The following is a 144,179-nucleotide window of genomic DNA, read 5'->3' on the forward strand; positions in this document are numbered from 1 at the left end:
GTGTGTGTGTGTGTGTGTGTGTGTGTGTGTGTTTGTGTGAGTGTGGACAGTGAGAGAGAGAGAGAGAGAGAGAGAGAGAGAAGAGCACTATTATGTTGATAATGCCATCATTTCATGTTATGTGGCAATCAATAGGCAGAGCTCATTGAAGAGGACTTGATTCTATAGAAGAAACTGTAGAATGCAGAAGACCAGCAGAAGGGAAGATTCTGGAGACAAAATCTAATTGTGATCTATGCATGCACAGGAGGACAGGGACCTGTGGTTTTGTTACAGGCAGTATTGATTCTAGGGTAACTCAATAGAAAAAAGTAGGAGTACAAGCTCTATGACAAGAACAAAGTCTGAAGGAGTGAAATGGAAATGGAGTGGTAGGTTCATTTGCATACTACAGGTAGATCTAGGATATAATGTTAAAGAGTGTATGCAGCAACAAGTAGAGACAGGAAAGGAGGACTCAGTATTTGGGGATCTTTAAATGAGAGCTCTTGTTGTAATTATAAAAAGGTTAGACTAGAGAACCTAGAAATTCTGAATGATGCCAACTAGCAAAGTTCTGGTGAATAAAGATTTTGATTTCTTTCCACAAACTGGCATCAATTCTTTTATGCTGAATTCAACAGATAAACATTTCTTTGAAGATTGAAAACTAAAGCTAATGCTTTACTAGACTTGTCACTGTTTCTGAGTATATTCCATGGTACTCGATGGTACCTTGGACAGTAACAGAGTAACCATGAACACAGGTATAATGATTTTGATCAATAAGGGATAACTGCATATTCAATTTATTTCTTCAATAGTGGCAAAAACATTGTGACCACTATAGGATTGGATTTAAGGCTCACACTTCCATAAGAAGATCAGACCTCACACTGTTAATAGGGCCAAGCCCTCAGATTATCTACACTTACATCATAGGGAAAAACCAATATTAATGTTCTGCTTCAGAAATATAGCAATAAATTTACTTCTAATGATACTATGCTCTACTCCTAAGCTGGTTTATCCCTCAGCCTAGGTCATCTTAGGATAATCTTCTACTTGAAATAGATAGAATGTAATATAGAGCCCTAAAGCTAGATAATGTTCAGAAAGTTAGAGACTTTGGAACCCTCAGTCTTCACTCTGATTTTTTTCTTTTAATTCTTCCCATGACTTAGGTAGCTATGGAAAAGAAGAGACAGAAATATAGTAAAAGCCAGTGGGTATAGAATACATAATGGAAACAAGGTATTCAAACTGCAACAAGACTGCAGCACAAAGGAACTCACAGAGGCTGTGCAAGCATGAAAATATTCAATGTAAACAGGAAGATGAAGCTGAGAGTGGGAATTAAACAGTATTTACAATACCTAATCAAGAAATTGTCTCCTATTGAGAGCCCAGAAATAGGAAAAAATAGTTTTGCTCAGTGGAGTTTACAAACAAGGCTAAATATTAAGACCCTTTTGCACAACAGTTAGTATCCAACAGAAAACAAACTCAGTGATGTTTTTGGTGATTTCTTCTTCACTTTGCTGTTTGTGCATTTAATTTTGTTTGTATATTACAAATTTTGAGTTTGTTTTTATCGATTTAGATCTCTCTCTCTCTCTCTCTCTCTCTCTCTCTCTCTCTGTGTGTGTGTGTGTGTGTGTTTCATGTGTATTTTGTGATTTTCATTTTTTTCATGCCTTTTTGTTGTTTTCCTTTATGTTTGTATTGTGGTTTTTAAATTCTTGTTTGTTTTTGAGAGAGACAAATAATTAAGGCATGGATTTAGATGGATGTTTGGAAAGGTATGAAGGACCGAGAAGAAGATGTGGGTGGAAAAATTGTACTCAGAATATAGACCATGAATTTTTCATGTGGAAAGAAAACAAGGGGGGTGGAGAGAAGGCTCAATGGATAAGAGCACTTACTGTTCTTCCATAGGTCCTGAGTTCAATTCCCAGCAAACACATGGTACCTCACAACTATATGTCATGGGGATACAATGCCCTCTTCTGGTGTCTTAGAACAGTGACAATGTACCCAATACATGAAATAAATAAATAAATAAATAAATAAATAAATAAATAAATAAATAAATCTTTAAACAAAACAAAATAAAAGACAAACCTTAAAGTTTCATTATCAGTGTTTGGCATTGGAACACGGACCTGCTGCTGGCAATTAAGTTTGTGTAGATATCAATAAGGATAGCATGTTCAGACTCTGCTAATAAAGACCATAGATTTGTGGCAACAGAATGTGTAAGATTGACTCAGTAATACTGTGGGAGCCCTGTGTTAGATCACTGAAACAAGACCAAGGGAACACAAAATAAGGTATATCCTCAGACGTTGTTATGGGAGGAACTATCAAGGCAGTGAGTATTCTTAAATAATCTATGGAGGGTTTAAATGATGTAAACATGCATTGATCCTGTAAAACTTCTCAGGTAAAGCAGCTGCAGGTGCTGCGTGAAATTACTTACTCCCAGAAATGTGGTGATAGTAAATGGGCTTGAGAGTTGGAGAATTCACCAACGAAAGGCCCAGCAGATGCAGAAAGACAAGAAGTAATCCCAGGAGTGTAAGTGTTATGCTATCAGGCTAGGTTTTTGTACACTCCACTTGAAAAATAAGTACAATATTCTGATAAGCCTTGGAATGAGAATGTGACAGAAGTGAGTTCGATTCTGGGGGTACTGATCATGAAAAGCCAGTGCAACAGGTACAGGCTCAGAGTTAAGCATAGGAGGAGGAAGGTAGTACTTGATGACCAGGTTCTGGCCAGGTTCTAGGGACCTCATGAGCAAACACCAGTGCTTGCTTTATACAACTGGTGCTTGGGTTGGGAATGAAGAGGTGGGTTAGATGGATGGAAACAATAGGAAAGATAAGTTTAAGAGATGATATTGTTGGCATTGGATATGGTGATAGGGGGTGAGGTTCTTTATGGCATTATTAGTCAAAGAACAGGTGTAATCTGTTTGTCCAGTAATAGACTTTGAGATATGTAAGTGGCACAGAAAATCTTCTTTATAGGGGGATTATTCAGGAAAACCAGGTGAGTGGGAATATATTAGAGTAGGTAGAGCACGGAAAGTTGCAGTTCTTTGTAGCACAGAATGCCGACTAGAAGAAATGTGCACACCCATATCTAAGTGTGGGATACAGATATGAACCAGAAGGGTTTAGTTCTGAATATTCCAGCAGTAAAATCTAGCCCAGGAAACTGTGTGACCCATTAAAGAACAAAGAGTACAAGTTTGACACTGTATCTGAGATTCTCACAAAATTCTTAACAAATTTGAAGTATCTGTGCATCCTGAACAGGACCTTGAAGTGTAGTAATGGGGCGGCTAATCATTGGTATGGATAACTTATGAGGAGTCATCTCAGGAGCCGCATTCCTAGATATAGACATGGAATATATTTATATAGATATATAAATAGCTCAGGCCAGTGATGTTCTTGAAATTAATCAAGCAAATTCCATGCATGATATGAACATCTTGAGCTAGGCATGGGAGCATGAGGAAAGCATGTGCAGGGCTGACACTTGAGGAACTCATTTTTAAAAGTTAGTACTGGAACTGTGCTAACAGATTTAAGATAGCTCTGGAATGGTGGGAAGTATGGTGCTAATAATCATTTCTAAGAAAATAAGGACAATATTTGGACTTGTGGTTCTAGACCTGGAAGTGTGGTGATGGCTATGGTAGGCAACAGACTTTGGAGCTTACTTGACAAACAAGTACTAATTACTCATTGAGTGCATAAACAGCTAGGTCTAAAAAGTGTGCTCACAAAAACAAGTTGTGGTAATTTGAGTGAGGATGGCCCATTGGTTTTCATAATTGAATGTTTTGTCCTCAGATTTTAGAAATCTCTGGAAAAGTATAGCTTTCGTGTAACAGGTGTATTAGGATTTGAAGTTTCTGAAGACCCTTCTAAAAATCAAGGAAAATTCTTAAGGGAGAGCTGGTCCAAGAGAAATGTGACAACTGCAAGGCCTGAAACGTAGAAAATATTCTTGCGTGTGTTATTTTTTGGATCTCACTGTAGAGAGCATCTGAGGTTTCACTCTGTGAGAGGTTATTACAAGGCCCTTTTTGAAGGTTTAGTCCCACTTGCAGTAGAAGAGAAAGGATTAAAGAAGCTATGGATAGAAGCTGAATCTTGACAGTATGAGGTAGGATCAGGAGCCCTGAAAAAAATGTGAAGAGATAGTACTAAAAAGGGTACAGTCTCACTTGCTATTCAGAACCCAGAAGGTGCCAAGACAGGGTATGAAATTCAAGCAGACCAGCAGGTTTAGAGTGAATATGGATTTAGCAATGAAAGACCTTCTTGTGCTCCTGATTACAGAGGCAGTTCTGCCTAAAATATTTGAAGACCAGAAGATTTTTACTAAATCTCAGACAATGGACACTGAGTAGATTATCCTGGTTAGGCTTGTTTAAATCAGAATGCTGCCCCTATTCTTCACTCTAATACTATGAGCTCATTTAACTTGAGTTAGGCTTTTGGATTTGTTTATTCTTTACAGAGTTCAACAGATGAGAGACTGTGGACTTTTGAACAGAGAGACTACTTTAATGAAACAGAAAATCCCAAGTGTTTAAATTTAAAAAAAAACTTAAAGTCATTTAAAAATGTCTACATTAAAGTATCACACATTTAATTGAGGCCTTGATGAAAACAAAGAAAGGTAAGGTTATGGCTTCATAGTGATACATTTATTTGATTTTGAGTAATGATTTGTGTTGATTATTAATTTGTCAATTTGACATTAGCTAGATGTCAAATTGTAACCACAATTGAGAAAATACTGCCTTCTGATTGACATGTTGTGAAGATTTTAGAACCTCTTCTTGATTACTGTTATCACACTGGTTCAGATTATACTGAGTTATATAAAACAACAAGCTTAGCAACCCATGGTTAGAAGCCTACTGACCAAGATATATGTATGGCTTCACTGTCACTTCTTAATATTTCTGCCTGCAGTTTCAAGGTATAACAGAAATTTTATAGCATTTATTAATTTCAATCCAGGTTTTTAGCTTGTCTTACACAACTTCTCAGATAAAACACAGACACAATGTTTATCTTTACATTAAGTCTTAAAAAAATCACTGGAGCTTGACAGTGATCTGTGCTCTATACTATTATAATCCACTTTTATATTGATAAGTCTGAAAAACTACTTATTATATCCCAACTGAGATGCTCTTTACTGTAATGGGGCAGTCCTCTGGGCTACATTTTTATGATTCACTTAACCCACGGAAGCTTCTCTCTTCTCCTACACCTTCTTCTCTCCTTCACGATTCCCCACTAAGTAACAATCCTGGAAATACTAAGCAGCAACTATGTCTCTTCTGTCCAGTTATTGGCTGTTGGTATTTTTATTTTACAATCACACAGCATCAGGCCAGAGTAACATAGCATCACTTGAATCTATATTTCCGGCTCTAAGTCGAGGGGTCCCTCAGCATTAAAATAGACAGCAATACCAAGACTCAACACAGAAATTAGGCCTTTTCTTCAAAGTTGCTTATCACAATATTACTTCATTATATCATGTGACTGGAGAAAAAATTTGATAGCCATTATGAAGTGTGCAAATGAGAAAGTTAGAACTTGGGATAGGCATATCTTTCAAATGGTATTTTCCCTGGGACAACTTGACAAGGAAAGCTCATGCATAAATGTCAAGACTAGTCAATACCTTGAAGTATAGGGATGACACTAGAAGTCAAACTTCAGAGGAGATTAACAGGCAAAGCTGGTGAGCAATGAAATCAAATGCAAGTTGGTCTGGGTGCCCAGAAAAAAAAATGAAGAGGGCTGTATTGAGGTAGAATGCACTATGGATTGGGGTGCAGCACAGGACCTACAGAATCATGTATCACAACAGATAACAAGAAAAGGAAAAGAGAATTTTTAAACAAAGATGTCATAGAAGAAACTAAGATATCAACCAAAGAAAACGTGGAATATAAAAGCTTCTGAACCAAAACATCCAGGAAATGTGGTACATAATAAAAGACTAAAACTATGAATAACAGCAATAGAAGAGGAAAAGATTCCCAATTCAAAGGGCTAAAAAGTATCTTCAACAAGATCATAGAAGAAAATGTCACTAAACTAAAAAAACGAAATGGTTATAAGCAATGAGAAGCTTACAGAACACTAAGCAGATTGAACAAGAAATTAAAATCCTCCCACCAGAAAATGAGCAACACTTTAAATATACAAAACAAAGAAAGAATATTAAGAGCTTAAACGGGGAAAGAGCAAGGAACATATGAAAGCAGACCTATTGGAATAATACCTGACTTCTAAACAAAGACCTTACAAAATGAGAATATCCTAGAAAAATGTCATTCAGTTCCTAGGGGATCACAGATGACAGAACAGTCCACTATACCCAGAAAAATTCTCAATCACCACAGATGGAGAAACCAATATATTCCATGACAAAACTAATTCAAGCAGTATTTATATACTAATCTCTCCCTACAGAGAATATCAGAAGGGAAATTCCAACACACGGAGAGTAACTAAACCAAAGAAAACACAAAATTAATTTTGACACAATAATCCAAAAGAAGAAAATTATATGCATATAACAACAATCAAAACAAACAAATAACAAGTAATAAAAGTCATTAGTCAATAATAGCTCTCATCATCAGTGTATTCAATTCCCCAATAAAAAGACAAGGCTAATAGACTAGATATGTGTAAGACTCTGGAGTCAGGGTACTCTTCACTGCGATCTCTGGCCCACCTAGGTGCATGGGTTTGGGTGAGGGGAAGAGAGAACTCAGTCACGGAAGGGGAACAGATTTGCCACCCCCACTGCTGGTCCTTTTCCTTTGTGCCACTGCTACCTGGGTTGATTGAGCTGGGCTGAGGCAGCAGGAGACTAACTAGCCTACAAGGGGTGCAGGGGAGATTTTGGCAGCAATTTAAGGAAGAGCAGACCTCTTCTCCAAGTGGCAGTGTTACAGATCTTATGACAGAAGCTCTCAGATGATGGAATAGTTCCTGCACACCTTTAATTCTGACCATGACACTTAAATACAGTTTTTTGGATGGGTCAGTGTCTGACAGCAGGTATTTCCTATTGGTTTGGCCTGAGAGCTTTGAAAGACCTCATCTACATATTTGGGGGCATGCTCCTACTTCTCTTTCTGATCTGTCCTGAGCCTACATGACCTGTGGTCATGTCTTCCCTTGTGGAGGAGGGGATTAGGACATTGTCTATGTTACTTTGGGCCATGTCCTCATCTATAGAGAATGGATTTGGCCATTGTCCTCTGTGACTAATATATCTTGGTCCTGTGTAACCTGTGGTCACTTCCTCACCTTTTGAGAAGGGACTTGAGACATTGTCCTACATGACTGGTCTATCTCTAACCTCACTACAGCTGTCTCTGTGTGTGTGTGAGGGGGAAGCAGCTGCATGAGACCATGATATCCTGGGAGAATGGGAATGTGCCGGCTGTCACATTTAGGGTTTCCTGGGGATCCAACCTATCTTGATCAGGAATCAGGGCACGTTTAATTGCCTGCAACCATACAGACATGTAAAAAGGAACCATCATTCTATTGGATACAAAGAACACACCCCAGAAACAAAGACAAACATTATCTTAGAATAAAGGGGTATAAACCAACTAAAGAGTACCCATGGCTGGGACCCATTTCTCCAGCAGCATATGTAAGAGAGGGTGGCATTTTATGTCACCAGTAAGAGGAGAATCCCTTGGTCCTGTGAAGGCTCTTTTCCTCAGTGTAGAGGAATTCCAGGGTGTCAAAGTGGGATTGGTTGGGTGGTTGGGCATCCTTTCAGAATCAGGGAGAGGGATGATGGGAGGTGGGGAACCAAGAAAGGGGATAACATGTGAGATGTAAATACATAACTCTCCAAAGCAAAAAATTAAAAAATAAGAAATAAAAAAGAATTTCAATGGAATATGAAATGTATGCCTTCTTGTTAAGAAATATTATGATATTATTATGACTTAAAAAATAAAGGGGTGTAAAAAGTTTTCAAGTGAATAGTTCCAAGGGACAAACTAGAGTAGCTATTCTAATATCCAATAAAATAGTCTATCAACCAAAAATAATGAAAAGAGTTGGGTAAGGATAGTCCATACTCATCAAAGAAATAATCAACTAAGTTAATATCTCAATTCTGAACATCTATATACCAAATGTAAGGGAATCTACATTGGGGCAAGAAGAGAAAAACCTTCACTAAAACTCATACAACACATTGAAACTCACACAATAGTAATTGAAGCCTTTGGTATCCCATTCAAACCAATAGACATGGCATAAAAAGAGAAACTAAACAGAAACACAGTAAAACTTAACAGAAACTGTGAACCAAATGATTTAAACAAATAATTACAGAAACTTTCACTCCAAAACAAAAGAATGACTCTTCTTTGCAGAATCTCATGAAACCTTAAAAATTTTACGACCATATAATTGGTCATAAAACAAATCTCAACAGATACAAAAATATTGAAGTAATCATGTGTATTATATCATATAACGATGGACTAAGACTGGACTTCAATAACTAAAACAACAACAAAAAACAAATAGAAACCCAAAAGCCCCCATACTCTAGGAAACTAAAAAAACTGCTTATTCAATGATAATTTTTTCAGGGAAGAAAAAGTAATGTAAACACTTTCTAGAATTCAATTCAAATGAAGGCACAGACTAATCAGACTTATGAGATGCAATGAAAGATGTGTTAAGAGGAAAATTAATAGCAAAAAGTTTCTTCATAAAGATATTGTAGAGATCCACTACTAGCAGCTTCACAGAACATCTGAAAGCTCTAGAAAGAAGCAAACACACCCAAGAGTTGTAGACAGCAAGAAATAGTAGAACTCATGACTAAAATCAACCAAGTAGGAAAAAGAGAGAAAGACACACACACACACACACACACACACACACACACAGAGAGAGAGAGAGAGAGAGAGAGAGAGAGAGAGAGAGAGAGAGAGAACAATAGAATCAGCAAAAGGAAGAGCTGGTTCTTGGAAAAAATCAACAAGATAGATTAAACCCTTGTCAAATTAACTAAAGGTACAATAGCAGTATGTATAATAACAAAATAATAACTGAAAAGGAATATATAATAATGGAACCTGAATAAATTCTAATAAAAATCCAACAGGTCTTACAAATAAAATCTGTACTCAGAAAATCTAGACGATACCACAGGCCAAAGTGAAATCATGCTTTGATATATTATTTAACCACTCCCATAAAACCTAAGGACACAGAATCTGTTATTAAAACCCCCCAAACTGAGGAAAGACCTGAAACAGATGGTTTTTGTCAAGAATCTTACAAGATCTTCAATGAAGAGATAATACAAAATCTTTCCAAACTGTTCCAAAAATAGAAATAGGAGGAACACAACATAATCATTCTATGAAGCCACAGTTATTCTAATACATAAAACATACAAAGACCCAATGAAGAAAGTGAACTTCAGACTAATTTTAGTTATGTATGTTAATACAAAAATACTCAATAAAATAATCTCAACCAAATCCAAGAATACATCAAAAACATAATTCATCACGAACAAGTAGGCTTCATTCAAAGGTTGCAGGGATAGTTCAATATAACAAAATCTATCAAAGTAATCCACTATATAAGGAAATTCAAAAAAGTCACAAGATTGTCTCATTAGTTGCTTAAAATGCCATAAAAATTTCCATACAGCTTCATTTTAAAAGTTCTGGAGCGGTCAAGAATTCATGTCATATATCTAAACACAATAAAGCACTATACACCAAGCCTGCAGACAACATCAAATAAAATGGAGAGAAACTTGAATCAAGCCACTGAAATGATGAACAAGACAAGGACGCCCACTCTCTCCCTATCTATTCAAAATAATACTAAATAGATCAATAAGAGAACAACAGGAGATCAAGGGGATACAAATTGGAAAGAAGGTGTCAAAGTATCAATATTTGTAGATGATATGATAATATACATAAATGAGCCCAAAAATTCTACCACAATATTCCTATAGCTGATAAAGATCTTCAGCATATTATCAGTATATAAAATTAATTCATCCAAATTATTACCCTTCATTTATAAAAATTATAAGGAAACTGAGAGCAAAATTAGGAAAACAACATCCTTCAAAGTAGCCACAAATAGTATAATTATCTCAGTATAATTCTAATGAAAGTCTTGTATGACATGAACTTAATTTCCCTGAGGAAATGATACAAAGATGATCTAAGATGTAAAAATCTTCTATGTTCATAGTTCAGTAGATTTACCATAGTGAAGACCACCTGGTATTGGTACAACGACAGTTTGATCAATGGAGTTGAATTCAACACCCAGAAATAACAGTAATCACCAACATACACTAGATATTTGACAAAGAAACCATAACCATATAGTTGAAAAAATGAATGCATCTTCAAGAAATGGTGCTGGTCTAGCTGGTAGTCTGCATGTAGAAAAATTAATATTTATCACCCTGTATAAAACTCAAGTTCTAGTGGATCCAGGACCTTAACATAAAAGCAGATACACTGAATCTAATAGAAAAGAAAATGGAAAATAGCTTAGAAATCATTGACACAGGGGAAAATTTCCTGAACAGAACACCGATGGTTCAGGCCCTAAGATGAACATTTGATAAATGGGTCTTTTTAAATCTGAAGTGCATCTATAAGGCAAAGAACATTGTTAATAAGGCAAAACAGAAATCTACAGTTTGGGAAATATTTTCCCTAATCTTACATGCTATAGAAGTCTAACATCCAAATTGTATAAGGAACTCAAGAAGGTAGACTCCCAAACAACAACAACAACAACAACAACAAACCAATGACAACAACAAAATCAGGTGCATATCTAAACAGAATTCTCAATAGAGGAAACTCACACAGCTATGAAGTTTCAAAATCCTCAGTCACCAGGGAAATGCAAATCAAAATGACCTTAAGATTTTATATTATTCCAATAAGAATGGCTAAGATCAATCAGTCATGTAACAGCACATGATGGCAAAGATTGGGAGAAAGGTGAACACTATTCCATACATGTTGGGTATGTAAACTAGTACAACCACTCTTGAAATCAATCAGTAGGTCCCTAATTGTAAATAGTTCTATGTGAAGACCCAGCTATACTGCTCCTAGGCATCTACTGAAAAGATGTTCCACCATAACACAAGGAAACATTACTTGCTATGTCCATAGCAGCATTGTTCATAACAGTCAGAAACTCAGAGCAACCCATATGTACCTCAACTGAAGAATGGAAACAACATTGTTCATTCACATAATGGAGTATAATGGAATATTATTCCAGCTATTCAATAGGAGGACAAAATGAATTTTGCAGGCAAATGAAATTAATTAGACAATATTATTCTGAGTGTGATAACCTGGACCCAAAAGAACATGGATAGTATGTTCTCCCCAATAAGTCAATATTGTCCAAAAAGTACAGAATATCCATGATACAGCCTACAGACTCTCAGAAGGTAAACAAGAAGGAAGACCTAAGTGAATATGATTTAAAATCACTTAGAAGGGGCATGGAACAGGTAGGGAGGGAACTGGGTAAGCTGAAAAAAGGGGGTAACGTTCAGTTATAGGGGAACACAGGAGAGATTCCCAGAAGGCCAAGAGAATGAATGCAAATATGAGGCTGCCAGGATTTAGGGGTAGGTGAAACCCCAAGAATATCCTAGATGCCTGTGATATGAGAAGCTTCCAGGGTGTAATCTAGGTATCTTTACCAAAAAATGCAAATCAGTGGGTAGATGGAACCTCAAGAGACCACTTTCTATAGTTAGAGTGGGCCCCCAGTGGAGGGATGGGTACACCAAATTACATTCACAATTTTTTGACTCAGGGTTGTTACTGTCAAAAAGAAATTCAGTGACAAATATAGAGCAGAGACTCAAAGAATGCCATATCAGTGAATGGCCACAGTTTGGAATCTATCCTCTGGGCTGGCACCAAACCTACAAACTATTACTGCTGCTATGATTTGTCTACAGACTGAAACCTGGTTTAACTGTTCTCTGAGAGGCTCAACCTAGGAGTCAATGGTTAGAGATGCAGAGATACACCAACAAATATTACATGGAGATCAGGGAATCTTGTGAGAGGGTGGAAAAGTTTCGAGGGACCCAAAAAGGACAGGGACTCCAGAGGAAGTTCCAAAGAGTGAACCTTGGGGTCTCTCAGACATGAAACTATCCACCAAACACATAGTGGCATTGGGTGGACTTAGGCTCCCTGCCTATATGTAACAGATCTGCAGATTGATCTTCATGAGGGTCCCCCTACATTTGGAACTGTTACTGTCCCTGAATCCATTGCCTGACCGCCTGTCTAACTGTGAATCCCATTTCCCTAACTGGGTTGCCTTGTCTGGCCTCAATGGGAGAGGATGTGCTTAGTATTGCAGTGACTTAATTTGTCAAAGGTATAGAGGATGAGCGGTCGTGATAAGGGAATGGTTTTGGTAGGGTAGAGAGTATGAGGAGGGTAGAATGGGGATAGAAACTGTGTAAGGACATACTAGGAGAGGGGCACTGATATTTGTATTTAAATTAAATAAATTTAATTTAAAAATAAATAATCCCCCCTTTTTTACCAGATTACCATGGATTAAGAAGGGACTTCAGAAAAAAGAGAAAGCCTACATATTGATGGGAAATGAACAACCCTCCATTCAATGATCATATTGTAAGGGAAGAAATACAGATGGAAAATAAAGACATTTTAGAAATCAATTAAAATAAGGGCACAGCATACCGGAAATTATGGGACAATATAAAAGAAGTGCTAAGAAGAACATTCGTAGCACAAAGTATCCTCATAAAGAAATGGGTGATTTCTCATCCTAACAAATGAGTACATCTGAAGGCTCTAGATAAAGGAAGCAAACAAACCCAGGAGTCTAGGGCAGGAAATAAACAAAGTCATGGACAAAATCAATCAACTAGAAACAAACAAACAAAAAAAACAGTAAAATCAATCAACAGAACCAAGGATTGGTTCTTTGACAAAATCAATAAAGTACACAAATCTTTAGCCAAACTATCTAAAACGCAGAAAGAGGGTACCAAAATTAACAAAATCATCAATGAAAGGGAAACATAATGACAGACACAGAAAATTCAGAGTCTTTGTGTCTTACTTCAAAAGCCTATACTCCACAAAATTGGAAAATGTAAATGAAATGGGTGATTTTTGTAGACAAACCACAATTACCAAATCTACTCCAAGAAAATGTAAGCTATATGAATAATCCTATAACCCCTAAAGAAATAGAAGTACTCATTAACATTCTCCCAACCATAAAATGCTCTGGGCCATATAGTTTGAGCAAAAATTTTTACCTGATTTTCAAAGACAATCTAATACCAATACTCCTCAAACTTTTCCACAAAATAGAAAGAACAGTGCCAAATTTATTCTGAGGCCAGTTACCCTTATACCTAAAGATTCAATAAAGAAATGGAATGTCAGACCAATTTCCATTATGAACAACGATGTAAAATTAGAAATGGGCACTGTTTAAGAGGACCCACTCTTGGTACTGAGTACAAGAAAGACGTGGGAAATCTTTCAAGGTAAAGCTGGCATGTAGTCCCCAGACTTATGCATTACAGTGTGAGGATAATATAGGTTTCTTATTTTGGGGAATACTCCAGAGATACTGAGTGCAGAATTTGTTACATGGTCAAAATTTGACAAACTATGGGTGGGATAGGTAGGAGAGTTTCTGGGAATCCCATAAAGCAAACACACCAGAAACTCATAGTTACTAAATACTTAAGTTGTAATGACAGTGCAGCTAGGCTTCTCTCTGAGAGAGTTAGTAAGAGAATTCAGGGCCCTATCTTTACAATCTGTCATTTGGGGAACTTATATCAGGAATCAAGACGGAGTTGTGAAATAAAAAAAGTAAGGTGGAGATTATAAAGAAAACTGATTTGTGTCCTGTATTATAAGGAAAATTCAGTTGGCCTTCTTGTACAATCCAGGACCACCTGTGTTGGTACCACAAGGTTAGCATCAAGCACAGCCAGCTGGACATAACCAGATTAATCATTAAACATATTAATGCTGAACAGGATTTTCTACAGGACATTTTCAGGTAGACATTTTCTCAATGGAGCTTCACTCTTTTCAAAGTAGTCTACAATTTGTGATGTTCCCAAACCACTTATAGTGACAACTAGAATACATCAAAACTTGGCCACAGAAATGGGCAACATGCTCCACCAATATTGAAATTGTGAAATAACTGATACAATCATGAAAAATGATTTGAGAATTTTAAGGTCAGGCAATGAGATTGTGCCTGGATATCCTGCAAGGACTTCTAGAGAGGCCCCTGCATGAAATGATAAAATAAGTTCATGCTGTACTGGCAAACCGAGTAGGTTGGAAATTCCATGAAATTGTTGTGACTAGTATGGAAAGCTAAATCCATGTGGTATGGGAAGTCCAAAGGGAGACTTTATGCTCCAGCCAACACAGGTTGAATGTCAGGATTTATAAGTCCCTGGAAGTGAAAATGAATGCATCATATCCCTAAATGATAAAGAGCTGTTGAATTCAGAGTTAGCCCTCATATATTTAGGCATTTCTTCTGGATGTTTTGTGCTAGGAGTTTTCCCATTCTTCCCTTTCGTAAAAATATTTATTCTTAGCAATCTTATATCTGAAGGAGGTAAACTTCTCTAAGTTTTCTCAAGGTCTTACATTTGAAACAGGTCTCTGAGTTCCAAAAGAATGTGGATTTTTGAAACAACTTTAGAGTGTTAAAATTATGCAAAACCATAGAATCAAAATTTTTATTTTACATTATGAAGTAAATATAGCCTATGGAGAGAGGGGCTGAAATATTTTATCCTGAAAAGTACATGTTTAAATTTTGTGAAATGGCTTCTTGGGTAAGGATAATTGCCTCCAATCATTGTGGTGTGAGTTAGAACACAGTTATGGAGATGATGAAACAAGAAAATCAATTCTGATCAGCTGTCTGCCCTGATACATACCATTTGGGTCATAGATTACACTGAAAATTGAGAAGTAATGGTATTTACAGCCCGGGAAACAGAAGACTTCTGCTGCTGTCTAGTAGAGATAGGCCATAGATGGAACAAAAATCCACAGTGTACAGTATAGCCCCCAGTCCAAAATGTCCGAAATGGTGGAAATGCATTGTAGTATATATTCTGTAGAAATTATCTTACAAATGTATAACTAACAATAAGAAGAACTTAGACCTCCAAGTGTGGATATTGCCCAGACATATTCTGCTCTCAGAAATAAGGAAAGGTTGTGGCTGAAATTGCATGACCAGTCCTAGGCTTGAGAGTGCTAATTTGTATTCATGGGATTCTGAAAGGGAATGAGGTCAGTTAAAGCTGATGCAAGTTCTACACTGTAACTTGACATTTAGGTATGCTAGTAATGATTTTTCTGGAGGTACTCCCTAGAGAAAACAAGTACAGAATATTCGAAAAGAAATATGTGGTGCTATGGCACTGGCCAGATGAATCTACTAAGTGACCCCAGGTAGAACTAGGTTTCTGAGATTTCTCTGAGACAAAAATACCTTCCCAACTCATCATTCCAATCTGCTAAAGAATGAGAGACTCTGGAAGTGAGTCGCAGATTGTAGACACCCTGGGGCAGGGTAAATCTGGGCATCCTTAATAGAGAATTTCAGTGAAGAGGCTGCACATGGTGCATGGAGGGTTTTAACTGCATGATGCATAAGTAAAAGCCAGCTATAGTGATATATAGAAGAATGGCCCCCAGAGGTTCATATGCTAGAATTTTAGGTAACCAGGGGCTGGAACTGCTAGAATTTATGGACTTTTGGATTAGATGTGGTCTTGTTCATGGAAATATGTCATTGTGGGGTGGGCTTTGAGATCTCACCTGCTAAAGCTAAGCCCACTGTAACTCACAATGTCCTTCTGCTGGCTGGGGATACAGATATAGAACTCTCATCTACCTCTGGAAAACCACATTTGTCTGCATGGCATCCTGCTTCCTCTCATGATAAAATGGACTAAATGTCTGAACCATAAACCAGTACCAATTTAAATGGTTTACTTGAAGTAGTTAAAGGGCTTGGTAGGTCACTAAACATTGGTGAGAGGTTTTGTCCATTTTAAATCCTTGTCTCTTGATAAAGAAGTAAATTACATTCCTAAATATAGTGCTAAAGTTCTATTCCTATATTTGGCCATTTACTAACCCCTGAGACTGACCACTAATATCCAACTATTAGAACACCTCTGTCCAGAAATCAAAATTCACTTTGGCTAGGCTAGCAAACCTGTCCAATCAGAACTAGAAAACACACCATGAGAACAGATGTCCCCCTTTTGCCTTAAAATACTATTCCTGGGGAAAATAAGCTTCTGCTGTTTGCTATATTAGTTCTCAGATCTAGAGGCACCCACCAGTTACTCCCCTCTGGGATAGCAAATCTTTTCATTGACAATTTGATGCCTTTGAGTATTATGAGACTACTGAGAACACACATGCATACCCAGTCCTCCTATGACAGTATTTCTTCACAGCAATAGAATTTCTGTAAGACACCAGCTGAGGTGTTGTAAGAAACGACCTATTTCCATGATTGGGGGATAGAGCTGTCATAAGTTATTCCCTGGATATTATCAGTTATGTTTGTTGTCCACAAATAAATCTGAATTTGATCTGCAAGTGTGGTTATCTGAGGCAGGATAGTTATGGATACAATCAGTAAAATCTGGTATAGGATCTATGGCCAGTCCTTGGTTTGATAGTGCTAGTAAAGAACACGTGGCAGACATACAGCTTATCTCATAGGAAAAGTCAGAGGTGAGATTATGAGACCAGAAATTTTTGAGAATGAGGGTACTAGTATGGAACAAAAGTTAGGTCCAGATATGTTCAAACCTAAAGATCTTACCCTTAAACCAGCAGGAGTAGGGGGCATCATCCTTGTTTTGGCTTGCACATGGTGGCACAGGTAACCTGTATGACCTCTAGCCCACAGCCTGAGTTAATAATGTAGCCTTATTTCCAAATTACAGAATCAACTAATTCTGTCCTAATAAAGACATGCCCACCAATCAGCTAGAACTTCTCTTCTTGAAAATAAAACATTCCAAGAAACTAAACAAAGAACAACAATGTATGTTCACAATAGTCACAAAAAAGTATAAAATATCTTGGGGTAACTCTAACAAGCAAATGAAAGACTGGTATGACAAGAACTTCAAGCCTTTGAAAAATGAAATAGGTTACAATTTCACAAGATCCAATAGTCTCCAATATTCATGGAATCAATTGGTTTAACTTAGTAAAATGGACATCTTACCAAAAGGAATCTAAAGATTCAACACAATTCTCATTAAAATTCCAATACAATTTTTACAGACCATGAAAGGACATTACTCCATTTCACATGAAAACAACAACAACAAAAACAACAACAACAACAACAACAACAACAACAACAACAACAACAACAACAAACCACGGTCATCTAAAATGATACTGCACAATAAAATATCATCTGTAGGCAACACCATAACATCTGATTTCAAACTGTCTTACAGAGCAATACTTATAAAACAGAATAATATTGGACAAACTGTCCAGTAACTTTGGAAATCAGTTTCTAGGAGAATTGGGAATCCGTTCACTTAAAGACCCAGCTATACCATTCCTGAGCACAGGTATACCTCCCACAGGTATACTGGCCCAACTCTTTTAATAGGAGCTTTATTCATAAAAGCCAGAAACATGAAAAAATATGTCACTAAAATGAAGATTACATGAAGGATATATACATCAACAATGATTAGTCAACTTTAATATAAAAATGACATCATGAAATTTGCAGGCAATTGGATTGAATCAGAAAATAAACATATTGAGTGATATGAGGTAACTGAGATGTAAGTAGTAAAATATGGTATGTACTCAATTATAAATGGAAATTAGCTGTAAAGGATAATAATATTATAATCCAGAAACCCAACAAAGAGGCAATAGAATAAATATCATGGGAGACAGACAAGAACAGTAAAGATTAGGTATAAATAGAATGGAGGGATAGGATACTGGGAAATACAACTAGTTTGGAAGGCATCTTGGAAAATAACTACAAAAGAAGTACAAGGGAAATCCTCAGAAATCTATAAGGCTGACCATTTGATACCATGTATACTACTAGGGAAGATGGAGACTAAATTAGTCATCTCCTTTAACCAGGCAAGACTTCCAGTGGAGCTATTTGAAGCTCTCCCCACAACAAGAATTTGACCCACAATATTTACTGCCTACAATATTTGTTGTGGTGGAGATGGCACAAAATTTATGGGAGCAACATTAGAAGAAGCTCAAGAAATCTTTTGTAAGAGCAGAGGAAGTATGGTATGAAGCAGAGGGATCAAAGACAGCAAATAAAATCCTCAGTACCAACTAACCTAGACTCACTGGCGATCACCTAGACTGAAATGAACAGATAACCTGCATGGATCTAACATAGGAATTTGGAATCTATGTTTTGGCTGTGGATCTTGATTTTTTTAAATCTTCTCATGACAGATATGCCATTTATCCATCTATCTATCTATCTATCTATCTATCTATCTATCTATCCATCCATCTATCTAGCATGCTGCCGCTGTCTCCAGCTTCCCCTCAGATATTACCTCTTTTATAACTCTGACTCTTCATCATTAGAAAGAAAAACAATTGTATTATCATATAAGCTGTGCTTTGAATGAAGTTATATAATAAAATGAGAGCAACAAGCTGAGGTATATTCAAATATGATTTAAAAATATTAGTGGACTATCATCTTACTATTGCAAACTGAAGTCTGCTGAAAGAACAAGCAAAATGGAAAATTAATGAGGGATATATATTCTTACATATGTGTACATTCTTAGGCACACAAATACATACTTTCAAAGAGATAGTATATACATATATGTATATATATATACTCAAATATGTATATATGTATAATATATTCAAAAAGAAAACCTACGTATATGAAACTATAGTGAGAAATTTCTTACTTGTACATTTTTCTGAAATGTGCAGTTTTTAACGTTATACATATTTTATCATTACAGCCACAGTGAGAATAACATTTAAAATATATAGATATATGTACAAAGGTTATTCCTCAGTTGAAAAGTAATTGCTGAACTCATGAAAGACCCTAAATTCATTCTTTGATGTAAAACACAAAATCTACTTTTACACCATGAGTACTTGTGAACATATTTGTAATTTGCCTATATCTAACACTAATGTCCACTTTTAAATAATGAACTTTATTGATTGTTACAAGTAAAGTATCCTGACTATTATGCATGTAAATTTTCACAAAAATTAAACACTCCACGTTTACTGTATGTGCCAATATTTTATAGCTGTTTTCAGTCAAAAATTTTGGATAAAGTTAGAGTTCATACTCATGGAAAAGAAAACAGTGCCCCAAGGGATGGCATAGTGTACTTGAAAAGAAAGCAAAGGGGTAAATGTATGCAGTTACCAGTTATGTGGATGCTTTCATTACCACTGTCCATGCAGTTTTTAGGGTCTTTAAATAGGATGCTCTTGCCAGGAAATCTTGTTTCCTAGGTACTTATTGCTGAACATTTTCTGTGGAATGAGATTCTCAATTTGGAAAAGATAGAATGTACCATTTGGTAAGTTACAGCAGAAAGATAGTACATTAATTGATGGTGTCTTCAGTAATACACTAGTGACAACCTGTTCCTTGCCAAGGAAGATCTGAGGCAGTGAACTACAGAATCAATAGGTTTGGATTACAGCCAGAAAGATGGTAGAAAATGCTGTTGCACTTCACAAATTGCTAACTTGGAAGAATCTGTTTCTGCCCATGTCTGAATCCCATGGAACAGTTGATTATGTTTCAGAAAGACCCCAAGCACATGTAACTTATTTTATGTTTCACATTCATGTATCAAGGGTGAGGCAACCCATGTGAAATATACTGAGATCATAAATATCTTCCCAATAACAGAAAATGTCAATTAGAATGAAATCACATAAGGGGTGAATTACCTTCAGGAAGAGAAGTTGTGTTAAGCACATACTTCAGTTCTGAACAGTGTCTCATCACCCAAACCCTGGCTCATGCAAACCTTTATAATTATCTCATGTGTTTTTTTATGTTGGATCCACATTTATAAACTTCAGGGGGGTTAGCCCATCAGAAAATCCTATCCCACCATTGAAATCCACAAAATCACTATCCTCCTTTTATAGATACAAAAAGAAAGGGTGTCTAATTTGCATGATCAATTTCAGGAAGCTACAGAGGTCTACTCATCAGCATGAGCTGAAGTGCCCTCAAATACATGCAGAGTTTACGTGAATTTAAGATATTCAGTCAAGTTTACATACCTGGAAATACTATAAACAAATTGCTAAACCTTGTGGAAATGTCCTCTTTGGCCTTCTGGTTCTTGTGAAATTGAAAATTATTATTAAATAACTACAGAAAATATCAAATATTTGTCTTTATCTCTTCTTTGAAGTGGAAATGATAGTGACTGCAATGTGTAAGAAAATGACTTTAGAAATTCTTGTTTACATGACTACCAGAAAGGAATGACACATTATAAACAATGATCAAGAATGAAGACATATAGTCTTAAGGACCAGAAATGCTAATGTCCTTCTCATATGTGAGAAGGTTTAAGAAAATAATTTATGTCATCTTTTTAATTAGAAAGAATCTTCATATAGTATACATTGCAGACAGGTTACTGTGCTTCTACAGATTTCACGTGATATCATTTTACTGATTATATTTCTCCTCTAATGACTATTCTATTTCTTAAAAATACCATGAACACTAGTCAGTAGTGGTACAAATGAATCAAACCAAAAATTAGGCTGCTTCAAAGACCTCTCCAGAAACCCACAACCAATCAAAATGCAAAGTTGTGGTGCCCAGCCTCGGTGAACATATCTACAAAATGCTTTTGCACCTAAGGCTGAGGGAACATTGTTGAAGGTAGGGTAGAAAAATCGTGATAGCCAGAGTATGAGGGAGTTAGTTAATTGAATGTGTTTCCCAGTTATATCAGAAAATATATTGATAAAATATCGCCAATATTACTGTCCAAACATGAGACAAAGGAGGATGATACCAAACCAAATATCAAATTCGGTGAAGAAAAACTCATGGCACCTCAACACTACAAAATTTCATAGGGACTTCAAGAAATCTAAGTCAGAGATGTAGGATTATTCATGAACGGACACACCAGTTACAAGTGATGGCCAACGTTGAAAGCTTGCACACTGGTAGAATTCATTACAAGGACTCATGTAGTGTGTGTGTGTGTGTGTGTGTGTGTGTGTGTGTGTGTGTGTGTGTGTGTGTGTGTGTGTGTGTGTGTGTGTGTATGCATGTGTGCACTGGTGCATGCATGAGCTTCATCACAGAGATATTGAGATGGTTCCACATATGGTAAAAGTCTTGAGGCCAGTAATGATGGAAGAGACATTTCTCGATATAATAAAAGCAACTTACAAGAAGTTCCATACCCAACATCAACCTAAATGGAGAAAATCTCAAGGCATTTCAAGTAAAATAAATATGAACACAAAAATGCCTTCTCTCTACATGCCTATTCATTTTAGTAGTTTAAGTCTTAGGTGAAACAACAAGGCAGCTGAATGAAATCAAGTTGCTTCAAATAAGAAATAAATATATCAATGTGCATTTAATTTCAGATGATATAATTTTAAATAAAAGTTCATTAAATCTCCACATAGAAAAATTTATAGATGGTGAATCATTTTAATAAAGGAACAGGGTATAAAATTCACACACTAGAAGTAATAGTATTCATATTTGAAATGTCAAACGGTTAGAGAATGAAATCAAGGATATATTACATATTATCATTAAAAATAGACAAACACAAACAAACAGAAACACACACACACAAACACACATCACTCAAGTAAAAACTTGTATATAAATATTTTAGAACATTGAAGAAGATATAAAGATCTCCTGTGCTCATAATTTGTAGGATTAGTATAGTGGAAATTGCCAATCAACCTAAAAGAATCTAAATGTTGAATGGACTCACCATAAAATTTCCCCTAAAATTAATTTTCAGCTTCATGTTGAAATATAAAAAATACAGGGTATTTAACATGTACTCAAAAAATTAAGCTGCTGGAGGCACTATTATCCCAGATTTTAAGATGTGCTTTGGAGCAATATTAGTAAAATGACAACATGTTCTTGGCGTAAAACAGAATTATAGATTCATGATTGCTCAAAATAGGCTAAGTCTACTTGATGTGTGATGTAATTTCCTCCTGACATGTGCGTATTTTGTTTCTAGGTACCTCTCCATTAGAGAAAATTAGGTATTGATATTACATACAAAGGTTGAGTTCATCTGCATCTTTACATTTTATGGTAATCCTTTACATACTTAGGTGTACCTCAGTTTGCTGCACATATATTGAAAATCGCAACATATTTTGCTTTATTATCTCTATTACAGTGAATTGTCTATTTCATGTAGTTTGTCTCTGAAACAGATGTTGTTAGACATTTGAATAGCATCATCAATTTGTTTTCTGATAACCATTTGTTTGCAATACAAATTTCACACTTTTATTTAAGGAGTCTTCCACATTAGTAGACAGCACGATATGTTTCTTATACATAAGAGAAATATGAATATTGTTCTTACCACACAATATTTTTGTGGTTTTTGGTTCAGAATGCATTTTTCAAATTTATTATTGAGAGGACTCTACAGCCAATAGTGAGAAACAGATGGATCTTTCTGGGTTTGAGGCCAACCTTATCTGCAGGGCATGTTCCATAGCATCTAGGGCAATGTAGCACAGAGAAACACTGTTTTTAACAAGAAAAGGAAAGCAAACAAACCACAGTAGATATAAAGAACTGTATTTCATTGCTGTCATTTTATATTTTATTTCCCCTTGACTTTGATCCTAGTCATATATTGTGTTTCAGAACTTTTAGTACTTGTTTTCTTCCTTTATTATCTTGGCTCTGTTTACTCAAGTCTTCAGTCTGAGATATTGTTTCCAGAGTTCCACATGGGGCTGTTTTATGAACATGAAATATAGTAGCATGTTTATATCATGAATTTTTTTCTTAAATAAAGTATTGTTTTGCTGGAAACTCTAGATTAGCATTTATTATATTTTAAAACTTGAGGTAAATGGTTCCAGATTCATTTTACTTTCACCTTCCTCAATGAGGAATCGGTTTATATTGTTCTTTACTCATATGTGACTTTTGAATTTTCCCTTGATTATTCAATACCTTTCATGATTCTGCAAATTTAGTTTGTATTATTACATGTCACAAACAGTTTCTTTTCTAAGTATATTTAATGTTCTTTTAAATTACGAAGTCAACAGTGGTGCAAGAGTTGATCTTCAGGGGAGAAGATCTAAGAGAATGGTATACACAGTTCTAGGAAATCATCATGCAAATTATTTTGTAATGTGTTGCTCTGTGTTTGAATTGTTTTTTGTTGAGATAGCAAGCACAGAATTATTATAGATTAACAATAGCCAATGTAGGTGTGCTATAACAAGTTCTAGGCCTGATAATATGGATGTGACACTAGTGATGTTCTGAGGACTGAAACGGGAAAATAGAATAAGCTCTGAACACGAAGAACTAACCCTGAAAATTCACTGTACTCTTCTAGAAAAGTTACTGTACATACTATATGAAAGGAAATAGTCTGAAGTGTATGGAAAGAGTGATGGTAGCCAAAGTTTGGTGAGAAAGGTCATAATAACCTGTATATGATCTTTGTAAGCAAAGCTAGGATTTGGAATGTAGAAGTGAAACACTGCTGCTAGAATGTGGGAGATCTTACCTGGGAAACATGGATTATGTGTCATTCCTTGTTCCTTGGGATGTACTCTGGCTGGTGAGGATTTGTGGAGCTCTCTTACAAAATCTGGAGAAAGAAATATAGGTTCTGGTACAAGAAACTGTGGAAAGTCAGTACAGGGAGAATTGGTGAACAAACAACTGGGGAGCATCAACATGCAAATCCAATGCATGCAAATGTGATGCAAAAATCTAAATTTAGGCCCCAGAGAATCGGTATCCAAAACAATATCTGAATGTGAATATATCCTAGTGAGACTCACATAAGGCACATGGTACAAAAACCATCTGAAACTGGGTCAGGCAGTACACATGTAGGAGGGCTAGCCTCCATGGTAACTAACAAAGGAAAGTAGTACAGGAGTAACAGAAGGCAAACATGTGGGGAGCATCATTGTGGCAAACATAGTCTGTGATCTCTACATTTGCTGTGAGTGCATGAGTGGTGGAGATGGTGTATGACATCTACCTTCTAGGGGAGCACCACAGAAAACAAGCAGGTACTGATGCTTGGTGAGAGGAAGAAGGGTTGAAGTTATACAGTGTCACTGAAGCTTTAGTTGCATTGAAAGACAGCAGGTAAAACCAGACATCATGTGAGCATACACAGTAAAAATTGTGGACAGGAAAATGGTTCTAAGCATTTTATGGTTCAAAAAGGAGAGTTAATGTGGGAACTGGAAGAACGAGCAGGCCAGAGAGTATAGGAATGCTGAATTCTAATAACAAGCAAGGTTCCAGTGAACTTCATGAAGAGAACAATAATGAAATCTGTGCATCAGAGCCAGACCTTGGAATGTTATGAATGGTCAGACAGACTTATCGCTTGTGTACCACTTGCACACTGTCTGTCTATCTAAGAGTGGTACTTAGAATGTGAAGATGGTCAGGGTGAGATGGTATAGGCAAATTCAGGGTTGAAAGATGGGGAAGAAAATATGTGTCTACAGAAGGTGTGATAGTGTAGCATTGGCTCTGCTGAATAACTTTCTAGGGAGCTCCCAAAGCAAGGCTTGAACTATTTGTGCCTCTGGTGATAGACATGGAAGACTACAGATATCCTGTATAGAGATTACTATGGGATACTTGCTCAGAGGTCCATTGCAGTGTGTTATAGAAAATGTGGGTAAGACACATAAAAATTACGAAGTGAGTTGTGGGTCTAGAGAGCATTATCATATAGGAATGTGTGGCATACCTGTCTTGAAAGTTAGATATTGAGGTTTAGCTCTAAGGAAGTGATCAAGGAAATTTAGTGCACCATTTTTAAAATATAATATGAAAATCTAATAAAGAAGATACTTCTTAAAATATATTCATATTAAAAACTAACGATAAAATAATGGTATCACCAAACATCTGGGGAGAGAATTGCCCAACTAGAGACCATCGGACACCATGGGAAATTCACAATTCCAGAAAAGGGCTGTAACTAATGTATTTTTAAGCAATGGAGATTTTGGCTAATGCTAAGGCTATCTTTTCCTCTCCAGAGACTGATAGCAATGCTCTACTGTTGAATACAACACCTATATATCTCAGTGAACTGGAGAATTTGAGCTGGTGCCTAAATGGACACTTTACTTTTCCAGACTAAAGAAAAATGTATTAAATATACTAGGCACACTACCAGAGAAAGTTAACCACAAATTCAGTCACAGAGGACTTAAACACAGTAACCTGCGTACATGATATACTGCTACAAATATTATAGCAGTAGACAGTCAATATCTTGATGGATTTAAGGCCCACTGAATGAGATGTGACATAGTCTGAAGCTGATCAGGAGACACAGAATATGAAAACAAATAAAAGCTGAGAAAATAAAATAATACTATCCTGCTTAAGGATATCAATGGGATGACTCCTAATGATATTTTCCTATCTCTATTGATCAGAGTTTTAGTATCTGAGATGCTTTCTCTTGTAGTAGACAGAAATTAAAAAAGAAAACCATGTCTGAACCATGTGTAAATAATGAGAGACCCTGGAACACTAAGTCCTAAAAGTGAGGTATTTGTGAAAATTCTGTTTTCATCAGTTTACCTGACTTGGATTTGGTTATGAGTTTCTTAAGACTGTGGCCTTCCAGGTTGTTCAAAAGTCTGTATGTGTCCTAAGTTGTGTGTTGGGGGCAAATGGGGAGGGCAAGGCTGCACACTCTTACTGAAGACTCCAACTCCTGGCAGGTCAGCCATGTAAAGAATTCCTGAGTGATGCAGGATGTACTGGTCAAGCATCCCTCCATGCCACTGCTCCTAGAATCTCCACTCCATCCACAGGAAAAAGCATGAGCCCTACCCACATCCACCACCTGCAGGGTGGCCAGTTGCAACAAAAGCTGCAAGAAGTACCTTTGCCGAGAGTTCAGAAAGCTATACTTACTCAAGCTAATTGGATTTGTTGCTGCAGGAGAAAGCATCACAATTTCTATCCATGCCAGAGCAGGTGTTTAAGTAAACTCAGATGTATGACGTTTGAGATGTGATTGTTTTCATTTTGGGGCAGGATCCCTATCGTGAACCTAGACAAGCTCATGAGCTATGCTTTAGTGTCTAAAGAACAGTTCCAGTTCTCCCCAGAATAGAAAGCATTTTTAAAAGACCTGTCTATATACATTGATGATTTTGCTCATTCTGTCCCTTGGGATTTCTCAGGGTTGGCCATACATTCTGTCATCCTCCTCAATGCTTCCATCACTGAACACACAAATCCAGTTGTTTCCTGCCTAAATCAAAAACTCAATGGCTTTATGTTCCTACTCTGGTGCTTTTTTGTTCAGAAGAAGAGCAGTTCAATTGATATAAAGTCTTCATATCCTTTTGACAGCTCATCCTTCTCTGTTTTTGATATAAAAAGGGTTCTTTGGAGATAGACAGTGTGTTAAAGACATTGCACAGCTTCACAAATATGACAAGATGCTCCTGAATAGGAAAGATCTTTGATCCTGCAGTTCAGGCCATCTGTATCCTGCAGTAGTTTTCAGATGCTGCTACTTAAGCATTTGATAGTTAAAGTGACTGAAAATGTCCCTGTTTTTAAGTTCCCTGTGTGAATGGGAGTGCAGAGAACTCTCTGTAACCTAGCCATTATCCAGCCAACTTGTAGAATCTACATCTTTAGGAGCCTGACTTTTTTTTGACCTGTTTAGGACAGTCAGCATGGCTGGTCAAACAAGCCCACTTTTCACAGACCAGCGATCATGTACTTGGTCCTCTACGGGCTACATTGCAGGTTGGAGTAGATTTTGCTCCTTTCTGATGAGCTAATAAATTGGTGCTTGCTTCTTTTTACTTTCCTGATTTAATCACCATGTATCAATTTCTATACCTTGCAGTTTAATGATAGTGCTGTTATGTGTGATTAAGAAAGGTTTTTTTTTTTTTTTTTTTTTTTTCTGGCGAACACCCGAGGAGCCATGTCAGTAGATGATCAACATAATGGAAGAAAACAGACTCCTGCATGTTGTCCTCAGACTTCCACATGTGCACCATGGCAACCATGTAGCCTGCCCCACAAATTACATCATACACAGGAATTAATGAATTGAATCATGAATACCAAGTCTCTGTGATTGGAGCAGTGATTCTGCGGCTTGCAAGCTGGGGCAAGGCTTGAATGCAAACTGGCTTTGTGGGGAGATTAAAGGCTCCATATATAGCTATGATACTTCCAAACTTCCAGTTTTCACAAGTCTGATTTAATGTGCTTTCTTGTGGGTTTTCTAATCCACTCATAAATACAACATAAAAACACTGAGAATACAATGCAATATATAAAACATTCATAAAAAACTAGGAAAAGCTGGGGCCCGAACCTTGCTGATCCCAGCCCACAGCTCCCTGCTCCTAAACATCGTGGGAGAGAGAGCTCATCACCCTGACAGGTGGGCACACCTGAGATTGTAGGGCAGGAGAGACGGCCAGTACTGGCCAACCTTGCCCACATCCCTAGCCCAAGAGGAAACTGTTAGTGCCTCTGGGAACAGGAAGATAGGGGAACTTAACGCTGTGGTCCAGACAACACCTGGATCTGAAGGAACCTGAGCAAAGAGCTCCCTGCACCCAAATCCCGTGGGGGAGAGACTAGACCTTCAGGGGGGCAGACACACCTAGGAAGTCAAAAGAGACTGCTACAAGTGACCTGCCTGGTGGACTCAGGACATACACCCACAGGAACACCTAAAGACCAGCAGACAGGAATGACTACATGCCTGAAAGCAGAACACTCTCTTCCCATAACTGGTTGAAAGAAAACAGGAAAACAGGTCTATAGCACTCCTGACACACAGGCTTATATGATGGTCTAAACACTGTAACAAATAGCAGAACAAGGTAACACCAGAGACAATGTGATGGCAAGATGCAAGCACAAAAAATCACGCAATACAAACCAAGACTCCATGGCATCATCAGAGACCAATTCTCCCACCAAGGCAAGCACTGAATATCCAAACACACCAGAAAAGCAATATCTAGATTTAAAATCACATTTGATCATGATGATGGAGGACTTCAAGAAAGGCATAAAGAACTCCCTTAGAGAAATGCAGAAAACCACAAATAAACAAGCAGAAGCCTATAGAGAAGAAATTCAAAAATCCCTGAAAGAATTACAGGAAAACACAAACAACTGAAGGAATTAAAAATGGAAATAGAAACAATAAAGAAAGCACAAAGGGAGAAAATCCTGGATATAGAAAAGCAAATGAAGAGACAAACAGCCACAGATACAAGACAAATTAATGCAAGAGATAGAAGAGAGAATCTCAGGAGCAAGTGATTCCATAGAAATTATGGACACAACTGACAAAGATAATGGAAAATGGAAAAAGATACTGGCCCAAAACATACAGGAAATCCAGGAAACAATGAGATCAAACCTAAGGATAATAGGTATAGAAGAGAGTGAAGACTCCCAACTAAAAGGACCAGTAAATATCTTCGACAAAATCATAGAAGAAAACTTTCCTATCCTAAAGAAAGAGATGCCCATAAACACACAAGAAGCTTACAGAACTCCAAACAGATTGGACCAGAAAAGAAACTCCTCCTGTCACATAATAGTCAAAACACCAAAGCACAAAAATAAAGAAAGAATATTAAAAGCAGTAAGGGAAAAAGGTCAAGTAACATATAAAGGCAGACCTATGAGAATCACACCAGAATTTTCGCCAGAGACTATGAAAGCCAGAAGATCCTGGACAGATGTCATACAGACCCTAAGAGAACACAAATGCCAGTCCAGGTTACCGTTTCCAGCACAACTCTAAATTAACATAGATGGAGAAACAAGATATTCCATGACAAAAATAAATTTACACAATATATTTCTACAAATGCAGCGCTAAAAAAGATAGTAAAGGGTAAAGACCAACACAAGGAAAATTGGACATGGACTACCTGAGGACCCAGCTATACCTCTCTTGGGCATATACCCAAAAGATGCCCCAACATATATCAAATACATATGCTCCACTATGTTCATAGTAGCTTCATTTAAAACAGCCAGAAGCTGGAAAGGACTCAGATGCCCTTCAACAGAAGAATGGATACAGAAAATGTGGTACATCTACACAATGGAATATTACTCAGAAATCAAAAACAATGAATGAATGGAACTGGAAAATATCATCCTGAGTGAGGTAACACAATCACAGAAAAACACACATGGTATGCTTCATTGATAAGTGGATATTATCCCAAATACTTGAATTACCCTAGATGAGCAGAGCACATGAAACTCAAGAAGGATGACAAAATGTGGATGCTTCCCTGCTTCTTTAAAAGGGGAAACAGAATACCCTTGGCAGGGAATAGGAAAGCAAAATTTAGAAAAGAGGCTGAAGGAACACCCATTCAGAGCCTGCTACATGTGGCCCATACATATACAGCCACCAAACTAGATAAGATGGATGAAGCAAAGAAGTGCAATCTGACAGGAACCGGATGTACATCTCTCCTGAGAGACACATCCAGAATATAGCAAATACATAGGTGAATGCCAGCAGCAAACCACTGAACTGAGAACAGGAACCCCGTTGAAGGATTAAGAGAAAGGACTGAATGACCTTGAAGGGGCTTGAGACCCCATATGAACAAGAATGCCTACCAACCAGAGCTTCCAGGGACTAAGCCACAATCCAAAGAATATACATGGACTGACCCTGGGCTCCAACTGCATAGGTAGCAATGAATAGCCTTGTATCAGCACCAGTTGAAGGGGAGCCCCATATAGAAGGGGAGGGGAAGGGGTTAGGGGGGTATTGGCCTGGAAACCGGGAAAGGGAATAACAATTGAAATGTAAGTAAGAAATACCCAGTTTAATAAAGATGGAGGAAAAAATGAGTTGTTTTTTTTTTTCTGGAAAACACATGAGGATCCACATCATTAGATGATCCTTGGAAATACACATTGGGATTGCAGGATTGGTACAAGTAAAGAAAGCATATGCAGAATTTTTGATAGAATAATTTACATTAGAAACTGACTTCTGGCCCCCGCCCACAGCTCACTGCTCCCAAACACCATGGGAGAGAGAGCTCACTGCCCGGACAGGTGGGCACTCCTGAGACTGCACAGTGGAAGAGACCAACAATACTGCCCACACCTGCCCACATCCCTGGCCCAAGAGGAAACTGTATACGGCCTCTGGGAACCAGTAGATAGGGGAACTGGAGCTGCAGGTCCCCTGTGCCCTAGACACTGCCAGAACCTGAAGGGACCGGATCAACATTCTCTGCACCCAAATCCCGTGGGAGGGAGAGCTAAACCTTCAGAGAGGCAGACACACCTGGGAAGCCAGAAGAGATTACACTCTGCCCACATTTCTGACTCCAGAGGAAAACACCAAATGCCATCTGGGACCCTGGTGCACTGGGGTACCCGGAAAAGGCGGTGCAGGTCCTCCTGGTTGCTGCCCTCGGAGAGCTCATAAGCAACACCCAAGGAGCAAACGAGAGCCTTGGGACCACAGGTAAGACCATCTTTTCTGCTCCAAGAGACTTGCCTAAAGAACTAAGGACACAGGCCCACAGGAACAGCTGAAGACCTGTAGACAGGAAAAACTACACGCCCGAAAGCAGAATACTCTGTTCCCATAACTTGCTGAAAGAAAACAGGAAAACAGGTCTACAGCACTCCTGACACACAGGCTTATAGGAAAGTTTAGCCACTGTCAGAAGTAGCAGAACAAAGTAACACCAGAGGTAATCTGATGGTGAGAGGCAAGCGCAGGAACCCAAGCAAAAGAAACCAAGAATACATGGCATCATCGGAGCCCAATTCTCCCACTGAAGCAAACACTGAATATCCAAACACACCAGAAAAGCAAAGTCTAGATTTAAAATCATGATGCTGGAAGACTTCAAGAAAGACATGAAGAACTCCCTTAGAGAAATGCAGGAAAACATAAATAAACAAGTAGAAGCCTACAGAGAGGAATCACAAAAATCCCTGAGAGAATTCAGGAAAACACAATCAAACAGTTGAAGGAATTAAAAATGGAAATAGAAGCAATCAAGAAAGAACGCAGGAAACAACCCTGGATATAGAAAACCAAAAGAAGAGACAAGGAGCTGTAGATACAAGCATCAACAACAGAATACAAGAGATGGAAGAGAGAATCTCAGGAGCAGAAGATTCCATAGAAACCATTGACTCAACTGTCAAAGATAATGTAAAGCAGAAAAAGCTACTGGTCCAAAACATACAGGAAATCCAGGACTCAATGAGAAGATCAAACCTAAGGATAATAGGTATAGAAGAGAGTGAAGACTCCCAGCTCAAAGGACCAGTAAATATCTTCAATAAAATCATAGAAGAAAACTTCCCTAACCTAAAGAAAGAGATGCTCATAAGCATACAAGAAGCCTACAGAACCCCAAATAGATTGGACCAGAAAAGAAACTCCTCCTGTCACATAATAATCAAAACACCAAACGCACAAAATAAAAAAAAGAATATTAAAGCAGTAAGAGAAAAAGGTCAAGTAACATATAAATGCAGACCTATCAGAATCACACCAGACTTCTCGCCAGAGACTATGAAAGCCAGAAGATCCTGGACAGATGTCATACAGACCCTAAGAGAACACAAATGCCAGCCCAGGTTACTGTATCCTGCAAAACTCTCAATTAACATAGATGGAGAAACCAAGATATTCCATGACAAAACCAAATTTACACAATATCTTTCTACAAATCCAGCACTACAAAGGAAAATAAATGGTAAAGCCCAACATAAGGAGGCAAGCTACACCCTAGAAAAAGCAAGAAGCTAATTGTCTTGGCAACAAAATGAAGAGAAGGAAAGCACACAAACATAACTTCACATCCAAATATGAATATAACAGGAAGGAATAATCACTATTCCTTAATATCTCTCAACATCAATGGTCTCAATTCCCCAATAAAAAGATATAGATTAACAACCTGGATACGCAATGAGGACCCTACATTCTGCTGCCGACAGGAAACACACCTCAGAGACGAAGACAGACACTACCTGAGAATGAAAGGCTGTAAAATAACTTGTCCATATAATTGGTCAAAAAACAGGCCTCAATAGATACAGAAAGAAAGAAATAATCCCATGCGTCCTATCAGACCACTACGGCCTAAAGCTGGTCTTCAATACCAAAAAGTGAAGAATGCCCACATCCAAATGGAAGTTGAACAATGCTCTACTCAAAGATAACCTGGTCAAGGAAGAAATAAAGAAAGAATTTAAATACTTCTTAGAATTTAATGAAAATGAAGGTACAACATACCCAAACTTATGGGTCACAATGGAATCTGTGCTAAGAGGAAAACTCATAGCTCTGAGTGCCTGCAGAAAGAAACAGGAAAGAGCATATGTCACCATCTTGACAGCACACCTAAAAGCTCTTAGAACAAAAAGAAGCAAATACACCCAGGAGGAGTAGAAGGCAGGAAATAATCAAACTCAGAGCTGAAATCAACCAAGTAGAAACAAAAAGGACCACAGAAAGAATCAAGAGAACAAAAAGTTGGTTATTTGAGAAAATCACAAGATAGATAAATCCTTAGCCAGACTAAAGAGAAGACACAGAGAGTGTGTCCAAATTAACAAAATCAGAAATGAAAAAGGAAACATAACTACAGAATCAGAGGAAATTCAAAAAATCTTCAGATTTTACTACAAAAGCCTATATTCAACAAAACTTGAAAATCTGCAGGAAATGGAAAATTTCCTAGCCATATACCAGGTACCAAAGTTAAATCAGGAACAGATTTAAATTATCAACCCTGTAACTCCTAACGAAATAGAAGCAGTCATTAAAGGCCTCCCAACCAAAAAGAGCCCAGGTCCAGACGAGTTTAGTGCAGAATTCTATCAGACCTTCATAGAAGACCTCATACCAATATTATCCAAACTATTCCACAAAATTGAAACAGATGGAGCACTACCGAATTCCTTCTATGAAGCCACAATTACTCTTATACCTAAACCCCACAAGACCCAACAAAGAAAGAGAACGTCAGACCAATTTCCCTTATGAATATCGATGCAAAAATGCTAAATAAAAATTCTGGCAAGCCAAATCCATGAGCACATCAAAACAATCATCCACTGTGATCAAGTAGGATTCATCCCAGGCATGGAGGAATGGTTTAATATATGGAACACCATCAACGTGATCCATTATATAAACAAACTGAAAGAACAAAACCACATGATCATTTCATTAGATGCTGAGAAAGCATTTGACAAAATCCAACACCCCTTCATGATAAAAGTCCTGGAAAGAATAGGAATTCAAGGCCCATACATAAACATAATAAAAGCTGTATATAGCAAACCAGTTGCTAACATTAAACTAAATGGAGAGAAACTTGAAGCAATCCCACTAAAATCAGGGACTAGACAAGGCTGCCCACTCTCTCCCTACTTATTCAATATAGTTCTTGAGGTTCTAGCCAGAGCAATCAGACAACAAAAGGAGGTCAAGGGGATACAGATTGGAAAAGAAGAAGTCAAAATATCACTATTTGCAGATGATATGATAGTATATTTAAGTGATCCCAAAAGTTCCACCAGAGAACTACTAAAGGGGATAAACAACTTCAGCAAAGTGGCTGAGTATAAAATTAACTCAAATAAATCAGTAGCCTTCCTCTACACAAAAGAGAAACAAGCAGAGAAAGAAATTAGGGAAACGACACCCTTCATAATAGTCCCAAATAATATAAAGTACCTCGGTGTGACTTTAACCAAGCAAGTGAAAAGTCTGTACAATAAGAACGTCAAGGCTCTGAAGAAAGAAATTGAAGAAGACCTCAGAAGATGGAAAGATCTCCCATGCTCATGGAATGGCAGGATTAATATAGTAAAAATGGCCATTTTACCAAAAGCGATCTACAGATTCAATGCAATCCCCATCAAAATACCAATCCAATTCTTCACAGAGTTAGACAGAACAATTTGGAAATTCATCTGGAATAACAAAAAACCCAGGATAGCTAAAACTATCCTCAACAATAAAAAGACTTCAGGGGGAATCACTATCCCTGAACTCAAGCAGTATTACAGAGCAATAGTGATAAAAACTGCATGGTATTCGTACAGAGACAGACAGATAGACCAATGGAACAGAATTGAAGACCCAGAAATGAACCCAAACACCTATGGTCACTTGATTTTTGACAAAGGAGCCAAAACCATCCAATGGAAAAAAGATAGCATTTTCAGCAAATGGTGCTGGTTCAACTGGAGGTCACCATGTAGAAGAATGCAGCTCGATCCATGCTTATCACCCTGTACAAAGCTTATGTCCAAGTGGATAAAGGACCTCCATATCAAACCAGATACACTCGAACTAATAGAAGAAAAACTGGGGCAGCATCTGGAACACATGGGCACTGGAAAAAATTTCCTGAACAAAACACCAATGGCTTATGCTCTAAGATCAAGAATCGACAAATGGGATCTCATAAAACTGCAAAGCTTCTGTAAGGCAAAGGACACTGTGGTTAGGACAAAATGGCAACCAACAGATTGGGATAAGATCTATACCAATCCTACAACAGATAGAGGGCTTATATCCAAAATATACAAAGAACTCAAGATGTTAGACCACAGGAAGACAAATAACCCTATTAAAAATGGGGTTGAGAGCTAAACAAAAATTCATAGGAATGCCGAATGGCTGAGAAACACCTAACGAAATGTTCAACATCTTTAGTCATAAGGGAAATGCAAATCAAACAACACTGTGATTTCACCTCACACCAGTGAGAATGGCTAAGATCAAAAACTCAGGTGTCAGCAAATGCTGACAAGGATGTGGAGAAAGAAGAATACTCCTTCATTGTTGGTGGGATTCCAGACTGATACAACCATTCTGGAAATTAGTCTGGAGGTTCCTCAGAAAATTTTACATTGAACTACCTGCGGACCCAGCTATACCTCTCTTAGGCATATACCCAAAAGATGCCCCAACATATAACAAAGACACATGTTCCACTATGTTAATAGCAGCCTTATTTATAATAGCCAGAAGCTGGAAAGAATCCAGATGCCCTTCAACAGAGGAATGGATACAGAAAATGTGGTACATCTACACAATGGAATATTACTCAGCTATCAAAAGCAACGACTTTATGAAATTCATAAGCAAATGGAGGGAACTGGAAAACATCATACTCTGTGAGGTAACCCAATCACAGAAATACACACATGGTATGCACTCATTGATAAGTGACTATTAGCCCAAATGCTTGAATTACCCTAGATGCATAGAACATATGAAACTCAAGACAGATGATCAAAATGTGATTGCTTCACTCCTTCTTTAAAAGGGGAACAAAAATACCCTTGGCAGGAAATAGGGAGGCAAGGATTAAAACAGAGGCAGAAGGAACACCCATTCAGAGCCTGCCCCACATGTGGCCCATACATATACAGCCACCCAATTAGACAAGATGGATGAAGCAAAGAAGTGCAGTCTGATAGGAGCCAGATGTACATTTCTCCTGAGAGAAACAGCCAGAATACAGCAAATACATAGACGAATGCCAGCAGCAAACCACTGAACTGAGAATAGGACCCCCGTTGAAGGAATCAGAGAAAGGACTGTAAGAGCTTGAAGGGGCTCGAGACCCCATATGAACAACAATGCCAACCAACCAGAGCTTCCAGGGACTAAGCCACTACCCAAAGACTATACATGGACTGACCCTGGACTCTAACCTCATAGGTAGCAATGAATAGCCCAGTAAGAATAGCACCAGTATAAGGGGAAGCCCTTGGTCCTGCTAAGACTGAACCCCCAGTGAATGTGATTTTTGGGGGGAGGGCAGTAATGTGTGGAGGGTGGGGAGGGGAACATCCATGTAGTACAGGAGGGGGAGTTATTAGGGGGATGTTTGCCCAGAAACCGGGAAAGGGAATAACATTCGAAATGTAAATAAAAAAATACTCAAGTTAATAAAATAAAATAAAATAAAATAAAATTAAATTAAATTAAATTAAATTAAATAAAAAGAAACCGACTTCTGGAACCCTCCACACAAAGTTAGAATACAAGATATAGAGATGGTGCTGGAAGAATGAGAATTTAGTGATGTTCATTGCCCAGAAAATATAGCAATAAATAAGTGTCGAGTTATTCCTGAGAATGTTGAGGTGGTACTTCTTGATAGGTTTGGACGTACTCTTCATGGAAAATATATGTAAGATCTGTATAACAGGTTCTAGGCCTGGTCCTATGGAGGTGGCAGGCAATGACCTCATCAATTCTAGATAAAAATCACTGTGTCCTGTGAACATCCAGGTTTAGTATTATGGAAATTGCAATCAAACCTATACCTTATGAAACTGAATACAAAATGACAGAATAGTAGCTACATGAAAAGGGAGATGCCTGGGAGAGTGGCAATCACTCTAGTATGGGAGATAATTTGAACCTCACTAGATAAAGCAATCCTCATTACTTCTGAAGGGTATCCAGAGCTCGTCCTACGTGGGGGTGATACTGTGAAAGAGAATTACCTATTAGCTTAGTTGATTCAATGCTTTGACCTTAGTCTGTGGAACAGTTTGAGAAAATATACCTTATATTCCCTTATGCATCTTGGGAGTTTTAAAGTTTCTAAAGACCCTGACATGAATCAGTGAAAACACATGGGAGAAAGCTGGTCAATAAGCAATGTGACATATGCAAAAACTGGAAGCGTGGAAGTGGCTATGAGGGCAGAAAACCTTTAAGGTCAATATTAAGAACATATGAAGTATGTCTCTGTGATTGGCCAAGAGAGGACATTTTTGAAACTTCATGTTCTGTGCAAGGGAATGTATTAAAGGAGTTTTAAGAAGAAGCTGACACTTGGCAGCTCAAGACAGTTTCAAAATCCCTGAAGATATCTGAGGAGATGCTATTGAAAAGAGTTTCACCTCCTATGCTGACCCTAATATAATGGAGATGCTAGGGTGCAAGCCCCAAGGACTGCAGCAGGTCTAAATTTAATAAGCATTAAAATAACCATCTTGTACTACTGACTACAGAACCAGAGCTAGTCAACCTCTTAGAAGAAAAAAAGCATCATGAGGGAGTACAAAATTTAAGAAATTGAGTTATTTCCCATATTGTTGGCTGGTATTGCTTTGCTTTTAACATAGCAATTTCTTCTTTCTTCCTTCTTGAACTATGATGGGATCCAACTTTATTTTACAGGAGCTCATGATGAAAGGTTTTGGAATTTGAAGAAACTTTAAATATTTTAAAGAGACTGAATTTTTCAGTAATATATATTTTAAAGTCAGAGATTCTTTTAAATTTATATTGTCATGAGATTAGCCAGAGAGCTAGAGGATAAATGAGAAGGGAACACTTATGATTTCATATTGATGCACTTGAGTCAGGTTGATAAGTGATAAATTAGGTTGATTAGAAGTTTGTCAATATATATAAGTGAGGGTATTATATAAAGAGAGGACCTTAAGATAATGTTCCTATTGAATTTGCCTTTAAGCATGATTGTGGATCATATTATTTATTAGTGATTACTGTTAGGAAGATCAAACCACTAAAGTGGTATAACATTTGCTCAAGTTACATTAAGCTATATAAAAAGAGCAAGATTAATGACCCATGGGTAGAAAGCTAGGAAACAGTTTCCCTCATGCCTTCTACATTGGTTTCTTTCTTTATGTTTCTGACTTGAGTCTAAAGGTATAAGCTAAAATAAAGCCTGACTTGCCAAAGTTGAATATGGACATATTTATTCATCATATCTGTAAAGTAGGTAGGAGATGTACTGTTAAACAACTTTCTTAGTGACCATTATCAACCCAACTTATCCACCATTTTAATAGAGAATGCTTAGAACCTGGGATATTAAGATGGTTGAGGTAATATAAGCTCTGTGAAATCTGACCAAGGTCAGACCATGCAAGAGCTTTGAGACTGAGACAAGATCTTTTAGTGCACGTGGGCCACTGCGTGGCAAGGATCAAAGGAGAAATAACAGTAAAAATGGATAGTGATGAACCTATCCAGAAGTAATTCTGGCTGTAACAATAAAATACAGAGGTCTGGATTAGGATGATCTCACTAGGCAATATTGGTAGATGTACCACAGGACCAGAGATAATTCAGGGAATGTGAGCATGAAAAAAGGAAGTGAGGTAATATGGAGATTGTCAGTCAATCTTGTTACATGACAGTTTCATCTAAAGAGAGGTCTTAGAGTGTGCAGATGCTTGAGGGAGACAGTTCTGAGGGCTGCTGTAGGGGAAGAAAATTTTGGATATATTAGACAGGAAGGAGTTCTCTATAGGAGTGTGAAGATCATGATCAAAGGTCACATTCCTTGGAAAACACAGGGAAAATCTGGTTATCAATCTGCAACCTGGATATAGAATATCACAGCAGGAACAGTGAAGATGGCATTTCCAGAGAGCTGATGCAGATTATCACTTACTAATTCATTGTATGATCTCTTCTTCCCATGAAGGTTTTAGAAAGTATGGAGATGGCATGAGAAAGCCTGGTTTTCAAGGAAGAACAAAAGAAAGTTGATATAGGAACTAACATGAAAGCTGGTATCTAGAGTTTCTACTAGTATATGAGGTTTTAGTGATTTTCAACAGGCACACAAGAGAATATTTGGATGGTTGATGGCACAGGCCAGTTAATATTGGGAGGTTTGTCCACAGGGTAAACAAAACTAGAAAAATCTATGGGCCTGATGCTATAGGGTGGGGTTCTTTGAAGCTCACCAGGGAAAGCTATGTTGAAATATATTTGTACCCTGAGCTTGATCACTGGACATGCAAGATGAAGTTCAGGGAACAAACATCAGGGAAGCAGGATGTGTGTAACCTAAAACTAGATTGTGGAATGTTCTATTGGCTCAGATGTGTTGGATTTTAGGATATACCACATGGGAAAACATTGCAAAGGTATGTGATCTGAGATTGGGCTGGGAGTGAGTGAAAGCATTGGAAAGTAAGTTTCAGGGAAGTTCCACAAGTCAAGAGCAACCTTCAATATGTATATATATTCATTCAGATATAGTCCTTACAATATGGAGATTGTATAAGTGTTTTTGTATTTGACATAACCATTACTGATCCAGCATGTGCCAGAACCAATGCCACCCTCTAAAGGTTAGCTGTGTTCATGCCCATCTTGCACCAAATTTATCTAATGAATTATACCAGAGTCAAGCCACAAATTTTCATGTCCATACTCCCAGGCTAAGGCCTCTATAAACCTAGACTTTCCCCTTCTACTCAAAAAATACTCATCAACCAAAACATCCCAATCCCTCTCATGGCTTATATTCTGTCCTTCTTCAGGAAAAGCCAACATGCAGTATGAACCGAGAGTTATGCATTATGTAGTGTGGGAATAGTAAAAACTTCTTGTTTCTGGGGTAATTCACCAGAGATCTTCATAACAGGATCAATGTTTTTATCAGATCTAGGCTTGGAAAATGTGGATGGGACTGGCACAAAAGTTTCTATTAATCCCATCATGCTAGAAAAACAGCATCTGTGTTGATCAAAGACTTCGAATGTGGAGAAAGTACAGCTGGGCTTGATTCTGGAAGAACTCAGAAAAGAAAAAACGCCAGAAGCTTCAGAGCCTGTCTTTGAAATTACTTAAGTCAGAAAATGGTTGGAATATGGAACAAAAATAAAGCAGAGACAATGAAGGAACACAGCTTATTGCCCTGCTTTTCAGGGGCACCAGAGGTCAGACTGCCTTGTTATAAATTATGGAACAAGTTGTTGAGTGTTGGTACCATGCACAGTGGGCTAGAATATCCTAGATCAGTCATTAAATAGAAAAAAATTGTAAGGCTTTCCTACATGCCATTTTCAGGAAAGCATTTTCTCCTGTAAGATTCCCCTTTTCATATAAATCTATATTTTATCCAGATGACAAACCACTATTCAGAATAACAAGGCTACATAAAGCAATGTCATGAACAATGCACAGCATACCTTTCTACACCACACTTTTAGTAGTGCCAAGGGTAAGACATCCAGCTACAAACTTTAGAGATATGACTACTTATGTGTCTTCACACAGCACTGTAATGACTTTTCTCTGTTGAAGTTTTAGCTTACATACAGTCTTTAGTAGTAAAGGCTCTTGAAACTCAGCTGACAAGACAGGCAGGCTAGGTTCTTGACAATGATAAGGAGAAGCTGGTACATGAATGGCATATCTAGTTCTAGGCTTTGGACTGTAGGATTGGCATTCATGTGATTCTCAAAGAGAAAGTCATGGAGGTAAATCTTATAAAAGTTCTACATAGCAAAAGCTAAGCTTGATATTGAGGTAGACAAGACAAGATTAGTTCTGTACTCACTCGAAAATAAAAATCTGTGCATGTCTCCAGGGATGTGAAGTGTGTGTGGAATGTCTTAATGAAACTGTAAGACCACATTATGGAAAGAACAGCAGGCAAACATGATCTACAATCTGACTATTTAAAAGTATTCCTTGTTATTTGTGGAATGTACTCTTGAGCAATATCAGGGAGCTCAGAATAGAAAGCCAGTAGGATGGGTGCAATAAGACAGGGATGGGCAATGTACAGAGGGCATGTTTGGGAAGGGTGCTCATGAGTAAAGGCAGATCCAAGAGATGCAGGAATAGAATAAAGCCTCCTATTGTAGATAAAATAAAGAATGGTTTAGTTCTCAGGGAACTCAAAGAAGAATTTCTCTGGAAGAGATCATTGACAGAAGACTAAGTCTCGGAATGTGAGACAATATTAAGAGCCAGTGTTCCTGATGGTTTTCTAGGAAACAGAAAACTGATCTTTTCTTCAAGACCTAGGCCCTTAAATGTAGAAATGGAATAGGTAGGTATAGGTAGTGCTTGGGCACAAGCCAGGAAAAGCGATTGTGTAACCACAGGAAAGCCTAGTTGGGAATGTGTGGTTATCTCTTAGAGACAAGAATATTCCGAACACAGCATCCCAATCTGCAGGACATAGTGTGATTCAGGACAATGCTTTCAGATTGTAAACGCCACGGGGCAGGCTAGTTCTTTGTGTACTCAACAGAGGATTCCAGCAAAGAAGTTATGTCATCTGAGCAAAGCCAGGGAGTTATGAGCATGGCAATGACATGAGAGATTCTCAGGAGCATCATCATACAAATCAATCTATGTTGTATGCCCACATAGTTATTACTTAAAATAGTAACAATAGCAAAAGCAAGCATGGTTCCATAAATTACCAGGAAATGAACCTGCAGGAGTTGAGTTACTCTGAGATTTATTCCTTGATTAGTAGGGAAGGTGATGTCCAGTTAGGTTAAATTCATTTTGTGTGCCATACCTGAAGAATAGTCTGTGTATCCATAGCCGGTATTGGAGGATGCCCATAATGCAGGGAAGGTTGTGTCTGGGTAATACAACAGAGGAAGTCAACTGCATAGTTTTAAGAAATATGGCCAGTATTGTTCATAGACTAAAATTCTGGGTATCCAGAGCTTGCACTATTGGAGGTATGGTCTTCTTGGAGTAGGCATAGTCTTGTTGGTGAAAGTGTGTCATTTTGGGGTGGACTTTGTGATCACAACTGTTCAAGCTAAGCCCATTGTGCCTCACAATATCCTTCTACTTCCTGGGGATACAGATTGAGAACTCTTAATTAACTGTCCAGCACAATATTTGCCTATAAGGGAGCCTGACTAATGCAATGATAAAATGGACTAACCATTAGAATTGTAGAAAGCCCCAATTAAATGCTTTATTTTATAAGAGTCACTGTGTTTAAAAGCAAGCACAAGCTTTGCTGAAAGGATTTGCCCTAAACAATTAATTACATTCCAATATTTAGACCCCAAGGTCTATTCCGATATTTGGCTAGTTACTCATCCCTGAAAATGATCATGAAAGTACAATTATCAATACACCAGTGTCCAACAATCCAAATTCACTCTTTAGCTACTCTTAGTATCCTGTCCAATCAGAACTGACAGGATCCCCATGCTAAAAGTGGCTCCTTTTTGCATTAAAATACTTCTCCTTTACACACACACACACACACACACACACACACACACACACACACACACACAAAACATATACACCCAAACAAATCCTACTGTTCACTCTCTGAATTCTAAGATCCAGGCATTCTTTTCTGTAATATCAAATCTTTGTTGTGTTGAGAATTTAATGTCTTTGTGTATTATGAGCCTACTGAGAGCCCTAAAACACATCTAGACACTCTGTTGCTCACAATATTTCTTCACAGCAATAGAATTAGGCACCAGTAAATATCTGTAAGACAAGATCTATGGCTTGGGCTGAGGGAATGAAGCTGGCATAAGAGAGTCTATGAAAATTATCAGCTACATTTGGTGACAAAAATGAAACTGAATTAGGCCTGCAAGAATGGGGATGTCTGAGGCAAACCAGTTCTGAAAAACAATCAGGGAAAGCTGGTTAGTCCTTGTCTTGGGAGTGGCTTGGCATGCATGGGAGACTTATAAGAAAAAGCAGGAGTGAAATATGCATATGTAGATCCAAGTCTCAGTATTTTGAAATGGGTTTGGCCAGACTGTTTTGGGTGGGACTCTACAGGGAAGCCCAATACAAGAGTTGGGTGGCCTGAGATATGGCTTTCTGTGAAACAGGCTCTGTAAATCTCACCAGAAATAGCAGTAAATATTCACATTCAGAACTAGGACTGGATATATGCTGATGGTGAAAGCAGACTATCATTGGTGGGGGGAGCAAAGTCATAGAAATAGTTGCTGAATACATCACTCAAGATAATGCTTGGAGTGACAAATGACAGTGAGTATCTGGGAAGAAGGGGGGTGACATTTTTCTGAAAACCTGACCATCTTACATGGGAATCTGGAAAGTCTAGAATTACAGTAGAGAATGTTTATGCTGCAGTAACAGATTTCTGCTAGGTCTGACATGGTCACACCAGGGATGGTTTGATACAGTTTTCATCTCTGGAGAAGAACCAACAGGATAAAGGTCTCCTTGTATGTTGATGGTTGCTGTAGGCATAAAGGTTTTGACAGAATTTTCTCCCTTGTGGGGTTTTAAAACTATGCCAGGAAGCTTTGTAAGGCAGAGCTATGAGGTACCTATAGGCCAGTCACAGACATTCCTCCCAACAAGCAGTATTTAATAACAATTGTCACATTCCAGTCTCCTAAAGCCAGGGACATATGACTAAAGCTACCTAGTTCTGCTGCTTGCAGGATAAGAATTATGCTGCCCTTGTTCTGTTACATTATCTCTAGCTTCCTCTTTTACAACTCCTATACTGCCTAAGCTTGTCTATCATAGATCTTACTCTGTAGATGACCTTGTACTCAGAGATCTGCATGCCTGTCTCCTGGAATTAAATATATATGATACCATGCATGAATTAAGTATTTATTTACCTAGAATTTGCTCTGTATCAGGCTGTCTTGGAACTCAGATATCTGCTTGGCTTTATCTCCTGCCAACATGCCTGTATCTAAACTAAGCTAGGTAGGATCTTGACCCAAATTCCCACTCCTTTAATCTGCTATCTCCGAGAACATACGATTCGGCTCCATTTCACTTCAAAATGCCCCGTTAGTACTCAAATTATTTTATATTTTATATTTTCCCTTTCTAAGTTTGCTACACAAGTTTAAAATACTTTATATGAGACTTAACCAGAGAACAAAGTCTATGATGGCCTTGTCTGATACTTCTTTGTCAATGCAATTAATATGAGTCTCTTCACCTTAGCTTCAGATAGATACTTCAGACAAGGGCAAAAGTAGCCACATTCCTTACCAAAATACCACAAAATCAATCTCTAGTCCAAATGTTGAAATTCTCCACTGAAATCTCTTAGGCCAGGTCTACCCAATTCAAATCATTCTTGGTACCAAAACTTTCCATATTTCTACTAGGAAAGCCATTTAAACCCCAATTAAATATTCAACTTCTTTCCAAACCTCAATTTCCCAAATCTACATTCTTCCAAACAAAACCATGGTCAGAGCACTATCCCAGTCCCTAATACCAACTTCTGTCTTAGGGTTTTTCTGCAGGGAACAGATACCATTACCACCACCACTCTTATAAGGAAAACATTTCATTGGGTCTGGTTTACTGGTTCAGATGTTCAGTTCACATCAACAGGGTGGGAGCATGGCAACATTCAGGCAAGCATGGTGCAACAGGAGGAGTAGAGAGTTCTACATCTTCACCTGAAGGCTTCTAGTAGAATATTCATTTCCAAGCACCTAGAATGAGGTTCTTATATCCCACACCCACAGTGACACTCCTACCTCAATAAGGCCATACCTATTTAAACAGGGCCATACCTTATAATTGTGCAAGTTCCTGGGCCAAGCATATACAAACCATTACAACTACAAAATGTTTGCATTGCTCTGTGAAGATGACAGACTGTATAACCTGCGACTTTTTTCATATACACAAACACAGCAATAGGCACTTTTCTGCAGTAAGGCTACACCAGGCTGTTTCTAAAATATACTATTCTTAGTACTGAGTCACTCTCTTATTCTTGCTTTCAGAATTATACCACAGTATTGGCCTCAGTGTCATGTGGATTAGAAAGAGTGGGTAAGGCAAGCTTTTTTTTTCTTTCAGTTTTGAGTTAGGGACCATAATCAACTTGAAGATTCAAGATTTCACTTAAGAATTATAATACCACTCCAGATACATCTGGTTATGGCCTTTTACATCACTCTAAAATTCTTCCTGAGATGCATTTTTTCACCTTATGCTGGCTCTGCATATTACCTTTCCACTCTTCAGAAGAACCTCACTTTTAAACAGATGTTGAATAGTATTTGGAAAGTCATAAACCAGTGACATGTGCCTCAGATGCCTCCAGGCCTAGAAGTTATGCTTCAAGAGCTGTTGACCTCAATGTCCCTCAAGTCTTTAGTACTCTGTTGTGCTAGTCATCTCAATAAGAGTAATCTCTGATTTCTGGGAGCATTCATAGTATATGGGTTAAATAATTCTTTTATATTAGTAGGATTAGTGAGTTTTCTATGTTAGATGGTATACCATAAAAACAAATAATGTACAAAGGAAATTGTTATGTAACTATGGTGCCTTTATCTTCATGTAGGACTCTAAAAAGAAGAGCAGGGCCTGTCTCTGACTTTACTACCTTCCTTTGAATCTTTTACCCCAATCTGAGATGTCTTGTTTAATTTCAATTGAAGACAATACATCTTTTCTTACTACAACTTGATGTGCCAAGACTGTTTGATATTCATGAGAGACATCCTGTGGAGAAGTCCAGTAGTGGTGGGTGGCTGGAGTTGAAGTGAGAGAAAGGGACTGGGAGGGGAAGAGAGAGGGAAAGCTGCAATTGAGATGAAATGTAAATTAAAAACTTGATCAATAAAAATCCCATTCCATCACATTTTTCATCTCTCTGTTCACTTTATTCCTCCAGTGTTTTTTACCTATCTGCTTAGGCCATTGGGGACAGGTTCTCAATTTTTAACTACTGATTTTATTTTAACTCTTTCAAAAGTTCTTTAATGGTATAGATTTTCATAGATAGCTATTATTCTAGATTACAAGATTGTTTAATTCTCTTCTGAAGTCTAATTTCTAGTGATCCATAATTTATTTCTTAAAGGCATTTATTTTCATTACTAAGGTATAAAAGGTGACATAACATGGGTACACACAATAAAATAATTGCATAACAACTCATAAGATAATTGAAAATTAATTCATTTGCAAAATAGCAAAAATAAAATGTAAAAGCTTTACTTTCTCTTAAGACTTTTAAACATCGTTGTAAACTATTTTAGATTTAATTATATAGAACTAAATCATTAAAATGTACTTTTTGTTTATTATTTGATTTTTACAAATCAAGTAATGCAAACAAAATCAGGAAACTAATAGGATCAGAATGTTTCTTCTTTCCCATTAAATTGTTTATTCGTTCACTTTACATCCCAATCAGAGCCCACTTCCTCCAGAATACCTCCACACAGTTCCTTCCAAATCCTCCAAATCCCTTTCTCCATTTGGAGAATGGAGGACTCTTCTGGGGCTCCCCCTACCCTGGCCTATCAATTCTCTGCAGGGTATAGGCACATCCTTTCCAACTGAAACAAGACAAGGTAGCCCAGTTACAATGGGAACTACAGGCTGGCAGCACATTTAAAGGCAGACCACTCTCTAGTTGTTGGGGGAACTATATGAAAACAAAGATTCACATCTGCTACAAAAGTAGCAGGGGCTTCTTAGTGTGTGCTGTCTATGTATGCTTTTTAGTTGGTAGCTCAGTGTTTGAGAGTTTCCAAGGGACCATGTTAATTGACCCTGTTATTCCTCTTGTAGGATTCCTATCCCATCTGGATCACACAAATCCTTCCTCAACACATCCATAAGACACCCTGAATTCTGTGAAATTTTTGGCTGTGGATATCTGCCTCCACAGGTTCAGCTGGGTTGAACCTCTCAGAAGATAGTTATACAAGTCTCCTCCTATCTGTAAGTATAAGATAGCATTAATATTATCAGGGATTATTGCTTGCCCATGGGATGGATCTTATGTTGTACACCAAAAACTAAAAAATCTAATAGAAATAGAAAATTTTCTAGAAAGATACAACTTACCACAGTTAAATCAAGTCCAGACAAACTATTTAAATAATCCTATGACTCGTAAGTAAATAAAATCAGTCATTAAAAGACATATAACAAAACCGCCTCTGTCAGATGTCTTTAGCACAGAATTCTACCAATTCCAAAGAAGAGCTCATGCTAATACTCCTCAAGTCATTCTACAAAACAGAAACAAAAGTAACATTGACTCACTCATTTTACAATGCTTCAGTCACCCTGATACCTTAACCACCAAAACTCAACAAAGAAAGAGAATATCAGACCAATCTCCCTTATGAATATTAATGCAGAAATGCTTGATAAAATACTCTTAACTGAATCCATGAACATATAAAAATATATGAGAATACATCAGTGTAATCCAACATGTAAACAAATTGAAAGAAAAAAAATCACACACACATCTCTTTAAATGACAAAAATACCTTTGGCGAAAGCCCAAACCTGTTTTGGTTAAAGTCTTAGAGAAATCAAGAATACAAGTTGCATAGGTATACAAAATAAGGGACTTACCACCATTCACCATAGCCATAAATATTTAAAAAAATCTTGGTATAACTATAATCAAGCAAGTATAAAACCTATATGACAAGAACTTCCAATCTTGGAAGAAAGAAACTGCAAGAGATATCAGAAGAGAGAAAGATATTCCATGTTCATGGATCTGTAGATTAACATATTAAAAATGGCCATCTTAACAAAAACAATGAATAGACTCAGTGCAATTTCTATCAAATTTCCAACACAATTCTTTATTGATCTTGACAACAACTCTTAATGTCATGTAGGAAAACAAGAGCAGCAACAAAACAAAACAAAACAACAACAAAAAGAAATCCAACCAACAAACCAAAAATCAGAAATCAGGATAGCTGAAACAGTCCTGTAGACTTAAAGCACTTTTAGAAGTATCACAATCCATGACTTCACTTTTGACTATTGTTAAGCAGTAATATTGGATGTGTTTACAACTTTCTGTGTAAATATCATAGTCAAAACTATGACATACCAAGTAGAGGAGACTTTTTTCTCACCCAAACAATATATCCAAGAACCCCTGGAAATAGAGATTTTCAATATAGAATCTTCTTCTGTGTCTAAAACACCAATGGAATTCCATGTGGACCAAAATTCTAAAGGGAAAGGGTAGAATGGTGCTTCTATAATGAAACCTCTTCCTCTCTTCTACTGCAGAATTCCATTTAAAACAATGTTTTTTGTTACAGCTTTCATAATTTATAGTGGGTACTTGAAGAATGGCAATCAACAAGTGATGCCATCTGGGTTTTACCAATAGATGAATGTTTTATACTTAGTTTCATAAGTGAATGGTAGATTTTCAAACTTTATATTTGAATTTCCATTCAGTTTCCACAGAGTTAATGAAGATAGTAATAGAACAGAGAGAAGCATCATCCAAGAAAAAGGAAGTAGAGTATTATAATGAGATAAAAGGAACATAGAATGTGATAAGAATGAGAGGAAAGAGAAAATGTGAGAATATGGTAAGGAACAAACGTTAAGCTCTTTGTAAAAACCTTTTGGAAACTTCTATTATAGAAGTTAATTTTTATGGAATATTTTTATTTACATTTCAAACGTTATTCCTTTTCCCAGTTTCATTCATATATATATATATATATATATATATATATACACATATATACACACACACATATACACACACACACACACACACACATATATATATATATATATATATATATATATATATATATATATATATATATATATATGCTGGATCCCCAATTGGGACAGGCTCTGAACGGCCACATTCCTACAGTCTCTGCTCAAACTTTGTCTCCATGTCCCCTCCTATGAGAATTTTTGTTAGCCCTTTTAAGAAGGACTGAAGCATCTGTTCTTTGATTTTCCTTCTTGAGCTTCATGTGGTCTGTAGATTGTATCATGGTTAATTCAAGCTTTGGGGCTAATATACACTTATCAGTGAGTGCATTTTTTGTGTGTTTTTTGTGATTGGGTTACCTCAATAAGGATGGTATTTTCTATTTCCATGTATTTGCCTATGAATTTCATGATGTAATTATTTTTGATAGCTGAGTAGTACTCCATTGTGTAGATGTACCATGTTCTCTGTATCCATTCCTCTGTTGAACGGCATCTGGGTTTTTTCCAATTTGTGACTATTATAGATAAGGCTGCATTGAACACAGTGGAGCATATCTCTTTGTTGTATGTTGGAGCATCATTTGGGTATATGCCCAGGAGTGGTATAGCTGAGTCCTCAGGTAGTGCAATGTCCAATTTTCTGAGGAACGTCCAAAGTGATTTCCAGAGTAGTTTTATCAGCATGCAATCCCACCAACAATAGAGGAGTAATCCTCTTTCTCCACATCCTTGCCAGCATCTATTGTCCCCTGAGTTTTTAATATTAGACATTCTGACTGGTGTAAGGTGGAATCTTAGGGTTGTTTTAATTTGCATTTCCCTGATGTCTAAGGATGTTGAACATTACTTTAGGTACTTCTCAGTCATTCAATATTCCTCAACTGAGAGTTATATATTTAGCTCTGTACCCCATTTTTAAATAGGGTTATTTGTCTCTCTGGGATCTAACTTCTTGAGTTCTTTGTATATACTGGATACTAGCCCTCTATTGGATATAGGATTGGTAAAGATCTTTTCCCAATCTGTTGGTTGCCATTTTGTCCTAATGACAGTTTCCTTTGCCTTATAGAAGCTTTGCAGTTTTATGAGCCCCCACTTGTTGATTCTTAATCTGACAGTATAAGCCATTGGTGTTTTGATCAGGAAATTTTCCACAGTGTTAATGTGTTTGAGGCTCTTCCCCAATTTTTCTTCTATTAGTTTGAGTTTATCTGGTTTGATGTGGAGGCCCTTGTTCCACTTGGACTTAAACTTTTGTACAGGGTGACAAGAATGAGTTGATTTGCCTTCTTCTACATGCTGATCTCCAGTTGAACCAGCACCATTTGTAGAAATTGCTGTCTGCTTTCTATAGCAATTAGATGGTTTTAGCTCCTTTGTAAAAGTTCAAGTGACCATGAGTGTGTGAGTTTATTTCTGGATCTTCACTTCTATTACACTCTTCTACCTGCCTGTCTCTCTACCAACACCATATAGTTTTTGTCACTATTGCTCTGTAATACTGCTTGAGGTCAGGAATGATGATTCCCTCAAGTTCTTTTACTGTTAAGTACACTCTTGGCTATCCAGGGTTTTTGTTGTTGTTGTTGTTGTTGTTGTTGTTGTTATTACAAATGAATTTGCAAATTGCTCTTTATTACTCTATAAAGAATTGAGTAGGAATTTTGCTGGGGATTGCACTGCATCTGTAGATTGCTTTTGGCAAAATGTCCATTTTTACTATATTAGTCCTACCAATCCATGAGCATGGGAGTTCTTTCCATCTTCTGACATCTTCTTCAATTTCTTTCTTCAGAGACTTGAAGTTCATGTCATACATAGAAACTTCTCAAAATATGTAAATATTCAGTATGAATTTAAATGAAGCAGAATAATATGGTTTATGTAATTCCCTTACTAGATATCTTAACTCATCAAAAAACTTCAGTGTCAGGAATAGGTTTCATCATTTTGCTTCATTGACCTAACAGGTTCCTTAACCTGTCCTTCAACCAAAGCAACCCAACATAGGCTATTTCAATAACATTGCAAACTCTCTACAATATGATGTTATGGCCCTAATGCCAAAGACATGATTACTTATATAACTTAATATCAAAAAATTGTGCTGATGCCAAATACAAGCTTCACCCCTAGTGAGTTGTATTCATGGTATTGGATGTACTATGTTATAAGAGAAGAAACCTATCCATCAATATCAATTCACAGTAAATCTTGAGAACTAAAACAGTGACCTCAGAGGTGATATACTTGTATAATACAATATAATTTAATGTTTGTATAGTATAACAAATGTTATGTGATTAATCACCACATTATGTCTGGATTCAAGGCCCACTCCATGAGATGTAACTCATAGAAAAGACTGCTGAAGATTAAAGGACCCTAAGATTATATAGTTCATGGAAAACTACTTACTATAATTCTGCTAAAGGAGCGTTGTAAAAAAGAATAAGTGCTAAAGAAACAATGTTATACACATATATTAGTTCTTCACTCACAGTCATCAAGAAGTGTCTTCTTCAGTAGATTGTATTTAACACAGAACCACACACTTGGTCAATGCCCATAGTGTGGGAGACACTGAACTACTGAGTCCTAAATGAGATGCCTCCATCAAACCACTCCGCCAGTCATGGGAATCTATGTAGAAGAGGAGGAGGAAATATTGTTGGAGTAGAGATGGTAGATGACTCTTAGGGAACACTGTCCTTCAAACCAAATATGACTGTTACCACATAAAAGTTCAGAAAGTATTTGACAGAACACATAAGTCCTATACACTAACAAACCAGAAAATATGCTATTACTATAGGGTAGTAAACACAAAGAATCACCACTAATCAATAAGCTGTTTGCAATTGATACCTGCTAAGCAAAAGAAATTCAGAGCTATAAAATGGCATATAATTTGACATATTCATCACACTCAAGGGCAGGTCCCATGACTAGGAATAGGTGACCAACACACAAATGACACCATTTATTCATTTTGACTTTTCCTTTCTAAACTTTGTATGTTTTACGGGGTTTTGTACACATCCACATACATGGAGCAAATGGTGAATGCACATCAATATGGGTGAGTAGAGTTGTGAGTAGCATTGGGAATGGAAAACAATGATGGGAGCATTCTTCATCAAAGTATATAGTATGACAACAATTTTAAATTAATAAGTGAGTTAGATTAATTTCATATTAAAAGGTTCTCATATAAAAAGGGATATTAACCCCTGTTTGTCTTTAAATTTTTTTGTTCAACCCCAAATCATTGCTCACAATCTACCATTCATCTCTGGTGGCCATGGAAACGTCAGAATTTCTAGAAACACTTACATTTGGTGGTCACGAATATTTGGTCTTCATACATACAACACACAAAGAGGCAAGTATTTTATATTTTGCTTATTGTTTTTATTAACCATTTTCACTTTCAAAGGCCACTGACATGATTAGGCTATTTCTTGAAATAATTTCCATTTGAGAAAAGTCTTAATAATATCATACTGCAGAAAAGCCCTGTGCGATCATTTGAGGGCTCAATAGACTCTACTACCCATTATTCCTGTGTATTGTCCTAGAGTTTAGCATATGATTTAGGATCTCTGTGTTGTTCTCCTTTGTATAAAATGGGGCAACGATTGTTTGGATCTCATTGGAGGGTGAGGAATGTCAGATGTGCTAATCCCCCTGAAGGATATAAATGAGGCTCAAATTAAACAAAGCACAGGAGAGAAATGAAGATGTTTGTGTGAGGCAGGAGTTGATTAGTGAGGCACTGATCTGAGCTCAAATACCTGCGTAATGGAATAATTTTTTATACTGAAGGTGATTCACTTCTTGTGTGACCCAATCTCTGGTCAACATTTCCTGTTATTTGGAAGATATCTATGATATCAGCTTCTTTCAAATGGATCTCTTCACCCCTGATACACAAAGGTAACAACATAAAATTTACATGGAGGTTTGAAATTTTTCTCTTTCTGAAACTCATGTATCTACTTCACAGAATTTTGAGTTGGGTAGAACAAAATCCATCTAGGCTATAACTCATTAGTCGTGTACAACAGCATTCTCTACTGAATTCCAGTTCAACTTCAAAAGTCATTGCTCTTCACATGCACTGTCCCAGACCTGCCTTGGAATGCATATGGGCAGAGTATTATACAGGCCAACATCTCTTGCAAATTGACTATTTGAATCTCGCTGATATTATTTCCCAAGAAGTATAAGCTGTTGTTTCTCCCAGTTATGAAGCACATTCCACAAAGATTGTGGAGCAGTGGGGAATTGGTAGCAATGTTTACATTGCAAAGAGATCCAGATTGTAGGTCCTTCAAACCTTGCTCATATGGAGGAACAATGTCATTGCTTAGTCTTCTACTTTGTTCTCAAGTACCAACTGCACCCAGTAGGGCATATATTTAATGTGCCTTACCACAAGATATAAAGATGTTAACTGAAAAGTGATCAAAATAACTTTGAACATATTTTGGGTGGAGATTTTGGGTGGTGTTTAAGTCAGTTACTCACTTAATGTAGTCGGGATACTTTATACATTTCAATAAAATGAAACAAATATATAGAATGAGGAACACTGATTTAATTGTTAGAAAAGATATAATATGCATCATTCCTTATGTTTTACATATAAAATTTAACTTTGCATCATGGTGGAGCGAATTTAAGTAGTCACACATTGCTAGATAGCACATGTACACACAAGCACAATCAAGAACACATACAAAAATATATACAACTCAAGCATAGAATTTGGACATCAAATGATATACCATCTTTATCATTTGTCATTTTTTTATTCTTTCAGCAGACCATATAGACGGATTCAGTGTGTTTGTAATAGTCCAGTAACATAATTTAGAAATGCAATTATTCTGAGCTGTATTCTCATTTCAGTCACTTATAAAATTGATTTATTGTAAACACAGTTGAAATAAAAATTATCACATATATAATATTGTAAATTTATTTTCATTATTAATTTTATATATAAAAATAGGAAATATATATATATGTATATCATCTAAACAGGACAAAACTGATGTCCAAAATATCTTGTAAAAGATATTCCTGCCATTTTCCTGGATTTCTAGACTTTTTACATTCTTTTCTAATGTGTGTTAAATCCTCATCTGTATATAGGCTATTGAAATACAACTATGCAACAATGCAAACATGGTATGAGAGCTTAGTGCTATTTACAGTGACTTATTTTCTTCTCTTATATTCCTTTATTTCTGGCCTAACATTATACATGTTTAATCCAATCTTCAGATTTTCCAAAGAGAAGGAATGCATCTTCAAGTTGAGTGGCCTTTTTAGCAGCCTATCAGCTTTGGTGTTTGAAATAGTCATTATCAGCAACCAATACTGGCGTCTATGGGAATTTGAAAACAATGTTGTGCAGTTTGTGTCCTTTGGACTTTGGGAAGCTTATTACCCTCAAGAATTTAACATCTCAGGAACTCTAATTAATATCCTGGTTCATACACCTATTGATTCAACGTGGACCATTTCAAATGAATTTCAGTGTGCACAGAACCTTATAGAATGGGCTATTTTTATGAAGCCTGTAGTTCTGGTTTTCAGTGCAATAGCTTTCAAGATAAGCTGCATGAAAGACCCATTTCTAGAGATCCAGATATATTGCTACAAGATCTCTGCCTTAATTTTGGGAGTTAGCAGCCTCTTCACATTTGTTGCTGTGAGCTGGAACCATATGGTAGATCTTTATGGTCAAACCACTCTTGATTTTCCACCTAACTTCCCTGTCAAGAAAGAAGCCTTGAAAAGCAAACATATGACAGCTGTGTTCCCTATAGGGGTCCTGACTGCAACCATGGCACTTTTTGGTGTGATAATATTTCTCTCTGAGATAAGCTATTTGAAACTACAGAGTAAATTGAAGGCCAAATGTGTTTCCAAAGTGGCCCTTCAAGAGGCCTGAAGTGAGGGCGCCTGCATTTCCAACATCTGTCAGACAGCTCCTAGAAGAAATTTCCAATTGACACACAAAACTCATGTAGTCATTAACTTGTTCTAATAAACCATCAATTTTATTCTCTGTGTTTACGATTAATATTTTTATATTGTGTTCATATTTTGCCAACAAGGAGTAGCATGCATATGGACTGACAAAAAACATGTAAAATTAAACACAAATAATACCAACTGAAAGTGCATTATGAGGAAGCTGAAACCTAAACAAAGATCAGTGATTATGTCCCTGTGTTAGACCCTTAGGTACAAAAGTGAATTGAGGGAAGAGCTAGACATCATAGCATTGTTTTTGGAGAGTATTGCTATTTTTCTGGAATAGAAAGGTTATTCTGTATATGTGAATTGGTCAATTCTGTTTCTTTGTGGACAATCTCAGGTGACCAGGCTTTCCCTTTGTGCTTTGAATGGAACAAGAACTATGAACTTCAAGAAGAACATTTTTAAAACTGTTTTTCTTATATTACCTTCTGTATCACTGCATTGGAAATCATATTAGTTTGATAGCCAACATAATTATCTATAGGCCAATTGCAACATCACCATCTTAAAATGAGTTTAATAAGATATATATTATTGACCCATGGCCTTTGTTTTTTGTGATCCCAGATTACTTCCTAGTAGAACCACACACTTTTTGCTTAAGAGAAATCACGGCTTGTTTGCCCCAATAGAAGGAAAAGCACTTTATACAGAAAAAAGAAATTAATGCTATCTAATAGTTATCCTTTGTTTTTAACACACCTAAGTTTGTTCACTAATATAAAAACTCTTTTGTGACTCAGGGAAGTTTTTTGACTATGAGCCCTTGGCAGTCATAAATTGACTCACATACTTCTAGCATGAGGTAAAACACTATAAATATTCACAATATAAAAGAAGGAAAGTTGACACAGCAAAGGAAGAGCTGAGAGAAAGAGACCTAAACTTGTGAAGGTAAACTCCCAACAAGTCTTTGTATTTATTATCATCTAATGAAATCATGCAGGACTATTTTAACTTCAAAGGTCTTAAATGTTCCTAGATTTCCAGCTGTGCTGGATGATGTATGCATCCTGCTTCTTGAGCAGTGTGTATTACATAAATGCATCCCTCCATAGCACATCACTCATGGTCTTGGAATCTCCATAATCATGGGGTATCTACTGAAGAATTCACTCCACCTCGAACATTCTCTTTATGGACCCCCTTGCAGAGACTTTAGCTCTGACACACATTTTCTCTGTAGTTCAAATTTTTATTATTCTATATTAGTGTATCTTCTCTTCAGTACCATATGGAATAGGTTGACGTTCTTTGTACAGACTGATTTGCAGCCTGACTGCTATTAGTTTGTTCATATGGCTTTGATTCATGTCATTTTGATTTTGTTAGTGTCACACAATCTAGAATCATCTAAGAAGAAATTGGCCATTGTAAAGCCTATAGAATGTTCTTTTCATTAAGTGATTGATACTGGAGTGCCCAGGGCACTATGCATGATACCACATTTGAGTAAATCGTCCTGAGTTTTAAAAGACAGCAAGCCGAGGTAGCCATAAAGATCAAGTCATTAAATTAGTAGTGTATACTCATGGTCTATACATAAACACTTTCTGTAGATTATTTCCTTGATTTCTCAGTTAATCTATGGTGTTCAACTGTTCAGTTTCTGCTCTGTCTTTCTCTAATGAGCAAACTCCTTCCACAGAATCATGCCCAATTGTTGCATCTCCATCTTAAAATGAGTATAATGAGATGTATGTAATTCACCCATGGCCTTGTTGTATGAGACTCAAGATTACTTCCTAGGAGAACCACCCAATTTTTGCTTAAATATATATAGTCACACAGATCCTTCACTCTCTACATATGGTGAATTCCACCTTAACTACACCTACCTGACATTCAGACATACCCTGGTATGGGAATCCATACACAATTATGCAAAAACTCTTAACAGTCATGTCTTGTGTTCTCCAGAGAATGACATGCCATAACCATCTATATATTCCTATATTAAGCTCTACCTATCAGATCCAACATTTGCTTTCCCTGCAGCATTCCATCAGAATCAAGCCTCTCCATACTATTTTCACAGTATGAAACCTCTGTAATGCTATCTCTGATTCAATAATTCCTAGGCTTGATTTCCCTGCTTAAAACTCCAAAACTAGGCTCTGTTGTACCATCTCTAAAACCCACACCTATATCTGGCTGTGCCCTTTGCATATGGTCTTCATTGTGTGCTACAACGTATGTCACTGTGCAGTGCTGTCTCTACTCATATAGCTATCTATGGTCATCCAGTTCATGCACTGGTTTTCTTGGCTGATTCCACTAGAAGGAAAACTATGTGTGCCATCTCCATTACAGAACGCCTATTTCTGGACAACCATATTATATCATTTTGTTGTCTGATGATGCTTCATAAAACTTCATCCACAAGTACCATATGGAATACCAAACATAGTAGCTTCAGAAATTTTTTTTATGTTGTGCTTCCTAGACACCAAGTCCACATGAGCTATATTCTCATTCCTATGCAAAGCTCCAGACATGAAACTCAGGCACTGGTTTTTTTCATAAGCTCCCAAGACGCTGGAGAGAACTTGTCCTTCCTGTACTATCCTCTTTCTCCCATTCTTAGCTGTGAGCATCCCACACCTGTACTGTTCACCCAGAAGTTAGCTATCTCTGAGAAATACACTCTTAGTCCCACCATAGTCTGTGTACTGATTTTACAAGTGTAATTTCCAACAGGCCTGTGACTGTACATGTTTTGTTCAACAGATATATAACCACATATACTATCTGTATATGCCATGGTGTTTCTGTGTATCACTCACTGGTTTTCCTGATGACTCTTGCCACAAACCCACTATCAGGGTTATCCTTACATTCTATTCTCTATTTTTAAGAAAAACATCTTACACTCACATCTCATTGTATACCTGTAGCCAATCCAACATGTGTTTTCTCCACAAAGAAAAATCCTTCCTAAATCATTATTAACAGAGTGAATACATGTTCACATACTGGAGTTCTACTCAAACTCAACTAGGAGCAGTATCTCATACTCTGATGTCAAGCTTGTATTTATGCTGCTCCTGGAATGGGTTTCTTGTATTTTTATCTTACTGAAAAATCATGGTGTAAATTCTGAATATTCTTTATCCTTCCCTATCTTCTCACAGCTCCTCTTCACCTCCTTCAGCATACAACTCCATGTCTTCCTAATTTGTCTCTTTCTGAAGAACAAAAACTAACAAAAAAGAGAAATACCATTAGAAAGAAACAAGCAATGCCTTCATTATTTATCTTCTTTACAAGCAAATGAAAAAAGAAAAAGCAAACAAGGTTCTCCAACTGTGCCCAGAGCTGGGTTGTATCACAGCCCTTGGACACAAAATCTGCCCACAGTGAGCTAGTCTGCCAGTAGCACTTTCCTCCTAACCCCACAGCTCACATGTAGGACCCCACTTTCTCTCTACTAACTGTGCAAAGAGAGAACTGCTGGGAGTGCACAGGGCTCAGTGGCCAAAGGGGAGCCTGGGACAAGACCATTCTGGTCTCCATCTGCATCCAGAGCTAGAGCTAACTCACATTCCTCAGAAACAAAACATTTTAGCAGAGAGCTGGTCTGCCAGGAGACCACTCCAAAGATAACAGGCTCACAGGCTAATAGGTCCACAGGATGAACATGCTCCAGTCACAGACAGCAAGATCAACTAGCATCAAAGATAACCAGTTGGCAAAAGGCAAACAGAAGAACCTAAACAACAGAAATCAAGACTACTTAGTATCATCAGGACCAAGTTCTCCTACCACAGCAAATACTGGATATCCCAGCACACTGTAAAAGCAAGATGTGGATTTAAAAACACATCTCATGATAATAGAGATTTTAAGAAGGACATAAATATGTCCTTTAAAAAATACAGGTGAACCCAGGAAAAAAAAGTAGAAGCTCTCAATGAGGAACTGAGCATACACGCACACACACACACACACACACACACACACACACACACACACACACACACACACACACCTGAAAGAATTACAGTAAAACACAAACATATAGGTAAGGGAATTGAACAAAACCATCAAGAATCTAAAAATGGAAATGGAAACAATAAAAAATCACAAAGGGAGACAACTCTGGAGATAGAAAACCTAGGAAGGCGATCAGGAGCCATACATGCAAGTATCACTATCAGAATATAAGTGATAGAAAAAAGAATCTCAGGGGTAGATGATACCATAGAAAACATTGTCATAACCATCAAAGAAAATGCAAAAAGCAAAAAGCTCCTAACCCAAAACATCCAGTAAATCCAGGGCACAATGAGAAGACCAAATCTGTGAATAATAGGTAGAGCAGAGAATGAAGATTCCCAATGAAAGTGTGCCAGTAAATGCCTTCAACAAAATTTTAGAAGAAAATTTCTCTAACCTAAAGAAAGAGATGCTCATGAACATACAAGAAGCCTATAAAATTCCAAACAGATTGTACCAGAAATAAATTCCTCCTGTCCCATAATAGCAAAATCACCAAAAATACAAAACTAAGAATAAATATTAAAAGCAATAAAGTAAAAAGTTCAAGTAACATATAAAGTCAGACCTATCAGAATCACACCAGACTTCTTATCAAAGACTATGAAAACTAGCAGATCCTGAACTGATGTGATACAGAACATAAACGAAAACAAATAATAGTACAGGCTACTATATCCAGCAAAACACTCAATTACAATAGAGGGAGAAACCAAGTAATTCCATGAAAAAAAATTTACACAATATATTTCAAAAAATCCATTCCTACAAACAATAATAGATGGAGAACTCCAACAAATGGATAGAAACTACACCCAAGAAAAGCAAGAAAGTAATCTTGCAATAAACTATAAAGATAATAGTCACATAAACATAATCCTACCTCTTATGACAAAAATAACAGGAAACAATCACTATTCCTTAGTACCTTTAAATATTAGTGGACTCAAATCCCCAATAAAAAGACAAAGACCAACAGATTGGATATGTAAACTGGAACCAGCATTTTGCTGCATACAGGACAAAGACAGCATTACATAAGAGTAAAAGGCAGGGAAATTTTTTTCCAAAAGTATAGTCCCAAGAAACAAGCTAGAGTAACCATTATAATATCAAATGAAGTAGATTTTCAGCCAAATGTTATCCAAAAAGATAAGTAAGGACAAGTCATACTCATCAAAGAAAAAAATCTACCAAGAGTAACTCTCAATTCTGAACATCTGTGCTTCAAATGCAAGGATATTACCATTCATAAAAGAAATTTTACTAAAGCTCAAAGCATACATTAAACTACACACAATAATAGTAGATGACTTCAACACCCAATGCTCATCAATTGACAGATCATGGAAACTGACACAGAGAAAATAATAGAAGTTATGTACCAAAATGACTTAAGAGGCATCTAGAGAACATTTCATCATAAAACAAAAGAATGTACCTTCTTCTCAGCACCTTATGGTACCATCTCAAAAACTGACAAAGTATTTGGTGAAAAAAGAGGCCTCAATAAATACAAGGTGATTGAAAATATCCCATGCATTATATCAGATCACCATGGACTAAGTCTGCTCTTGAATAACAACAAAAACAACAGAAAGCCCACATATACATGGAAGCTGAACAATGATTCACTCAATGAAAACTTTGTCAAGGAACAAATAAAGAAATTAAAGCCTTTTTAGAATTTACTGAAAATGAAATCACAACATACCTAAATTTAGGGGACAAAATTAAAGCAGTGCTAAGATGAAAACTCATAAAACTGAGTGCCTCCAAAAAGAAATTGGGGAGAGAATACAGAGTTTGACAGCACATTTGAAAGCTCTAGAACAAAAAGAAGTAAATTCACACAAGAAGGGTAGATAACAAGAAATAAGCTAAGAGCTGAAATCAACTAAATAGAAATAAAAGGGGCTATACAAAGAATCAACAAAACCTGGTTCTTTGAGAAAATCAACATGATAGATAAACCCTTAGCCAGAGCAACCAGAAGGCATAGAGACAGTGTATAAATTAACAATGTCAGAAATAAAAAGGAAGACATAATAACAGAAACTGAGGAAATTCAAACTAATATTAGATCCTGCTACAAACACCTATACTAAACAAAACTGGAAAATCTGGAGGAAATAGTCAATTTTCTAGCCAGTTACCAGGTACAAAGTTGAAACAGGATCAGGTAAACCATTTAAACAGTCATATAATCCTTAAAGAAATAAGGAGTCATTGAAAATCTCCCAACCACAAAAAGCACAGGACAAGATGGGTTTAGTGGGCATTACATCAAACTTTCAAAAAATATCTAATACCAATACTCTTCAAATTATTCCACAAAATAGGAACAGAAGGAACATTATCCAGTTCATTTTTTGAAGCCACACTTACACTTATACCTAAACCACACAAAGAACCTACAAAGAAAGTGAACGTTAGACCAATTTCCCTCATGAATATAAATGCAGAAATACTCAATAAGATTCTCACAAACAAAATCAAAGAGCACATTAAAGTGATCATTGAACATAATCAAGTAGGCTTCATCCCATGGGTGCAAGGATGGTTCAGTGTATGGAAATCAATCAACGGAACACACTATATAAATAAAATAAAGAAAAATATAATTACATAATAACTTCATTAGATGCTGAGAAATCATTTCACAAAATTCAACACCCCTTCATGGTAAAAGTCTTGGAAAGATCAAAATTAAAGGCCCATACCTAAACATTGTAAAAACAATGGACAGCAAGCCAGTATCCAACCTCAAACTAATTGCAAAGAAATTTGGAGCAATCCCACCAAAATCAGGGACTAGACAAGACTGCCAACTCCCTTCCTACCTATTCAATATGGTATATGAAGTCCTAGCCAGAGCAATTAGACAACAAAAAGAGGTCAAATATTCAAAGTGGAAAGGAAGAAGTGAAAATATCACTATTTGCAGATGATATGATAGTAGAGTTATGTGACCCCAAAAATTCACCCAGAGAATTCCTACAGCTGACAACTTCAGCAAGGTGGCTGGATATAAAATTAACTCGAGCAAACCAGTAGCCTTGTCTACTCAAAAGATAAACAGTCTGTGAAAGAAATTAGGGAAAAACATTGCTCATTTCAGCCACTAATAATATAAAATACATTGGAGTGAGTCTAATCAATCAAGGAAAAGATCTGTATGAAAAGAACTTCAAGTCTCTGAAGAAAGTAAATGAAGACAATCTCAGAAGATAGAAATATCTCCCATACTCATTGATTGACAGGATTATTAAATTTAAAATGGCCATTTTGCCAAAAGCAATCTAGAGATTCAATGCAATTCCCAGAAAATTTCCAACACAATTCTCCATATAGTTAGAAAGAGCGATTTGCAAATTCATTTGGAAAGGCAAAAAAATAAATAAATAAATAAAAAACACAAGGATAGTGAAAACTATTCTCAACACTAAAAGAACTTCTGGGAGGAATCAACATCCCTGACCTCAAGCAGTATTCCAGAGCAATAGTGATAAAAACTGCATGGTATTTTTACAGAGACAGGGAAGTAGATCAATGGAATAGAATGGCAGCCCCAGAAATGAACACACACCTATGGTCACTTGATCTTTGACAAAGGAACTAAAACTATCCAAAACAAGAAAGACAAAAATTTCAATGAATGATGCTAGTTCTGCTGGAGGTCAGCACAAAGAAAAATGAAAAATGATTAATTTGTTTCTCCTTGTACAATGCTCAAGTCCAAGTGCGTCCAAGTCCTCCACATAAAACCAGACATACTGAAACTAATAGGCCTCAAACACATAGGCACAGGGAAATTTTCCTGACCAAAACACCAATGTGTTATCCTTTGAGATCAAGAATCAATGAATGGGACCTCATAAAATTGCAAAGCTTCTGTAAGGAAAGGGCACTACCAATAATACAAAACAGCAAATAACAGATTGGGAAAATGCCTTTACCAATCCTACATCTGATAGGAGGCTAATATGTAATATATACAAAGAACTCAAGAAGCTAGACTACAGAGAATCAAATAATCCCATTAAAATGTGTACAGAGATAAACAAAGAATTCTCAACTGAGGAACAATAAGTGGCAGAGAAGCACCTAAAGAAATGTTCAACATCTTTAGTCATCTCAGCAATGCAAATCAAAACAAACCTGAGATTCAACCTCACACCAATAAGAATGTCTAAGACAAAAAACTCAGGAGGCAATAGATCCTGGTTAGAATGTGGAGACATAGGAACACTCCTCCATTGTTAGTGGGATTGCAAGCTGGTACAACAACTCTGGAAATTAGCCTCATGGTTCCTCAGAAAATTGGACATATTACTACCTGAGGACCCAGCTATACTACTCCTGGGCATACACCCAATATATGCTCCAACATATAACAAGAACTTGTGCTGCATTATGTTCATAGTAACGTTATTGGTAATAGCCAGAAGCTGGAAAGAACCCAGATGTCCTTCAACAGAGCAATGGATGCAGAAAATGTGGTACATTTACACAAAGGAGTACTACTCAGCTGTGAAAAACAGTGACACATGAAATTCTTAGGCGAATGAATAGATTGCTTAAATATCTTCCTGAGTCAGGTAACCCAATTACAAAAGAACATACATGGTATGCACTCACTGAAAAGTGATGCAGCCATAAAACCCATTCACTATTGCTGATGCCAATAAGTGCTTGCTGACAGGAACCAGATATCAGTGTTTTCTGAGAGACTCTTCCATAGTCCTATAGATACAGATATTGATGGTTGCACCTAGTCATTGGACTGAACAAGTAGACTACTATGGAGGAGTTAGACTTAAGGAGCTGAAGGGGTTATCATCATCATAGGAAGAACAACATTATCAACCAACCAGACCAAGCCGGATTAGGACCAAGGGACTAAACCACCAACCAATGAGTACACATTAAGAGATCCATGGCTCCAGCCACATATGTAGCAGAGGATTGCATTGTCTACCATCAATAGGAGGAAAATCCCTTGGTCCTGTGAAGGCTCATTTCCACAATATAGGTTATGCCAAGGAATAGAGGTTGGAGTGGTTGTTTGGGATTGGGAGACTCCTCATAAAAGCAGTTAAGGGTGCAGGAGTTTGGGAGAAGGGGGAAAGGGGATAACAGTCAAAATGTAAATACATAAAATATCCAACAAAAATAAAATTAAAAAAAATGAAAAAAGCCAACGAATCAGAATGAAAAACTGAATCAATCCACATAAAGCATAGGAAGCACTATAACACACACACACACACACACACACACACACACACACACACACACAAAGCTTTTATCACTTAAACACACAAAATCAGAAACAATAATATAGAAACAAAAGCAAATGATCAAACACAAAAAGTAAAATCCTTCAGAAATAACTTCGGCTTTAGTTTCTGTTGACCACCCCCTTCTGTGAATGGATACTCTCCTTTCATGTTATTTGTACACTAGTGTGACCTCTTTGGACAAGAGTGATTTTTCCTTTCCAAGCAGCTGTTACTTGCAGACAGTTTCTTGTCTAGGGATGGTGGTTGGTTAACATTTCCCACTCTCAGCAGTAAAACACTTTGCACATTGAACCTATGCTGATAACTATTCATTCTTCTTCAATCCCTGTAAAATCATATGTGTTCCAGTCCTTCTGTATTTTGAATGCTTTTTTCCTTAATGTTCTCTATCCTCTCTGGCTCTTACTATCACATCCTCTTCTTTCCCATAGCCACTAAAGTCGTCTAGAAAGTAGTTTGATGAAGAAATGGATTAAAGATTGAGTGTTACTTAGTCTCAGATTTTGGCACATTTTCCAGTTGTCAGTCTCTATAATAGTTTCTACTGATTTCAAGAAGAATCTTCTCTCATGATCATGAATGAGCCACCAGACTGTGAGTATAGCAGAATGATATTAGAAATAATTTTATAGGTATATATCTTAAGGAGAAAAGTAGTATTTTGTTTTCCTCTAGGAAAACCTAGTCTCTAATCATAGGTCTTCATGAAAAGATCAGATACATGTTGTCCTGATGGTACTCACAAATCTTTGTCCACCATTACCATCTCCATACACTGAAGCCTATTTCCTTTCACACGATGTCTACTTGGTTTTTCCAGATGTATACAGTGAAGCAATGCTACAACCACTCTCTCCACAGTTGCAGGGATATCTCTTTTTGTGCATAGCTTACACTAGCTCTCATGGGGCAGTCCTCAGAACATCATTAATGCCACAACTACACTTGGTGACCTAGCCCTACTGACAGGGCACCTATACTGGTTTTTGATTTTTCTATTGAGTAATCCTGTGTCTGCTCTATTCACATCCACAATCCTTTTTTTTTTTTGCTTTAAAGTCCTAGAAGTTTATTTCACATTATACATTCAACAATTCTTTTCACTTTTACATGTGATTTAGCAAAAGAATCAATTATGTCATATTTTTTAAATTAAATAATTTTGGATATGCTAATAAACTATTAACCTACTATACAATGCTAAAATTAATGTTTGTGTGTTTTATATGATTCATTATTCTTTTAATTATTGCACATAGAGTAGATAAAGTTTAATAAAAACATCTTATGTAAGCTGGTGTATAATATTATCATGTTCATATGGTGAGATCTGCTATGAATAATTTACATTTGCGATGAAATTCAAAGTGTATTTTCTTTTTTTTCCATCTGTATTAAATTGGGTATTTCTTATTTACATTTCAAATGTTATTCCCTTTCCTGATTTCCAGGCCAACATCCCCCAACCCCTCCCCCTCTCCTTCTATATGGGTGTTCCCCTCCGCAGCCTCCCCCCATTACTGTCCTCCCCCAACAATCCCATTCACTGGGGGTTCAGTCTTGGCACTGAACTGAGAATGGGACCCCCGTCGAAGGAATCAGAGAAAGGACTGAAAGAGCTTGAAGGGGCTTGAGACCCCATATGAACAACAATGCCACACTCACAATTTTAAACTAGTGTACACAGATCACAAAAGAATTTGCATGATGACCTCCCAGAACATGGTTGACTATATTGTTGGTATTCTATCTAAGCTCCACACCCACAGCTACCTTGCAACAGCCAGGTATGCTGCACACCACAGTTGACTAGCAACAGCTAGCTGTGCCTGTCTATAAAGGGGGATGCTTGCCCCCTCCTCACCCTCTTACCCCCTATTAATCTTTGTTCTTCTCTAATCTTGCCCCCTGCCCCCTGTCCCCTGCCCCCTGCCCCCTGCCCCCTTCCCACCTCGTTCCAATGGCCGACTGCCTTTCCTCTCCTCTGCTCTTCTTCTCTCATTAAACCTTTGTAAGGGAAACATGTTGCCTTGGTCTGTACTGTCCAGGCATTGGCCGAAATTTAAATCCTAACATTGGTACCATGACTCTGATGCCTCCTGTAAGAAGATTGATCTTCTGGTGCCTGGCGCCCTGCAGCTGGCTGCAGCAGTGACACCACTGGGCAGAGGATAGGCACACAGTGTACCTAGGTCAGGTCAGCCCCTGCTGCCTCCAGCCCTCCCTGGGCCTGGGGCCTGGGGCATGGTCAAGGTCCCACACTTGCTTGGAGTCACAGAGGAAAGGGATGGAGCTGTGCTCCCACTGCAGCACACTTAGTCTACTCTGGGCTTATGGTGCAGTCGCAGTCTCTCACCATGGGCTGTGCACTCGCATTGGTTGTGGTGTGGAGGACTGGAGATGCATGCCACGTTTGCGCACAGGACCTGAGATCACTGCCAGCTGCCCACCATTGGGCCCCACCGCTTCCACATGCACAATTTGATTGCAGCTCAATTGTGCCTCCACTACATCATCTATGCCATGCCACCACCACCACCATCACCTGCTGGGTGTTATGGTACTCAGGATTTACACCACTCTAGCAGGCTTCCCCATCACCATGATGCCCTGCTGACAGCTGCCCACCAAGGAGAGTGCCCTCTTCAAGCACATTCTGGTGAGTTGTACCTACTCAACCTCTGTGCACTTTCTTTACCTCAGAATTTGAATTTCCATGGTGTACACATGGTCTCAGGGGAGTGTTCTCGAGATGGGAGCTGCCTGTACAGACTCTGGGGATGGATCCTTTCCCTGACCCTCATTCTAGGACCTTTTCCCTTGGGTGAGACCCCCCCTTTGTCACCTGGGCCTGTATATACTGCTCTCTGGCTCATTAGCAGAAGATCTAAATCTAGCCCCAGTACTGGTAAGGGCAATTAGTAATCTCTATTCTCACCCACAGGTCTATCAGTCTTCACTGCCTGTCCCCATTTCCTGGGATGTTATGGTCTAATTTACACTAAGCAGAAAACTATATATTTGTCTGGCCCCGTCCCCATGCCTCCCCATTCTCACTTCCTCATTGCTGTACCTCCTGGTTTATGACCATGAAAAGCATGTCTGACCCCATTATGGAGGAACTCTGTCTGTGAGGCCTGCTTTCCCATTCACGTGAGACCCATAAGACCCTCATACACTGGTGCACACCAGTGTCCCAGCTGCATGCACCTGCGCGTTCGTGCCTCTTCCTTACTCTATAGATCTTAAAGAATGTTTGTGTTGTTAACTCATGTTGATATCTCTTTTGTAAACTTATAAGCTATAGGAAACCCACACAGACCTACCTCTCATGGACCAAATAGACTCCACCCAGATAAGTACATCTGCCTAAAGTTCCCAATTAACTACCTATTCTAAAGGATGGGATTCCTCCGGGTTTCAAATGTACATCTGAGAAAAAAAATTTTTTTTCTCCCAAATGCACTTAACCTTATTCTATGACTATAATAAATATATATGTGTGTTCGTACATCTTGTCAAGTCCAGGTGCTTACTACACTCAGGACAGCTTCAGAGATGTTCCAATCTCCTCTCACAGACACAGTTGCTTCTATTTGACCTGTTCCTTCTGACCTATCCTCAGGTGGTTCCACAGACCCTGGATAACAAGGAAAATAGTGAACTCTACTGGACAAACATCCCGATATTCATTTTTCTAGGTTCCCTAAAAGCACGTCACCCAGAAGCAAGCAAGAAATATTAAGAGATCATGATGATAATATTCCTGCTCCACAATTGCCTCTAATTTTTCTTTTTAATTAAACCAAAATAGGAGAATGTTGGTATTCTGTCTAAGCTACAACAACCCAGCTACCTGCTCCACCCCACAGTTACCTGACAACAGTCAGCTGTGTCTGACACTATATAAGGGGCTGCTTGCCCCCTCCTCTCCCTCTTACTCCCCTCTTGTTTTCTCTTGCCCTGTCTGTCCATGTTCATTCTTTCCTCATCCCCCTTCCCTTCCTTCCACATGCCCATGACCAGCCACCTTTCCTCTCCTCTCCTCTTCTCTCATTAAACCTGTCCATGTGAGTGGAACCATGTTGTCTTGGTGTGTTCTTTCCGGGCACAGGCCTATATTTAAACCCTAACATATATAACCTCCATGTAACCTCCAATCTTATAGGCCTTCTCTCCTGAACAATAACACTTACAGCATTGTTGACTTCATCATTCTCAAGGCACATAAAATAAGAGTAGAAAGGAAATTACTCATGACATATACCAATATAAATAATAAATATACAGAACCATGAAAGAGATTGAATGCTCAATAGAAACCCATAATTCAAAAATGAATAAAATCTCATCATAATATAAGCTTATTTCTCAATGGAAATGGAAACCTTTACTTCAAATTCTAAAATATAGTGAATAGTAACCCAGAAAACTATAAAGATTAAAATTATGTCCTGCATCTGATGGAGAAACAAAAAAGAATGAAGGTAGAAAGCAAATGACATTATAAGAACAGAAATACAAAATGAGGCTAAGAATAAAAATCCATCTTTCTCTGTCTATGAGATACTTGACTTAGTGTCTAATATAGACAACACCTTAAATGTAAGTATGAAAAATATATTACAACCAAATGGGAACAGAAAAATAGAATGTCATTATATTATTAATGAATTATTTTATTTATTTATATCCCAAATGATGATCCCTTCCAAGTACTGTCTCACAGAGTACTTCCCCTATTCCTCTCCTTTCTGCCTCTGAGAGGGTACCTCCCTTGATATCTCCTGAACCTGTGACATCACATCTACCCAGGATTGGGTACATCATCCTTAGCCTAGACCAAACAAGACAGGCTTTTTTCTACATATATGTCAAGGGACCTCGTACCAGCCCCATATACTATTTGAATCATGGCTCAAATTTGAAGAGACCACCTCTAGTTGACAGACAAAAACCACCAGTGGAGAGATGGGGACATCAACCCATCTACAAAACTTTAAACCAGAATTGCTATTTTCTAAAAAAATAATGCAAGGATGAAAACAGAACAGAGACTGAAGGAATGACCAGTGACCAGCCAAACTTTGGATCCATCCCATGGCTTTACACCAATCTCACACAGTATTATTTATTCTATATATTGCTTACAGATAGAAGCCTAACATTGCTGTCCTCTGAGAGGCTCTAACAGCATTTGACTGAGAAAGATGCAGATACTCACAGCCAAGAATTGGACTGTGTCACTATTTTAATGTCTTATAAAGTAGGTTTCAAACAAAGACTAAACACAAGAGATAAAAAAGGATTATTCACTTTTAATAATAATAATAATAGTAATAGTAATAAATAAAAAAATCATTATATTTTTAAACCCATGTGAAGCCAATTCAGACACACTTAAGTATAAAGATGCATACTGTATAAGTTAAAGACACAAATGAACTTAAAGTCAGTGGTTGTATATATGTCGTTATTATTATTTATTTACTTTTTAATCCACTTTATATTATCATTACAATAACATTCCTTGTCTTCCCTCAGTCCCACCCCACAAACCTCCCCCCATTGTTCCTACACTTTCTCTGACGGGAAATGGAACCCCCCTCCTCTAAGGGGAAAAGGAACTCCCCTCAGGGAACACTTCCTATACCACTGAGGTCCAACCATGCAGTTCAATTAGTTGTTAAGAGCTCTAATGGCAGGGGAACAGAGAATGACATAGTTTCACTCCACTTATTAATGGACTCACATGAACACCACGCTGCACTTTTGCTACAAATATGTAGGACATCTTCTCCTATATATTCTCCTGCACTCTTCCTGGTTGGTGGCACAGGCTCTGTGAGCGCCCATGTGCCTAGGTTACATGACTCTGTGTGTCTCCTTGTGGCCTTTGACCTCTCTGACTTGGTCACTTCTATCACCATCCTCCTATAATACTCTCTGGTCTCCATCTAATATTTGTGTGTGGACTTCTGCATGCGACTCCATCTTCAGCTAATGAAGCCTCTCAGGAAACAGATATGCTAGGCTTCTGTCAGCAAGCACAGCAAAGTAACAATAATAGTGTCAGGGTATGCTCTCTCATATGGGCTATGTCTCATGTTGGGTCAGTCATTGGTTAGTTGTTCCCTCAGGCTCTGCTACACTTTAATTCCTCACCGTTTTATAGGCAAGAAAATTTTTGAGGTGAATTTTTTGTGGGTGGATTGATGTCCCCCTCCATCCTCTGGAAATCATGCCTGGTGAAGGAGGTGGTCATTTCAGTCTTTATATCCTCCTCTTATAGAAATCTAAGCTGAGTTATCCCCATAGATTTCCCTTATCTTCTTCCATTCCAGGTCTCCAGCTAGTCACCAGTGTTCCCCTTCCCATTTCCATTCTCCCAGGTTTCTCTCACACACTTATCCCTACACCTGATCACCTTTCCCATTCCGGTACCTCAACTCTTCTAAACAGTTCTCTCTCTCCATCCATCTCTGATGACTATTTAGATTCCCATTCTGAATGAGTGTCCCATGCGCTCTCTTTCGCCAGCAAGAAAACACTCGGGGACATAGGAATCCTTGCTGTGACTAAACTTTATTAAAATCTTAAGGAGAGGCCCCCGCGTGCCCGCATGGCGCGGCTATATACACCCTAGCGCGGCACATCCACACCCGATTGGTCGCTTACCCATGATCTCATAAGGCACGCCCCGGAATGGGCAAAGACCTGGCACGAAGGCACTCTTGCACATGCGCACACAGTTAACTTCCTGAAAGGAAGTCGGCTGGCGCGGCGGAGGCTAGCGCCATCTTGTCTAGCTCGGCCTTCCACGTGGGGCACAGTGGAAGCCAGCGCCATCTAGTGGTGGCGAATGTTATTGCGGCCCTCTACATCTCCCCCTATTTATTTATTTTATAACAGTCCTGATTCATTTTATATTATTTTATAACAGTCCTGATCACCCTATCGCGTGCAATGAGGAAACCTCAGCGATGTGGAAGGGCTGATCAAAGGATCATTGAGTCTCTCTCATCCCAGTGCAATGGATCCACAGATCCATGGGGTGCAAGAGCAGAGAACTCAGATACCTACTAATTCCTGAGCATAGATAACCAAATTCCAGGGGAGGCCCCTTGTTCAATGGCCACAAGTGCTTGAGTGAAAACGGCCTTGTCACGTTTCTGTTGAGATCTGAGTTTGTAGTCCAACCATAGCATGAACACTAATCCACAGCATAGGGCTGCACCAAACAGAGCCACTCCAGATAAGTAGTGGGCACCTCATTTGGTTCTCCTCAGCTGTTACCACCAAGGGCCATAGTCAAGCTGCTCCTATAATAAAATTTAGAATTCCCAATTGTTAGTAACTACTCCAGAAAGTTTACCCACTGTGCTTGTCTAACAATAGATTGGGGGAGGATAACTCCAGACACTGCAGACACGATGTCTGCAGCAGTAATGGCTGCTACAATAGCAGCGAAAGTGTCAAGGTCTTTTCCAGGACAGTTCAGGATCAGTCATTTTTCTCTGGAACAACCAGCAGGCAAGGGAAACATGTTTGAGATCTGTATAACCAGGACAAAGTTCCCCAGTCCAGAGCAGCTTTACACAGGTAGCATTCCTGTGAAGCTATAGTCTGTAAAATGACCAGTTAAGGCAGCAAGAGTCACCAGGGAAATGAGGGAGGCAGCAACGGCTGGAGTCCAGTCTTCTCCAGTAAGCAGCAGTGCACAGAGGGTCAGAGAGCGGGCCATAGTGGGACAGGACACACGCAGCGGTAACACTGACTGCAGCAACGCCAAAATCTCTGTGATGACAAAAGGTGAAGGGGAATCTTCTATCTTCCTCTCAGGGCAGAGGAATGACTCCAGGGACCCGAACCACGAGAGCTGAATCTTCATGTAACCAGGATCAGCAAGTCTCAGCAACCACTCAGGCAGCTGGCACACTCTTGTAGCATCCTGTAGAAAAAACACAAACATTCCCTCTTCCCCATATAAAATATCTGGACAGGATCATGTCAATATGTGGATCTCTCTATTTCACCTAGGCAGAAGTATGCCTAGTTGTAGGGTGCCATAAACTTTGGCATCCAAATTTTAAAATTGAAATAAAAGGAGCATTATTTAGCGTAAAGGGATAACTCCCCCTTTTTATTTATTAAGATATAGTAAAGATATTATTTATTAAGGTAAGTCCTCGAGGATTAGATTGAGGACACTGAGCACTTGTATTTATAAATTGACTTGTATATCAAATTATTGTCTCCAGCATTATTGTTTTGGATATATAAAGAATGAGATTTTTTGACTAATTGTTTCTATGTAAGGCCTATAATCTGTCTGGTATCATTGTCCTCCCTTGTTAAGGAGCCCAGGCAATCTAGTTTGAGTTCTTAAATGGTCTATTAAGGAACAGTACTTAGTGTTCTTAATCACTAAGCCATTTCTCTAGCACCTCACAAACTTTATTTACCTAAACATAAGCATTAATTAGAAATGTCAAATCTTGTAAATATTGTCCAATTTCAGTCTTACTAGAAATCCCTGAGCTGGCAGGGCGGGGCTGAGAATTTAAAGTAAGCAAATGGAGTCTTCCTCTTTTTATATTAACTCCATTACAATTTTCAAAGAGCTGGGTCTATGGTTTTGTTTAGTTGTCTGAGCCAGGGCACTGAAAGGACAGTAGTTGTCAGACAATTCACACTGAAATCACTCATTGATTTTAAGTAGAAAATCTTTCTCTAATAAAGCATTAAGTAACTGAAATCAATTGTAAACCACAAGCCACACATTGGCTATCAGTATATGAATTAAAAGCTTGATATTTTAACATTTTAAAAACAGTGGCTACAGCATGTAATTTAATAGTCTGTGTTGAAGCAGGGGAAACTCAAGAGAATAAACAAGTGATCCAATCATATATGTAGCCTTTTCATTAGATGAACCACCTATAAATACACTAAGCGCATTTCCTATGGGTTGTATGCACAAATATACAGTAAATACAAAAGCATGTAAAGAGTAAAATTATCAATTTTGTCTGAAAAATTTGTATATGTAATAGGCCGAATATCAGTATTTTGTAATAACCAATTAACTTTTGTTTGTAATAAGATATGTTTTACCAGGTTTCTTTTCAAAATACTTCCATGACTCTAGTCCACAACTCTGTATTAACACAGCTGAAGCTTTATCTCCAATGTGCATAACAAAGACCTAAGTCCTCTGGTAGGGTGAGGTACTTAGCCAATTAACATATCTTTAGTAGTTTAAAATTAGTTTGAAATATTCTTTTTTGGAGTAGTGTAACAGCTACTCCCCAAATATTAAAGCTCATTTTGAGAGCAAAGATTTGTAGTAAAAATTTCCATATACACTGAAAGATTTAAGTTCTAACCTTTTACACTGAAGAAGCAACAAAATTACCTAATACAAGGCTTTTAGCAATCCTCTAAATCTATCTTGAAATGGCAGTTGGAGTAAGTAAACTGGCTGTAATGTTCTCACAAGTTCAAAACTCATCAATCCTTCGTAAATCTTAAACAATCTCTACCTGTTTGATTTTTTTTCTTAATTAAAATAAGTTTGAGTTAGTCAATGTAACATTGGCAATCCTAAATCACAATCCTTAAATTCTCCTTATAAACAACAGAGCACAAACCACAAGGTCACCTGAGTTCTGAGTACGTGACTAGGCAGCTGTCCTTAGGGCAGTGGAATTAGCATCAAAATACAGATAGCTTCAGGGCAAACCACAACTTTGGAAAGCAAAACTCGACCTCCAACAAACTAGTACAAAGTTTGACTGCCAATTCCTATATATGAACGCACGGTGGCGTAGTCTCTAGTAACTCAACAAAGAGACATTGTCCTAAATTCTTTCAGAAGCCTGGTTTCTAGGATAAGAATTCCATAAAAATATTATCTCAATTTAGACCTGTTTCCCTAGGTTGGCCCATGTCACATGTTATCTAGAATGACTTCATCTTAATTATAGTTTTAAGCCAACTTTTTGTTACCAATGTTATACCTTTTTAACCATATCCAATAACTTGAAAGCCAATAGTCCATAACCAAGGCAAGTAGAACATATTTACACATTTAAAACCAATCAGAAACAAATTGAAGTGGCTACACATATCTTTAATATTTAGACCAAACACCATTTTTACCTTTTTAGCTATGATTTTAAGAGAAGCACCTTGTCACCTGTTGAGTCAAATAATAAGTCAGGGATTTCTCTAAGAGAAACAGCTCTCAACTCTTGTACCAAAGAAGCTGAGAAGCTGCTGGCGCCTTTAAGATCAGCTCGTGCAGACGCTTAGCCTCTGGGAAGCTTCTCCAGCTAACCTGGCTGCAAGTGCAGGGCTCTAAAGGCCTGATTGAAACTGTTTTTTATTCATTTGTTCCCTTTTTGAAACGAGTTAAAACCAAATCAAGGTGTGAACGACCGGCAGATAAAGTTTTTACCACTTTTTCTTTTGAACATGAAACATAAAACATTTAAACAACGAGAAACAAAAACCACAGACATAAACTGACAGACATGGGGACATCCTGGTGCACCAGGGACAGACAATAGACAAAGAGGGAAAAAACCAGATGGTGTTCACGGTGACTATCCACTCGAGTGGAGTCGACATGGACGATGGATTGTCTCAATTCCTGGACTAGTCCATCAACGTGTTGAAACCCAATTCCTGTAAGATACTGAGATATATTATCTGAGCAGCATGACTGACATTCGCCAATGGTATGGAAGTGAAACACAGTCCTGAATATTTTTACTCACAACCCAATTACATTAACTCCATCAAGCTGTGCATAGGCATTGAGATGTCCTTTTGTTTGATTCTCCTGAATAAATTTTCAGGTGGTCTACCTTTATCAAGCCTAATCAGTATGACTCTGCAAAGCTGTCGCGTCGGCGCACAGACGCCGCGGCATCCCGCGGGCCGGTGCGGGAGCTTAATCACACCTTTTACAAGCACAAAGACAAAATTTTTCTCCCAAAATACTGTGTTCCCTTTATCTCCTCCCTTTTTCTCTCCCAGGGAGTTCTTTCCCCAACCTTTCGCCTCTGACGGTGGTAAGACCGCAGAGGGGCCTGGTGCTTGAGATCGATCAGTATCATTTTTTCGTTGCAACCTTTCACTACACTCTGTTTCTGACACGCCACCTTGCCCTTCCCCCAACACTCTCCGCTTTGCTGTTACAGCGGGGCAGTTCCCACGGGACCTCTGACATTGTTTGGCAGTAACTAGAAGCTCAAAGGCTAATAGAAAAAACCCGAGGGCGGTCAAAACAACAATCGAGGCTCCCGCCACATCCGGCAGAGGAGTGAGGCAGAACAGATCAAGGCTAAACATGGTCTCTCAGAGTCTTACCCCCCGACAGCTTCTGGATCCCTTCCGTGAAACGGAGGCCCTCCTTGGCGCCTGGCGATGGTGTGGCTTTTGTCCCGGGTTCTCGGCACCAAATATCCCACGTGCTCCCTCTCGCCAGCAAGAAAACACGCGGGGACATAGGAATCCTTGCTGTGACCAAACTTTATTAAAATCTTAAGGAGAGGCCCCCGCGCGCTCGCATGGCGCGGCTATATACACCCTAGCGCGGCGCATCCACACCCGATTGGTCGCTTACCCATGATCTCATAAGGCACGCCCCGGAATGGGCAAAGACCTGGCACGAAGGCACTCTTGCACATGCGCACACAGTTAACTTCCATCTTGTCTAGCTCGGCCTTCCACGTGGGGCGCAGTGGAAGCCAGCGCCATCTAGTGGTGGCGAATGTTATTGCGGCCCTCTACAAATGAGATTTAAACATACTCCATTTGGAACATTTTTATTATCCAGTTTCTTTGAGTCTGTGCATGGTAGCACTGTGGCTATCATGCAAAATTATGGCTACTGTCTACTAAAAAGTGAGTACATACCATTTGTGTCATTCTGATTCAGTGTCACCTCACTCAGGAGGTAATTCTCTAGTTCCATAATTTGCCTTCAAAATTTGTAGTGCCTTTGTTTTAAATAGCAGAAATGCATTCCATTGTATAGATTTAACACATTTCTCTTATCATTCTTCAGTCGAGGTAAATTTAGTTTTTTCAAGTATCTGGCTATTATGAATATACTTACTATGAATATAGTTGAGAGAGTGTCCCTGTGGTATAGTAGGGTACCTTTGGGTGTATGCCCAGGAATGATTTACCTGGGTTTTGAGATAAAATGTTTTCTAATTTTATAAAAAGCAGTCAAATTGATTTCTAGAGTAGTTGTAAAAATTTGTACTCCCATCAGAAATATTCTTCTTATTCCACATATTTGCTCACATGTGCTGTCATTTGAGGTTTTTTGAATCTTACAAATTCTGATGTGTGTAAGATGGAATCTTGGGGTAATTTTGATTCGCATTTCTGTGATGGCTAAGGATGTTGAACATTTCTTTATGTTTTTCACAGCCATTATAGAATCCTCTGTTAAGAATTCTTTGTTTAACTCTGTACAATTTCTGTTCAAATTGGGTTATTTGGTATGTTGGTGTTAAGTATTTTCAGTTCTACATTTTTGGGCATCAAACAACATAAGGTTGGTGAATATCTTTTCCCATCCTGAATGCTGTCATTTTCTCCTATTGGGAGTATTCTCTGCTTACAGAAAGTTTTCAATTTCATGAGGTCTCATTTAACAATTGGTAATGTTATTGACTGAGCTATTCAGGAAGTTGTCTCTTTCAATGTGTTCGAGGCTATTTTTCACTTTGTCTTCTATCAGATTTAGTTCATCCAGTTTTATGTTGAGGTCTTAGAATCATTTGGACTTGAGTTTTGTGTAAGATGATTGATTTGGATCTATTTGCAATTTTTCTACAGGCCTACATCTACTTAGACCTGCATCATTTGCTGAAAATTCTTTTTTTTTTTATTTTCCTTTATATAATTTTGACTTCCTCGTGAAAATCAAGTGTCCATAGGAATATTTGTTTATTTGTGCATCTTTGAACTGAATCCATAAAATCCTTTTGTTTTATGTAAATATTATGCCATTTTTATTACTATTGCTTTCTGTAGTAGAGTTTGAAATAAAAGATGCTGGTACCTCCAAACGTTTTGTTTTTGTTGTTGTTGTTGTTGTTGTTGTTGTTGTTAAAGATTGCATTGGTTATTCTGGGTTTTTTTTCATATGAATCTCAGTATTTTCAAAGTATAATTCATTACAGATGATATCATAGTACACACGAGTGACCACAGGTTCTCCCAGAAAACTATAGCATCTGAAGTCTTTATACACAGTGTCTGGATGAAAATAACTCGACAAAAATTGTAGCCCTCATTTATATAAACAATAAGTAGGCTTTGAAACAATTTTGGGGAAAAACGGCCTTCAAAATATCCACAAATAATATAAATATCTTCATATAATTTGAACCAGTGAAGAAAAATGCCTTTATGGCAAGAATGTCAAGTCTTTGAAGAAAGAAATTGTAGAAGGTATCATCAGTTTCATCAGGGATGGGTAGTACTAACATAGGAAAAATGACCATCTTACCAAAAGCAATCTATGGATTCAGTGCATTTCTCATCAAAAATCTAACATGATTCTTTACAGACCTTGAATGGACACTATACAATTTCATATGGAAATTTATTTATCATACATTAGGTGAATTATATCTACCTGTTTGCTAATCTCATTTGGTTAAAATACGTTTTCCATAATTTTCTTTATGGTATTGTCTATATTAGACAGCAGAATTATTTTCTCATACAAAAGAGAAAGATGGATTATATTTCTTTATCAACTCAATTTACCTGTGTCTTTTGGCTGGAAAGGTGAGACCATTAATATTTAAAGTCATTATTTAAAATTTGTGCATAAGCTATGGTAGCATATACTTTTTACTTATTCATGTTACATCCAGTTTACTGTTTCCTCCCAGTCACCCAGTTACAGATCCTGCTCCCTGTTCTCCTCCTTTCAGGTGGTGGGCCTCTGGTTATCCCCTGACTCTGGTATGTCAATTCTCTATGTGACCATGTGCATCCTTTTTCATTGAGGCTAGATAAGGCAGCTCAGAAAGAAGAAAATATCCCACATCCAGGTAACAGCTTTTGGGGTAGCCTATGCTAGAGTTGTTCTGGATTCACAAAGAGACCAAGCTTCATCTAATTATACATACCCACACACGCACACACACACATATGTGTGTGTGTGTGTGTGTGTGTATGTGTGTGTGTGTGTGTGTGTGTGTGTGTGTGTAGGCCTATTCCCAACTTGAGTGTTCAGTCTGCAAGGTCCACAAGTGTCCAAGTTAGTTGATTCTGTTTGTCTTCCTGAGAAGTTGCTATCTCTTTTGGGTTACTCAATTCTTTCCCCCAACTCTTCTGTAAGAGTATGTAAGAGAAAGAAAGAAAGATGGATGAATGAATTCCTTGTGATTGCTGTCATTTTGTTATTTATTTTCCAACCCAATTTTGTTTTATATTACTTATTTCTATTTCTATAGGACTTTTAGTTCCTTGACTCTGTTTATTCTAGTTCTCAGGCTACAGTATTGCTTACACCATTCCCTATAGAGCTGGTTTGAAATCCATGAAATTATTAGATCATATAACATATTTTGTTACTCCTTCACATATAGCATACAGTGTTTCTGGGTACAGTATTCTAGTTTAGCATTAAGATATTTTAAGACTAGAAGAAAATAGCTTCAGGATTTTCTTATTTTTACCTATCCTATTGAGATTTCAGCTATCTTAATGAGGAATTTTTATTTATATGTGACTTATGGATTTTACCTTGAGAATTCACTTTCTTCCATGTCTCAGTATATTTAGTGTTTGCATTATTGTATATCAGGAGTAGATTCCTTTCTACTTCTATTTGATGTTCAGTGAGAATTTTCAGGAAATCCAGTGTCTGATATTTATAGACAGAATTAGGTTTCAGAGTATGGCGGTATGAGCAAGCATGCTTGAATGTCAGAGGTTTGAACAGGGAAAGCTGGAGCAGGAGCTTTTACCTCTAATGTGTAACTGGTACTAGAGGAATGGCTCTGGCAGATGGGTATCTGCAGAGTTCCCCATGAAAACCTCAAGAGCAATGGTAGGTTCTCAGGCAAGAAACCATGTAAAGCCAGTAAGTACTGCAGCAGTGGCAGGCACTTTCTTCCTTCTGGTAAACATCAACCTAAAAATGCAATCTGAGCTAAGAATCTAGAGCTAAGCTCAGGTATGTCAACATGGCCCAAATAAACAGAGTACTAGGGGGAAATAATCAAAGACACATAGTAAAACATTTGCAAAATAATCCACAGCTGTGCTAGCCAGTGTGGTCATGGCAAAGAAAACAAGAATCTAGGAAGCATAATTTGTCAAACACTTTGTATAATATGTATGCAAAATTAGCCCCCAGTGTATGTAGATGGTACAAGGGGCCATGTTTCTGGTGTAACTCATTACAAAAAGACCCTTCCCCATGCCCTAAATACCTCTTATTTATACTATACTCAGCATGTGGCTGGTACTTCAGGTGACAAGATGCCTCACCCTGAGCCTGTAGAAGCACACTCTTCCCCTGCACCTTAGTGCACCTCTACCAAACATATCCTTGGTAATTTTTCTATTTTATAGAAAACAATGTTGGTGCCAAGACACTTGGATGTAGAGATTTTTAGGTTCACATCACTTCCTGCCACATGAACAGCCACTGAATTGCTCATTCGGGACATTCATTCCTAGGATCTCTAAACATTGGGTGACCCCTCTCTCTGTGTCAGAAGCAGTTTTCTGTTGCTGCTGTAGAAAACTCATAAGCTTAGGTAAACTGTGCTCCTGTAGACCCAGGACCCACTTAACCACTAATTTCCGTGTGACAACCCAGGAAGTCTAGACTTGATTGCCTGTTTGTTGTTATTAATTTTGTTTTCAGAATGCTGGTAGGAACATGTTAATAGTGTTCCTCACTCAAAGGAAGGACTTTGTTGCCAAATCATCTGATCTCAATCATAGGATTCAGCAAGCAATATGTCTACATGACCGGTTAACCGGCACAACTTTTTTTTTTCTTTTTTTTTCTTTTTTTTCTTTCTTTTTTTTTTTATTAACTTGAGTATTTCTTATTTACATTTCGACTGTTATTCTCTTTCCCGGTTTCTGGGCAAACATCCCCCTAATCCCTCCCCATCCCCTTCTTTATGGGTGTTCCCCTCCCCATCCATTGCCGCCCTCCCCCCAACAATCTAGTTCACTGGGGGTTCAGTCTTAGCAGGACCCAGGGCTTCCCCCTTCCACTGGTGCTCTTACTAGGATATTCATTACTACCTATGAGGTCAGAGTCCAGGGTCAGTCCATGTATAGTCTTTAGGTAGTGGCTTAGTCCCTGGAAGCTCTGGCTGGCACAACTTTTACAACTCTTTTTTTCTTCTCTTTTATTGGACATTTTCTTTATTCATATTCAAAATATTATCCCCTTTCCCAGTTTCCCCTCTCAAAACCCCCATTCCCCTCCCCATGCTTTTATGAGGATGCTCCCCCACTCACCCACTCCCTCCCACCTACCCATCCTAGCATTCCCATATTCTGGGACACTGAACATTCACAGGAACAAAAGCTTCTCTTCCCATTAATGCCTGCAAAAGCCATCATCTGCTACATATAAGGCTGGAGCCACGGGTCAATACATTTATACTCTTTGGTTGGTGGTTTAGTCACTGGAAGGTCTAATTGGTTGATATTGTTCTTTCTGTGGGACTGCAAACCGTTCACCTCCTTTAGTCCTTTCTCTAACTCCTAGACTGGCAAAGAGATTCTTTGTATAAACTTTTACAACCCTGTCACTAGCGATCTGTAGCCCACCACCCTCCCAATTATCTGTCTGCTTCCTCTTTGCTCTGTTTCTGAGAACCTTGACTCTCCTGCTGCCATGGGAAAAATGGCCATTCTCCTACCCACTTTACTCTCATGTTGGGCCCAGAACTCTGCTCTGACCAGTCATTCCCCACGGTGTTGCTTGCAGACATCACCCTCATTGGTGGTAGACAGCATCCTCAGATGTGGTCTCTCAGCAACTGCTCTTACTGGAGCAGAGTTGCTAGGAGACTAGAAGAATGCTACTTCAAGTGCTAGCTCTCACTCACCAAACTTGCTTGCACCAATGTGTTGCCATGTTCCCACAGGTGTGAACCCCATCTACTTCTGGGGACACTGCTCAGCCTCTTGGTGGCCACCAAGCCGAGCTGCATGCCCTTCACACTGTGCAGCTTAGATTTGACTGAATGTCTCTGCTATACTGCTGTTGTTACGTGGCTGTGATGATTTGCATACGCTTGGCTCAGGGAGTTGCAAAATTAAAAGGTATGGCCTTGTTGGAGGAAGTGTGTCACTGTGGGAGTGGGCTTGAAGACCCTCCTCATAGCTGCCTGGGAATGTTCAGTCTGTCCCTGACTTTCTTTGGGTGAAGATATAGATCTAAGCTCCTCCTGAACCATGCCTACTTGGATGCTGCCATGCTGCCATGATCCTGCCTTGATGATAATGGAATGGACTTCTGAACCTGTAAGCCAGCCCCAATTAAATGTTGTCCCTTATAAAATTTATATTGGACATGGTGTCTGTTCACAGCAATAAGATCCTAAGACAGTGACTTCAGTCCAGACAGAGCTATAACATCAGTGCCATCTTATCTAAGGGCTTCACTTGGCTGTCTACTGTTTCTGCACCATTTTTACTAAGGACAGTCCCAGGACCATATGCCATCTTTGTTATGGCAGTTGTATGCCTGTAGGAGTACAGTCTATCAATTAATAAAAGACTTTCATTCTATCCTGCCTTGACAAATAATGATTTCTAAAGGGTCAAAAGTTAAAACCCATTGTCTTAAAATTATGTTTGTTTTTGCTACAGCAATTAACTTAAATGTGCTCTTTTTACTTACTAGATACATTCTCAAACAAGTAATTAAGTAAACACAAGTTGTCTAACACAGATACTCCTTCAATCCTGCCAGAAATCTGCTAAATTTTATATTATGTTTAAGCTTATGACAAAGACTCCTCAAAGCTAACAGTTACCAACACCCCCATTCCAACAAGTTCTCCAAGAAGACATGGGCACAGCAACAAAATTCTGCCTAGATTGTGGTATGATAACCACTAAGAAACACTGCTTCATCGACTTGCCCACTGCTCAAGCTTCATCTACACTGTGGACAAACAGAAGATACACTGAGAGTTAAATTTCTTAAATTGCCTAAGTCAAGGTGGATCATTTTTCACAAGTATCTACTCCATAGGAAAAGGGGTGTGGTTTCCTTTTTATTGTTCTTTCGGGGCCTGATGGGAATACTTACTCTGCCCAAGTTGCCATGAAGAACACAGGGACTTGGTAACTGTTTAGGTAATGGACAATAGAACAAACTGTCATTTAAATTAATACATGATTCCTAGATTATAATTTACTCTTCCCAGATTTTTGACAACATTGACAGTTAAGCCAACTGAATCTTGATAACTACAAAACAAACCTAGCTCATTACACTAAGGTAACCCATCACTATTTTAGCTCATTAGTCAATTTGTTAGGTAATTAAGAATGCCAGGGTTTTTTTTATCAAAGAGACAGGTTTGCCTTGCACACAGACCATGAAAATGGATACAAATTTCAGATAAAACTTTCACGGATGTAACCTTCTCATATTTCCATGTCTAAGCATAAGAAAGGTTGGGTTTATTATAGTAAGGATGAGGTTTTGGGGAAAAGAAACTGACAGTGTGGGAACATGATTAGCAGGGGTAGGGGACTGTGGTTTTAAAGAAGATTGGTGTGGAGGTACTAAGATGGGATTAGGCCTGACTTGTATTGGCTTGGAAGCATGGGCAGCTTCCTTGAAAAGTTTTTTTTTTTAATTTACTTGAGTATTTCTTATATACATTTTGAGTGTTTTTCCCTTTCCCGGTTTCCGGGCAAACATCCCCCTCCCCCTCCCCTTCTTTATGGGTGTTCCCCTCCCCATCCTCCTCCCCTTGCCGCCCTACCCCCAACACTATAGTTCACTGGGGGTTCAGTCTTAGCAGGACCCAGGGCGTCCCCTTCCACTGGCCCTCTTACTAGGATATTCATTGCTATCTATGAGGTCAGAGTCCAGGGTCAGTCCATGTATAGTCTTTAGGTAGTGGCTTAGTCCCTGGACGCTCTGGTTGCTTGGCATTGTTGTACATATGGGGTCTCGAGCCCCTTCAAGCTCTTCCAGTTCTTTCTCTGATTCCTTCAACGGGGGTCCTATTCTCAATTCAGTGGTTTGCTGCTGGCATACGCCTCTGAGTTTGCTGTATTCTGGCTGTGTCTCTCGGGGGAGATCTACATCCGGCTCCTGTCGGTCTGCACTTCTTTGCTTCATCCATCTTGTCTAATTGGGTGGCTGTATATGCATGGGCCACATGTGGGGCAGGCTCTGAATGGGTGTTCCTTCTGTGTCTGTTTTAATCTTTGCCTCTCTATTCCCTGCCAAGGGTATTCTTGTTCCCCTTTTAAAGAAGGAGTGAAGCATTCACATTTTGATCATCCGTCTTGAGTTTCATGTGTTCTATTCATCTAGGGTAATTCAAGCATTTGGGTTAATAGCCACTTATCAATGAGTGCATACCATGTGTGTTTTTCTGTGATTGGGTTACCTCACTCAGGATGATATTTTCCAGTTCTGACCATTTGCCTATGAATTTCATAAAGTCATTGTTTTTGATAGCTGAGTAATATTCCACTGTGTAGATGTACCACATTTTCTGTATCCATTCCTCTGTTGAAGGGCATCTGGATTCTTTCCAGCTTCTGGCTATTATAAATAAGGCTGCTATGAAAATAGTGGAGCACGTGTCTTTGTTATATGTTGGGGCATCTTTTGGGTATATGCCCAAGAGAGGTATAGCTGGGTCCTCAGGTAGTTCAATGTCCAATTTTCTGAGGAACCTCCAGACTGATTTCCAGAATGGTTGTACTAGTCTGCAATCCCACCAACAATGGAGGATGTTCCTCTTTCTCCACATCCTCTCCAGCATCTGCTGTCACCTGAGTTTTTGATCTTAGCCATTCTGACTGGTGTGAGGTGAAATCTCAGGGTTGTTTTGATTTGCATTTCTCTTATGACTAAAGATGTTGAACATTTCTTTAGGTGTTTCTCAGCCATTCGGCATTCCTCAACTGTGAATTGTTTGTTTAGCTCTGAAGCCCATTTTTGAATAGGGTTATTTGTCTCCCTACGGTCTAACTTCTTGAGTTCTTTGTATATTTTGGATATAAGGCCTCTATCTGTTGTAGGATTGGTAAAGATCTTTTCCCAATCTGTTGGTTGCCGTTTTGTCCTAACTACAGTGTCCTTTGCCTTACAGAAGCTTTGCAGTTTTATGAGATCCCATTTGTCGATTCTTGATCTTAGAGCATAAGCCATTGGTGTTTTGTTCAGGAAATTTTTTCCAGTGCCCATGTGTTCCAGATGCTTCCCTAGTTTTTCTTCTATTAGTTTGGGTGTATCTGGTTTGATGTGGAGGTCCTTGATCCACTTGGACTTAAGCTTTGTACAGGGTGATAAGCATGGATCGATCTGCATTCTACATGTTGACCTCCAGTTGAACCAGCACCATTTGCTGAAAATGCTATCTTTTTTTCCATTGGATGGTTTTGGCTCCTTTGTCAAAAATCAAAGTGACCATAGGTGTGTGGGGTTCATTTCTGGGTCTTCAATTCTGTTCCATTGGTCTATCTGTCTGTCTCTGTACCAATACCATGCAGTTTTATCACTATTGCTCTGTAATACTGCTTGAGTTCAGGGATAATGATTCCCCCTGAAGTCCTTTTATTGTTGAGGATAGTTTTAGCTATCCTGGGCTTTTTGTTATTCCAGATGAATTTGCAAATTGTTCTGTCTAACTCTTTGAAGAATTGGATTGGTATTTTGATGGGGATTGCATTGAATCTGTAGATCGCTTTTGGTAAAATGGCCATTTTTACTATATTAATCCTGCCAATCCATGAGCATGGGAGATCTTTCCATCTTCTGAGGACTTCTTCAATTTCTTTCTTCAGAGTCTTTAAGTTCTTATTGTACAAATCTTTTACTTGCTTGGTTAAAGTCACACCGAGGTACTTTTATTATTTGGGTCTATTATGAAGGGTGTCGTTTCCCTAATTTCTTTCTCGGCTTGTTTCACTTTTGTGTAGAGGAAGGCTACTGATTTATTTGAGTTAATTTTATACCCAGCCACTTTGCTGAAGTTGTTTATCAGCTTTAGTAGTTCTCTAGTGGAACTTTTGGGATCACTTAAATATACTATCATATAATCTGCAAATAGTGATATTTTGACTTCTTCTTTTCCGATCTGTATCCCTTGACCTCCTTTTTGTTGTCTGATTGCTCTGGCTAGAACTTCAAGAACTATATTGAATAAGTAGGGGAGAGTGGGCAGCCTTGTCTAGTCCCTGATTTTAGTGGGATTGCTTCAAGTTTCTCTCCATTTAGTTTAATGTTAGCAACTGGTTTGCTGTATATGGTTTTTACTATGTTTAGGTATGGGCCTTGAATTCCTATTCTTTCCAGGACTTTTATCATGAAGGGGTGTTGAATTTTGTCAAATGCCTTGAAAAATTTTATGGTAAAAGTGAAACCTGTGTCTGTCCCAGACTGATACAGGTGAAGGCCCCATGAGAAGTCATGGGTCCAGTTTTTGCCCTTTGTGTGGTCTATAAATTTAATATCTAGGGGAAGACACCAGCCCAATGTTCACTGCCCCTACTGAGGGGGTTGCGGTTAAGATAGTTAGAGGAGGGAGAGAAATTTCTAGACACTGTGATATAATCCCAAGAAGAGGATGATTCCCAATAAGTTGTTCCAGTGGTCTTGCATGCCCAGGGACACAGTAGTAATCTGACTCACTGCCACATTTATTATGAAAAACATGACCTCTGTGATATCCAGGGCATACATAAAAGTCAGTGGCTTGGGGCAAGGTGCATCTAATTGCATTATTGCCACCAGGCTGGGCAGACCTGTGGGCTGAAGTAAACAAATTGGGGCTTGAACACTCTGAATGTGGGGCATGTTATCATATGGGGCAACTTGTAACTCAGGCCAATGTTCAAGGCCCCAAGAGGCTCCAGCCCCAAGGGCTAGTTTATAGAGGTTTGGGTGGAGTGAAGTAGGCCACCAGAAAGCATTAGAGGTCTGTGAAATGGACCAAGCCACATCTTGCCTTTCTATAAAAACTATCCAGGTATTGTTCCAAGGCATATGTCTACTATTAGAGTACTTAGGCTGGTGGTGAAAAGGGATGGAGATCACCTTTGTTTACCAGCAGGATTACAAGGATCTTTTTCTGGAGCTGCATCTGGAAGAGAAAAGAGACAAGTCTCAGGAGATGACGGCTCCATTCTGGACATAGGTGGGTTAACAGTTCTTATGAGTCTTTCTGGTAACCATCTTGGGCCAGCATTTTCTTTGTCATACATACAGGCAGATCCTTGTCCCCAGATGAAGACGGGGTCCCCAGTTCTTTCCACTGCCCCATGAGGGGATCTTTCCTTGCACTAATGCATGGGAGTCTTGTGACCTAGGATGCCACAAATGGTTAGCAGCTGACCTGCCATCAATATCTAGAGATAGGAAATTAAGTACAAAGAGAACATTATTGAGCATATTTCAAGGTGTCAGAGGAGAATAAGCATCTGTGACCATTGGTAGACATTGAAGCATGTTCTTCAAGGTCTGATGGGCTCATTCTACTATGCCCTGGCCCTGAGGATTATATGGAATGCCTGTGACATATTTAATGTCAAACTGGGCACAAAATTGTTAGAATTTAGCTCCTGTGTATCCAGGGCCATTGTCAGTTTTGATAACTTGTGGTTTCCATGGTAGCCATACACTGTAAAGTGTGGGTGATCACATCATGTGACACTTCTCCTGAGGGGGGGGATGCATGAATGAATCCACTGTAAGTATCTATAGTGGCATGAAGGTATTTTAGCTTTCCAAAAAAGGGAAGGTGAGTAACATCAATTTGTCATCGTTCGTTGGAGACCAGTCCCTGGGGGTTGACACCCAAGTGGGGAAGTGGCAGCAAGGTGGCACATCCTCCACAGGACTTTATTATTTCCCTTGTTGGATCTCTGGAGATCTTAAACATCTGATGCAAGGTAGAGGCATTTAGATGGTGTAGATTATCAGCTCATTTTGCTTGATCTATGGGGTCTATAAAGGCAGGGAATGTAACATGGGTGGCTTCATCAGCCAAGGCATTCCCTTTTGATGGAGGGTGGCCTAGACCAGAATAGGCCCTCAAGTGTCCCATGAAATATGGCTCTGTTCTCTTAATAATAAAGGATTGAATTTCTACAAACAACTTGGAAGCAGTAGAAGCAGGCTTAATATATGGGACTGTTTCTAATACTGGAATAGAGTGGGCCATGTAGGCACTGTCAGTGTATAAATTAAGTGGGGTTGTTGCTAATATTTTAAAGACCTGGAGTACTACAAACAACTCGACAAGCCGGGCAGAGGAATATGGGGACTGTATCATGGTGACTTGTTCCTGTATAATATAGGCAGCTTTGCTGGTTGAGGAGCCTCTGTGAATACCAAGGTACCTTCATATAACAAGGTTTTGGAGATAACTTTAGGAAAGGTCAATGAGTGCATTTTTATAAATTGTATAAGGGCGTCATTTGGATAATGATTATCTATGGTCCCTGCAAAGGAGGCACAAGCTATGGCCCAATGGTCATTGGACTGAAATAGCCAGTCAACTTGCTCTGAAATATAGGGAACAGTGATAATATCAGGGTATTTTCCAAAATATTGTCTAGACATTTTTCTTCCTTTTCTTATTATGGCAGCAGATAGGGAGTAATAGGTGGTCAAAACCTTATTTGCATTGAAGGTAAGATATACCCAAAATAGAGGGTGTCCTTTATCTTTTGGAGCCCGGGGTTGTTGCCAAAAGACTTCCACTGGAGTATGTGTAGTAGCATAAACAATAAAATATTGGGGGGAAGCATAATGTATCTGAAATGAGATCTGAGAGGAGATAGCCTGACCTATCTGTTGTAGTGCCAAAGTGGCCTGGGGTTTGAGGGCTCAGGAAGACTCGAGCTCATACCCCAGATAGGAATAGAGGTCTCATATTTAAACCTTTTCAGGGACCTGGTGTTGGGACATGAACGATTTTTCATTTCAATTTCCTTTACAGTCTCAGCCATTTTGAATTTCCAAAGCACAAAGTTGTTGCCTGAGAGCGCGGCTCAGGCGAGCTGTGAAAACTCTTTTGGCGTGAGCCATCCCTCCGTAGAGGATTATAAGAGTGCCAGTGTAAAGGGAGCCACAGGACCATAAGTTGCTACCACTGTTTTGAGGTTTTCTAATATTTTGAAATCTAGGGGCTGGTAGTGATAACGTGGAGGACCTGGCACAGCCTGAGCTGTGTGGGACCCAGAGCCAGCTGCTGCGGGGGCTGACTTATCTCCTGGCTTCTGTGAGTTGGAGTGAAGTTCCTCCTCCTCCTCAGATAAGAATAATCATCTGTAATTTGATCCGCTTCCTCCTCCAGGATACCTGGGGTGGAGGGTTCTCTAGTTACTTTTGCCCTGCTCCATAGGGAGAGAAGAAAGGCTAAAACTTTATGCTTCTTGTCTTGAGTTTTACCCTGCCTTGTAGCTTTAAGCTGGGGAAGATGTGAGGGTGTCCGCTCTGTCATTTCTGCCTACAAATCATGAAGGGCTTTAAATAATTGTACCTGCACTTTTCTACTCTCTACCATGTGTCTCAGAGATGCCATATCGTTGGTCAGCTGGTGACAAGCATCTGAGATGGGGTGAATCAAAGACTGCATCTAAAATGCCATAAGGTGGAGGAGGAAAGAATGACAGAGAGTGGGTACCAGCTCTGGCTGTGGCCAGTGCGATAGTGGCTGCATTTGACTCAAAATGGGCAGCGCTCTTCTAATTTTACCTCCTGCTCTGGAGGAGGAACACCACCACTGCCTAAATCTTGAAGAGAAGGATAAAGTTGCCTATTGGGTTGGTATTCTGGTGTATTGTGTGGGGAATTGGGTATAGTCTTTTCAGCAGAGGTAGGTCTAGCAGGGATAGGATTAAAAGCACTCTCCATGTTAATAATGATTGATGGGAAAGTGACTTAGACAGGGAAGGGGACTTAATGCCAGAGACCAACTTCTCTCCCAAGATAGGGTCAGCAGGTGAAGGGAGGTTAGCAAGCTCCCTCAACGGACTTTCTCTCAATGAACTCTCTCCTTCTTTGACCAAGTGCTGAAGGTTTGGCCACTCCGGGGTAGTTCTAAGGATGTCATTAATAAGAGACCAATAACTGAAGGGAGTGACTAGAATTTTCTCAGGACCAAGAACCTCATAATAGTCTTTGAAACAATCTCCAACTCTGAGCCACCTTTTCTGATCAATTGTTCCTTCCTGGGGAAACCAGGGGCATATATCTTCTACAAAATCTAAATATTTCATTAGACTCTTCTTTTTAACCCTAATTCCTCACATCTTGAGTGACTGTTTCATCCCTGTCAAAAAGAGTGATTGTTTTGAAAATGCTTGTCCCATTTCTAAGATCTCCTCCTGGACAGTCTCAAGGTATTCCGTAGCATGCTATCGATCCGAAGTCACTCGCTGCTGTTTCTGAGATGGGCAGACAGGCCTGCCATCTACTCTTGATACTGGTGAGTGGTGTTCTCTCTTCTGTGACCCCCAGGGGAGTCCCTGTTCCGGTGCCAATTGCCTTGACACGCAGGGCAGATGACTAGGGTCTGGGGTCCACCTAGGAGAAAATGGGGGACAAGAGATGCAAAGAATGGACAGCAAGTCAAGAAGTCTGATCAAGTTGACAATTCTGAAATTTTCTCAGGCAAAAGATGTACTGGTAGAAGCAAAATGTGGGGAGAGGTTAGGTAACCACAAAAGAATGGGCCTGCCTTGATGACCAGGACTTTGGCTGTGTAAATCAGACACACAGGGGGAACAGTAGGGTGGGTTTCTTAGTGACCTGACCACCAGTGCCTGACCACCAGTACTTAGTGATCTGACAACTAGATTTATTCTATCTATTGAATTCAAACAGAGCTGTAGGTACAGGGTGCTTGGATATAACCTAAGGCTATTGCTTTTGTTCTAACATAAGGCTAGAATACAATTGTTTTTTTTTTTAACCTGAAGGCTGCTTCCGCCATCTCGAGGCTGCTCCCATCATTTTATTAGCTATAGACTTAAAGTGTTTCTCATACTAAAGCTATGCTATCAGCTATCATAATAACAAATAAAAGTTTCCATTGGTTTTGTTTTAACTATAAACTTAAGGTGTTTCTCTTGATAAACTTTATGTTCACCCTATCATATTCAAAGTGCAAGGTTTTGAATTTCCTTTGTCAAATGTAAAATTGTTTCTTGGTAAGCAAAACAAAAACACTTCTTACTTCTCATGTTCCACAAAAGTTGTTTTCCCCTACACTTATCTTAAAGTCTGTTCATGTTGTTAACTAATCTCTCTTATGTAAATTTATAAGTTACAGGAAACCTACTCAGATCTCCCTCTCATTGACCAAATAGACTCCATCCAGTTGAGTAGAGCTGGTAAACAATAGGTTAAGTTCTCACTTGCTACTTATTGCAGAAGGTAGAATTCCTCTCCTGTGCCCTGGGATTGGACTTCCCTCACCCAACACACCAAGACCTAATGGTTGCAAATGTATACCTAAGAAAAAATTTCCCAAATGTAATTAATGTTATTCTCTACCTGTAATGTGTGTGTGTGTGTGTGTGTGTGTGTGTGTGTGTCCTTCAGCATCTTCTCAATTTCAGGTGTTTAGTACACGGAGGATAGCTCCAGAGAAGAATCTCACAGATATTCCAAACTTCTCCCACAGAAACTGATGCTTATACTGGGCTTCCTCCTTCATATCTATCCACAGATTGTTTGATAGATACTGGACAGCAATAAAATAGTCAACTCTTCTAATACTGGATCAATATCCCCATAAACATTTTCTTAGATTTCCCAGAGACTTTTCACCCCAAAGACAGCAAGAAATAACTAAAGATCATGACAAACCTTTTCCTGCTTCATCAAAACCTCTTTCTAATTTTTCCATTTTTAATTAAGGAAAAACATGGAATGTTAGCATTCCTTCTAATCTCTGTCCCACAGTTACTTGGCAATAGCCAGGTATGTCTGACTCACTATGAAAAGGGGTGCTTGCCTCCTTCTCACTCTCCTGCTCTCTTGCTCGCTTCCTTCTCTGTCTCTTCTCTCCCCACTCACCTTCTCTTTTCTCTCTCCGTATGTTCATGGCTGACCTCTCCTCCTTTTCTTCCTGCTTCCTCCTCCTCCTCCTCCTTCTACTTCTTCTTCTCCTTCACCCCCTCACTCTCTGTCTCTCTCCCCATCTCTGTTCCTTTCTCTTTCTCTACTACACTCTCAACTCCCTACCCTATGCCCTAAATAAACTATATTCTATGCTATACTTGTTCTGAAGATGATACCTCAGAGGGAAGAAACACCTCAGCATGGGCCTGCAGAAGCACCGCTTTTCCTGCATCATACCACAGTTCTACCAAACATATCACCAATTCATTTTTTTATCAAACACAACAGAGTGTACTTTCAGACACACTACTAGGGGAACTCACAATGAAACTGGGTGCAGAGAGAATTGGGTGCTGGGAGCCCAACATGTTTTTTGAGCAGGAAACTTGAAGGTAAAGTCTGTAGATCTTTTCATGCAATCCTGCTACGTATTCTGTCCATAGAAACAGGACTGGAAGTGTACAGATGGCAAAGAAACCTGGAGGCTACAGAAAAATTTGAGAATGTTAGATACAAAAATTGCATGATAAGATCAATGCTTGGGGTTATATGTGTTGTATGGACTGCTGAGTTTTGGGGACTCTTTTCAGGAACAGGTATTGGGAGATATCTGCCTCCCGAGATAGACCTTAGCATGTTAGAGTGGAAAGAATATCCTGGTTCTCCAGAAATTCAACAGAGAAAGTGCAGAAATATTGTCACCAAAACAATCCTGGAAGTAAAGCTACTGGAGATCTCACCAACAAGATACAATGCTTGAGCTCTATGCCTTGACATATTGAAATCATTACAGTTAGGCTTAATTCTGGGAAAATTAACAGAGTAAGAAGTGTACTAGATTCATTGTTGATCATTAAGGAAACTTAGGTTGGGAATAAATAAAGAAACCTTGAGAATGGAATTGAAGCTGATGCCTCTAAAGAATACTACATAGTTCTTTGAAACCCAAAGACACCTAGACCTGGTTCTCAAACAACCCAAAAGCACTTCAAAAACCAGACCATACCAATAGAGGACTCGCCCACCATAGGAATTATTACTCAAAGGAGCACTCAACAGGGTTTTCTATAAACCATTCGTGGAGGAAAGTTCTTAAATGAGGTTAATTCTTCTCAGATAACTACAGATTGTATAATATTAATAAAAATCAATCATTGTGAGACATTATCAAACCTGGAAGTAGAATGTAGTAGTAGATTATACATGGTACATAATCTGATAAAAGAAATGGTGCAGGTTTATAGGGTTGATAGTATGACTAATAGTCTCAGAGCCTCATAGCCAGGCAATCTGTATCAGAAGTGGATGTAGGACAAATGTGCCCATATCTACATTTTGGTGATGGGCACATAGCATAATTGAGCTTGTACTTGGGAATTCTAAATAGAGAATTCCAGTGTAGTGTCCATGTGACTTGGGGGAAGCCTGGGAATAGGAGATTGCTTTATGGGGGAGGCTCAGACTTGCTCACAAATTTCCCTCAAAAGTAATCTGCACACACTTAGCAAGACTCCACCAATAGAGACAATAATTGTAGGCTTTCTATAGGGGAAATTATCTGAAAATTAGTTTTGGTGCTGTCTGCCTTGAGCCAAGCATATAAGGGTGAGCAGGGCACTGGAAAGAAAAAGTCTGATATCTCATGTAAATCAGGTACAGGTCACATCCTGTACCTGTCCATCAGTTAAAGTACTGGGAGGATTGGGGTTAGAGAACCAATTGAGGAAGATAGATGCAGCAGGTGCATGAGAGGATCTAGGTCTTGTTTGTGTGTATGGTGTGGACACGAGAGATTTGTAGAAAATACTCAGGAAATGATGGTGTGACAAATCTATAACAAGACTTAGTCATTAGAATGTAGGGTTGGGGGGTTGGGGATTTAGCTCAGTGGTAGAGCGCTTGCCTAGCAAGCACAAGGCCCTGGGTTTGGTCCCCAGCTCCGGAAAAAAAAAGAATGTAGGGTTGGAGTAGAATGCTGTTGAATTAAGCAGAGATAGTGCTGGATTTATGTGACCTAAACTATCCTGGAACAGTGACAGTAGCACTAGAAGGGGAGCTTCTCGTGAGTAATGTACTATATTACCTGGAGGACATATGGAAATAGGAGATGGTACTGAATGGAAAGGCTCACACTGGCCCACAAAGAATATCCATGTACCCTGCAGGTACTTAGCTGGCCTCCTGTTATCGTGAATATGCTTGTGAAAACACTATTAGTGAAAATCACCAGGACTTTGGTTGCAGAGATGAGTGCCCTGAAAAAAGGCAGAGAAGTAGGGGAAGCAAAAGAATTAAAATGTTGATAGATTCAGTCATGTGAACCTGGTTTAGACATTGTTCATCTTAAAGGGGACTCTGTGCAGATATGGCAAGTTCAAATGGTGGTAGACAACCAAATGAGGAAGTTTAAACAGAAACCAAATAATAGGATCTAGGCAGGGAATTGTGTGCATGTGGTGGAAAGGAGATATTTGGGGAAACTATTCAGACAAAGTTGTTGAGAGAAATACACCTCTAGAGTTAGGACTTAACATGTGGTGATTGAATGATTATATTGATTCCCCAGGATTTCAAGAAAAACAGTGCAGAATCTCTGTGACCAGAACTACACTAGCATAGTAAAAATGGCACTAGAAGGGGAGCTTCTGGATAGTTCATGAACAAGAGACAAGGGTCATACTGTATGCCTCCACAAATTGTGAGCAGTACAATTGTGTTTATTTCTGGGAAAATATACCATAGTAAGCAGGGCAGGACATTTATTACCCATCATTGATAAACATGATGTAAAATAAAGGAAGAAACCCAGAGGCAAAATATTAAAGAAATACCACTAAGTAATGCTATATGATTCTTTCCACCCCATAGCTATTTATGCTTGTCATCTTGAACAACACAGAACCCACAACAAATCTTGGAAACATGAGTTTACATGGTGATTTATGGTTTCTTTGGAATGTCAGTTATGTAGAATGGTGCTTTGCAATGGCAAACATCTGAAGAATTTTTTCTAAAGCAGAAATAAGTAAAAGGATGTTTTTGAAAAGCAGAACAATGAAGGAACATTTCAGTGAAGAGTAGACATATAGCAGAACTGTTTGTAATGTACACAGGTGAGAATAAGTTTTTCTGAACTGGACTTATTTGAAAGGATATTTTGCTAATGTATGCTTGTTAGAGGACATATGATGGATTCTTTGCTAAAGACAATCATGTAGTGGTTCACCTTATACTTCATAGCTGAGCTCCCTTTGTTATGATTCCATAGAGATATATGCACCACAAAAGTCGTGAGGTGTTCTGGCAGCATCTTGCAGGAACATCAGACTCAGATTGATTGGCATAGTGAAGTCAGCTGATAGAAACTCATGTGAAGTATTACTAAGACAGACTTACCTGCTATCTTAGTTAGAGTTTCTATTCCTGCACAAAACATCATAAATAAGAGGCAAGTTGGGGAAGGAGTTTATTCAGTTACACTTTCATATTGCTGTTTAACACCAAAGGAATTCAGGGCAGTAAATCAAGCAGGTCCGGAAGCAGGAGCTGATGCAGAGGCCATGGTGGCATGTTACTTTCTGCCTTGCTTCCCCTGCCTTGCTTAACTTGCTTTCTTATAGGGCCCAGGACAACCATTCCAGGGATTGTACCACCCACAATGGGCTGGTTACTCCCTCTTGAGCACTAGTCGAGGAAATGCCTTACAGCTGCATCGCACGGAGACATTTCTTCAAAAGAGGCTCCTTTTCTGTTGTGATTCCAGCTTGTGTCAAGTTGACACACAAAACAGCTAGTACAAGTGACACCTCATGTACTTAACACACAAACACATCACAATTAAGCCTCAACCTTTACTTTCTTATTTATCCTCAAGATGGAAATAACTTGAAAATTCCCATTGTCTTCACAAAATCTTACATATTAATAATTCAATCCTTTAAAATATGTAATCTCTTTTGAAATTCAAAGACTTTTTTCAATTCAATGTCTCTTAACTGTGGGCTCCACTGAAATACTTTCTTCCTTTAAGTGGGAAAGATATCAAGGCACAGTCACAATCACAAGCAAAATCAAAGTCTAACCACTCAATATCTGGGATCCACCCATGAACTTCTGGACTCTTCCAAGGTCTTGGGTCACTTCTCCAGCTCTGCCCTATATAGCACACACCTTGACTTCTAGGCTCCAGCTACATGTTCTCCACTGCTGCTGCTGTTCTTGGTGTCATTTCATGGCACTGGCACTTCCCAAGCACTGCTGTCCCCTGCTGCAACTAGGCTTCACCATAAGTCTCTCATAGTCTATCTTCATAGATCCCAGACTCAACTCCTTTGCATGACCCCTTGAGTCCTGGGCTATCAATTGCACCTGAAGCTGCACTTTCACCAATGGCCTTACATGGCCTCTCACAGTACCGAAGCTTTGCTGTTCTTCATTACCCTTTCACGCCTTCAGAACCAGTACCATCTTGGTGATTCTTACACATTACCAAATCTAGCTGCAATATAAGATACAACCTTGGCTATCTGGAATACAACTTCTTTTTTTCTCTAAGAGAACCCACCCCCCAGAAGATTTTTCCTCAATGATGCTGTTTCCTTATTACTCACCAGCTAACCAGCATCAATTGTCACAGTATTCTCTCAAAATCCAGAGCCATGTGGCCAAAGCTGCCCAGTTCTTCTGTTTGCTGGGGCTGGAGGATGGTTCCCTTGTTCTATGACATTATGACTACGTTTTGGTGTTCTAACTCCTTCACTGTCTAAGCATGGCTGTCCTAGAACTTTCTCTGTAGACTGATTTTAAACCCAGAGATCTACATGCCTGTTTCCTAAGCACTGAGGTTATAGGTGTGGTATATGAAGCCTGGATTTAAGGTTTTCTTAACCTAAAAGGTGCTCTGTTCTGAGGTGGCCTTGAAGTCAGAGATCTGTGTGTCTTTGCCTCCTGGGATGAAAATCTTGTACTACCATGCAAGACTTAAATTAAGCTGGGTGGAATCTTGACCCAAGGTCAATACTATGTAATTTTAATTTAATATCCTTGAACACAGGATTCTGCTACATTACACTTCCTGGTGCTTCTTCAATAATCAAACCATATATTTTATATTTTTTTCTTTCTCAGCCTGCTATGTATGATTAAAATGCACTTCATGAGACTTAACCAGAGAACAAGCTTTATGATGGGCATTTCTGAGACTTCATCAATGCAATTAATCTGAGTCTCTTTAACTTAACCTCAGGCAGACTCTTCGGACAAGGGCAAAAAGTAGCCTCCTTCTTCACCAAAATACCACAAAACAGTCTCTATGGCATATACTGAAATTCTCTATCAAAAAGTCTTGGGCCAGCTCTGTACAGTGCAAATCACTCTCAGTAAGGAAGTATTCCATTTTCCCACTAGGATAGCCCATTAAGTCCCATTTAAAGCATTCCACTACATTCAAATCCAAAATCTCCAAATCTACATTCCTCAAAACAAAAGCATGGTCAAGTCTATCACAGCAATACCCCTATCCTGGTATCAATTTCTGTCTTAGTTAGAGATTTGCTGCTATAAACAGACACCATGACCAAGGCAACTCTTATAAGGACAACATTTAATTGGGACTTACTTACCAGTCCAGAGATTTAGGCCATTATCATGAAGGAGGATGCATGGCAGCATACAGTTTGGCATGCTTGAGACAGAGCAGAGGGTTCTACATTATCATCTGAAGGCTGCTTGCAGATAACTGGCTTCCAGGCAGCTAGGTTGAGTATTTTAAAGCCTATTCCCAAAGAGATACACCTACTCCAACAAGGCCCCACATATTCCAACAGGGTTATACCCTCTAATAGTGCCACTCCCTGGACTGACCATATACAAACCACGACAGTGCCCCTACTCTTACTGATCCATGACACAATATTAATAGCTATGTGATTGCTAGTCATTATCTATGTGCTGAACTCATAAAGGAAGGCAGTCCAACCAGGTATCAGAGAAGGTAAAACAAGCTCTAGAAACTTCCTGTACTTCAGTGACTCTACAGTTATCATGGTAGAGAGAAACAAAGTCTTGATGAATCCACCAGTACCAAAAGCACAAGTATAGGTAATGATGCAAAAACCCACACAGTAGCTTCTTTACTGGTGAGCAGATGTTCCGATTATTTGCTGTTGGATTTCCATAATCACTTGGGGGGAATTTAGGATGACCCATGAAATTCAGAGATAAAACAATTTTACACTTTTCCAACAAGAGCCTTTCTAAACAGAGAAGAAATAAAATCTATTTTACATGAAACATTATTGAGAAGCCTCATGGGAAGCTACAAGCCAATAGCACATGCCTTGAAAACATATCCTGCTCTGTAGAATGATGTAATTATGCAGGTACAGGCAGGTACAGGATAGTACAAGGCCTGTCATTGGAAAAGAAGGAAGGATGTGAGGGAGAAAAGTTTGAGAGGGGGGGGAGGTACTGGAATGAAGAAGGAGGAATATCCAAGAGAACATGGAAGCAGATGTTAAGATTCCTCTCTACACATTTACAGGTTGTTATGAGTATTCTTAAGGGCTTTGTATGTGCAGGTGGGCAGTTATATCTTATCAATTTTATCAGATGTTACTGTGTGCATGCTCTTTCATGTGGCGACTTAATTGAGTTCGAGAGACTGTGTGGTGGCTGGACACACTGGGCCATCATGGAATTGGGATGTGTATGTCTGGCATCTCGGCAACTTGCCTTGGGAACTGGATGAGTATAAAGATTGTTGGGGGACTAAGAGCTATCCACAGTGTGATATGGGTTGGAGCTAAGTGGGTGAGAGGTTTTGCTGACTGAGATGTAAACATCTAACAGATATGATGTGGCACTATGGTGCTGGCCTAGTGCAGGATTAAAGAAACCTTTTATTTTATATTTTACTGCAACACTGTTCTAATCCTTCCAATCAAAGCTCTCTCTATTTATTCAATAGCTCCTTGATTGTTCCTATTAATTTTTGAAACCAAAATGATTTGTGGATTTTTGTAGGATATTATGGCTGAAATAAAATGTGAAGTACAAAAGGAGAAACCACAATAAGAATGTCATATGTTCACCTGTCTCTCCTCTCTGTTAACCATTTTTCCCCTAGCTAACTTTAAGTATTTGCATATGGTATGGTAGCTTTCCAGGAATTTTGGAGAGCTTTATGCCTAGTTGCAAACCTGGAAGGTTGAGGAGGGCATAGGAAGCAAAAGCTTATAGATCTCATCATTCATATGTTGTACAAGCTCTGTCCATCAGAATTCCAACTGGGAGTAAAGAGATGGCAAAGAGTTCTGAGGGCTATACAAACAATTTAGGAAGTTTTAATCAGAGGATTCCTGATAGGAATGTTTTCTATAGGAGGGATGCTGGGGAGCAATTTAGGAAAAAAATGTTGAGAGAAATCTGAATGCATATTTAGGTCATAGAGTGTGAGAAAGTTTAGGTTGGTTTTCAAGGAATTCAACAGAGATAACGCAGGCTTCATGTGACAAGAACTATCCGGGCAGAGTGACAATTTCACAGGAAAGGGAGCTTCTTGAGAGCTCACTAACAAGAAACAATTGCCAAAAGACAACAAGGCAAAGATAAAAAATAGCTCGTGATCTCCCTGATTTGGACATTTCTTGGATTAAAATCTAAGATGTATATGTTCCTGCAGGCAAAGCCCAGAAGAATTTAATTTTGGGGAAAAATTCCTGCCATTAATATGCTTTCCATATATACATATATATATATATATATATATATATATATATATGGATATTAGCACAGAATTTTGAGCTAATTTCTACAGACCTTTGAATATGTAATGAATACGTACTGTCTTTTAGTGTTACTACACAAATAGATCATATTTTAAAATGTATTTATTATTATTTGATATTTAATACATTTACATTTCAAATGTTATCCCCTTCTCTGTCTCTCCCATCCCACCTTCACCTGCTTCTATAATGATGCTCCCACTCTCACCCACCCACTTCTCTCTACTCACTCCCACCTCAACAATGAGGCATTCCACTACATTGGGGAAATGATTCTTCAAGGGACCAAAGGCTTCTCCTCCTATTGATGCTAGACTATGCCATTCTCTGCTACATGTGTGGCTGAATCTATGGGTTCCTCTATGTGTACTCTTTGGTTGGTGGTTTTTTTCTGGAGAACTATGGGGTTCTTGTTTAGTGATAATCCTATAAGAATTTCTAAATCAATACTAGTGATTATTAAGCTCATTTATGATAGGACCCTATAGGACTGCTATTAAGTCTCTGCAATGAGAACTCTGCCAGTCTTCAAGTGTAACAAGTTAATTGAAACTAAGGTAGCAAGAATGTATCTTGCAACCCCATAAGAACAACAATGCCAACCAACCAGAGCTTCCAGGGACTAAACCACTACCCAAAGACTATACATGGACTGACCCAGGGCTCCAACTGCATGTGTAGCAGAGAATAGCTCTGTTGGAGCACCAGTGGAAGGGGAAACCCTTGGTCCTACCAAGGTTGGACGCCCAGTGCAGGGGAATATCCGGGGTAGTAAGGGAGGTGGATGGGATAACACACATATGGTGGAGGGGGTGGGGATGCGGGCTTATGGACAGGAAATTGGGAAAGGGAATACCATTTTAAATGTAAGTAAAGAAATATATCTAATAAAAAAAGAATGTATCTACTACTTAGTGCACATTCCAGGAAGTTGTCAACCATGAAGTAAAGCTCATAAAAATGGGCATGAGGATTTATTATAAGTGCAGGGAGAGAAGATAAAATATTGACACTGTTCACATACACAAAACTTCACTAAGTACTTAGTTACAATAGTTATGATTTTTAACCCTACAGGTACAGGTGGAACTGGTAACAGATGCTGAATGTTTAGCCAGTTAATTACTGCTATTGGATATGCATGTAAGTGTTCTCTGTTGGAAATTTCCTATATGATTTATGATTTAAAATTATGTGTCAGTTTGTAATGAACTTTTTACTATGTGACCACGTATTCTGAAAAGACATACAAGGGTGGGGAAAGAAGAAAAAATAACTTTTTTGGCAGAATTGAACCCAAGAGAACTTAGAATTAAGGGATGGGGGTAAGAGCATTGCTATTTCAGAGCAGAAATGAGCAAGATTAGAAAGAGAAGGCAGTGTGGAATAACACAGAAATTATAAAGCAACTTAAAAATTTAGAAAAGCAATTTTCAGAATGCAGAGGGAAAAGGGGAAGAAGAAGTTGCACAGTGAGCAGAGGGAGCAGATAGGCTTAACATTACCATGTAATAGGTCAGGTCTTTTCATAATAATAAGGTATACTTAGACTGACTAAAGAGAAGAAAGACTTCCTCAGACAGATTTTGTTTTTAACATATTTAGGAATAAATATAGAAACTTTTCCTTTCTCTGTGCAATAAAGATTGGAGCTCAATTTTCATGCAGAATGAATGAGTTTGTTATGCCATGATGCTTGGTCTTTTGCTCTGTACACATATGTATGTATGTATGTATGTATGTATGTATGTATGTATGTATGGGCAGGAGCTTGAATGTTCATAACAAAAAGAACAGAGTTGAGGAACAAAGGATGAAATCTAGAGGCAAGAACCACTAAGGAATACTACAAAGTACTTTTCATTCCATACATAATTTCACTTGCCTTATTGTACAGTGAAAATCACCTACCAACACTGGGAAATATGAACAAAGGGGTGTGCATTCCCTTAAGTATCATTATGCAAGGGAACTATCAGCAAGTTTTTATATACTCCATTTCATGGAGGAATGCACTCAGTTGAGGGACCAGTTCTCAGATTACTCGAGAATGTGTCAGGTAACAAAATAAAAATAGGCCCTGTCACACCTAGCAGAAGAATTTGGCAGAATTATCGCATGGTACTTATATATGGTTTGTATATGCTTGGCCCAGGGAATGGTACTATTAGGAGATGTGGCCTTCTTGGAGTGGGTGTATCACTACTGGTGTGTGCTTAAGACCCTCACCCTACACACCTAGAAGCCAGTATTTTTCTAGCAGCCTTCAGAGGAAAATGTAGAATGGTTCTTAATTGCTGTGTGTTTTTTCTGCCCCCTCAAAAAGGGTGCCACTACTTGTGTAATGTCAAGTGAAATCTTAATTAGTGAGATATACCTAGAACCGGTGATTGGGTAGTGGAAGGGTAGGTGGAGTTCAAAGTTTTAGAGTTACAGAGAGAGAGAGAGAGACAGAGAGACAGACATAAACAGAGGCAGAAGAGACTTGATGGTGCCTGAAGGAGAGGATGATGAGCTGGAACCACATGATCATAAAAGCTGTAAGTAATTGGGGATTTCTTAGTTATGATTGAATAAATGCAAGGTACATCTGGCCAATCTAAGCGTGCAGCTTGTATCTATATCAATTGTGTTTTGAGCTCTTTGTGTGGGTATTATGGGGGTTGAAGATTTAGGGGTTATAAATTTAGCTGATAAATTACAAACCTCTGGAGTTTTCATTTTATGGGGCTAGGGAATTAGGGCCAGCAGGATGTACAAGCAGTTCAGCAACACAGCTAACCATGGGAACATGGGAAGACAGCAGCTTGAGGCTTTCCATGAGGGTGGGAAGACTGCCATTGCTATCTTGTAGCCAGACATGGCATGGTTGATTTTTATAATTACACAATACATAGAACTCTCAGCTCCTCCTGCACCATGACTGCCTGGATGTTGCCAGGTCCCCACCATGATTATAATAGACTAAGCTGTGAGCCTGTAAACTAACCCCAATTAAATTTTGTCCTTATAAGATTTGCCTTGGTCATGGTGTCTTTTCACAACAGAAAAACCATAACTAAGACAGAAGGTGGTACCAGTGACTGAAGTATTGCTCTGAAAGGCCTGACAATGCTTTTGTTTAGAAGAATGTAGATTTTGGGACTTTTGATTTGGAAAGCAATGAGGTGATTTAAATGGTTCTTAATGGGATATCCTTGTTGAAATATGGACGACTTTGCTCTGGAGAGTTATTTAATTTGTGTAGACCTGGTACAAGTGGTTGCAGTGGAGAATTTCAACATGCAGCCTAGAGACTGCTTTGTGATATTTTTGTGAAGAATGTGACTACTTTTTCCCTTCTCTGGAAAGACAACCTGAGGCTAAGATGAACAGATTCAGATTAACTGTGCTGACAAAGTAGTCTCAGAAACAGCCATCATAGACATTTTCTTTGGTTAAGTTTCATGAAAAACATTTTAAACAGGCATAGTAAGCTTAAGGAAGAAATATAATATATATGATTTGAGGATTAATGGGGCATCAGTAGGAAAATAGAGCAGAATCCTCTGATCTAAGAGATAGCAGATTAAGGGAGTTGAATTATGGGGCAATATCCTACCCAGCTTAGTTTCAATCCAAGCATGATAGTACACATTTTAATCTCACGAAATAAAGCCAATCTGATCTCTGATTTCCATGACACCCTGAGACAGAGAAAAACTCATTCCATGCATGATAGCATATAACTTTAATCTTGGGAAACAAGCATGCATATCTCTGAGTACAAGGTCAATCTACAGAGCAAGATCTAGGTTAGCCAAGCTTGACAGGGGGAGAGTTGGAAAAGAGGAAGCTAGTGATAGTATAATATAAGAAGGGGGCCATGTTCCAGATCCAGCAAGCATCAGAACTCAAAATCTTTGGTCAAATGGCTCTTGCTTTATAGTCAAGAAGACAAGGAGACTACTGGGACCATTGATGCTGACTAGCTGGAGCTAAGAAATTAGGGTGATTAAGAAGACACTAGGAACACTGAGGTGAAGTCTTCTAAGAAGTATTTTTGGAAACACAAAGAAGCTGTATTCCAGAGATAGCCAAGGTTGTACCTTGTGCTGCAGCAGTACTTAGTGATGGCTTAAGTGTCATCCTGATGGTACTGGATATGAAGGTATGAAGAGTTCATGAAGAACAGCTGAGTCTTGGCATAGTGAGAGGCCATGGAAGGCTATTGATGAAGGTTCAGATCTGTTTCAGCAGATGGCACAGGATTGAAGGGGTCATGCAAAGCATTTGAGGCTTATTATTTGCAATTGCATTATAGCAGTCCTCCTGCTTTCTACTGCTTTTTAAAAGCACCTAAAATCATGATTCTCACATGCAGAGACTACAATGACAAAACACTTAAAGACTGGAAGACATTTGATATTTGCAGGAGTACTGAAATTTAAAACCACACACAGAGGAAAGTTGATATTTTACTTGCATGATATGATATAGTCTGGTGTGACAGCTACATCTCAAGAGCTATGCCTGGTATTTTGAGCTAGTACCGCTATGGAAAACCAGTGCAGTTGTTGTGTGATCATACATAGGACCCAATATTTGCTAAAGGCAAAATCAACACATGTTCTTTGCAAATCACAAAGAAAACCAAATATATAAATTGTGAACCTACTAGGACACATCAAACAATTGTGTGTGTGTGTGTGTGTGTGTGTGTGTGTGTTCGTAGGCAAACATAAGTAAACATGAAAAAGTCAAGCAGCATACTTAGAGAACTTGGCATAAGAGAATGAACATAGCAAATGTTTGATGTTTGAAACATTTAATGGCCTTTTTTCATAGAAAATGAACCAGAAATTGTTTTATGCACTCAAAATCCCTTTTTCATAGGTTCAGTCCTAGGTCTAGTCCTGCAGTCTTTCCAGGAATTGGCCCACCCGGGATAGCCCTGGAAGTGTGATAAAGTCCTTTAGATCCAAAAATGAGGGCAATAGTGAGTATAAGGCCAATACATTACCTATGAGTGTGTAAAGTTATTACAGTCTTAGTCATAGTGATATCATGGGCAATACATGTATGCCAAAAGTTAGGTCTACTTGAATGCATGACACTTGGAAGAAAGGTTATGAGGAATGGGGCAATTTGGGCATATTAACTAAGGTCTGGGAGTTCTAAGATAGCAGGAGTGGGCTTGACATTGGTACTATCAAAAAGAATCCCAGCAGATAAAATAAGCTATCTGAGAAAGTCCTCTGAGTAGGGTTTGGAGGGCAAGGTTCAGTTTTCCTAAAAAGTAAATACTTTCTTTTATCTACAGATTCCTAGCTGGTCCTCACAGAATGGAAATTGATTTGAGTGCTATGGAGAAGCATCCTAAAGGAGCTGTGTTCCTGGAGTCAATCATGGAAGGTAAATATTATATTGGCAGTCAATTGACTGTAGATATCATCATGTAAATCTGATGGATGACATGCCAGTTGAAGGATGCCAAGATCATAAATACCTTACAAGTAAAATGAAATGTTTACCAGAGAGGAGTTACAGGAGTAATGACTCACATTTAGTAAAAACAAGTGCTGTTAAGATATTTCAACTCAGAACAATGTCTGTCAATCAACACCTATCCCACATAAACCTTTCCATTCCTTCTCTATTCTTTGCTTAGGTGGTTCCTCATTTATACTTTGAAAGAATATTATCCCCTCTCATTTTCCTGGCTGTACCCTGAAATCCATACAATAATTATGCCTATTTTATGGTTAGGAAAACAACACAGAGAGGCAAATTCACATTGTAAACTTTAGAAAATTACACAGGAATAAATGGCATGGCAGTATCTAAAAGGTTCAAGGACTCAAGCACTGATTCCCAGCTTTATGACTTTAAATGAGACTTGCTGGAATGGAAATTATTACAAGAAATAAACTAAACTTAAGACAATGGCCTCCTGTGATTTCTGCAACATTATCAATAAAACTCACAAGGAAAATACTTGCCTTTTTGTGTCTTGTATGAAGTGTCTTGTAAGTGACTTTCAACTGCAAGAGTAGAAATGCTCTAGAAATTCTCACGTTTCCATAGATAGGAGATACGAATGGCAGATTATGAGCAATAGTCCAGAGTGGAGACAAGGAGACATACAGGACCATAATAGTTAATGTCCTATTCATTTGTGAGATCTTTTAATAATATAATTCATCCATTTTACCAATCAATATTAATGTTTTCTCATAAAACATAATTTAATCATGACTTCCCCATTAAGTAACTTTGCCATTCCCTCTATTCTACTCACACAACATGATGAGCCTTTCTTCTCTCTCTCTCTCTCTCTCTCTTTCTCTCTCTCTCTCTCTCTCTCTCTCTCTCTCTCTCTCTCTCCTGCTCTTCTCTCAATATGCATATGTGTGCCTGTCTATGTGTGTATGTGTCTTTGTGTGTGTGTTTTTTTCTATAGGCAAAAATCAGAGTATATGAAAAAGTCAAGCAGTATAGTTACAGATATTGGCACAGGAGAATGAACATAGCAAATGTTGGCCATGTATCATGGAGAATGTACAAGAGAAGTTTTTATGCACTAGAATTCCCTTTTAAATAGTTCCAGGCACAGGTGCAGTCATGCAGTATTCATAGGAATTGGGGCACCAGAACTAGTCCTGTAAGTGTAGTGAAATAAGGTAGAGCCAAAATTCAAGGGTGAAGAAAGTATAAGGTCAGTACATGAATTATGGGTCCAGTGTCACCCCATGGTAGTAAAGGTAGCACAAGCACATTCGTCATAATATCAAAGTAAGGGGCAATGTATGTGTGATAACATTTAGATATACTTGAATAGATGACACCTGGAAGCTGGGTTATGAGGATGTCACTATGAAAAAGTTGCACAATTTGGACATTAAGCTAGGCTTGTAATTCTAAGACAGCATGATTGGGCTGACCTGAACTTTCAAAAAGAGAAATCCCAGCAGATAAAATGAATTGTCTGAGAAGGACCACTGAGTCCACATTGGTCCAGGAAGGCAAGGTTTAATTTTCTTAAAAGTAAATCCTTTGCCTGATCTACACATACCTTGCTAGTCCTTATCATATGGAAACTGATGTGGGTACTGTGGGAAAATACACTAAATGAGCTATGTGACTGGAGTCAAGCATGGCACATAGTATTACACTGGCAAGCAAATGTCTGTGAATGTCATCATAAAGATGATGGATGATATGCCATTTGAAGGATTCCAAGATCATGAATACCTTACAAATAACAGGAACTGTTTACCAGTGAGGGAGTTACATATGAAATGAATCACATTCAGCAAAACAGATGCTGCGAGGAAGATATTTCAGCTAAGAACATTGTCATGTCAACTGACCCCTCTGTGGGGTGGTAAAACCATTCCAGGAATCTTGTTAAGAAAGAACGGGTCTGAGACCCACAAGAATGAGTGGGCACATACCTGAGATTTAGGGGACTTCCTGCTTCCTGCAAGATTCAGGCCAGAAACATGTGTCACTCCCTCAAATAAGGAAACCTTTTGTATGGTCACATAGGCTTAGAACACTGTTCTCCTTGCTAATAAGGTGTGTAGAGGCCCTGAGGACTTAGCCAATAAGTTTTCCTTCCAAGCCATTACTCCCTGCAAATGACATTTAATCTCAGGTCCACACTGAGAGATATAGTATGCATTCATTTTATGCCATGAACAGTCCTTAAGCAGTTTAAAACCATTGATTGTCTCTTTCATTTAACAACCCCACATTGATTGTGTAAAATACCCTGACCTACAGAGCTACATGTAAATCTCCAATAGAAGGACCATCTGTGCTCCTAGACCACTACTTCCAAGCTAAGGAAAATCACTGTTGAGCTAATCCACAGCTCCACTTTCCCGCAACAATTGGATAGGCCTCAATCTCCACTGGGGCCTGACTCAAAACTTGGCACTTCCATGACTCCTAGAGGTACCTTGTTGTCCAGGAAATCAGAGAAGAACAAGGTGCTGGGCTCATCTCAGTCCTGGAGACTCCCAAACCATCTACGGCTTTTCCCACATTTCAGGCACACTCTTTCACTCCCAGAGCAGAGTCTCAGTGCTTCGCTAAAGTCCAATACCAGCCAAGACATAGCTTGGGATAAATGTATTCAAACCCCCTGCATTTTACCTCCATTGTAGCCATGCCATGAGGGAGGCAGATGGTGGAATAATACACCTGTCCCACAAAATTTTTCTTAGTTTGTGCTCCTTATATACTTCAGGGAATAAAAGCCTATCTCATCTTCTTGACTTTCCATTGATGTTCACATAATAATTATCCCCATGTTATGAATGGAAAGCAACACAGAAAGGCTAATACACATACAGATATTGGAACATATCAACTTCAGAAAACTACACAGATATAATGGGCATGACAGGCTCCAAAACCTTCAGTGACTCACACAGGGATTCCCAGCTTTATGACTTTAAATGAGGCTTACTGACATTGAACTTATTAAAAGAAATAAACGAAAAAATATGGTAGTAGCCTCCTGTGAACTGTGACATAGAAAGTTATTAATAAAGCCCACAGGTAAAATACAAAATACTTGCCACTTTGTGTCTTGTATGAAGTCAAAATGAAAGTGACTGTCAACTGTGGGAGTAGGAATGCTCTTGAAATTCTCATGTTTCCACAACTATGATATGTGAATTGCAATAGTTCAGAATGGAGAAAAGGAGTCTCAGAAGACCATAGTAGTTAATGTCTCACTCATTTGTGACAAGTTTTAAAAATACAATTTATCTTTTTCATTTGTTATTAAATATTTCCTTAAAAACATAATTTTATGACTTTCCTTTTCAGTAACTTTTCATTTATTTTCCTTATCTCTAATCACCATGTAATGTGTAATGTGCCTTTCTCCCCCCCTCTCATATATATATATATATATATATATATATATATATATATATATATATATATTTGTGTGTATGTAGGTATGCATGCCCTTCTTGGAAAAATACTCCAAAGATGAAAATATACAAATGTTTTAATTTGTTCAGAGATGGGATTTGTGAGCATTTTATTGAGTATTTCTACATCATTGTCAATGAGCTAAACTGATCTACAATTCTCTTTCTTTTTTGAGTCCTGCTATAGTTTGTGTATCAGCACAGGTGTGTACTCATTAAATGAATTGACACTTTTTTCTTATTTCTATTTAGGGTAATTATTTGAGGACTATTCATATTAGCTCTTCTTTGAAAGAATGGTAAAATTCAATGATAAAACTTTCTTGTACTAAGCATTTTTAGGTTGAGAGCTTTATAATACTTATTATACTTCATTGGGACTATTTAGTTTTTTGATCCTGAGTTAGCTTTTACAAGATGTATCTGTCAAGATAATTGTGCATTTATTTTTAAGTTTTACAGTATTGCCCAGCCCACAGCAAACTGCTCCCAAACACCGTAGGAGAGAGAGCTCACCGCCCAGACAGGTGGGCACTACTGAGACTGCAGAGCGGGAGATAACGCTAATACTGCCCACCTCTGCCCACATCCCTGGCCCAAGAGGAAACTACATAGTGCCTCTGGGTACCAGAAGATAGGGGCACTCGAGCGGCAGGTCCCCTGCGGTCCAGAAACTGCCCAGACCTGAAGGGACCCGGGCAACAGTTCTTTGCACCCAAATCCCATGGGAGGGAGAGCTAAACCTTCAAAGAACAGACACGCCTGGGAAGCCAGAAGAGACTACACTCTGCCCAAGTTTCTGACTCCAGAGGAAAACACCTAACGACATCTGGGTCTGCAGTGCATGGGGCCCCAGGCAAAGGCAGAGCAGGCACTCCTGGTTGCCCCCCTCACAGAGAGCTCAAAAGCAGCACCCCACGAGCAACTTCAGCCACAGGAACACAGGCAAGACCAACTTTTCTGCTCCAAGTGACCTACCTGGTGGACTCAAGACACAGGCCCACAGGAACAGCTGAAGACCAATAGACAGGAAAGACTACACACCCGGAAGCAGAACACTCTGTTCCCATAACTGGCTGAAAGAAAACAGGAAACCAGGTCTACAGCACTCCTGACACAAAGGCCTATAGGACAGTCTAGTCATTGTCACAAATAGCAGAACTAGGTAACACCAGAGACAACTTGATGGTGAGAGGCAAGCACAGGAACCCAAACAACAGAAAACAAGACTAGATGGCATCATCAGAGAACAATTCTCTCACCAAAGCAAACACTGAATATCCAAACACACCAAAAAAGCAAGATCTAGATTTAAAATCAAATTTGATCTTGATGCTGGAGGACTTCAAGAAAGACATGAAGAACTCCCTTAGAGAAACGGAGGAAAACATACATAAACAAGTAGATGCCTATAAAGAGGAATCACAAAAATCCCTGAAAGAATTCCAGGAAAACACAATCAAACAGTTGAAGGAATTAAAAATGGAAATAGAAGGAGTAAAGAAAGCCCAAAGGGAAAAAAACCCTGGATATAGAATACCAAAGGAAGAGACAAGGAGCTGTAGATACAGCTATCACCAACAGAATGCAAGAGATAGAAGTGAGAATCTTAGGAGCAGAAGATTCCAGAGAAATCATCAAAACAAAGGTCAAAGATAATGTAAAACAGAAAAGGCTACTGTTCCAAAACATACAGGAAATCCAGGATTCAATAAGATGATCAAACCTAAGGATAATAGGTATAGAAGAGAGTGAAGACTCCCAGCTCAAAGGACCAGTAAATATCTTCAACAAAATTATAGAAGAAAACTTCCCTAACCTAAATAAAGAGATGCCCATAAACATACAAGAAGCCCATAGAACTCCAAATAGATTGGAACAGAAAAGAAACTCCTCCGTCACATAATAGTCAAAACACCAAATATACAAAACAAAGAAAGAATATTAAAAGCAGTAAGGGAAAAAGGTCAAGTAACATATATAGGCAGACCTATCAGAATTACACGAGGCTTCTAATCAGAGAATATGAGAGCCAGAAGATCCTGGACAGATGTCATACAGACCCAAAGAGAACACAAATGCCAGCCCCGGTTACTGTATACAGCAAAACTCTCAATTAACATAGATGGAGAAACCAAGATATTCCATGACAAAACCCAATATACACAATATCTTTCTACAAATCCAATGCTACAAAGGGTAAAAAAATGGTAAAGCCCAAAATAAGGAGATAAGCTATACCCTAGAAAAAGCAAGAAACTAATTATCTTGGCAACAAAACAAAGCGAAGAAAAGCACACAAACCTAACCTCACATCTAAATATGAATATAACAGGAAGCAATAATCAATATTGCTTTATATCTCCCAACATCAATGGTCTCAACTCCCCAAAAAACAGACATAGATTAACAAACTGGATATGCAATGAGGACCCATGCATTCTGCTGCCTACAGGAAACACACCTCAAAGACAAAGACAGACACTACCTCAAAATGAAAGGCTGGAAAACAACTTTCCAAACTAATGGTCTGAAGAAGCAAGCTGGAGTAGCCATTCTAATATTGAATAAAATCGATTTTGAACTAAAAATCATCAAAAAAGATGAGGAACGACACTTCATATTCATCAAAGGACAAAAAACCACCAAGATGAACTCTCAATCCTAAATATCTATGCTCCAAATACCAGGGCACCTACATTCATAAAAGAAACCTTACGCAACCTCAAAGCAACATTGCACCTCATACAATAATAGTAGGAGATTTCAACACCCCACTCTCATCAATGGAGAGATCATGTAAACAGAAATTAAATAGAGACATAGACAGAATAAGAGGAGTCATGAAACAAATGGACTTAACAGATATTTATAGAACATTCTATCCTAAAACAAAAGGATGTACATGATGATACTTCCTCCAAAATTGACCATATAATTGGTAATAAAACAGGCCTCAACATATACAAAAAGCTAGAAATATTACCATGCATCCTATCAGACCACTATGGGCTAAAAGCTGTCTTCAAAACCAATAAGGGAAGAACACCTACATATACGTGGAAGATGAACAATACTCTACTCAATGATAACCTGGACAAGGAAGGAATAAAGAAAGAAATTAAAGCCTTCTTAGAATTTAAGGAAAACAAAGGTACAATATACTCTAACTTATGGGACACAATGAAAGCTGTGCTAAGAGGAAAACTCGTAGCTCTGAGGGCCTGCAGAAAGAAACAGGAGAGACCACATGTCAGCAGCTTGACAGCACAACTGAAAGCTCTAGAACAAAAAGAAGCAAATACACCCAGGAGGAGTAGAAGGCAGGAAATAATCAAACTCAGAGCTGAAATCAAACAAGTAGAAGTGAAAAGGACCATACAAAGAATCAACAGAACCAAAAGTTGGTTCTCTGAGAAAATCAACAAGATAGACCAACCCTTAGCCAGACTAACGAGAGGACACAGAGAGTGTGTCCAAATTAACAAAATCAGAAATGAAAAGGGAGACATAACTACAAAATCAGAGGAAATTCAAAAAATCATCAGATCCTACCACAAAAGACTATATTCAAGAAAACTTGAATATCTGCAGGAAATGGACAATTTTCTAGACAGATACCAGGAACCAAAGTTAAATCAGGAAAAGATACACCATTTAAACAACCCCATAACTCCTAACAATATAGAAGCAGTCACTAAAGGTCTCCCAACCAAAAAGAGCCCAGGTCCAGAGAGTTTCAGTGCAGAATTCTATTAGAACTACATAGAAGACCGCATCCTAATACTGTGCAAAATATTCCACAAAATTGATACAGATGGAGTGCTACCAAATTCCTTCTATGAAGCCCCAATTACTTTTATACCTAAGCCAGACAAAGACCCAACAAAGAAAGAGTACTTCAGACTAATTTCCCTTATGAATATCTATGCAAAAATACTCAATAAAACTCTTGTAAACCGAATAAAAGAGCACATCAAAACAATCATCTATCATTATCAAGTAGGCTTCATCCCAGGCATGCAGGGATGGTTTAATGTACAGAAAACCATCCACATAATCCATTATAACCGAATCCAAGACCATATCCTACATGATCAAGTAGGCTTCATCCCAGGCTTGCAGGGATGGTTTAATATACGGAAAACCATCAACATGATTCATTATATAAACAAACTGAAAGAACAAAACCACATGATCATTTCATTAGATGCTGAGAAAGCATCTGACAAAATTCAACACCCTTTCATGATAAAAGTCCTGGAAAGAATAGGAATTCAAGGCCCATACCTAAACATACTAAAAGCCTTATACAGCAAACCAGTTGCTAACATTAAACTAAACGGAGAGAAATTTGAAGCAATCCCACTAAAATCAGGGACTAGACAAGGCTGTCCAATCTCTCCCTACTTATTCAATATAGTTCTTGATGTTCTAGCCAGAGCAATCAGTCAACAAAAGGAGATCAGGGGATAGAGATTGGAAAAGAAGAAGTCAAAATATCACTATTTCCAGACGATATGATAGTATATTTAAGTGATCCCAAAAGTTCCACAAGAGAACTACTAAAGCTGATAAACAAGTTCAGCAAAGTGGCTGGGTATAAAATTAACTCAAATAAATCAGTAGCCTTCCCTACACAAAAAACAAAGAAGCCGAGAAAGAAATAAGGGAAACGACACCCTTCATAATAGTCCCCAATAATATAAAATACCTTGGTGTGACTTTAACCAAGAAAGTAACAGATCTGTATGATAAGAACATCAAGCCTCTGAAGAAAGAAATTGAAGAAGACCTCAGAAGATGGAAAGATCTCTCATGCTCATGGACTGGCAGGATTAATATAGTAAAAATAGCCATTTTACCAAAAGTGATGAACAGATTCAATGCAATCCCCATGAAAATACAATCCAATTCTTCAGACAGTTAGCAAGAACAATTTGCAGATTCATCTGGAATAACAAAAAACCCAGGATAGCTAAAACTATCCTCAACAATAAAAGGACTTCTGGTGGGATCACTATCCCTGAACTCAAGCAGTATTAGAGAGAAATGGTGATTAAAAACTGCATGGTATTGATACAGAGACAGACAGATAGACCAGTGGAACAGAATTGAAGTCCCAGAAATAAACCCACACACCTATGGTCACTTGATTTTTGACAAAGGAGCCCAAATCATCCAATGGAAAAAAGATAGCATGTTCAGTAAATGGTGCTGGTTGAACTCGAGGTCAGCATGTAGAAGAATGAAGATCAAGCCATGCTTATCACCGTGTAAAAAGCTTAAGTGCAAGTGGATCAAGGACCTCCACATCAAACCAGATACACTCAAACTAATAGAAGAAAAAGTGGGGAACCATCTCAAACATGTAGGCACTGGAGAAAATTTCCTGAACAAAACACCAATGGCTTATGCTCTAAGATCAAGAATAGACAAAATGGATCTCATAAAACTGCAAAGCTTCTGTAAGGCAAAGGACACTGTTGTTAAGACAAAATGGCAACCAACAGATTGGGAAAAGATCTTTACCATTCCTACAACTGATAGAGGGCTTACCAAAGTATACAAAGAACTCAAGAAGTTAGACCACAGAGAGACAAATGGCCCTATTAACAAATGGGGTTCAGAGCGAAACAAAGAATTCACAGCTGAGGAATGCCGAATGGCTGAGAAACACCTAAAGAAATGTTCAACATCTTTAGTCATAAGGGAAATGCAAATCAAAAGAACCCTGAGATTTCACCTCACACCAGTGAGAATGGCTAAGATCAAAAACTCAGGTGACAGCAAATGCTGGTGAGGATGTGGAGAAAGAGGAACCCTCCTCCATTGTTGGTGGGATTGCAGACTGGTACAACCATTCTGGAAATCAGTCTGGAGGTTCCTCAGAAAATTGGAAATTGAATTACCTGAGGACCAGCTATACCTCTCTTGGGCATATACCCAAAAGATGCCCAAAATATAACAAAGACACGTGCTCCAGTATGTTTATAGCAGCCTTATTTATAATAGCCAGAAGCTGGAAAAAATCCAGATGTCTTTCAACAGAGGAATGGACACAGAAAATGTGGTACATCTACACAAATGACTATACATGACTATACATGAGCTATCAAAAACAATGACTTTATGAAATTGATAGGCAACTGGATAGAACTAGAAAATATCATCCTAAGTGAGGTAACCCTATCACAGAAAAACACAAATTGCATGCATTCACTGATAAGTGGCTATTAGCCCAAATGCTTATATTACCCTAGATGCACAGAACACATGAAACTCAAAAGGATGACCAAAATGCGAATGCTTCACTCCTTCTTTAAAAGGGGAACAAGAATACCCTGGTTAGTGAATAGGGAGTCAAAGTTTAGAACAGAGGCAGAAGGAACACCCATTCATAGCCTGTCCCACATGTGGCCCATACATATACAGCCACACAATTAGATAAGATGAATGAAGCAAAGAAGTGCAGGCCTACAGGGGACCGGATGTAGATTTCTCCTGAGAGACACAGCCAGAATACAGCAAATACATAGAACAATGCTAGCAGCAAACCACTGACCTGAGAACAGACCCCCGGTGAAGGAATCAGAGAAAGGACTGGAAGAGCTTGAAGGGGCTTGAGACCCCATATGAACAGCAATGCCAACTAACCAGAGCTTCCAGGGAGTAAGCCACTACCCAATGACTATACATGGACTGACCCTGGGCTCCAACCTCATAGGTAGCAATGAATAGTCTAGTAATATCATCAGTGGAAGGGGAAGCCCTTGGTCCTGCCAAGACTGAACCCCAAGTTAACGTGATTCTTGCTGGAGGGCGGTAATGGTGGTAGGATGGGGAGGGGAACACCCATAGTGAAGGGGAGATGGAGGGGTTAGGGGGATGTTGGCTCAGAATCCGGGAAGGGGAATAACAATCAAAATGTAGATAAGAAATACTCAAGTTAATAAAGATGGAAAAAAATAAAAAAAAGTTTTACATTACGTAGTAAGAGTTTTGAAACATGACCTAATGATTCATTGAATTGGCTGAGTGTCTGCTGTTTTGTCCCACTTTTACTTTATGATGTCATTAAATTGAATATTACCTTCTGCCTTTCAGTTTGCTTGGATAAGTATGTTGGCATACATTTTATCCAACTCCTGTATAGCTGTTCAATCTCTCCTCTAACATACACCACTATTAATCCACGAGATGTAGTAGAAGAGAAAAGTTTTTAGGATACGGGGGAAGAGGACCTGATTAGCACTAGTTTTTCGGGGACAATCTCAATCTTTCTTCTCAGCATTTCAGTCCCATAGAAAACACTAAATATTAATCAGCAGCTACATTCTGATTCTCTCAGCAAGCACACACTACACAGAATCCAGCACCTGTAGTTCAACCCCGAAGAAACCACAGGGCTCATCATCCTAGCTGTTGCATGGACACAGAGATGGCAAGAAACCACAGCAACTTCATGAGAAGTGCTGTGGTGAGTTTCTCCCCATGTCTGTGTCACCACAAGAAGAGATCAATGATGCTATGTACGATGAACGCATTCACGCATGCCTTTAGCAAATAATAGTGAGGTGGACCAAACTAAAACAATGTTTCACTTCACATTGTTTGTTGCTCATATTTAAGCACCTGAATCATGTTATTAAAATTATTTTCTGTAGCAAAACATTCCTTCATCTATACCTAGTTTAGGAAAACATTCCTTCACCTCTTCGTTTTGCCAAGACATCCTTTATAGTGTGGGCTCCATTAAAACATCATAAGACATATTTTGCCTTTCCAAAGAAACAAAACATTTCTACTTCAAAAAGATATTTCTATTTTGTTGTTTTTCTAAAAGAAAAAACTCTGTTTCACTTATTCTTTGACTAGTCTTCTCTTTTCCTATTTTATTGATTTCAGCCATCAGTTTGTTTCATGCCATCTCCTCTTCTTGTGTGTGTTTGTTTTTTTTCTTCTTCTTCTAGACACGTCAGGTGTACTCTTAAGTTGCTAATCTGAAATCTGAGATCGCTAGAATTTCTGCATGAATAAACCCAATTAATGCTATAGACTTTTGTCACATAATTTCATGTATGTTGTAACTTCATTTTTATTGAATTCTAACCAGGCATTTGTTTCCTTCTTTATTTCTTCCCTGGTGCAGTGATTCTGTTCTTCAGTTTCCATTAGTATGTGGGCTTTCTGTTGTTTCTGTTGTTGAAGCCTAACTTTAGTCCATAGTGATGTAAGAGGATACAAGTTGGTTTTCAAATTCCTTGTATTCATTGATTCAGGGTTGTGACCAATTATATGGTCAATTTTGAAGAATGTTCTGTGAGGTGCTGAGAAAAAGCTACAGTCTTTTCTGATTGGGCAAAATATTTTTTAAATATCCATTAGGTCCATTTGTTTCATAACCTTCATTAGTTTCATTTTGTCTCTATTTAGTTTTTGTCTCTATGACTCTTCCACTGGTGACAGTGAGGTGTTGATGTCTATCTACCATTTTTATTTTATGGGGTTCATGTATGATTTAAGCCACAGTAATGTTTGGTTTAAAAACATGTGTGCCTTTGAATTTTGGCCATAGATGAAAAGAAATGTGATGCTATTCTGGTAGATTTTGTCCTTTGGTGATTAAGAAATGTTTTTTTTCCTTTAGCTCCTTCAGTCCTTTCTCTAAATTCTCCATTGGGTAACCCACTGTCAGCCAAATGATTGGCTGTGAGCATCTGCCACAGATCCCAGGGACTACACCACCAACCAATGAATTCACATGGAGTGACCAATAGCTCCAGCTGCATATGTAGCAGAGAACGGCCTTCTTGAGCATCAGTTTGAAGTCTTGTAAAGACTCAATGCCTCAGGGTGGGAGAATTCCAGGGTAGGGAAAGAGGGAGTGGGTGGGTGGGTGAGGGAGCACCCTCATAAAAGCAGGGTGAGGCAGGAAACTGGAAAAGGGGATAATATTTGAAATGTAAATTAAGAAAATTTTAAAAAGAAGTACTCTTCCATATCACTTTTAATGACTTTTAATTAAAAACTATTTTGTTAGATATTACTATCGCTATACCCGCTTGTTCTTTTTTTTTTTTTTTTTTTTTTTACTCACATTTTAGTCACAATCACTGTCTGAACTCTAGGGGACAGCTTTAATATTCCCCCCTTCACTCCTCCACCCCTTGTTCTCTGAAAGGGTGGAGGTTAGCTACAGTTGTACCACCTAATCTAACTCATCAAATCTCTGTAGGTATCAGTTAATACTCTCCCAATCAGGCCAGAGAGGAAAGGTCAGCTAAAGGAACATATCCATAAGTCAGTAACTTTTAAAGTAGCCTCTTCTTTAGTTGTTCACACTTCACTAAAAGACTGAGCTACCCATCTGCTACATATATTTGAGGGACCTATGTCTAACCACACTTTTGTTTGTGGTTCAGCCCCTTAGAGCATCACAGGTCAAAATTAATTCATGAAATTGATTTTCCTGAGGAGTTCCTTTCCCCTTCAGGTTGCTTAATACTTCACCAAGTGTGCCCAGGCTTGGTGCAATGTATCCATCTGAGTCAGATGTTGGATGGAAACTCTCAGAAGAGAGTTTTACTGGATTCCTGTCAGCAAGCATATAATAATATCATTAATAGTGCCATGTATTGGTGCTTCCTCATAGGATGTGTCTCTGGTTTGGCATGTCAGGGTTTTGAGCTCCCTTCAGTCTCTGCTCTATCCCCTTTTTGCATTTCTTATACATAGGAAAGATATTATGTCCAAAATTTGTGATGGCTTGGTGTTCCTATTGTTCCACTAAGTTTCCAACTTAAGTACAAGATGCCTAACTTCAGGTTCCATATTACCAATGCTGTGAGCCTCATGTAAGATCATCCCACAGATTGTTGAGTGCTTCCAATCTTTGATGTCTCTAGAAAGTCCTTGAGATACCCTCTGACCTCTCAGCATACCAGAGGTTAAAGGTGTACTTAAACAACAGAAAAAAAGTCTACATAATCATGGAAAATGAATAATGTTCTACTTAGTGAGTACTATGTCAGGGAAAAAATAAAGAATTAAATGAAAGACTTCCAGGAGTTCAATGAAAATTATGATACAACATGACCAAAATCCTGGGAAAATGGAAGTAGTGCTAAGAGTAGAATTGATATCACTAAGAAAGTTTCTTCATAAAGAAATTGGAGAGATCTCATAATCTTACCTTAATAGCACACCTGAAAGCTTAAGAAGGATAATAAGCAAACACACACAAGAGGAGTGAATGGCAGCAAAAGTCAAACTGATGGGTGAAATAAATATGGTTGAACCAGAGGGAACAATTCCAACAACAGAACAAAGAGCTTGGTCAATGAGATAATCAAAAGATAGGCAATATTTATGAAACTATTGGAGAGGCACAGAGACAGTATACAAAATAACAAAATGAGAAATGAAAAGAGCAGCATAGAAATAGGAAGTAGGGAAAAAAACACTATTATGTTTTACCTCAAAAGCCTATACTCCACAAAAATGGAAAATGTCAATGAAACAGCTGGTTTGCTAAATAGATATATCAATTACCTAAGTAGAAACAAGATCAGACTTCCAGTTTCTGCCTGGACCCAGAGCTGGCCTCTGTCACAGCTCTCTGTACTGAAATCCTACTGAGAGAAAGTTGGTCTCCTGGAGTGCTGACACACTTGAGAGCACAGGTAGGACCACAATTTCTACTGTGAGGGACCCGCTAAGAGGCCTCAGGATACAGGAAACTAGGAGCAGTCTGTAACAGGGTCCTTCTGGTTTCTGCCTGTGCACAGAGTTGACACTGTGACACAGAAATCTATACACAGACCCTGTGGGGAGAGAGATGGATTCACAAATATGCAGACAGCCCTGAGAGTACAGGTAAGACCACCACTTCCACTCATATTCCTGGCCCAAGAAGAGCATGCCTGGAACCCTCTGGACACAGGAACCAAGGGAACTCTGGGACAGGATCCTTCTGGTTTCAAACTGCATCTGGAACTGATGCTGTGCCACAGCTCTTTGTACCCAGATCCTGCTTGAAGAAAGCCAGTCTTTAGAAATGCTAACAGAAAGGCTTACCAGATGGTCAAACCATGTCAGAAACAGCAAGACCAACTAAGACCGGAGATAACCAGATGGCGAAAGGAAAGGACAAGAATCTAAGCAATAGAAACTAAGGTCAATTGGCATCATCACAATCCAGTTCCCCCAGGACAGCAAGCCCAGGATATACCAACACACTTGAAAAGTAAGATTTTGATTCAAAATCACAACTCATGATGATGATAGAGGATGTTAAGTAGGACATAAATAACTCCCTTAAAGAAATACAGGAAAATACGGGTAAATAGGTAGAAGCCCTTAAAAAGAAAACACTAAAATCCCTTAAAGAATTACCAGAAAACACAACCAAACAGGAGAAGGAATTGAACAAAACCATCCAGGGTCTTAAAATGGCATAGAAACAATAAAGAAATCACAAAGGGACACAATCCTGTACAAAGAACACCTAGGCAAGAAATTAGGAGTCATAGGCAAAAGCATTATCAAGAGAATACAAGAGAGAGAAAAGAGACTCAGATAACATAGACATTGACACCATAATCAAAGAAAATATTAAACTCAAAGAGGTACTAACACAAAACATCCAGGGAATATAGGACACAATGAGAAGATCAAATCTAAGCATAATAGATATAGAAGAGAGCAAAGATTCCCAAGTTAAAGGACCAGTAAATATCTTCAACAAAATTATAAAAGAAAACTTAACTAACCTAAAGAAAGAAATGCCCATAAAGAAACAAGAAGCATACAGAACTCCAAATATATTGGACCAGAAAAGAAATTCCTCCTGTCACATAATAGTTAAAATGCAAAATGCACACACAGAAAAAGAAAGAATATAAAAGCAGTAAGGGGGAAAAGTCAAGTAACATATGAAGGCAGACACATCAGAATTACACCAGACTAATCACCAGAGACTATGAAAGCCAGAAGATCTTAGGCAGATGTCATCCAGATCCTAAAAGAACACAAATGTCAGTCCAGGCTACAATATCCAGCAAAACTTTCAATTACCATAGGTGGAAAAAAACAAGATATTCCATGACAGAACCAAATTTTCACAAATCTTTCAATAAATCCAGCCCTACAAAGGATAATAGATAGAAAATTCCAACACTCAGAGGGAAACTGCACCCTACAAAAAGCAAGAAATTAATCTAATTTCATTTAATCCAAAAGAAGATAGCCACAAAACATAATTCCATCTCTAACAACAAAAATAACAGGAAACAACATCAAACTAAATGAAGAGAAACTAAAAGCAATCTCACTAAAATCAGAGACTAAACAAGGCTGCCCATTCTGTCCTTACCAAAGCAATAGAGTATGCAAAGTCCTAGGCAAAGTAATCAGACTAAAATAGGACATCAAGTAGATCAAAGACCTCCATATCAACCCAGATACACTCAAATTAATACAAGAAAAAGTGGGGAAGAGCCTCAAACACATGGGCACTGGGGAAATTTTCCTGAACAAAACACCAATAGCTTATGCTCTAACATCAAGAATCAACAAATGGGACCTCATAAACATGCACAGCTTCTGTAAGGCAAAAGACACTGTCATTATGGATGAAACAGCAACCAACAGACTGGGGAAAGATTTTACCCATCCAATAGAGGGCTAATATCCAAAATAAACAAAGAACTCAAGAAGTTAGACACCAGAGATCCAAATAACCCTATTAAAAACTGGAGTACAGAGCTAAACAAAGAATTCTCAGCTGAGGAATATCAAATGGCATATAAAGAAATGTTCAAAATCCTTAGTCATCAGAGAAATGCAAATCAGAACAACCCTGAGATTCCACCTCATACCATCAGAATGGCTAAGATCAAAAACTCAGGCAACAGCAAAGGCTGGCAAAGATGTGGAGAAAGAGGAACACTCCCTCATTATTGGTGGGAATGAAAACTGGTACAACCACTTGGAAAATGAGTCTGGATGTTCGTTAGAAAATTGGACATTGCACTACCTGGTGATCCAGCTATACCACTCCTGGGCATATACCCAAAAGATGCCCCAATATATAACAAATACACATGCTCTACTATGTTCATAGCAGCCTTATTTATAATATCCAGAAGCTGGAAAGAACTCAGATGCCCTTCAACAGAGGAATGGATTCAGAAAATGCGGTACATCTACACAATGTGGTACTACTCAGCAATCAAAAGCAATGACTTCATGAAATGCATAGGCAAATGGATTGAAGTAGAAACTATCATCCTGAGTGAGGTAACCCAATCACAGAAAAACACACATGGTCTATACTCATTGATAAGTGGATATTAGCCCAAAAGCTTGAATTATCCAAGATGGAATACACAGATCACTTGAACCTCAAGAAGAATGACCAAAATGCAGATGCTTCACTCCATTCCTAAAAGGGGAAATAAATATATTCACAAGAGGGTATATGAAGGAAAAGTTTGGAGTAGAGACTGAAGTAACGACTATTTGGAGCCTGCCCAATATGTGGCATTATATATATATATATATATATATATATATATATATATATATATATATATATATATATATATCCAAAACTAGATAAAATTAATGAAGCTAATGAAGTTAAGAGGTGCATGATGACAAGAACTGAATATAGATCTCTCCCGAGGAGAGACACAAGCAGAACATGTCAAATACAGAAGCAAATATTACCAGCAAAGCACTGAACTGAGAATGGGAACCCCATTGGAGGAATTAGAGAAAGGATTGAAAGAGCTGAAAGAGCTTGCAACCACATATATACATGGGCTGACCCAGGGCTCCAACTGCATATATTACAGAGGATAGTCTTGTTGGGCAACAGTGGAAGGGGAAGCACTTGGTCCTGCCGAGGTTTGTCCCCCACTGCAGGGAATGTCAGGGGCTGATGGATAGGAACCACTTTGTCCTTGGTTAGTACTTGGATGTTTTGAGTCTAACTTTTGTGTTCTTAATATATTATGGACATAGGGTTAAAAGGTCTTTTTCCAAATCTGTAGTTTGACAATTTTTACTATTGACAGTGATTTTTTGCCTTTACATAAGCTTTACATGGATGAAGAGGATGGGTCAGGTGTCAGGAGAGAGAGAGAGAGAGAGAGAGAGAGAGAGAGAGAGAGAGAGAGAGAGAGAGAGAGAGAGAGAGAGAGAGAGAGAGTTCAGGATGACTACACAGCAGGATTGGAAGAAACCACAAGTAACAAGGGTTCTTATTGCTTGGGAATAAGTACATATAATTCAAGATCTGCAGAGTCTAGACATATACCTTATACTTCAGGAATCTGGATTATGTATCTTTTACATGGGCTTATTAGGGTTGGAAATTCTAGCTATATTTTTTCAGTTTCTTTCTTCTGGGACTTGTAGTTCATGTCACACAGTAATCCCACTTGCTTGGTTAAAATTACAGCAAGATATTTCATAAAATTTATGCCTATCATGAAGGGTGTTAATACCCCAATTTTTTTCTCAGCTCCTTTATCATTTTTATGAAGGAGGTTTACTGTTTTATTTTAGTTAATTTTGTACCCAGCCACTTTGCTGAAGGAGATGTAGGAGTTCCATGATAGAATTTGAGGGTCACTTATATATACTACCAGATGTAGGAGTTCCATGATAAAATTTGAGGGTCACTTATATATACTACCATATCATCTTGGAACAGTGATACTTTGAAGTGTTTCTTTATAATTTCTCTCCCTTTGATATCCCATTTTTTTCATACTGCTCTAACTAGAACTCCTTACATATCAGAAAAATGCAAACCAAAACAACACTGACATTCCACCTTACACCAATCAGTATACATAAGATGAAAGATGGCCTGATTCTCAGGACACACAGCATGAGTTTCCAATTAAAAAATTGAAATATAGTATGTAGAACTGAGGTTATGGGTATGGAGGTAGCATGCCACCTCTTGATAAATTATCTTGATAAGTTTGTGCTTGTAATAAGAGGGAGGTAGACAAACAAGTTTGGGTGTGCACAGGGAAGACTGGTTTCTCAGTAGCGTTAAGTGAAACGAAATCACTTCCAGGAGACTCTGGGTGGAAGTATGAGGATGTTAGTAGCAGCCAATTGCACTAATGGGTTACAAGGGAAAAAAATCTGATCTATGTTTCCAGACCTGGGCCCTGAATGGCAGAAGTGTACAGGCATATGTGGTATGGGGACACTAGTCAGGGAAAGCTACTATGTGAGAACAGGAATGCCTGGAAGTAAAGGTTTTTTTTTTCATGAGAAAAAGTAACATTCTCAACTCACCATCCTAATGTGATGAATAATTGGTAACTATGGAAGTAGGTCCTAGAGTATAGACACCCTCAGTTTGGTTAGATATATGTGTCCTCAAAAGGGGATTTCAGTGAATTTTTTTTACCAGAGCAAAGCCATAGAATATGAGTGTGCCATTGACAGGAGTGGTTCTGGGAACCATCATCATATAGATCAATGAATTTTCTGTGCCCACATATTTATGACTTGGTTGTGTAGTAATGGCCCAAGCAGGCATGGTTCTAGAAATGATCAGGCAATGAGTACTACTGCAGTTGATAAGTTGCCATGATATCCAATTCTTGGATAATGAGAATGGCTATTTAGAATAGTATCAGTTGATGTGTCATATCTGATGGGATGACTGTGTATATAGCCAGGCATTAAGATACACATGGTTCAAGGAGGAATGTATCTGGAAAATTCAACATGGAAACCCATCTATGGTGCTGTGAAGAAGTTTGGCCCCTGTAGGATCACAGACTCAAATTCTACATAACCAAATGGTGGCATTATTAGCAGGGATGCCATTCTGGTAGTAGATATGGATTTGTTTCCTGAAGTGTGTCTTTCTGCCATGGACTTTGAGGTCTCACATGGACAAGCTATGCCTATTTTGGCTCATAATCTCCCCTTTCTCCCTGGCGATCCAGACTAAAAGCCTCACCTACTTCTCCAGAATCTTATCTGCCCATATGGCACACTCCTACTTGCAATGAGGAAATGTAGTATATGACTAGATATCTGAATTGTAAGGCAGTCCCATTTAAAGGTTGTTCAATATAAGATTTGTTATGGTTGATTGGCTCCCTAGCTGTCCCAAAATTGATAACTTGTTTTGCCCTTTCTCTTTGCCTCTCAGTTGCTACAACATTAAATTATATTTCTAAAGTACATTTCCAATGTCTAGAGCATTATTTGGCGACTGGCTTGATCTTGAGACTGATCACCAAGGTCCAACTTTAAAAATGCAAAATTCCAGCAATCAAAATTCATTATTGGGCTATGGAGGTTAACTAGCCAATCAGGCCTTTTCTATTGACTTTTTAGCAGTCCAAAAAGTTCTGGATAAGACTAGGATGCAAGTTAATTTTTAGCCCTCTTCCCCAGAAAATTTGTGATCTGCAACAACCAGAAATAGAACACTATTCCAGTGAAAACAGAAGTTGCTGGGTAGCTTCTGCAGGCATTACTGATATGTGATGTATGCATCTTAAGACAATGAGAAGGAAGATGTATTTTTTTCTATGAAAATCTGAAAATCATTAGGAATCACATCATCACTGCTGCATCTGGGAAGGTTAGGAAGGTGCCGGTAACAAAGATTTTGAGAACACAACCAGAAAAATATTTTTGTTCAATAGATGCAAACAGTGAAACCTGAAGTATGGATACAGAACAACTGGACTTCATTCTTTAACTGGTAGGAGGAATGGAGGAGCTGAGCAGGATTGGAATCCCATAGGAAGATCAACCTTACTTTGTTGGACCACTCAATGCTTCCAGGGACTACACCACCAATCAAGGAGTGTCCATGGAGGTATTCATGGCTTCCAGATACATAGGTAGCAGAGAATATTCTTGTCTGACATCAGTGGGAAGGGAGGGCCTTGTTCCTGTGGAGGTTTGATGCCTCAGTGTAGGGGGATGCTTGAGGTGTGTGTAGAAGAGGGTGGGTGTGTGGGAGAACACCCTGATAGAGGCAATGGGGAGGGAAGAGAGAGACAATGTTGGATGGGGGGCTTGTAACAGGGAAGTTAGATATAATTTGAGATACAAATGAATGAAATCATTAACTAAAAAGAAAGAAAAAGTAAAGTCATTTCTATAAAAAAATAAAACTCAACCCACAAATCCTCTCTGGTTTCATAATTTCATGTCCAGTGTAGGACTTGGAGGATAGTATGTGGATGTAGGATGATATTAAGGGAACATCACCAAAGCAAGTAATTGTATCATCTGCCTATGTGGATGTAGGCTTAGAAGAGAGGGAAGTCTCTAGTGAACAAGGCAGAGGGAGTACTACAATGTTATCCCATTAATTATGAACTCAGAACAAAACTAGATAGGTTGTAGATATATACAGGTGTGAAATGTTTTCAAGGAATCCTCCAGTAAAATGTGACCCCAGAGGCAGATAACTAGAGCTATGCCTCCAATTGTAGAGATGCCAAAATTTAGGAGTGCTTTCCTTTATTCTGAGATAGTTTATTGCTTTTCTTTCAAATATAGTATCCATATTTCTGTATTCTCTAGTTTCCCATCGTCTGTTGATGACTGTCATTCATTTTCCATGCCTCTCACCTGTGTTTGGATTTAAAGAGCAAATGGTTTCTTTCAGATTCTTGGTGATATAGAAGAGAGAGTTTGTTTACCTTCTCTCATCTTTTTCCTCACATAGAACATTTCGATCTCTATCTGTCTGTCTGTCTGTCTATCTATCTATCTATCTATCTATCTATCTATCTATCTTCTGTCTTCTTTTTCTTCTTTATAAACTTGGGTATTTCATATTTACATTTCGATTCTTATTCCCTTTCCAGGTTACCGGGCCAACATCCCCCTAACCCCTCCCCTTCTAAATGGGTGTTCCCCTCCCAATCCTTCCCCCATTACCGCCCGACCCCAAAAATCACGTTCGTTCACTGCGGGTTCAGTCTTGGCAGGACCAAGGGCTCCCCTTCCACTGGTGCTTTTACTAGGCTATTCAATGCTACCTATGAGGTTGGAGCACAGGGTCAATCCATGTGTAGTCTTTGGGTGGTGGCTTAGTCCCTGGAAGCCCTGGTTGGTTGGCAATCTTGTTGATATGGGGTCTCAAGCCACTTCATGGTCTTTCAGACCTTTCTATGGATCCTTCAACAGGTGCCCGTACTCAGTTCAGTGGTTTAATGATGGCATTCACCTATGTATTTGCTGTATTCTGGCTGTTTCTCTCAGGAGAGATCTACATCCAGTTACTGTTGGCCTGAAATTCTTTGCTTCATCCATCTTATCTAGTTTGGAGGGTGTATATGTATGGGCCACATGTGGGGAAGGGTCTGAATGGGTGTACCTTCTGCCTCTGTTCTAAACTTTGACTCCCTATTCCCTCCCAAGGGAATTCTTATCCTCATTTTGAAGAAAAAGTGAAGCATTTGCATTTTAGTCATACTTCTCGAGTTTCATGTGGTCTGTGCATCTTGGGTCATTCAAGAATTTGGACTAATATCAACTTATCAATGAGTGCATACCATGTGTGTTTTTCTGTAATTGGGTTACCTCACTCAGGATGATAATTTCCAGTTCCATCCATTTGCCTATAAATTCATAGCTGAGTAATATTCCATTGTGTAGATGTACCACATTTTCTGTATCCATTCCTCTGTTGAAGGGATTCTGGCTATTATAAATAAGGCTGCTATGAACATAGTACAGCATGTGTCTTTGTTATATGTTGGGGCATCTTTTGGGTATATGCCCAGGAGAGGTATAGCTTGGTCCTCAGTTAGTTCAATGTCAAATATTATGAGGAAACTCCAGACTGATTTCTAGAATGCTTGTACCAGTCTGTAATCCCACCAACAAAGGAGGAGTGTTCTTCTTTCACCACATCCCTGCCACCACTTGCTGTCACCTGAGTTTTTTTTTTTCTGGAGCTGAGGACTGAACCCAGGGCCTTGTGCTTGGTAGGCAAACACTCTACCACTGAGCTACATCCCCAACCTCCTGAGTTTTTGATCATACCCATTCTCACTGGTGTGAGGTGAAATCTCAGGGTTATTTTGATTTGCATTTCCCTTATGACTATAGATGTTGAACATTTCTTTAGGTGTTTCTCAGCCATTCGGCATTCCTCAGCTGTGAATTCTTTGTTTACCTCTGAACCCCATCTTTCAATAGGGTTATTTGTCTCCCTGCGGTCTAACTTCTTGAGTTCTTTGTATATTTTGGATATAAGGCCTCTATCTGTTGTAGGATTGGTAAAGATCTTTTCCAAATCTGTTGGTTGTTGTTTTGTCCTAACCAGAGTGTCCTTTGCCTTACAGAAGGTTTGCAGTTTTATGAGATCCCATTTGTAGATTCTTGATCTTAGAGCATAAGCCATTGGTGTTTTGTTCAGGAAAATTTGTCCAGTGCCCATGTATTTGAGATTCTTTCCCACTTTTTCTTCTATTAGTTTGAGTGTATCTGGTTTAATGTGGAGGTCCTTCATCCACTTGGACTTAAGCTTTTTACAGGGTGATAATCATGGATTGATCTTCATTCTTCTACATGTTGACCTGCAGTTGAACCAGCACCATTTCCTGATAGTGCTATCTTTTTTCCATTGGGTGGTTTTGGCTCCTTTGTCAAAAATCGAGTGCCCATAGGTGTGTGGGTTCATTTCTGGGCCTTCAATTCAATTCCACTGGTCTATCTGTCTGTCCCTGTACCAATACCATGCAGTTTTTATCACTATTGCTCTATGATACTGCTTGAGTTCAGGAATGGTGATTCCCCTGGAAGTTCTTTTATTGTTGAGGATAGTTTAAGCTATCCTGGGTTTTTTGTTATTCCAGATGAATTTGCAAATTGTTCTTTCTGACTATCTGAAGAATTGGATTGTTATATTGATGGGGATTGCATTAGATCTGTAGATCGCTTTTGGTAAAATGGCCATTTTTACTATATTAACCCTGCCAATCCATGAACATGGGAGATTTTCCAACTTCTGAGATCTTCTTCTGTTTCTTTCTCCAGAGGCTTGAAGTTCTTATCCTACAGATCTTTCACTTGTTTGGTTAAAGTCACACGGAGGTACTTTATAATATTTGGGACTATTATGAAGGGTGGGTTTTCCCTAATTTCTTTATTGACTTGTTTCTCTTTTGTGAAGACGAAGGCTCTTGATTTATTTGAGTTAAGTTTATACCCAGCCACTTTGCTGAAGGTGTTTATCAGGTTTAGTAGTGCTCAGTTGGAACTTTTGGGATCACTTAAATATACTATCCTATCATCTGCAAATAGTGATATTTTGACTACTTTTTTCCAATCTGTATCCCTTTAGTCTCCTTTTGTTGACTGATTGCTCTGACTAGAATTTCAAGAACTATATTGAATAAGTAGGGAGAGAGTAGGCATCCTTGTCTAGTTTCTGATTTTAGTGGGATTGCTTCAAATTTTTCTCCTTTACTTTCATATTAGCTACTGATTTGCTTTATATGGCTTTTACTATGTTTAGGTATGGGCCTTGAATTCCTATTCTTTCCAGGAATTTTATCATTAAGGGGTGTTGAATTTTGTCTAATGCTTTCTCAGCATCTAATGAAATGATCATGTGGTTTTTATCTTTCAGTTTGTTTATATAATGGATTACATTGATGGTTTTCCGTACATTAAAACACCCCTGCATGCCTGGGATGAAGCCTCTTTGATCATGATGGATGATTGTTTTGATGTGCTCTTGGATTCTGTTTGCAAGAATTTTATTGAGCATTTTTGCATTGATAATAGTAAGGGAAATTGGTCTGAGGTTCTCTTTCTTTCTTGCATCTTAGTGTCATTTGGGTATAAGAATTATTGTGAGTTCATAGAAGGAATTTGGTAGTGCTCGGTCTGTTTCAATTTTGTGGAATAGTTTGGAAAATATTGGTATGAGGTCTTCTATGAAGTTCTGATAGAATTCTGCACTGAACCCATCTGGCCCTGGGCTCTTTTTGGTTGGGAAACCTTTTTAATGACTGCTTCTATTTTTCTAGGAATTACGGGGTTGTTTAAATGGTTTATCTGTTCTTGATTTAACTTTGGTACCTGGTATCTGTCTAGGAAATTGTCCATTTTCCTGCAGATTTCCAAGTTTTGTTGAATATAGGCTTTTGTAATGGATCTGATGATTTTTTGAATTTCCTCTGATTCTCTAATTATGTCTCCCTTTTCATTTCTGATTTTGTTAATTTGCACACACTCTCTGTGTCCTCTCCTCAGTCTGGCTAAGGTCTTTTTCTATCTTATTGATTTTCTCAAAGAACTAACTTCTGGTTCTGTTGATTCTTTGTATAGTCCTTTTTGTTTCCACTTGGTTGATTTCAGCTCTGAGTTTGATTATTTGTGCCTTCTACTCCCACTGGGTGTATTTGCTTCTTTTTGTTCTAGAGGTTTATGTGTGCTGTCAAGCTGCTGATATAAGCTCTCTCCTGTTCCTTTCTGCAGGCACTCAGAGCTATGAGTTTCCCTGTTAGCACCGCTTTCATTGTGTTCCATAAGTTTGGGTATGTTGTACATTCATTTTCATTAGATTCTAAAACGTTTTTAATTTCTTTCTTTATTTCTTTCTTGACCAGGTTATCAGCATTGTTCAACTTACATGTATATGTGGGAGTTCTTCCCTTATTGTTTTAGACGACCATCTTTAGCCTGTGATGGTCTGATAGGATATATCAGATTATTTCTATCTTTCTGTATCTATTGAGACCTGTTTTATGGCCAATTATATGGTCATTTTGGAGAAAGTACCATGAGGTGGTGAGAAGCAGTTATATCCTTTTGTTTTAGGATAGAATGTTCTATAAATATCTGTTAAATCCATTTGGTTCATAACTTCTCTTAGTCTGTTTATGTGTCTGTTTAATTACTGTTTCTATGATCTGTCCATTGCTTAGAGTGGAGTATTGAATACTCCTACTATTATTGTGTTTGGTGCAATGTGTGCTTTGAGTGTTAGTAAGGTTTCTTTTATGTTTGTAGGTATGCTTGTATTTCCAACATAGATATTTAGGATTGTGAGCTCATCTTGGTGGATTTTTCCTTTGATGTATATGAGGTGTCCTTCCTTATCTTTTTTGATGACTATTGGTTGGAAATCGATTTTATTCAATATTAGAATGGCTACTCCAGCTTGCTTCTTCCGACCATTTGCTTGGAAAGTTGTTTCCCAGCCTTTCACTCTGAGGTAGTGTCTGTCTTTGTCTCTGAGGTGTGTTTCCTGTAGGCAGCAGAATGCAGGGTCTTCGTTGCGTATCCAGTTTGCTAATCTATGTCTTTTTATTGGGGAGTTGAGGCCATTGATGTTGAGAGATATTAAGGAATAGTGATTATTGCTTCCTGTTATATTCATATTTGGATGTGAGATGATGTTTGTGTGCTTTCCTTCTCTTTGTTTTGTGGCTAGGACAATTAGTCTCTTGCTTTTTCTAGTTTGTAGTTTGCCTCCTTATGTTGGACTTTACCATTTATTATCCTTTGTAGGGCAGGATTTGTAGAGAAATAATGTGTAAATTTGGTCATTGAATATCTTTCTTTCTCAAACTATGTTAATTGAGAGCTTTTCTGGATAGAGTAACCAGGGCTGGCATTTGTCTTCTCTTAGGATCTGTATGACATCTGTCAAGGATCGTCTGGTGAGAAGTCTGGTGTAATTCTAATAGGTCTGCCTTTATATGTTACTTGACTTTTTTCCCTTACTGCTTTTAATATTCTGTCTTTGTTTGGGCATTTAGAGTTTTAACTATTATGTGATGGGAGGAATTTCTTTTCTTGTCCAATCTATTTGGAGTTTTGTAGGCTTCTTGTATGTTTATGGGCATCACTTTCTTTATGTTAGGGAAGTTTTCTTCTATGATTTTGTTGAAGATATTTACTGGTCCTTTGAGCTGGGAGTCTTCACTCTCTTCAATACCTACGATCCTTAGGTTTGATCTTCTCATCGAGTCCTGGATTTCCTGTATGTTTTGGACCAGTAGCTTTTTCCGTTTTACATTATCTTTGACAGTTGTGTCGATGATTTCTATGGAATCATCTGCTCCTGAGTTTCTCTCTTCTATCACTTATATTCTGTTGTAGATGCTTGTATCTATGGTTCCTTGTCTCTTCCTTTGGTTTTCTATATCCAGGGGTGTCTCCTTTTGTATTTTCTTTATTGCTTTTATTTCCATTTTTAATTCCTTCACCTGTTTGACTGTGTTTTCCTGGATTTCTTTCAGAAATTTTTGTGATTCCTCTCTATAGGCTTCTACGTGTTTATTTATGTTTTCCTGCATTTCTCTAAGGGAGTTCTTTATGTCTTTCTTAAGGTCCTCCATAGTCATGATCAAATGTGATTTAAAATCATGATCTGGCTTTCTGGTGTGTTTGGATATTCAGTGTTTGCTTTGGTGGGAGAATTGGGATCTGATGATGCCATCTAGTCTTGGTTTCTGTTGCTTGGGTTCCTGTGCTTGGCTCTCGCCATCAGGTTGTCTTTGGTGTTACCTAGTTCTGCTATTTCTTACAGTGGCTAGACCATCCTATAGGCCTGTTTGTCAGGAGTGCTGTTGACCTGTTTTCCTGTTTTCTTTCAGCCAGTTGTGGGAATGGAGTATTCTGCTTTCAGGCGTGTAGTCTTTCCTGTCTACTAGTCTTCAGTTCTTTCTGTGGGTGTGTGTCCTGAGTCCACCAGGCAGGTCACTTGGAGCAGAAACCTTGGTCTTACCTTTGGTTCCAGGCCTGAAGTTGTTTCTGGGGGGCTGCTTTTGAGCTCTCTGTGAGGTCGGCAACCAGACGGGACTGCCCTGCCTTTTCCTGGGGCCCCGGTGCACCGGGATCCCAGATGGGGTTAGGTGTTTTCCTCTGGAGTCAGAAATGTGTGCAGAGTGTAATCTCTTTGGCTTCCCAGGCATGTCTGCCCCTCTGAAAGTTTATATCTCCCTCCCACAGAATTGGGTGCAAGGAGGTGTTGATCAGGTTCCTTCAGATCTGGGCAATGTCTGGACCACAATGGACTTGCCACTTGAGTGCCCTTATCTTCCTGTTCCCAAAGGCCCTATACAGTTTCCTCTTGGGCCATAAATGTGGGCAGGGGTGGACAGTATTGGTGGTCTCTCCTGCTCTTCAGTCTCAGGAGTGCCCACCTGTCTGGGTGGTAAGCTCTCTCTCCCATGGAGTTTGGGATCAGGCAGCTGTGGCCCGAGAGCAGCAAGGTTCCAGCTCCAGCTAAAGACCAGAAGTGTCTGGTCCCAGAGGAATTTTGCCTCTGTGTATCCTGAGTCCACCAGCCAGGTCACTTGGAACAGAAAAGTTGGTCTTACCTCTGGTCCCATGACTGAAATTGCTTCTGGTATGCTGCTTTTGAGCTCTCCATGAGGGCAGCAATCAGAAGGGCCTACCTTGCCTTTTCCCAGACCTTCTGGTTGCTGCCCTCATGGATAGCTGAAACCCGGATCTGAGAAGAGACCCCAGGCCCGAGAGAAGAGGCAAGAACACGTTTTCTGCTCTGAGTGATCTTCCTGGTGGACTCAGAACACACACCACAGGAACACCTGAAGACCATTGAAAGGAACAACTACAGGCCTGAAATCAGAAAACTCTGCTCCCATAACTGGCTGAAAGAGAACAGGAAAACTGGTCTACAGCACTCCTGACACACAGGCCTGTAGGACGGTCTAACCACTGTCAGAAATAGAAGAACAATGTAACACCAGAGACAGCCTGATAGTGAGAGGCAAGCGCAGAAATCCACGCAATAGAAACCAAGACTACATGGCATCACCGGAGCCGAATTCCCCCACCAAAGCAAACACTGAATATCCAAACACACCAGAAAAGGAAGATCTTGAGTTTAAATCACATTTGATCATGTTGATGGAGAACTTTAAGAAAGACATAAAGAAATCCCTTAGAGAAATGCAGGAAAAGACAAATAAACATGCAGAAACCTATAGAGAGGAAATGCAAAAATCCCTGAAAGAATTACAGGAAAACACAATCAAACAGTTGAAGGAATTAAAAATGGAAATAGAAGCAATAAAGAAAGTAAAAAGGGAGACAACACTGGATATAGAAAACCAAAGGAAGAGACAAGGAACCATAGATACAAGCATCAACAACAGAATGCAAGAGATAGAATACAGAATCTCAGGAGCAGATTTCATAGAAATCATTGACACAACTGTCAAAGATAATGTAAAATGGAAAAAGCTACTGGCCCAAAACATACAAGGAATCCAGGACACAATGAGAAGATCATACCTAAGGATCATAGGTATAGAAGAGAGTGAGGACCCCCCAACTCAAAGGACCAGTAAATATCTTTAATAAAGTCTTAGAAAAAAATTTCCCTAACCTAAAGAAAGTGATGCCCATAAACATAAAAGAAGCCTACATGACTCCACATACATTAGACCAGAAAAAAAAAGCCTCTCCTGTCACATAATATTCAAAACAACAAACACACAAAACAAAGAAAGAATACCAAAAGCAGCAAGGGCAAAAGGTCAAGTAACATATAAAGGCAGACCTATCAGAATATCACCAGACTTCTTACCAGAGACTATGAAAACCAAAAGATCCTGGACAGATGTCATAACAGATCCTAAGAGAACACTAATGCCAGCCCAGGTTACTTTATCCAGCAAAGCTCTCAATTAACATAGAGGGAGAAACCAAGATATTTAATGACAAAACCAAATTTACACAATATCTTTCTACATATCCAGCCCTACAAAGGAGAATAAATGGTAAATCCCATCACAATGAGGCAAAATACACCCTAGACAAAGCAAGAAACTAATCCGTTTACAACAACACAAAGACAAGCACAAACCTAATCTCATATCCACACACGAATATAATAGAAAGCAACAATCACTATTCCTTAATATCTCTGAACATCAATGAACTCAATTCTACAATAAAAACACACAGAGTAATAAACTGGATATGTAATAAGGAACCAATATTGTGCTGCCTATAGTAAACACCTTATGAATATCGACACGAAGATACTCAATATAATTCTTGCAAACCGAATCCAAGAGCACATCAAAACAATCATCTATCATGATCCTGGAGGCTTCATTCCAGGGATGCAGTGATGGTTTAATATATGGAAAACCATCCACGTAATCCACTACATAATCAAACTGAAATATAAAAACCGCATGATCATTTCATTACATGCTGAGAAAGCATTTGACAAAATTTACATCCTTTCATGACGAAAGTCCTGTAAAGAACATGAATTCAAGACCCATACCTAAACATAGTAAAAGCCATATACAGAAAACCAGTAGATAACATTAAATGGAGAGAAACATGAGGAAATCCCACTAAAATCAGGGAATAGACAAGGCTGCCCACTCTGTCCCTAATTATTCAATATAGTTCTTGAAGTTCCAGCCAGAGCAATCAGACAACAAAAGGAGATCAAAGAGATAAACTTTGAAAGGAAGAAGTCAAAATATCACTATTTGCACATGATATGATAGTATATTTAAGTGATCCCAAAAGTTCCACCAGAGAACTACTAAAGCTGATAAACAACTTCAGCAAAGTGGCTGGGTATAAAATTAACTCAAATAAATCAGTAGCCTTCCTCTACACAAAAGAGAAACAAGCTGAGAAAGAAATTAGGGAAACAACATCCTTCCCAATAGTCCCAAATGATATAAAATGCCTCGGTGTGACTTTAACCAAGCAAGTGAAAGATCTATACAATAAGAACTTCAAGCCTCTGAAGAAAGAAACTGAAATAGATCTCAGAAGATGGAAAGATCTCCCATGCTCAGGGATTGGCAGGATTAAAATAGTAAAAATGGCCATTTTACCAAAAGCGATCTACAAATTCAATGCAATCCCCATCAAAATTACAACCCAATTTTCATACAGTTAGAAAGAAAAATTTGCAAATTCATCTGGAATAAAAAAAAAATCTAGGATAGCTAAAACTATACTCAACAATAAAAGGACTTCTGGGGGAATCACTATCCTGGAACTCAATCAGTATTACAGAGCAATATGTGATAAAAACTGCATGGTATTGGTACAGACACAGACAGATAGACCAATGGAATAGAATTGAAGAGCCAGAAATGAACCCACACACCTATTGTCACTTGATTTTTGACAAAGGAGCCAAATCATCCAATGGAAAAAAGATAGCATTTTCAGCAAATTGTGCTGGTTCAACTGGAGGTCAGCATGTAGAAGAATGCAGATCGATCCATTCTTATCACTCTGTACAAAGTTTAAGTCCAATTGGATCAAGGACCTTCACATCCAACCAGATACACTCAAACTAATAGAAGAAAAAGTGGGGAAGAACCTCGAACACATGGGCCCTGGAGAAAATTTCCTGAACAAAGCACCAATAGATTATGTACTAAGATCAAGAATCGACATATGGGATCTCATAAAACTACAAAGTTTCTATAAGGCAAAGGACACTGTTGTTAGGACAAAACAGCAACCAATAGATTGTGAAAAGTTCTTTACCCATCCTGCAACTGACAGAGGACTTATATCCAAAATATACAAAGAACTTAAGAAATTAGACTACAGGTAGACAAATAACCCTATTCAAAAATGAGGATCAGAGCTAAACAAGGAATTCACAGCTGAGGAATGCTGAATGGCTGAATAACACCTAAAGAAATGTTCAATCTTTAGTCATAAGGGAAATGCAAATCAAAACAACCCTGAGACTTCACCTCACACCAGTCAGATTGGCTAAGATAAAAAATTTAGGTGACAGTAGATGCTGGTGAGGATGTGGAGAAAGAGGAACACTCTTCCATTGCTGGGGGATTGCAGACTGGTACAACCATTCTGGAAATCAGTCTGTAGTTTCTTCAGATAATTGGACATTATACCTCTCTTGGGTATATACCCAAAAGATGCTCCAACATATAACAAAGACACATGCTGTATTATATTCATAGCAGTCTTATTTATAATAGCCAGAAGCTGGAAAGAACCCAGATGACCTTCAACAGAGGAATGGATATAGAAAATGTGGTACATCTACACAATGGAATACTATTCAGCTATCAAAAACAATGAGTTTATGAATTTCATAGGCAAATGGTTGGAACTGGAAAATATCATCCTGAGTGAGGTAACCCAATCACAGAATAACACACATGATATGCACTAAATGATAAGTTGATATTAGACCAAATGCTTGAATTACCCTAGATGCCTAGAACACATGAAACTCAAGAAGGATGACCAAAATGCAAATGTTTCACTCCTTCTTTAAATGTGGAACAAGAATACCCTTGGGAGGGAATAGGGAGGCAAAGTGTATAACAGAGGCAGAAGGACATCCATTCAGAGCCTGCCCCACATGTGGCCCATACATATACAGCCACCAAACTAGATAAGATGGATGAAGCAAAGAAATGCAGGCTGACACGAACCGGATGTAGATCTCTCCTGAGAGACACAGCCAGAATACTGCAAATACATAGGCGAATGCCAGCAGCAAACCACTGTACTCAGAACAGGACCTCCATTGAAGGAATCAGAGAAAAGACTGAAAGAGCTTGAAGGAGCTCAAGAGCCCAAATGAACAATGCCAACCAACCAGATCTTCCAGGGACTAAGCCACTATCCAAAGACTATACATGGACTGACACTGCGCTCCAACCAGATAGGTAGCAATGAATAGCCTAGTAAGAGCACCAGTGGAAGGGTAAGCCCTTGGTCCTGCCATGACTCAACCCCCAGTCAACGTGATTTTTGAGTGGAGGGCGGTAATTGGGGAAGGATGGGGAGGGGAAGACTCATATAGAATGGGAGTGAGAGGGGTTAGGGGGATATTGGCCTGGAAACCGGGAAAGGGAATAACAATTGAAATGTAAATAAAAATACCTACGTTAATAAAGATGGAAAAAAAATAGGACCTATACAATGGGTCTTTAATTATTGTATATTAGTAGAAATATAAAACAATTTTGTTTGTATTATTGTGTATTAATTGAACTTTAAGATTTTAATTACAGTTTATTGATTGAATTGATTGAATTACTGCATATTAATAGAAATTTATATTTTTGTTTAATTGTTATATATTAAGCTTAAAGTTTTAGACTTTTTTACTATATTGCACATAAGCCATTTATTTAGAATATAATATTTTTGTATTTATTTCTGTTTTCTATATATTGCTAATGGTTGAGAAAAGGAAATTTCTTAAACATAAGTGGAGATATAAAATGGAGAGTTCTGAGGTCTTTAAACTGTCATAAGATGAATTTCTTGAGCACAAGGAGCCAGAATTTAGCTAGTGTAGCCACATGAAAAAAACTTTCACTGAAGCTGACACAGGTGAAAGGATGTTTTTCTAAAGCAAAAAAGTGAAAGTATACCTGATGTTAAGAGTGGCCCAACAGACACTGAACTATTCTCTATGGCATTACTATGCTTTGACATCCATTAATGGTCATCACTTGTCCTGACTTTACAGAAAAATACAAACCAAATGACTTCTAATGGAGTTCAGTGGACTACTTGTAGCTCACATATACGTGGGCCAATTGGCAGAGTGATTACAGCTAATACATAATTACATGGAGATTTGCTAAGACAGACTCACCTGGTATTTTTCTGAGGATAGACACATGGAAACACACATGACATTTGGAGAGAGTATAAATATGACTCAACTGAAAGTGATGTGGGCATGCATACCTAAGTTTACAGCACTCCCTTGGTCTCACATTTTCTTCTTCACTGACATTTATTTTATTGAGATAGGCATGGCAGACATCTTCTTCTGGCATTCCTGTGGATCCTTGTTGGTCCTAATGGCACATGTCAATTTGGCTGAAGCCTGGAGGATTTTTTACTGATTGTTTCCACCTCAGCTAATTTTTGTTTGCCATCTTGACACTAGTAAGCGCACTCCTGGTATATATCCAGGCTATATGCGTTAGATTTGCTTCAAAGAAATAGTGAAACAGGTCCAATTCCCATCTACCCAAATAATATCTCTTTCCACTACCTTTGGTAGTTGTTGCACCAATAGTAATGTTAAAGCATTTAAGAACCCTCATTAAAACTAGATTTTGAAATATCTAAGAAAAAAAGGACATCATCAGGAAATTTTGTCCCAGGCTGTATGCATGGAGCTAAGCCTGGCAGGATGAGGCAATCACTGGGAAAAAAGGAATGTAAGGCTCATTTTACTAATGAGCACTCTGTCCATCAGAAACAATCTAGTAGTGTAGAGGTGACAAAGGAAATTGGAAGATAGAAAACCAATGTAGGATCTTTGATGCAGAAGCTACAAGATAGTACCTAGGACTAGGATTATGTATGTAATATGATAAGTAAAGATTAAAGGGAGGAATTTGGAAAAAGATTTTGAGAAAAATCTGCATTCAGAGTTGGGCCTTAGTGTGTGGGGGTAGAAAGACTGTGCTTGTTCTCCAGGAATTAAACTGAGATTGTACATGAGCTGTGTGACCAGAACTATCTTGGTACAGTGACAATGGCACAGGAAAATAAACTGCAGGAGAAGTCAGAAATAAGAGCCAAGGGCTGTTCTATATATTTCCCCATAATTGGAACATCACAGTTTGTCTTAATTCTGGGAAAACTCGCCATAGTAAGCATGAGCCACACTGCCCAACACTGAGTGAACAGAGGTCAGGAATCAAAGAAGAATCTTGGAGACAAGAACTGAAAGAGATAACTGTGAAATGATACATAATATGTTGTATTCCACTGTGATTTGGGCTTGCACTCTTGTAAAACCCAAAACCACTCCCTAAAACATGACAATGGCCAGAAAGCACTCCACAATAAAATAATAAACCTTACTCAAAAGAGCTATCATCAAAATGTTCTACATTCCATTTATGAGGAATATTCTCAGTTGAGGTTCAATATTCTCAGATGATTCTAGATTGTATCACATATTTACAACAAAAACTCTCATAATGAGTCTCAATGATATCTGGCAGAAAAATATGGAGCATATAGTCCACATGGTATTGAATCTGATGAAAAGTTGATGCAGGATGACGAAGAAAATATTATGCTTTTGAGAAGTCTGAGAGGCTCAAACAAAGGCAATTTTGTCAAAACTGGAAGCCCAACAAATGGGTCTTAAGTGCATTGTAGGGTGCACACGGCAAAATTTGCCTTGTGTTTAGAGAACTAAATGTGGAAGCCAAGTATAGGTGCTGTGTGACCATGGGCAAGTCTTGGAATAGGAGATGGCACTAGAGAACAATGTTCATACTTGCTGACAAAGAATAAAACTGTGAAAGCCAGACATAATATGTGTTCCATAGGTGTCGCAGCTTGCCTTTTCATCCAACACAGAAGCAACTTCCAAAGCTTCTCTACACAGTGAGAGTACTCCACACTAGCCTCCCAATCATTATTCAAGTGAGATCCAACAGGATTTACCACAATTAAATGGAGAAATGTTCTAAATTGAAGTTACTTCTTCTCTCTTGACTCTAAATTGTTTCATGTTAGTATAAAACAACCTACCATGATGGGGCCCTCTAACACCTGGCAGAAGATTGATATTTCATAGTCTAGATGGTAATGAATCTCGGAATAATTAATTCAAAGAGACATAGAAAGTACTATGCTAGCAAGCAGTCTGAGAGTCTCAAATCAGGGTAATCTGTGTTACAATTACAAGTTGAGGAAATACATCTATGGAGCATGATCTGGGAGTGTGTACACAGTAAAATTTAGCTTCTTTTTGGAGAACTAAACAAGGAAACACAGTACAGGTGCTGGGTGATCAGGGGAGTGAGCCTTCGAATAAGTGATGACACTGGAAGGCAGTAACCGGATTTGCCCACAAAGGACATGCAAGTGTAATCTTCACATAGTTATATAGGCTTCCACTAATGGAGACTATTATTGTGAACTCACTATGGGGTGAATTTACCAGAAAATTGGAGATAGAACTTCTTGTCTAGTGTATTTCTATCACTTTTGGCAGATGAATGCAGCAGGATGGTTCACATGGTAATGGATATGAAAAACATGAGGCAAATTTACAGGGTTAAGAGACCTATCAAATCATCTGTAAACCTCAGTCATACGTATGTGTGTTTGTGTGATGTGTGTGTTTGTGTGTGTGTGTGTGTGTGTGTGTGTGTGTTACACCCAATGTGTCTAAAGAAGTACTCTCTTGGAGTGTGCACTTGGCAGGATTTGGTTTATGTTTGGGAATACTAAACCAGGAAGACCAGTGCAGTAGCTCTGTGACCTTAGAGGTTTAGGAACAGGAAAAGGCAGTAGAGGGTAAGTTCCAGGCTTGCCCATAAGAAACCCATGTGAAATCTGAAATTCTAGAACTCCTGCCAATCAGACAATGCTTTTGTACACATGACTGGGATAACTCACAAATAAATTTGGGGGCAGACCTGGGTGCTTGTAGCCAAGCATAAATTTTGAGCAATTAATTAAAAGACAATGTCTATAGATCTTTATGCAATCCTGGTATAGACCTTGTCCATAAGAAACAAGACTGGAAATGTAGGGAAGGCAAAGAAACCTGGAGGCTATGCAAAAAATTTAGAAAGATGAAAAAGCTGCATCATAGGAGCTGTGTCTGGGGTTATGTCCATTCTATTGACAGTAGAGTTTAGGGGAAGCTATACTGTCAATGGTGTGGAGGGAAATTTGTATCTAGACTAAGTCTTTAGAATGTAGGTGTGGGGTGTATATCTTGTTTCTTCAGGTATTTAACGGAGACAGGAATGTAATGGAGTGCTGGATCTGTGTGACTAGTACTATCCTGATACTGTGATAATGGCACTGGAAGGGGAGCTTATGCTGAGGTCAACAAGAGTGGCAATGGCTGAGTTGTCAGCCTCCCAATATTGGGAAGAGCACAATAGATCTTAATTCTGGGAAAATGTAACATAGTTTGTAGGGTTGGACCCTTACTATCACTAATAAATTTGAAGTAAGGAGTCAAGGAAGAAAACCTAGAATCAAGACCTAAAAGACATATCATTAAGAAACATGATATAGTGCTTTCTACACTATGAGTTCTTGTAGAACTCAGACCTAAATCCTAAAGCTGAGAAACTCCAATAAAAGACTCAACATCACCATAGGAATCATTGCTCAAGGGAGCTCTCAGAGAAATTTTACAGATTACTTCATCACAAACGTTCTCATGTGAGGTACCTGATTCTCAGATGATGCTAGATTGTGTCAAGTTAACACAGTACAGACCATCATAGTGAGGATTTATGACAACTATTAGAAGAATGTGGCACCATGGTATACATATTAATGAATCTGCTGAAAAAATGATACAGGATAACAGTGTACCTTGAATCCTTACAGTCTGAGAGACTTGAGTCCAAGCAATCTATGACAGAACTGGAATTTCACCAGATAGTGTATAGAATCATGGTCTGGAAATGTGCACACAGCAGAACTGGACCTGAATTTGGGAATACAAAACAGGAAAGATCTGTACAGGTGTTGTATGACATAAAGGAAGTATGGGGATAGAAGATGGTACTGGATGACAATGTTTAGGCTTGGCCACAAATTACACCCAATGTGCAGTCTTATCACATACTTAGCTAGGCCTCCTGTTATCAAGAATACTGTTGTGGGCAAACTATTGAAGGAAGCCTCCCAAAATTTAGGTGGAGAGCTGAATGTCTCAGTAAAAGCAGAGAAAGCACAGGAATAAAAAATCAGTAGATCCAATCCTACATAACTGCCACAGGCATTGGCTATGAGAATTGGGACTTGGTGTGTAGATATGGCAAAGATTGTGGTAGACACTCAAAAGTGGACGTTAAATGCAGTAACTGCATTATAGAATCTAGGCCAGAGGTTGTGTGCATGTTGTAGAATGAAGAGATTCAGGGAAGGTGTTGAAGAAAATCTGCCTCAAGAGTGAGACCTTAGGGTGAGAGGGTTGAATGGATATATCATTTTCTAGGAATTCAACAGAGATAGTGCAGTATTTATATGACCTGAACTATCCTGGCACAGTGATACTTGCACTGAAAGGGAACCTTCTGGAAAGCTTACCAACAAGAAAAAAATGGCTGAGCTATATGTTTCCACATACTGGGAATAGCACAGTTGGGCTTATTTTCGGAAATATACCAAATTAAGCAGGCCAGGAGCTTGGATGTCCATAATTGAGTGAGCACAGGTCAAAATCGAAGAAGAAATCTAGAGGCAATAACTGAATGACATACCACTAAGGAATACCGCATAGCACTTTGCACTTCTTAGGTAACTCCACTTTTTTATTGTACAACCCAAATTAGCTCCCAAAGCTGGGAAACATTCACAGAGGTCTGCATATTACCATAAGTATCATTACTCAATGGAGCTTTCATACAGTACATTTCATGTTGGAATGTACTCCATTGAAGATCTGCTATTCAGATTACTCTAGAATGTATAATGTTAATAAAACACAAATGATAAGGGTGAGGCTCTGTCACACCTAGCAGAAGAATTTGACAGTATTGGCACATATCATACTGACTCTGATGAAAAATGATACAAGGTGAGAGAGTTAATAGAATCCTGAAAAATAGTGTGAGAGCCTCAAAACCAGTCAAACTGTGTCAGACCTGGATGTCCCGGAGATGGGTTTAGGGGAACATAATCTCAGAGTGTTCACACAGCTGAATTAGGTTCATATTTCAGAATTTTAAACTGGGAATCTCAATTCAGTAGCTAGGTAACCTGATAGAGACCTGGAAATAGGAAATGGCACTGAAGGATAAGGTTCAGATTTGCCCAAAAAGTAAACCCATATATAATATGCGCATACTTAGCCAACTTTCCTTCAATGGAGACTATAATAATGGACTCATTAAAGGGGAACATCAGTTGGAAATTAGTCACAAACCTGGGTACCTGTTTACAAATATGGCATAGTAAACAGGATGCTGGAAGGCAAGGGTCAGTAGATGTTATTATGCATATGCGGTGCATGCTCTATTCATCAGAATCCAGAATAGCTAAAAGAAATGGCTAGGGAGGGTCATTAGAGAAACAAGTGAGGAAGTTAGATGCATAAGCTGTATGATAGGACGTAGGCATGGACTTATGTACATAGTGTGGACAGTAGAGATTAAGGAAAGGTATTCAGGCAAAAATGTGGGAAAATATTTATTCATATAAAGTCAGTCCTTAAATTCTAGGAGTGGTATGGTATCATTGTTTACCAGGAAGTCAACAGAAATAATGCAGGATCTGTGTGAGCAGAGCTATCCTAAAACAGTCACAATGATGCTCCATTTCCACTTCAGGAGCACTCATCAAAATGAGACTATAGCTGAGCTGTAAATCTCTACATTTCAGTAACAGGACAGTAGGGGTCAGCAATGGAAAATCTTGCCATGGTAAGCAGGGTAAGAACTTCCTTGTCCATTACCAAGGGAACACAGGTCAGGAATCAAGGAAGAAATCAAAGGCAGGAACTGAAGCAGACATCACTAAGGAATTCCATGTAATGCTTTGTACTCTATAGTTATCTTGGCTTGCCTTATTGTACAATTCTAACCACCTCTCAAACTTGGCAACGTGCACAGAGTTCACCACACTATCTTAAGAACCATTACTCAAGGGAACTTTTCTACAGACCTTTTTGAAGGAATGATCTTAATTGAGGTTCCACCTTCTCAGATAACCATAGATTGTGTTAATACAATACTAATACTATCATGCATGGTCCATATAGTATTGAATCTGATAACAAAATGATGCAAGATTGTAGCTTAAATAGAATCCTGACAAACAGCCTGGAGGCCTCAAATCCAGTCAATATATATCAGAACTGAAGTCCAACAAGTGGGTCTAAAGAACCACATGTATGATCCTGACAAGGTTTAGTATATGTGGAGACTGAACCCATGATGTTGGAGATGCCAGAAATGTGAGG

The 144,179-nt window shown here is 38.6% G+C and overlaps 1 protein-coding gene across 1 annotated transcript; it reads left to right on the forward strand.

The window, feature by feature from the left end:
- Positions 1 to 52,687: 52,687 nt before the first annotated feature.
- Positions 52,688 to 54,745, forward strand: LOC116889332. Its single transcript, XM_032890450.1, has 2 exons — positions 52,688 to 52,716; positions 54,073 to 54,745. Exons 1-2 carry the CDS (start codon positions 52,688 to 52,690, stop codon positions 54,743 to 54,745), a joined length of 702 nt encoding a protein of 233 aa, XP_032746341.1.
- Positions 54,746 to 144,179: the final 89,434 nt, after the last annotated feature.

The sequence above is a fragment of the Rattus rattus genome, chromosome X (assembly GCF_011064425.1).
Source record: "Rattus rattus isolate New Zealand chromosome X, Rrattus_CSIRO_v1, whole genome shotgun sequence".
Lineage (NCBI taxonomy): Eukaryota > Metazoa > Chordata > Mammalia > Rodentia > Muridae > Rattus > Rattus rattus.

What these genes read in the sequence shown, in the direction of transcription:
- LOC116889332 (XM_032890450.1), top strand. Translation starts at nt 52,688, where the DNA reads ATGGATCTCTTCACCCCTGATACACAAAG. An exon ending in TTCACCCCTGATACACAAAG is followed by an intron (nt 52,717 to 54,072) that starts GTAACAACATAA and finishes TCCAATCTTCAG; the next exon opens with ATTTTCCAAAGAGAAGGAAT.